The following is a 137122-nucleotide window of genomic DNA, read 5'->3' on the forward strand; positions in this document are numbered from 1 at the left end:
AAAGTATAAACTAAGTGAGAAGACTGGGACCTGCACAAAATAGGCCCTGTTGTAAACGGCATAGGTTGACCATCAATACCCTGTCATAGAGATTGAGGACTTAATATAGCAGCCTGAATACTCAGGAAGAACTCTGTATATATGGCCTCTATGTCCACAAATATAGAGAATGTCTTACCTGAGACTTTAGTGCGACTTGGAATCCGTGACGGACACCCACAAAGGGGGCTGCTGGCCCTGAGTCTTCTCAGTCTTCAGCAGCGATTTTCTGTTGGTGACAAATCTGGCAGTGTTGACATTTCCTGTGAGGGCTATTACTTAGGATGACTTACCCAGTCTCTGGTGGCTAGGACAGTCCAGTAGCCCTGGAGTAAGGTCTCAAAGAATGCCAGGATGGGGCATTTTGTTGCCCAATGTCTTCTGCTGCATTTGAGTGTGGTCCATGGAGGGGGCAGGCAGCTCCACCATGTGTGGGTTTACCTGTCTCAGAACTCCAAGTGTCACAAGTGTTAAAATTATGAAAAACCATATTAAGATCTCTATAAGGTTTGAAGGTCAAGTTTTGCCTTTTTGTTTGGGATTTGGACTACAGTAGAATTAAGTAAGTATGCAGGAATTTAATATTGGCATTTTAGATCAGAGAGTAGGCTTTATCTGGATGGCATATAAAGTTGTTATTTGCAGTAGTATGAACCAAGACAAATAAAATAAAACTTTGAAGAAAACCCTTGTCTTGAAATAGAGCTAGTGGTTCCCAGCAAAAAGGAACTTATAACCTCAGTTGTTACACGCGAGAATGCTGAAGGCTTTGACTGATAAACAAGGCTGGTAAAATTATCAGGTGGCCAGTAACTTTGATTAAATGGTTTGAGAATTGTAATAAAAAGCATCTTTTGAGCGGAGCCAAATTGTAAAAAAAAGCATGCCTGAGCAGAGCCGCTGAGCTGCTGTTTCGCGGCGCTCCGGCAGAGCATGCCCAGTGGGTGGGGCAAGCGCTGGGATGTAGCGCACAGGGGCAGGCTCAGACTGGAACCGTGTAAGGTGGCAGCGGCGGTGAGGAGGATGGCGCACAGGGGAGGGAGGGGCTGGGTCAGCACATGGAGGAGGGGCTGGGAGGCAGCCCAACACAGTGCACAAAGCTGAAACTGCTTGCAGGGCTCGAGTATTAGAAAGCCAATTTAGGAACACAGCTGGGTTTTGATTAGCTTCCTGGACCTGTTTTAAAAGTTTGTTATAGTTCATATGCTTGACCTGCTCTGGCACAGCTATAGGCCTAGAGTCATTATCAGCGGTGTTTACCTCATGTCTGTGATCAGCTTTTTCTCGAACTGCTTGCCACAGCTGATTTTGTTTTTCTGAGCTGAAACTGCTTGCAGGGCTCGAGTATTAGAAAGCCAATTTAGGAACACAGCTGGGTTTTGATTAGCTTCCTGGACCTGTTTTAAAAGTTTGTTATAGTTCATATGCTTGACCTGCTCTGGCACAGCTATAGGCCTAGAGTCATTATCAGCGGTGTTTACCTCATGTCTGTGATCAGCTTTTTCTCGAACTGCTTGCCACAGCTGATTTTGTTTTTCTGAGCTGAGAGTGTTATTTAAAATCACATAAACATCCTTAAAATGTAAATCATAACAATTAGTAATAAATTCAAATTGCCTGATATAATTCTGTGGGTCAACAGAAAAGCTACCTAATTTATGGGCAATCTGGGATAGATCAGAAAGGGAAAAAGGCACATGGATGTTAACAAGCCCCTCGGGGCCAGCTGGCTCCCGAAGTGGTAGCAGAGCCTGAGGAGATTCCGGAGCAGGGGGCACTGAGCAGCCATCCTTCCAGTAGGCGCATGTAAGCAATCATCTGTAGAGCAGCTACAGAGCTGCTGCCGGTCACCCTGGGAAACACAAGCAGATGGCGTCTCACTGTGTGCCTTGCAACGAGAGGACTGCTGTCGGCAGCACAATGAAGCATCATGTGCACTGCAACAGGGCGGCTGTTGCAGTTCACAAGAGGAGCCACAAGGGGACACCCGTTGACAGTGAGGGTCCTGGGAACATGGCGGTGCCCTGTCACGTGACCCAAAACATGGCGGCGCCCTGTTGCCATGTGGCCTTCCTGAACATGGCGGCGCCATGCCACGTGGCAGAGGGTTGCAACATGGCGACTATTCCGGGCGCAAGCTGGAACAATCACACAGCCTGCTGGAAGGACATAGCGACCAGGACCTAGTATGGTGGGCGGGCGGTGAGAATGGTGTAGGGGATACAGAATTCTCAGGAGAAGTCGGAGACTGCGAGGAAGCACTAACAGAGGGATCAGAGCCGCTGGGAGAGTTATGGGTCCCAGGAGATGGAGGGGAAGAGGATCACACAGCGGGAGATAACTGCGACACAGAGGGATTAGAGCTGCTGGGAGAGTTATGGGTCCTGGAAGGCGGAGAGGGAGAGGATCGCACAGCAGGAGGTATCTGCGACGGAGAGGGATTAGAGCTGCTGAGAGAATCAGGCATAGGGGGAGGAGAGAGCGGTCTGGCGGGAGGTAACAGCAGGGAATGAGTTTGGTGGTAGGCAGGCGGTGGCCGGGAAAACGGAGGGCAGGACGGAAAAGTTTGCGGCGCGGTAGAGTTAGCTAAAAGTATCTCAGCGGGAGCACAAGACTTAATGAGAGACTGGCGTGTTCTCAGAACAAGAAAGGCCTGGACATAAGGGAGTTCTAATAACTTGTTGCCAGCTTGACAAAAATCATACAAGTTCCTGAGAATGCAGGGGTCAAATGTTCCTTGCCGGGGGCCAAGGCTTGCCGATAAGCGGGTAGGTTGGCCAGACCTCCTGGCAGTAAAAAGTTAGTTGTTTAGTTTTTATGGTACCTTTAATTTTTAGAGTACGTAAATTGGAAATTAGGCATTGTAAAGGCATCTTTTGGGAGTTAGAAAATACGTTCCCCATGACTGATTCAGGCAAGAAAAAAACCGGAGGTCCAGAACAAGTCGTCACTTATTTGTGGCACCACGCGGCAGCTATGGTTCCAAAAACTCGTAAATTCCAGTCGTCACTGAGAGATTTAGGAGTGGAGCCTGCGTGGGGTCAGTAACAGTTTTGCCTGTGAAAGCGCAAGGCTTTAAGGGAAGTGCGGCATTCTTTCAGTGTGGGCAGTCCCAAAAATCTCTGCTTTGGGCTATCCTAACCCAAAGAACGTGAGAGATTTTGTGGACGCAGGTTTGCCCAGAAAGAACCCTGCCCTGGGCGGTCCTAAGGACGTGAAAATGCACAGACTCATGCAGACGGGGAGAACATTCCACTGGGGCTGCCCAGTGCGAAAAGTTCCCCGGGGAGTGCTCACCTGAAATCAGTCTGGCCGATGCGGAGTGCAGGCGGCTGGCGACAGGAACGTCTTGGGAGAGGAAAAAGCTCAGGATTAATCCAGGATGTTATCTGGTTATCGGCTAGGAGACTCAACTGGGTATGTGGCCCAAGAGTCAGTTGCCTGCCGATCGAGTCATGGCACCAAATGATAGAGTTATTTCCAAAAGATGAAAAATATTAACAAAAGATGAGAAATATAAAATAAAAAGCGGCCTTTATTCTGAGAACATGGAGAGAGATGACCGGCACCCCCACCACTGGTGTCCGGCAATCTCTCTGGTGGACACGTGGTGTGGGGGCCTGTAAATAGCCTCAGTTTGGGGTGGGACCTAAGGTGGGCATTAGGGATACACAGGTAGCCCATTGGTCCTAGGTTTGGCGCCATATGTAAATTCCCAGGGGCGGGAAGATGGCGTCACAGGTAACTTCCTAGGGGCAGGGGAGATGGGGCTTCCTGCTTCCGGTTGTGGCTTTCCTGGCTACAGTGTCCTATCTGGGCCAAAACCCTTTCAAAGATGAAACCATGCTCAGCGCTGTTCCAAACTTTAAAGAGTAGCCAGGAAGCCCCTAGAGGAGTGGAAGTTTCTAGAAGGGAAAATGAGCCAGCAGAGCCAGGTTTCCTAACACACTTACAGTTAAATGCTTGCGGAAAAGAGGAAAGGTTAACAGCAAAGCTGGAAGCCAAGCTATTAAAGCAGCCTGGGGCTTTAACACCGGGTATATAAGGACCCCGAAGAGCCACCAGCAGAGCACACGGGCGCCCCCTTCAGGCCCCGCAGGGAACGCGCCCCGCAGGGAACGCCTCAGCCCACAGCTGCTCCTGCTCCCTGCTGCTCCCCCTGCAGGGCGCTGGGGAGGAGCCCGGCCTCGCGCATGCTCCGTGAGAGGGGGGGGTGTGTGTGTCAATTCCCAGACCGGTGCTCTGTGCTTGATTAAATACGCATGTGCTAATCAGGAATGTAATGCGTTTAATTATTAAAACAATAAAACAAACAGATTCATTCATATTTATTCTCCATGCACTTTAACTGGAATTGAACCTAAATCTTGTACTGAGTAAGCCCTTTTCACACCAACGCGATTGGTTGAATCATTGGGACAGAGGGGGCCTCTGTGATTGAGGGCGGAGCCGACTCCTGTCACAGCAACCAACCGCATAACCTACCAGGATCCTGTTCTGTACTTAAGAGTTCTATTTTTCTTTCTTCTTTAAGAATTATTAAAGGCAATTTTTAAGAATCTGTTTACTGCTGGAAATTTGAACACTAACAGGTATTTAATATTATGAACTACTGTGAATTACTTCGGGTATGATAATGGCCTTGTAGTTATTTTGAGTCTATTTATTAATTTATTTATTTAGGTTTTTTGAGACAAGGTCTCACTCTGTGCCCCAGGATGGCATCAGACTCAAGGCAATCCTCCTGCCTCAGCCTCCGGGGGCTGGGATTACAGATATGCACCGCCATGCCCAGCTTGATTCCTTATCTTTAAAGGCACACATCCAGCTTAGATTTTGGATGTCCCCGCTCTCACATAGGCTCCTGTGTTTCAGGCTTGGTCACAGCATGTGGTGCTGCAGTTGAGCGATATGTGGAGCCTTCAGGTTAAAAGTTAAATCTTTTGAACATTTACATTTTGAGTATTTCTTAAATAAATATTTCACTAAGGAGTCTTTTAAAGATGTAAAAAGAGCAAGATCACAAGAGATTACTGTGCAGATGACTCTGGTATCTCATAAGATCAATTACCAATAGAATATATTTCTACTTACGTACTACTAAATTCTTGTGCATTAAATATAAAAAGAATTATCACTTCCCTAAACTGACTTGATCTTTCATCCTAGACAGTAGCCCTCTTTTGATCTGTGAACAGGAGACTAATACCACAAATGCTTATAATAGTATATGATTCACAAACTTTACATTAAACTATGTTTTAACTGCACCGTGCTGACTGTGACACTGCCAGCAAGGGAGTGTGGTAGACTGTCATATTTCACACAGTCATGATTTCCACCTCATAGGCTAAAATACAAAAGAGATTTGATGCTTCAGCTGTGTACAAAACACACACACACACACACACACACACACACACACACACACACAATGACTTTTGCACTTCACTATTCTGATGTCCTCTTCCTGCACAGCACCCACATTCCTGTCTGTTAGGAAACGCACAGCAACCCTTTTCCTTGGTGTGCGTTTCTGGCCAGCCCTGTCTCTGAAGCAGACTTACTGGTGTCTTTTTCTTTAGCCATTACATACCCATTACATAGCTCTCTGGTGTTCCAGATCTTCTTTAAGAGAAGTAAAGTGTGTTCAAGGGTAAGTTTACAATTGTTCGAGCCTCTGAGTATAAATCAAGGGGACAAATATGATTTATCTTCCAAACCAGGATATTTTTAAGAGTAAAAAGGGCCACTAAGACAAATTATTACATCCAAAATGGATGTACTATCTCAAGTAAGTCAGAACTTGTGGTTGCCCTCTGTAAAAACAATTCCAGAAATAGAAACAAACTTTTTATTTCACTGGATTGCCTTGGTGTTTTGTAAAAGGTACAGGCACAAAGTTGAAATAGATAAACCATGCTGGGTGTGGTGGCACACATCTGTAATCCCACCACTCAGGAGGCTGAGCCAGGAAGACAGCTATGAGTTTGAGGCTGGCCAGGATTGCACAGTGAGGCCCTATCTCAAACACCAACAAAACAAAATACATCAATATACATAGTCTCAGAACACGTAAGGATGAAATGCTTGATCATGCATGATTTGTGTCAAAATGTTCACTGATTCCCAGCTGCTTAGAAGGATGGCAGAAGCAATTCTGAGACAGGAAAGGCCCAGCACGTGTCCACGTGGATGCTCTCATCACCCACCACAGTGGCCACGGCTACAATCCCACGACACAGGCGTCTCTGTCGTGGGTTTGTCTCAATGCAGATCAAAGACCAAATCACAGACATTAGAAGGAAATAATAAACACTCACAAATATTTTAATGAATAAAGAAAATTCAATCTCGGCACTGTAGATAAAGAGAATCAGGATTTTCCTTTTAGAGACAAAGGGGAAAGACAGAGACTCCTGCGTCCACCCCGTTGCCCCAGGTGGCTAAGGCAGCCCAGCCAGGTGGGAGGTGGGAGCGAGGGGAGGAACAGGGGACAGATGAGCACCCGAGCTCGGTGCCCACGAGGTTTCCCTCCAGGTCTCAGTGTTCTCTGTGTCCCACGCAGTGAAGCCACAGGAGAGGGGAGAGTCTCCCAGGGAGGAAGAGGAGGACTCACAGGTAACTCAGCTCCGGCAGTGGTGAGGTCGCCTTCCCTCCATCATAACCCACGGCACTGCCGATCTGTGGACAGCAGGATGGGATCAAGAGACATAGACACTCACTGACCACAGCGTGGAGTCCAGAAGCCTCCTCAGGGGCTAGCGGAGAAGCCCTCTGCTCACCACGGAGCCTCCTGCCCCACCCGGCAGCACGTGGACCACATTTCTCCTTCCTGAGAGGGCTCTTCCTCCAGCTCCTCACCCTCAGCTCTGTGTGCAGGGACACAGCCACACTCGGTGACACCTACTCTTCCGGCCTCACCTCTGTATGTCACAGCTTCCTCCTCATCTGCTACTCACCATATTCCATCCACCGTCACCTCCCAGGACAAGCAGTAGTGTTACAAGATCAGGTGTAGAAGAATAAATAAATGTGTTATGATCTTCACATACTATTGATAAGAGAGGCTTGCAACCAAATATGTTCTCATGCACAAAAGTTATCTAACCCATTGTTTCATACCTGAACCTCTTTCTAGGGACTCCACGATAATAATCATGAGCAGGATGCCTGGAGTTTGGCTTCTACTCAATCTAAAGAAGCCTTGGTATCTTTCACCTACTGCTCTCTTGGTAGAGACCTTAATTAAAAGATTTAGCAATGGAACCAAGAGGATGCCTGGGTTGATGATTGCAGGAATTATTTCCTTAGTACTTCTGATAACTAGCACAGCTACTGGCTCCATGGCATCAGCCCTTCAGTACAAGCTGCTTACTGTGTAGATACTGGACAAGAATAGTGATCAGCGCTGAAAAATGCAGCGAGAAATTGATAGAAGGTTGCAAACCCAAGTGAGCATTCTACAAACTTCCATCCTGTGGATGAGATCAAATTGAAAGTTCACAGTTACAGCAGGGCTTATAAGTGTCACAATACTATGACTGGCTTTTGTATCACCTAATTATCATGTAACAAAGGCTGCACCCTTAGGGGATGATCAAATATATACATACAAGGAGCAATTCCTCAGAACATTGCTATAGCTATAGGTGCTCTTCAGAGACTGGAGCTGTCTTTGTCATGACAGCTACTTTTGACACCCAAATTAAAGACTGTGATAAATTTGCTGATGCTTTAAAACAATTGAATCCATTTATGTATCTCAAGGCTCACTCTTGGTTTTTTATCAGAGTTAGTATATTCACTCTATTCTTGATAAATTTTCTCAAGGGATTGTGCGCTGTCACACCTGAGCTGCCCAAGCCAGCAGCAAAGCATCCGCCCCCTAAAGATGGCCCACCTGTTCATATACACTTGTAGGAGGTCCTCATGCATCACAAGCAATCACATTGTCTGGATCCCTACCCACTGGCTTAATGCCTGCCTGGTTTGGTTCCAAACCAGCGTAGTTCTGTGCCAGGCTGGATGGCAACTGCTGCCAGGTTGGATTATGGCTACACCCATCAGTATTTCCTTCTACAAAGGGACGAGGGGTCAGGTCCTGCAGTCATCTTCCTGAATGGGTTTTGGGCCTTGAACATCGTAGGTATCAAAATTGTTGCCAGTTCAGCTGCCAACAGGTTAGCTGAAAGCGAGGCTGCTGTTGGGGGTTTGGCCTCCGGCCTGTAAGAGTGGGGACCTGTGCCACTGCGCTCCTGGAGTCTGTCCCGTGATTCCTCCCAGGCATGCAGAGCAGCATCCCTGCTGCTGTTTCTCAATCAGGGAGTATCAGCTCTCGGCTCCCTTCCATGACTGTGACCAAAACCCCACATGGAGCTTCCGCTTCCCCTGTTTGTGCCACAAGTGCAACCAAACCCATGGTTATCCACACTGACAGGAGAAATGGCATGTTGGGGTCAATGACTCCTAGACTTCAAGTCTTGAAAAGCACCTTCTATGTGTCTTTTCAGCCCCATGTGTGCCCCTTTTGGTCGTCTAGTATAAAGGGCACCGCAGGTAGGTAGGTGTGGTATGTCCACCAAAAACCTACAAGTACAAATGTAACTGTAATTGGCTTAATGCTGTTGTTCTGGTCTTACCCAACCATATAACACCAGACAAACCAGGTCTCTGGACTTTGTCTTCATCCATGGCCCACAACCATGGAGCAAAGCTTCCTTCAGATTGTGCAAGATGCTTTCAAATCTATAAGGCAGTCAGAGGGTGACATAACATCATCCATACAAAACATAGAGTGCAGCTTGGCCCAGGTCACCAGGCCATGGGCCACGAGGCCAGGACACAAAGTTGAGCTATGCAAAATAGGTGTGTGGCAACATCTAGAAGGTCCACTGCCTGCCTTCCTGGTGAAGGCAAATTGGTCCTGACTGCCAGCATCGGGGTGAGATTTCACAGATTTCCATGCTTAAGGGCTCTGTGCAGGGGAATCACCCCTGCTTTTTCCAGTTTCAAGACAGTCAGTCTGTCCCTTCTCCTCAAGTTCTCCAGGCAGCTGGTACTGCTTCACATATACAACCCATGTGGCCTGTGAGAGAGTGAGTGGTTCCTGGAGTGGTGGCCTTGGACTATGATTTTTACCACAAGCATCTACAACAGGAATTCCTGCTTGGTCTTGAGCTGAGCATCAGTCAAAATGTCCACCCCCAGCATGTGTTCAGGAACCAGGGGAACAGAAGTATTACACAGGTATGGGGCAAGCGCCTGACACCCAGTCAGTGGCTTTCTGGACTGTGACGTAGTGACCTCTGTACACTTTTATGCATGCGGTGCTCCTGTAAAGTGGTCTGGGTTGCTGTATATTAGTGATGAGTCCTCTCCAGTGTCCATCAATGGTAGTATGCACTGCACCTCTTTGGGGACCAGTAAATAGTCAATTCCACATGTGGCCTCTAGTCTCCCAGGACCCCCAAGACCTGGGTGTCTCAACCTCCTCCTATCAGTGTGAAAGGAGGCCTGTGTTATTTCTTCTAGCTTCACAGGACTGCTTTGGCCTTCTGGCCCTGGCCCATTGGCCAGTACTGCTGCTCAGAGCAGAACTATCTCCACAGAGTCAGCAATGCATCCTCAGGCTGCCTGCCTAACTTATCTGGGCTAGGCTGGCATTCAGCAGGTCTGTCCACATCTGGCACCAACGAACCTTCAGGGGCCTCACAACCTGCCTTGGGGGGGGACTGCCCTGCTCCACCAGGGCCCCCCTTCTTTTTCTCTTTTGCGGGTACAGTGTTTACAGATCTCACTTTACCATGGGGCTTCACTTCTACAGCTCCCAGCCTGGCCAAGGAATCAACAGCATTATGGATTGGGTGACCTGAAAAGGGGGACAGAAAGGCTGCCACCAACCCAAATGCACCAGCTGGTCCCTGACCAACACCCTGTCATTCATGCGTGCTTCAGCAGCTCTTCTTGGTTATGGCACTGCAGTGCAGACACCGTCTGCTGCTTGCCCGCTTCAGGCAGCACAGTTGTCAAGCCTAGATAGTGACTTGTTCTGGCAGGTCATCTGGATTCTTCCAAACCAGGTGAGCCACTGGCATCCACCAACTCATCACAGTTGGATTATCTGCCTCTGGAGTGGTCTACTGCACATTCTGCGGAACCTGTGTCATAGAAGGGTTCTGGCTAGGCTGGCTATTTGGCGCAGCTCCTGTGGGCTTAACTGCCTGCTATCAGCCCCGTCATCTCATGGCCATAACGGCCAGGCAGGCACTGCTTCACCCACTTTCTGCTTTGTTTTACCAGCTCCCACAGCTCCACGACTGAATAGGCCATGCATGTTGTGTGCCAGGTTGCTCTAAGCAGCCCTCCCTGTCCTCCCTGGGCTAGAGCTTTCTTTACCTCCACTCTCTGATGAGTAGCTTGCTTGGCCAGCAAAACCAAGGGATTTTCTGGTTTTTTCCTCATACATGAGGAGTCAGGCTTTTGGAGACATTTCTGGAGGAGGCATTGCCCAGGCCTCTCAACCCGAGCTCCTCAGCAGCTGGTCATTGCTCAGCGTCCTCCTCTATCTGCTGCCACTGGTCTACTTGGTGGACAAGTCCAGTGGCCTCTTAATTTACACAACAGAAGAAAATGAGGAACAGCTCAGCCAGTCCTCCTGCCACTTCACGGTGAGGGGAACTGTTCTGTCAGTCACTTTCAAAGCTTGGAGGACATCCCCAGGCTCCAAATGGACTGTTTCTCAGTCCTCGGGGGACTTCCAAGTTGCCAGGTTGCTACAGGTAACCCTAGAGAGGCTGGGATCATTTATCAGACATTCCCAGGGCTCTCCTTGCCTTGGGGGGCTGTTACCATAGCCTCCATGGGATCACTCACCTCAAAATCTTGCCAACTACACCAGTTACTGATCCACTCAGAGGGCCCAAGGGAGATTTTCATAGGTGAGGCCTCAAGGTTAAAGAACATCCGTGTGCAAAATATCAGCAACAGTAGATAGCACAGAGCAGAACAGAGAGCCAGAGCGAGAGCGAGAGTTGCCGGCATCTTTCTGTATAATTCTCACACAGGTTGCTATCTCATGTTTATATTCTTACATGGTGCTGTCACCAGTGCATGCATGTTTACCTGTGTTAAATCATGGTTACATGACTGTATCCCGCTGTGCACCTGCACAAGTGGGGTCACATCCTCAAGGTGTCCTTAAACACCCTGAGCTTTGAAGCATCCTGCGTGGTTCCCCACACCCACCTAGACCTGACCTCAGCCTGAGGAACAAGAGATACAAAAGACAGCCCTCATTTCGCCAGTAGCTGGTTTCCTCTTTTAGTGGTCCACCTTGCAGTTTTCAGGGTGTAACTGGCCCACACTCAGTCTGCAGGGTATATGGCTTTTCTTTTAATACTTTTAATAAATGTGAAACTTCACTACCTCTTTTGCTGATTCTTTGTTCAGGACAGTGAGAACCTAGAAAACACCTCTAGAAGGAGACCTCTGAACCTGGGAACAATAATGGTATTTGTTATGCAAGCAAAACCCTATCAGAAAAATCCTTATCAGATCCCTTATCAGATCCGTTATCAGATCGCTTATCAGAAAAACCTGTATCAGATCCGTTCACATGGGAAGCAAAATATGTCCAGAATTTGTTTTTTTTTGTTTTTTTTTTTTTTTTGGTACTGGAAGTAGAACTCAGGACCTTATGCTTGCCAGAGGATTCACTTTAAAATACTTAAGTTTTTTAAAAAGTAAGAGAAGGGAATAGTGACATAGTAAAACCAAGGAGGAAAATGTTGGTAACTGTTGAGAGAAGTGGTTCATGTTTTTTTTCTCTACTTTGTGTTTAAGTTTGAAATTTTTAATTTAAAAAGTATGTCATAGTATCCCATTTCATATTTGGGGTAATTGTACCATCATAATATAAAACTTAAAACTCTTAAGACTTTTTAAAAGGTTGGCTTTCACATTATTATATTACTTATTTTCCCTAACTTTCTAACTAAAAAGTTATGTCCGTGAAATCCACCAAATTTGAAAAAAAAAATTAATAGACAATTCAAACCAGAGATTGGCTATTTATTTCTGCTCAAAAACCCAACAGTTAATGCTGTTAGCATTCAAAATATCTTTTTTCCTTTTAAAAAGTATATTTAAACCTGTTGTATTTTAACTAGAAGCCTGATCTTGACACAAAAGTAGTTCCTAGTAGCACAAAAGTTACTAGTTTAAATCTGTTAAAAAAAACAAAGAAATATAGTTTAAAATTCAGTTTAGATTATGTAACTTTTAGCTTTTCCTTTAGAGATATTCATTTATTCATTCTGGCCCTAAACCAGGTTATCCTTCACATAACAGATTCAAACAGCTCCTTGCATCTTTGTTAATAGGAACGTCGCAGTTTTAAGCAGTTTGATTGGTGACCTCTTTCAAGCACTCCAACTTTCTTAAAACCCTGGGCTTCTGAATACATTTTAACTCAATAAGTGTTTATTTATGTGTAAGGGGAAAGTATGTTTTCTCACCTATTACAAGGTTCACACCTGAGTCTCCTTTAACAAAATACATAGCAGCATGAGAAAACCACAAAAAAGTGTTTAACCTGTTTTATATGACATGAAAGCCTTCAGAAATGAAGTCCTTAAACAATGGAGCTCTGTTTTTATGGTCATGCAAATATGATTGGAAGACAAAAAGTTAAATAGAAATGGTAACATAGAAATGGGGAGGGATTTAGCAAGGCCTATTGGTTTAATTTCTTTTTAACATTCTTTTCTTTTGGGGAAGGACATGTCATGTAAGTCTTCTGGGAAAACCAGGTTTTTCTGTCTTGTGGTAGTACCAAGGATCAAACTCTCAAGTTCACACTTGCCAGGCAGGCACTTATGCCACTGAGCTAAATCCCCAGCCAGTCTTCCTAGGTTTTAGGGCCTGACCAGGAAAGAAGGGTGGCTTCAAAGCAGAAAGACCAAGAGATGACCAAAAGGGCTTCCTGTTTCCAGAGTCCCGTTTCCAAAGTGCCATATCTCGGGGTGGCTTCAGGGAAGTGAGAGGCTCTGGCCGGCCAGGACGCTGGAGGACCACAGGGTAATTGGGACTCCGGAGAGCCCAGGGGGAGGGGAGATGGCGGGGGGTGTGTGTGTGTGAATGATGAGGCACCGGAGCAGGAAGAGCACAGATTGGCCTGCAGGTGGGGCCGATCCCGGCAGCTTCCACCGTGTAGGAAGGAGCTTGTGGACACACTTTCATCCCGCTGCCCCAGCTACTGGAGCAGGCTGCGGGTGGGCGCAGGATGTGCTGACCCCGAGTACACGCAGAACTTTAGTCCAAATTCCACAGCCTCAGCAAGGTCGAAAGCAGGCAAGCTCTGAAGGCTGGGGACCCCGAGCTTACCTGGGCTGAACACCCCAACCCACCCAGCGCCTCACTCCAGCCCAGGAGCCCGCGGCGCGGCCTCTCCCAGCGGTGCAGGGCTGAGCTCACCGGCGAGGGGGGGCCTGCTCCTGGCCGAACCTCAGTTTCCTCGTCTGTCACACGCAATGTAGGATGTTTGCTTAGATTGTCGCCGGTCCTAAAAGCGAGCTTAGGCCACACAGAACACCAGGCAACCCCTCACCCGCCCCATCCCGGGAAGCGTCTCGGGAGCACGCGGGGCCTCGGCAGCCGCAGAAACCCGCCTTTGCGCGGCCCGCAACCGGGCGCCGCACTCCGCGCACTCGGCAGGTTTCGGTTCAGCCTCGCCGGCGGCGGTTTCTGTTTCCTGCTACCCCACCCCCCGCAGCTGCCAGAGATCTGTGAGAACATTCTCATTGGCCAGCGGAGTTCGGCAGGAGCCAATCCCGGCGCGGGCCGGAGAAATCCCGTCGGCCGACCCGGGAGCCCGAGCTTGCGGGGCGGGGCCGCGTGCGCTGGTTCCGGACTAGGGGCTGGGGGACGCGGCCGGCTCGGACGGTGAGTGGGCGTCAGTGGGGCGTCGGAGAAGCTCGGCCGGCCCTGGGCGACCGAGCGCGGCCCGGGGCGGAACCAGGTTAGGCCCGTCCGCCTTCCGCGCGCGCCGCTCTGCTTCGCGTGTCCGGGCGACCCGGAGCGGTGGAGGAGGCCGCCGCCGGGCGCTCGGCCCTGTCCCTTTATTTATTTAGTCAGAGTGACCCGGTTTAGCCGCCCATTTGGCCGTAGAAAAAAGTATGTAACTATGACGTGTAGTAAATGGGAGAACGCCCCGAAGTCCCAGTGGTGCCCAGGTTTTGGCACCGTAGCCCCTGGGCTTCTGGGGAGAGGGTGACGCCTGTCCGCGCCTGCCGGAGCCTCCCTCCGGAACTGCAGCTCCAGTCGTACCTCAGCGTGTCTCCCGCACTTCAATTTAAAAAAAAAAAAAATCACTGCTTCCAAAAGTAGGGCTTTTAAAAAATGGTTCCAAAATCACAGTGTATGTCTTGATAGATTGTTTTGGAAGTTTTAGGTTTACAGAGTTCCCAAATACTGCAACCTTTCCCCTCCGAGGAGCCAATTTTAGTACATTATAATTGCCGGGTGTGGTGGCACGCACCTATAATCCCAGCACTCGACAGGCTGAGGCTGGAGGATGGCCCTGAGTTTGCAGCCTGCCAGAAGTACGTACTGAGACCCCGCCTCCAAGAAAAAAAATCACTGACCAAACCCCAGTGTATTCAGATCTTCTAACCTGAGCGGTTTCTGTTCCATATTCCTTTAGTTGTCTTCTCTCATGCTTCTCTTGGCTGCGGCATTTTCTCAGACTCTTGATGGCCGTGACAGTTTGGAGGAAGACTAGAAAGTTAGCTTTCGTTTGCTGTAACAAGTGCTTGAGATAATCTACTTATAAAGAGAAGTGGTTTATTTTGGCAGGCAGTTTGGGAAGTCAGGCCTGTGGCAAGGCAGTATGTCACAGTAGATGCACGTGGCAAAGCAAAGTCTCTCACCTCCCTACTGAGGAGTAAGGCAGAGGAGGAGAGCAGAGCCGCAGCCTCTTCTGGGGGCCTGTCCTCAGCTACTGGAAGACTTTCTGTGGCCGGCCAGTAGTGGTGAACCCATGGCACGTGTTTCAAAGTGGACACACAGAGCCCTCTGTGTGCAAGTAAGCCACGTTGCCCCAGCAGCTGAGCATCAGATAAGTATTTTTTTTCCCCTAAACTAATGCCTCAGTATTCAGGTTTAATAGCATTGTTGGACTTGGTGATAATAAGTGGTTTGGGTTGCAGTCTGGGCACTCAGTCTCTAAAAGGCTTCTTAACCTGCCCTAAGCCCTGCATCTTCAAATTTCCTGTTCCAGTAGCTGTGAGCTGGGGAGCAGGCTTTTAATGTATGGGCCTTTGGGAAATGCTTACCATCCAGATACAGTGTGTAGATCGCTGTGGTAGGAGGGTACCTCCCCACTGGGATTTGTTTTTTTTCCTCAGACAGAGCATATGTGTTACTGGGAAGCAAATCACAGAAGTGGATCGCATATTCATCACGTCACAGCAAAGGCCTTCTGTTGCCAACAGGATTCATTACGTGCTGTTGTTGCTTTTGATTAACTGTCTGAGAGTGTTCCGCAGGTCCCTCTACTGTAGTTATGTACTTTGTTCCTCCTTTGTGTGCTGTATTTTTGGGAAGAACACATGTGCACCCTGCATCTGAAGAGCGGGGACATATGCTCCCCTTCCCTGGGGACATATCACAGCGCACCCTGACTGGCCTTGAGCTTCCCATCCTCCTGCCTCAGCTTCACTAGTGCCCGGATTATGGATGTACACCACCACTCCTGGCTAAACAGTGCTTTTTGAATTTGAAAACATACTTAAGACATACAAACTGTAATGCCAGCACTCATGAGGCTGAGGCATGAGGATCACTTCACATTCGAGTCCAACCTGGGCTACACAGTGAGTTCAAGAGCACTGTGAAGCCTAGCGAGACAGTGTCTTGACACTGCCCCTGCCCCTGCCAAATAGAATCACAAGAAACACTTTTGTGTGACCTCTCTTAAACTTCCAACAGCTTGGTGAACAGGGCAAAGCATTTCTCCTTGTTACTTAATAAAGAGATGAGACTGAGGCTGTGGAGGATTTCTCAGATGTCACTTCCCAAGAGAGTAACAGGCTGAACTCTAGACTGTGCCTGCCCACAACAAAAGACTGTAGATCTCAGAGTCTCTGAGGTAAGGCTTCTTGGGGTAACTTTCATCTCATACCCCCAGGATCAGAATAGAAAATACATTGGAGAGCCGGGCGTGGTGGCTCATGCCTGTAATCCCAGCATTCGGGAAGCTGAGGCAGGAGGATTGTTGCAGACCAGCCTGGGCTACAATGTAAGCTCAAGGCCAGCCTGCTGCATAGCGAGACCCTGTCTCAAAAAGACAAAAAAAGAAAAGAAAAGAAAGAAAATACATTGGAGGTGGGAAGATGTGGATTTTGTTAAACAAAGGCTTAATTTTGGCTGGCATCCAGGCTTAGAACTTGCCACCTTGCTGGAAGTGAAATGTTCCCCTCCCCCCGTGTGTAAATGTGTGTACATGCACATGTGTGTAAGAAGGCCAAGAGAGACCTGGTTGATGTTTGTGACAGTAGCGTATAAGGAAAACCTTCTGAGCCTGTTGCTGAGACGAATTTGTAAAGTGAGAAAGGGAAATGTAGGGGTGGGTGATGTTGATTTCATAAACATTTACAGAACCCCTACTTTGGGCCAGATATTGGAGATAAAATGATCAGGCAGGCATGACCCAGGCTCACATTCTTGGGTGAAAAGATGAGTAAAAATATTGAGAGGTAAAAATGCCAACTACAAGGTCATGTGTTGGTGCTGTCACAGAACTGCAGTGTGTGCAGAGCTGCTGCTGCTGACCCGGGAGGCCCAGGCCGGGCCTCAGGGCATCTTTTATGCAAAGCTTCAGAGCTGAGTGAGCCTGGTGGAGTGGTGGTGAAGAGAGGCTGCCTTCCTTGTAATACAGCGGCTGGAGTATTAGGCAAGATGTGGCAGGATTTGGGGCTTTATGGGTAAGTTCAAGCCAGATCATAGAGGGCCTTGCATTACCCCACTGTGCAGTTTGGCCTCACTTAGGAGTGTTGATTTGTTTGTTTGAGACAGGGTCTCACTATGAAGTTCAGGCTGGCTTTGAGCTCACTTTGTAGCACAGGCTGGTTTTGAACTTGCAATGATCCGCCTGCCTCAACCTCTTGAGTGCTGGAATTACAGGTGTGTGCCACCATGCCCAGCTGTCTAGGAGTTCAAATGCAGAATAATGGGATGATAACTCTGTGTTAGAAAGATGATCCCGGCAGCACTCTCACCAAATCCTACATGTCATCAGTTATTTTATGTGTGTGTGTGTGTGTGTGTGTGTGTGTGTATATATATATATATATATATATATATTGCCAGTTAAATTGTGATGTGCTGCCGGCCTCATTTCAGAGGTGCGAAGATGTCATGCATGGGTATCTCAAATTTGATGAAAAATAGTAACTCTAGCTGCTGGCTTAGCATGAGTGGGAATGGTTAGACCATCTCCAGCTCCTTAACCCATAAATGTTGAGCCAGCTCCAAATATGATCTAAAAAGTGCTAAATTTGTTAAACTGGTCTTTTCCTGATGGCCAGAAGTCCAGTTTGCTAAAATCAGAATGAAAATACCAGTGCTTTTCTGACCCAAAGATTTCAGCTATGTTTATTTTGCTTTGGTTGCTTTTAATAACAGAAGTGACTTTGTGTTATATGTGAAATGTGCTGGTGTACCTGCCAAACCTTTAAGGGTGTCCTGAGGTGGCCTTGTGGTCTCCTCACCTCCACTGGAGCCCACAAAGTTCTAGCTTTGAGCTGCAGAGCAAGTGGCTGAGGCTAGATGGAAATCCGGATGTTTTAGCCTTATCCTGGGACTCTTCACTGTGAGCTTGGGTTAGAAGGCAAGTGAGGGCGAAAGGAGTTCTCCGAATTCCTAGGACCTGTGGGGGAAGGCTGGCAGCCCAGGGCAGGCTCGGGGTCTGTTCTGCTCCACAGACTGTTCAGCCTTGAGAACCTGACAGAACTGCCCGTCGGTGTTTGCCACAGGGCCTTGGTGCAGATCTGCTGGCTGATGCTTTTGTACACACTGTCTATACACAGTATTTTCCCCCAGAAATCTTCTGCTGTATCAGCCAGGATGCTGAGGGTATGGCTAGCTTCAAAGTGCAGACTGATTCAGGGTTTGAAAAGACGCTGGTAGAATCTGGTTTCTTTCTTTGCATCTCTGGGTTGTTCATTCTCAAAGAAATCGACCGTCTGCTTAGCAGGATTATGCTGTAGCTGTCTTGCCCCGCACAAGTTCCAGGGTAAGGGCTCCCCTCGGCAGGTCTTCTTGTGACTGGCTGCAGTGGTGGCCGGGTCTCACCTGAAGCAGGATAGGGTAGGGTAGGCATGTGTGTTATGGGTTTCTTGAGATTCACTTGGAGCCTGAGGAAGAACTCCACCCTGAGCTGTGCTGTCCAGAAAGGAACCCAAAGCAGGAAGAGTGGAACTGAGGACGCCTCCCCTCCCCCAAGGTAAATATTTACCACACTTAGGCCTGAGCACAATACCCTCACTGCTGTGGGATTCTTTGGCTTGTTGCTGGACCTGTCTCATGCTGTTTCTTTTTCTTTTTATATACACAGACACACAAGATTTTATTTCCTGTCCAGAAAATCGCAGAAATTTTAAAGCAGTAGCAGGTGTTGGTGAGGCCTGGGCAGCACAAGTGGTGTCGATCTACAGTGGGTGCCTTAGCTTGGGCTGTTGTAGTTGAGATATTCATGCTCCCGTGTGCTCAGACAAGTGTGCAGCTTTTGCAACCACCCTCCCTGAAAATAACGCAAATGGTCATTAAAGAAGACAGCATTAAAGAACTGGTAAAATCATAGCGCACCAGTGAAAATGAATAAAATCAGCTCACAAATGCCATGCAGGACAATGGATGTAGAAAAGACAGGAGATTGTGTAGCTCGGGGTGGGAGTGGCAGGGGCCAGCTTGCTGAGAGACAAACCACAGTCAGGTTGAGAGGTCGGAGAACATGGAGAAGGTCCCAGCCAAGAAGTCCGGATTGTGCAAGGGGTCTTTTCCCTACCTCGGTCAGCACCTGCGAACCTGCTGGGGAGCACCTGTACTGAATGTAAAATGCTGAGGTCCCTAGAAGGCCTCCAGCTCTAGGCAGGAGCTGAGCAGGAGGCTGTGGTGCCTTTCGAGAACATGAGTCTGGACTCGGGGAGGAATGGGTGGGCCTGCCAGCAAAGGTTTGTTGCTGTTTTAAAATCACCTGCTGAGGAAAGATGTCTTTAATTGGAGTTCCTTTGTTGTTGGGTGGGGGTTTTTATTTTGTTTTGATATCAGGAATCGAACTCAGAACCTTGCACTTGTCAGGCAGACACTTGTGTCACTTGTCCTGGTCTGTTAGATGGTTTTGAGTAGGGATGTTAGAGACTTCAGATTTTTTTATAACAATCACATAAACCTCATTAACAGGGTGTTAATCCCTCCTCCTTCCGGGATCATATTCACCTGGGGCTAAAAGCCAGGAACATGAACTAACGGCTACATCGCTAGGCCTGAACTGAAGCAAAGGGAAGGGAGTGGAGGAGCCAGCTCCACGGTGGAGCTCCTGCCTGTGATGTGTGGTGCTGGGTCAGTGACACTTTCGGTGATGCCAGCACCCATTGCAGCACCGCACAGGTCTGTTCTGAGCGTGGCTGCACCGAAAACCAAAACAAAACTCTACAAAAAAACAAAGGAAGGCGTGACTGTCACCCACACAGTTTATTCCACTGCAGCCATTTCTCAGGCTGGGCCTTTGCTTCTCTCCTGCTTCTGTGCTTTCCCGGGACCAAATCTCACAGGACCTTGACCTGACACGGATGCTGCCCCGGTACGCCGGGTCTTGGTGGAGCACACAGCGCTCCTCACTCCTGTGGTTCTGGGTTCTTTGTGCCTTGCTGAGTGAAGTGGTTCAGTCCGCACACACAGGCCATGTGGAACTCAGGGTGGAGTTTACTGTAAAGTAGACACAGAGACTTACGCCTTTACCTGGGGACACAGCAGTGCCACAGAGGCATCCGCTCAGGTGGGAGTTTGAACACCTTTTTAGGCACACAAAAGTTACTCCTAGGGTCCAGGGAACTGAAATGATGATGTTATCAACATTTTACTTAGACGTTACTCTGGAAGTGCAAAATGTCTTCCTGTGCTTGTAGACAGTCTATGTTTCCTCAAAGGCGTTAATCATGTAAGACATTTACAAAAGGTCAGTTCTTCACAGCTCAAGGCCAGGTGTGTGTGTGTGTGTGTGTGTGTGTGTGTGTGTGTGTACAGACCTTCTCCTCCTGGCACCCTTGCTATGTGTCCGGGTTGGGAGCTTGATGACCAGGTATCAGAAGAAATGTGTGCAGCGTGTAACCATAAAACGTCTGTGCTCTGTGGAGCGTGACCTAATGTGTGAGACCTAACGAATGATCATGGATGTGTTCTACATTGCCGGCTGCCTTTCCTGACCCACGGTGTGTGCTGTTTGGACCTTTGCCCCTCAGGCTCCCTGATGTCTGACTTCGTGCCTTACATTGTGCCACCCCCGTTCCCGCTGTCACAGGCAGTGTAAGGAGAGGGAGCGTGGGCTGGAGGCTCCCCCAGTGACACTCGGTGCATGCCTTTCTGCCCGCTGCGCTGTGCTGTGCCGCTGCTCCAGCCAGTGCTCCAGCCAGTGCCCTGGACCAACACAGGTGCAGAGTCAGCGTTGGTGCAGGGCAGGCTGCATTCACGCTGTGGGCACTTGCTCTGAAAAACCTCTTGCTAGGGGAGGGGTCGGTGTCCTGGAGAGGGGATGGCCTTGTCCAAGGGCTCCGGCAGGGAAGAGTGCAGTACCTCAGGGTATGGAGAGGGGTTTGATTTGGCTTGCGTTGAGGTCAGGTTGGAGATGTGGAGTGGCAGAAGCCGGGAGCCCCCGGCTGGACCTGGATCATCTTGGACAGGGATTTTGACTTCACCTTGGGGCACCAGAAAGCCATCGAGAGGTTTTAGCTAGGTAAAGGCACACACAGGCACCTTAATTGTGGTGGGCTGTGTTTGAGAGACAAGGCCAGGGTAGTTGGAGCATGCGGTACAAAGGAGAGGAGGATTCAGGGTCCCCACTGCCGGATCTGACCACGGCTTCTGAAGAACTTTTCACGTACAATGCCAGCTGCAAGCTTTGGAGGCAGGGGCTTTGCCATTTTTGCTCCCTGCTGTAACCTCAGTACCTGGCATGTGGTAGACACCCAGTAAATAGTGAGTGAAATGTGGCTCCCTCTTGCTTAAATCCTCCCAGCTTCCTGGACTGTTAGGATAACGCAGAATTCTTCACAAAGCCCATGGTCCTGTTCCTGCCTGCCTGAGTGCAGCAGTCCACTCATCCCTCGCTCAGGCCTGCGCACCCCCTCACCCCATCCCTCTGTCGATTCCCAGCTTACAGCCTCTCTGCTCCTCATTGGCCTCAATCCCTCTGCCTGTGACCTTCCCTCCCACCCCTCAGTGGCACCAAGGTGCAGGGTGATGCGGAGCACAGAAGGAGCCACTGGTTAGCAGGGGCACAGCCCCAGCTCTGCCCGTGCACCTGACAGGGCCCCAGTGCAAGCTGGCAGTGAGGGGGCTCAGGTGGGGATTCCCAGCGCTGCCTCCATGTTGGAATCCCTGGGGAGGCTTTGGGGTCTGTTAAATACCGAAGCCTGGGCCTCCCCTGAAAGTTCTGACGTGGTTGGTCTGGGCAATTCTTCCCTGTCATTAGGCTTCAGACTGCCTGCCACATGTGGAAGGACTCTTCCCTGAGTTTGCAGGTGGGGAGCACCACGTGACTCTGAGATGTTTCAGGGAAGGGGACTGGGTGTGTGACACTACAGTAGACATCGCTAAAGCAGAAACAGAGAACTCCCAGTTTTCTTGCAGGGCAAGGCAGCTTGGCAGGGCAGCCACAGGGAAGGCACTGTAAAACCTTATCTTACCTGCTCCCAGCAAGTACAGGCTTCCGAACCTGCGGGAATTTCCACTGCTCAGAGCTGGCCCTAGCCATCCCTGAGTGTGCGCAGCCTGCATGGCCTTTAGAGCAGCAGTAGTGCTTGGTTCATGCGAGACAGGAACACTCTGGTGACCGCAGAAAGGTGTTGTCCGCCCAGTCTTGGGGTCTCCTCAGGCTGTGGCAGGAAGAGGCAGTCATTCCTCTTACACTTGCTTTCTGTCCTCTCCAGGTTTAGAGTTAGAGTCACTTTTGCTTCTGGGAGAGTTTATGTATTCAGATTAGGAAATGGACCTTACTAATGTGGGACCCAAGAACCCTTAAACAGGGTTCCCAATGACATGAACCTCAACTCTGCATTGAGTTTGCAGGAAAAAGGGGCTCTGGAGCCCAGGGCATGCTGAGAAGCATCTGGAGTAACCCTGCGAGCCTTGAACTGGGAGCTGGGAAGCCTGGCTGCCAATCCAGGCCCTTCCACTTGCCTCACAGTTGACACCTGGGAGTCAATAACTGGGACTCCTGGTCTCTTGGGCCACCTCTGATGACATGCAGGAGCCTGAGGAGAGGGGGCAGGAAACAAAGTGCTAGGTAGTGGGGGTATGGGCCAAGCCCAGACCATGGAGAAGCATGCCTGTAATCCCAGCTCCAAGGAGGCTGAGGCAGGAGGATTGGTGCCAAGTTTGAGGTCAGCCCAGGTTACATAGTTCAAGGCCAGCCTGAACTACATGGTGAGACCCTGTCTGAAAAATCCAAACAGAAGAATATGGAGGGAGAATAGCCCCTCCGGGTCAGAAGTCAGCCGGAGAGGCAGAAGGCCAGGGCTCAGACCCTTTGCCATCAGGACTGGGCCTGGGCAGGTGGAGGTGAGGCATGCAGTGTGACCCACAAGGTGAGATGTCACAGCAGCTCTGTGATTTTCACAGCGGGGAGTTGTGCCTGCCTGTGCACTGCCACCTCCTGCGGATCTGCTGCCAGGTGTTGATTAGGCCCCTAGGCCCCGGAGCGTGGGAGATGCTCGACTTGAGGGCAGAAGCAATTGCAGGGAAGTGGAACTCAGGGAAAGGTGGGGAGTAGCCTGGTTCTGCCTGTGAGGACATAGCAGGCCTCACCCTCAGGGGCCCTCATCCTTGGGGCGTCTTCCTGCTTCTGCGGGGTCACCGCCAGCTAGCTCTCGGCTTCCTGAAGAGGCAGGAGAATCACATGCCCAAACTGGGGCCATGTGACTTGAGGTACAGGGTGGTTCCTGGTGCACGGTGCCCCTTTGGGGTTGAGAACTCTCCCTAGAGTAAAGGGACTGGGGGCTTTGCTGGGAATTTTCTGACACTGATGTTGTATCTGTGGCTTCTGTGTGCCCAGCCAGGAGTGAAGGGATAGTGGTGAAGAATCTCAGAACGCGGAAGGCAGAAGTGACGGGAAAGGGCAGGCTCATTGGGAGTGAGGAGTGGCGGGTCCATCTGGAGAGGGTGGATTTGCTGAATCTCACAGGAGAGGGATAGGGAGAGCGAGAAGCTCTCCTGTTTGCCCTTGTCTTGCACTCAGCCCTGCTCCTCCCGTTTGCTTTCTTGCAAGGAAAAGTGCTGGTCCTTAAGATCACTTAGTGTGACCCCCAAGGCCAGGTGAGTCCGGCTAGTGTCAGCAGAACACTCGCCCGTTTGCCCTTGTCAGCAGCGCTCAGCTTGCCGTGGGAGCCGTCATCCCAGTGTGCTGACCAGGGTGCCAGTGTGGATCGTTCTGCCTATGCTCGGCCAGAAAGAGTGGGCCAGGCCCGAGTCCCAGCCACGTGCTGCTGGGCAAGTTGCTTAGCCCTGCCAAGTACCATGGGCACGAAACAACAGGAGGAATACGGGGCTGATGCCTGTCCAAGTGGCTGGTCAGCGGGCTGCTGGGTGTCAGAGCCGGAGGGAGACCCTGGGCTGTCAGTGCCTGCATGTCCCTGCTGGGTCTTGTCTGCGTGTACTCAGCAGTGCCACCGTGAGGCTGGAAAGCGACCAAGCGGAGTCTGTCTGACCTGATGATGGACTGGATGGGCCATGGCAGAAGGCACTGCTGGTTCGTGGCCTCCTCAGAGCAGACTCTCAGGTGCTTCTATTTTTATTTTTTAATCAGTATCGGGGATCGAACTCACGACCGCTTGTTTGCAAGGCAGGTGCTTATGCCACTGAGCTAAATCCCCAGCCCCAAGAAAATACTTCTTAATATGATCTAATGCCCATCCTGTTTTAAAATTTTTCATAGTAGGCCCCAAACAATTTTTACAGCTTTTTTAAAAGCTAGGGTTTAGCCAGAGTTTATCTTTTGTATTTGGTTATTTTTCTTTTATGACATTGATTTGTTTAAAAGACCAGACAAGTTTTTGTGTGGAATTTCCACACTCTGGACTTCCCTATTGTTCTCCTTGTACGGTTTGACTCTTCTGTCATCAGTTTCTCTGTGGTAACAACTTCCGTGCTCCTTTAGAATATGATAACTCTCAGACTTTGTATTTCTGTAAGCTGAGTTAAATCGAAATGTTTGATTAGATTCCTTCAAGTCGAACATTTTTGCAGGTAAGGTGCGGTTCATGGGGTGCCTCTTCGGGAGCAGGTGCCAATTTGCCATCTGTGGGTGACGCAGTGGTGGCATGGTCCCGCAGGTAGAGTGACCAGCACATTGGGAAGGGATGGGTGGTGCTGTTCCTTTGGCCCCATAGGGCCCATCCTGTATCCCCCACCCTCTTACTTCATGGGGCATCCTTAGGTTACACTGTCAGCGGCAAAGTGCTGGCTTTTTCTCCTTCTGTTTTGTTTTCAAGCCCAGGCCTAGGCTAAGGTCAGATCACAGCGGCATCTCTTACCATATCTTATGTGGAAGGGAACTCCAGCTGAGCTCTTCATAGCTCTGCATTCGTCCAGTAAGTTGCAAAATGAATTCCCACCCTCAAAGAAAACAGTTTTTGTTCTCCAGCAGTAAAACAACCCAGCTTTAAACTGCAAGGCCATATAGCGTAGTGTAAAAAGCATCATCCGGTACCCCTCCTTCGCTTTTCAAACCCCTTGCCTTGTCCTTTGCAGCTGAAGGGGTGCAGGGCAGCTGTGTAACCGCAGAAGTAAAACCGTGCTGTGGCCCCAGCCACCTCTGTCATTTCCACCAGCCTTGCAGCACTCCAGGGACTTGATGTTGATCTCAGCTCACCCTCCATTTGAGCTCTGTAAATGCATGTTTTTCCTATACGCATTTACATTCTTGAAATCACATGTATGTGCCGGAATGAAGGGCTATGAAGACCTGAGCTGCTACGTGGACTTTATTACCAGTCCAGTGGTGCAATAATCCCTTACATACATGTAATATTTTCACTTGATAAAGCAGTTTTGTTTTGTTTTGTTTTGTTTTGTTTTGAGACAGGATGTCACTGTGTATTCCAGGCTGGCTTGAACTCGCTCTGTAGCCCAGGATAAACTTGAATTCATAGTGATCCTCCTGCCTCAGCCTCCCCAGTGCTGGGGTTACAAGTGTGAGCCACCACACCCAGCTCAGATAAAACACTTTTAATGTCCTATTGAATTTGAGTGGCAGGGAATAGACGTTTAGTTCCTCTTCAGGTCCTGTACCCTGGGCATTTCATCTCTGTCCCATGAGTGCTGCTGCTGTCGCGCAGGCCACTGCCTTGAGGCAGGAGGGACTCACTGTGCGCACCAGAAGTGGCAGTGATTTGCCCATGTTCCCCGCTGTTGCGTCTTGGCCTCACAGCTGCCCGAGTGCCCTGCTGGCGGTGTCCCAGCGACTGCTGTCTTTACCTCTGTGGAGCCACAGCAGAACCCGGCCCTGCCTGTCCCAGCCAGGCTGGTGTTTACTGTGACACTGGCACTGCTCACTCTCTGCCACTGTCAGTTTCACCTATTTTTGTGATTTAAGTACTCACTGGATTTGGGAACAAAGAGTCTGCGTTTTTCTTAGACTTCCTTCTGTGTAGCACGCTTATGCTTAGTTTCCAGCATAATTCCTTCACGTATCCCATCTAGAAACCTTGAAGGTAAATGTCGTTCTCCCCCTTTTATGCATGGGTAAGCGGAGGCTCAGAATACTGAGTTGACTGCAGTTGTCGCAGCTTTTAGGTCAGCTGTGCTGATCCTTGTAACCTCAGACCAGAAGTGGCCCAGGCTGTAAAAGGTAACAGGAGCAGAGCCCTTTGTGGGACTGATTCAGCGTGTTGGCTGCAGCACAGCACCCGTGGGTGCCTGAGGCTTTCCCTCAGAGCTCAGCAGTCACGGTCCTCCCTTGGTAGGCCAGCGCGATGGTGGAGTTGCAGGTGAAAAGGAATCCAGCATGGCCAGGCTGTGTCCTGCTGACAGCTGCGGGTGGGTACCGGTCCAGCTTCCTGGGAAGGTGAGCTGAGCCCAACCACAGGGCAGCCCAGGGAGCCTCCCAGGAGATAGCACTCAGCCCCCGGTGCCTCCTGGTGCCTCCTGAGCTTCAGGAGGGAGCCTCGGTGCTGTTAGGCCTGTGCTGGTGAACCCCTTAGAGTTTTCCATGATAACAAATAGCCAGCTGTGACAGCAGAGATTGACCACTTCTGTCTTAGTCCTTCACAGCCGAGACCTAGAGGCACAAACCGAGACTACAGGGTGGGTCTGCAGCTTGTGCGCGGCATGGCTGAGAGGGAGCTCCATGCAGGGTGCTATGGATTCATGCACCCATTACCCCTGTCCTGCAGCAGACAATGGGTGACCCTTCAGTTACAGTCTCCATCAGAGCAATGTGTGGCAGACAGGCAGGGAGCCTTGAGGTGGGCCTGCTTTCTTAGCAGCAGGGTGCAGGCTGGAGGCAGTAGCCTTGCTCTTCCCCACTGGGCCAGGTTGGGAGGGTGCTCTCTGCCTGCTCCTGCGTGGCTCTCGATCTGACTGGGTGCTGGAGCTGGCACTCAGCTTTGCCTGCCCTGCCCTTGACTGTGTGTCTGCTCTCCAAGGAGGAGAAGCCCCACCGGTTAACAGAGACTCCACTGACCCAGGGTACAATGGCCACATCAGCCCCGCTGCGAAGTCTGGAGGAGGAGGTGACCTGCTCCATCTGCCTTGACTACCTGCGGGACCCCGTGACCATTGACTGTGGCCACGTGTTCTGCCGCTGCTGTACCGCCGATGTGCGCCCCATTTCGGGGGGCCGCCCAGTCTGCCCGCTCTGCAAGAAGCCCTTCAAGAAGGAGAACATCCGGCCCGTGTGGCAGCTGGCCAGCCTGGTGGAGAACATCGAGAGGCTGAAGGTGAACAAGGCCCGGCAGCTGGGAGACATGGCCCAGGAGCCGCGGGACCCCAGGCTGTGTGAGCGGCACCAGGAGAAGCTGCACTACTACTGCGAGGATGACAGCAAGCTGCTGTGCGTGATGTGCCGGGAGTCGCGGGAGCACCGGTCACATGCAGCTGTGCTGGTGGAGAAGGCCGCCCAGCCCCACAGGGTAAGCTGGCGAGGGCTGCCTGCGTCCACCTGGGGCAGCCGGTCCTGTGATCTCCCCTGGGGGAGGCCTGGCTCAGCCCCCAAAGGGCTTTTCCTGGCCAAGGACCTGGCCTTCGTCCTCCTGCCCCCCTGGTCCAGGGCATGCATCTGTCCACCACTTGTTTTTCCCCAGGAAAAGATCCTGAACCACCTGAGTGTCCTAAGGAGGGACAGAGACAAAATCCAGGGCTTTCAGGTGAAGGGACAGACTGACATCCTGGCTGCACTGGTAAGTGCCCCTGAGGAAGCTGAGCATTCCACCCGTGCGGGCAGGGGTGCTGTGGAGTCAGGGGCCACTGGCTTGGGAGGTGTTGGCTTGGCAGCCAGTACTCTGGGCTTTAGGCCCAGCTGTGCCTGTGTGAACCAGCCGTGTGCTTCGGGCTTTGGGCCTGTTTCCCAGCAGCTGGGCATGAGTCCCACGGTCGGCCAGGTCCCTTCCTTCCTCTGGAACTCACCTCAGCATCAGGGCCCAAGTCTGACTGCTGTGGCTTTCCCGCCTGGAGCTGAGGAAGGCCTGGCTCCACGCTCCCATTCAGGGTGGGAGAGAGTGCTTTCCTGAGCGCGGAGGGAGGGCCGAGGATTTGGTAGGAGGGAGCCGGCTATGGGGAGAGAGTAGTGCCAGAAACAGCCCGAGCTCCAGGAGCAGCATGGGCCTGTGGTGCAGCTGCTTGGACTTGGGGAGGTGGAGGCGGGAAAGGACCTGTCCCTGTGCACACACGTTCCAGGTTCAGGAAGAAGACAGGCTACAGTCCTGAGTGGCAGAAACAGACGGTGCGCATGGATACTTTACACATACACTCAAGGTCGGAACAGCAGGCTCGGTCCGCACTGGGATGACATTAATCAAGAAAGCTTCCTGACAGGAACGGACACCACTCTTGACCTTAGCCAAAGGCTGAGAAGTAATAGGCAGAGCTTCCTGGGAAAGGCAGCACCGGAGGCTCTATCCAGCAGGGAAGGGTGTGTTGGCTCGTGAGGGGCTCCTAGCACTCCTCCCAGGGACTGCTCTCTAGGTTACCTCAGGCATACAGCGCTGAGCAGCCAGGCCTTTGGTTCTGGTATCAGGAGGGCAGGAACTGGGCTGACTCACCACTCGCAGCCTCTTGGAGAAGAAGATGACATGGATCGCCTGATGGTGTCTCCTACCTCACAGGCTGTAGAACTTACGAGAAAGGGCCAGGCAGTGTGTCCCCTACTCTGAGTCCAGAAAGCACTACCCATCTCTTCCTGGCCCTTGCAGGCAAAGCTGCAGGAGCAGAGGCAGTGCATCGTGGCAGAATTCATGCAGGGCCACCAGTTCCTGAAGAAGCGGGAGCAGCATCTGCTGGACCAGCTGGCCATCCTGGAGCAGCTACTCATGGAGGGCAGGGAGAAGTTCAAGACTCGGGCCGCCGGGGAGCTAGCCCGGCTGGCTCTGGCCATCTCTGAGCTGGAGGGCAAGGCCCAGCAGCCAGCCGTGGAGCTCATACAGGTGAGAGGCCTTGCTCAGGAGGTGAGGGCTAGTTGGCCCACTCAGCTGCCCTGGGTCCTGTGAGCTTGGCCATCTGAAGTGTGTGCTGATCCTCCTCCCCTCACCAAGGTTACGTGACCATGAAGGGAGATGAGTGACTGTTGCTTCAGACATTAAGTTGTCGACCTTAAGTGCCCAGAAATTGCAGAGTGCTGTGGAGATGGGTGGGAGCCGCTGTCCTCTGTCCTCATCGCTCCCCAAGCACCCTCCTGGGAACAGCTCACTGCTGGTGGGCAGAGACCTGCTTGCGGAAGTGTCCTGCAGTTCTGGGGATGGAGACAGGTGTCATGGCTGGGGTGGGCAGCGTGAACTGTGCAGACTCAGTGTCTGTAGATGAGGGAGACAGAAATGGTGGGGTTTTCTCTGGGACCATGGATTTAATCCCCAGAGTATGGGGTAGAGAGAGGTGGGCACCTGGAGTGCTCCCCGGACGAGGCAGCTGTGATGCAAAGGGCTGGCTGTCAGGTGTGGCCTCCTCCTGTCACCACTGAACCAGGCTCAGCCGCCTGTAGAAGGCAGGGGCTCTGACTCCATCCCAACAAGCAGGAGAGGGATGGTCTCACCCATGCATGTGTTTCGGGATGGTTACACCTGTGGTCAGCAGCGAAGCCACTAGCATCTTTAGGAAAGTCAGGTCCCCGGCCAGTGGTGGGGCACAGTGAGGGCCAGGAGAGCAGAGGCAGATGGCAACTTGCCCGGCCTGTGGGGACGAGCACTGTGGACATGTGAGGTGGCTGAGGTCAGAGGGCAGGAGGGACCTGTCCCAGGTGTGGGTCAGAGTGGGTGGAGGAAGGATTTGAACCCAGGTGTCCAGCTTCCAGGCTCTTTTGTTCTCCTTTCCTCTCGTTTTGTCTTACCTGTCTCTGGCCCCGTCCTTTTCCCCGGCTGTCATTCTGTTTCCTGGGATTGCCCCTCTCTGACTCTGCCTGGGTCCCCGCCGCCTCTCCCTCGCAGCCGTTCTCCTCCCCTTCAGGGAGATGCCGCCATGGGGGCGCACAGTTGTGCATCTCTGAGGAAGAGAGGCCCCTGGCTGGGGGCGGTGGGCTGCCTGAAGGAGTGGAGGAGGTGGCAGTGCCTGCGGGAAGGGAGAGAAGAAGTCTCTGCCCAGATAAAACTGGCATGGGAAGCGCCAGGGCTGGTGGGTGTTTTGTGACTCTTTGGATTTGATTTAGTGACAAGCTGGGCAGCTAACTCCATAGTTGTTAATATTTGGCTGTCAAGGAACAGCAAGAGGAGCCCCAAAATAGAGCCCAAAAATCTGAGAGAAAAGGAGAGAGGGAGAAGCAGAAGGCTGTGTGAGCAGCACCTTTGACACGGGATGGATAGGACAGGGACCCCTCTGGGAGGGCTGGGAGCCAGAAGAAATGCTGGTGGGGGATGGCTGGGCCGTGAGGGTGGCAGGAGTATGCCCCCTCCGTGGCCTTCTCCACCTGGGGCGCCCTCCTGAGCGATCTCCATTCATAATCAGTCCCAGGCCCCCAAGACAGGTGTTGGGTGAGAAAGGGTCCAGGCCTGGGGCACTGCTGCCCCTGGAGCCTGCTGGGCGCCAGCCCTCCTGCACCTTCCTCCGTCGGGACCTGGTCTCCACCTCTCACAGCCCTTGACCCTAGGTGACGTGCTCTCCCCAGAAACTCCCGGGTCACAGCTGTGCTGGGACGGCCTAGGAAGACTTGCTGTACCTCCACAGCCAGCCTGTGGGCAGGTGCTTCATCGTGGGGGCAGGACGTAGCCAAATCTCTGCCTTGTCTCGCCTTCTGGGGAGAAAGTCCGGTAGTTGGGGCTCCTAGACCTCCGGAACAGTCCTTGCACATAGAGCTTGGCCATCCCTTTGGTTTCCCAGGCCTCCGTCTCCCCCGGAGGTCGCCTGCCCTCCGCCCACCCCTTCGCTCTTCTCTGTCCTGCACTTGTTGACTCGGTTTGGTGTTTGTTATGATGATTGTTTGGTCTCTGCATCCCTGCCGAGATGTCCACACTACCCAGCTAGGGCTTTGCATCTCTTTCTTTGTTTACTGCCCTCTTCCAAGCTTCTCCATCAGTGCCTGATACAGAGGAGGAGATTTTCAGAATGAGTAAAAGGAAGGCAAAACTACAACAGTACCGTGGCAGCCTTAGGCTCACAGGGTAGGGGGGTCTAAGCAGCGCCTCAGGAGAACCCCTTTCCCACCTTCCCCGCCACATGGCCCTCACGTGGCCAGCACATTGTCCTTCCTGTTCAAGCTGTTCCCTAGCCTTGGGCATCCTCGACCACTCCGGCTGTCCAGAACATCTGTCTCTGGACCGTTCCTGGGATGCGCACTTCCCACTGCTGCCCCACCTGGCTCAGGCGTCTTCGTCTCCCTGGCCCACAGCAGTGACCTCCCTCCCCGCTGTCACACGCCAGGTCACACGGGGTGGGGTAGCTCAGGTCCTATCCATGTCTCAGTACAGTTCGGGGCAGAGGGTCAAGGAGGTCTGCAAGGTCCCATAGAGCTGGGGTACCTCATTGGATTGTCCACCAGCATCCAGGGTGTGACCCTCAGTGTGGGCTCATGGCCAGGTCATCAGCCCACGTCTAGCATTCAGCTGGGGATAAAAAAGAACCAGAAAGCAACTTTTTCCTTCCTTCTCTCTTCTTCCCTTTCCTTCTCTTTCCTTTGTATTTCTTTCCTGTCTGACAAGACCAAGAAATCATGGTCGTTACTTTCTTTTGCACCCCATTCCAGGCAGTGTGGTCCAGGGTGGCCGAGCGCCAGGCTCTCCCTGCAGGGTTTCTGTCCTTGAGGGCGAGAGTACGGGTCCTGGAGGGCACACGACTGACTGTCCAGGCCTCACATGAGGCTGATCGCAGGGTCTGTTCCCTGAGTGTAACCCTTGCTTGGGACAGGATTCAGAGTCCTGCCCCATGCCCAGCCCTGCCTCACCTGGCTTCCTCCCTCTCCGTGCCCTTTCCCCTCCTTCTGCCAGGCTCACTGGCCGGTGCTTTCCCCTCCTCCAAGCCTTGGCTCTACTGTCTGCTTGGAGATTCTGGCCCTGTCATTTCTGTACCCGTGGCTGCTGTCGCTGTGAATTTGCTTGCTTTCTGGTGGTTCTGCCCGTTGCCCCTTGGAAGGTCAGCTCCCTGAGGCAGGGGCGCCCTGTGCTCTGCTGACGCCATCCCTGCCTCTGGAGCACGTCGCTGTGAGTGCAGCCCTGCTCGGTTCGTGTTGATGCCATGTTCTCTTCCTTCCAGGACACCAGAAACTTCGTGAACAGGTGAGCGTTTCCTCTCTGCAGTGTATGTGTCCTGGACCCCTCGGCTCTTCCTGCACCATGATCACGTGCGTGAACAAGGTCCCCGAGTCCTTGAGCTTCCTGACGGCTTCCGGGAAGCAGGCGCATGGCCTGCACTCTGTGATCCCAGGTCCTGGGCTGCTGTCCTGTCTGAGGCGGGGTTTGTGGGTAGAAACCTGACAGGGGAGACAGAAGCACTCCGGGGAGGAGGACGGCTCAGCCTTGTTGTCTTTAGGCCCACTTTTCTGCCTCCTGATGGGAGGTGATCAAGCCCTTCCTGCCTCCTCCACCACAGTCACAGAGAGTAGGAGGGAAATGAGAGGAGCCACGTGACCGGCTGGCGTCTCTGTCTTCTCCTCAGGTATCCACGGAAGAAGTTCTGGCTTGGGAAACCCATCCCTCACATGGTTAAAAGAAAGACTGGAGAATTCTCAGATAAAGTCCTCTCCCTGCAGCGAGGCCTGAGGGAGTTCCAGGGTAAGGGTCTGCAGGGCGTGGGCACTGGCTGCTGTGCTCTGCTCTCTGAGCTCCCTTCCCAGGCTCCCTGGAGTTGGGTGGTGCCTGGTCCGGACGATGTCTTCAGTAAGGATCGGCTGGAAGGTCATCACTGCCCTCTTTCCTCCCCAGGAAAACTGCTGAGAGACTTGGAATACAAGACGGGTGAGTGTGCTGGGCAGTCCTGGATCTGACTCAGAGAGCAGACTCCGCCCGGAAGCTCTCCAAGCTCCCTCTCTTCTGCACCAGGGCTGTAGCCCCCCCCCACACACACACTTCTGTAGGGGGCCAGGCTCTCCCTGCCCCCTGCTTGCTGGTCCCTTCCATAGCTGAGCTTCCCGCCTCTACCCAGGCCGTGCTCTGTGTCCTCCAGGAGACACTGCTCTGTAGACCTGCGTGTGGGCCACAGCCCTATGCAGCTTACCAGCCTGCAGAGCACGTGAGGAGACTGGTGGCTGCTCTCTGGCCCACCCTGACCCTGGCTGCTTCTCTCGTCCCTGCAGTCAGCGTCACCTTGGACCCGAAGTCCGCCAGTGGGTACCTGCAGCTGTCAGAGGACTGGACAAGCGTGACCTACAGCAGCCTGTCCCAAAGTGCCTCCCTGCACCCCCAGAAGTTCGACCATGAGCCAGCCGTGCTGGGCAGCAAGGGCTTCACCTGGGGCAAAGTGTACTGGGAGGTAGAGGTGGAGAGGGAGGGCTGGTCCGAGGAGGAGGAGGAGGAGGAGGAGGAGGAGGAAGAGGAGGAGGAGGGGGATGAGGAAGAGGAGGGGGAGGAGGAGGAAGAGGAGGAGGCCAGCTATGGGAATGGCTATGATGACTGGGAAACGGATGAGGATGAGGAGTCACTGGGGGATGAGGAGGAGGAGGAGGAAGAGGAAGCGCTGGACAGCTGCATGGTGGGGGTGGCCAGAGACTCTGTGAAGAGGAAGGGTGACCTCCTGCTGCGGCCAGAGGATGGGGTGTGGGCACTGCGCCTCTCCTCCTCCAGCATCTGGGCCAACACCAGCCCCGAGACGGAGCTCCTGTCTGTACCGCGGCCCCGGAAAGTGGGCATCGCCCTGGATTATGAGGGCGGCACTGTGACATTCACCAATGCAGAGTCACAGGAACTTATCTACACCTTCACCGCCACCTTCACGGGGCGCCTGCTCCCCTTCCTGTGGCTCCGGTGGCCGGGAACACGCCTCCTGCTGAGACCCTGAGCCCAGCCACAGGCTGCATCTCCCTGGAGACCTGGACCTTGGCAGGAGGGTGCCCTGACAGAGCGGCGGGGCAAGAAGACAGACCGAGTCCACTGCCCCTGCTCCGCACTGTGGCGGCCCTGAACCCTGCTGGTCCTCGGCACTGCTCTAGTCAGCTGCTCTCTCCCGCTGCTGGTCTCCTGTAGACCTCTTGACCTGGAAGTCCGTGAGGACCCTTCTTTCCTTTCCAGCCACTCTGAACCCCACTGTGAGCTCTGTGTGGGGTGAGGGGCTGAGGCAGCGTTTTCTGCACCAGTGTGGTACCTGTGCTGGCTGCCCTGGGAAGGACATCAATGGCACCTGAGACCACTTCGACGTCTTCAATCCCTGTGGCTTCTCCAGTTCCGAGTTCTCTGCTGCCCACCGGCCCTGGCATTTAGAGCACACCTGTCCCCACCCCAGTTTGAAGTTAAAGGTCCATAAGATGTGGAAATACACTGAACTGAGATCCACTCAGGCCCAGGGGCACTGGAGGCCGTGAGGCCCAGCAGCTTGGTTCTGTCGCTGGCGACTCCCTGGAGCCATCTTTCTCCATGGAGACCCTGGACCACGTGTGGGATGAGAGCCTTAGTCCATGAGAGATAAGTTCCCCCGCAGATGGGTCCTTGTGTTGGGGGTTTTCAGAGGGGTCCAGAACATCTGGCTCTCCACCATCTGAAAGCCAGGGCAGACACCAGGGGCACAGAGCCACCTCCACAGGGCCTTTCCTGCCTCAGGGCTCAGGCTCACTTCCTGGGAGGGGGAGGCAGTGGAGTCCACCCCCACCCTCCTTCCAGTCTGGCACTGAAGTGTGTGCAAACCCCACTAAAGCCCCCATCTTTTTTCAGGGACCCCCTAGCACCCCCAGTTTAACACACATTCCACAGTTTAGCCAAAGCGATCCCTAGTCTTCACCCTGACCTGTTCCAGGTGCTCCGCCAGCCCTCCCTCCGCACGTTCGAATCTTCCTCACCAGGCACTGTGGGTCTTGTGGCCTCCCAGCCACAGGTCTGCTGCCTGAGTCGCACCCCCATCTCATTTCTGCCTCTGGTTTGCTAAGCTCCTGGAGGGCTGATGCCAGCTCTTAACACCTGTATTCTCCATGGCACCTGGCACAGTGCTGATCACAGAGCATTTGCTCAATAAAGACTTGTTGAATGAATGATCTGGGAGTGTATTTTTCATTACAGCTCAGACATTACCCAAGTTCCGTGTGGCTTCAGAGAGTTCATGAGAGTCCAGTGGTTTTGGTGCCTAGGACTCTGGCCACATTCTGTCCTCTATGTCCTCTTTCTGGAAGCTCCAGAGGAGATCCTCCCTGAGCGGCTCAGTGCCCGGAGCAGGTGCCTTCCTAGAGGAGGATGGAGGTGGCAGCGGCTGGAGTCGCAGGCTTCTCAGATGGCACTGGCCACAGGGAGTGTCATCCACAGGCATTTCCTCCTGCCCCCTAGCACACCAGACGTGTGCTGATTTTTTAAACTTTTAATCCTTAAGGATAGAAAAGGGAGAGTTACACAAAACTACCTCTAAGACTACTAGTAGCAAGTGTATGTCCTCCCTCTTTCCCATCTGGAGGCCCAAATTTTCCCCCTTTTTAATTTTTTAATGATTATATATGGTCAACTATTTCTGTGGTGCTTATTATGAAGCACTTCTGTTTCATTCCTTAAACCCTGAACATCCTTTGTGAGCAGACTGCCACCTTTGCCTGCACTTTTCCTAACAGTGTTCAGGGCGCTGTGCTCTGATCTGCCGTCTGGAGGTGCTCTGGTCTCCGCCCTCATCACCACCTCAGCCCCACGCTGGGCTCCAGCCTTGGCCAAGAGCACGCTCCTGTGTCTGCTAGTTTGTGTAAAGGCTCCTGTGAATAACATCCTCCCCCTGTGCCTGCTTTGCTCCATCTCCTGTGACGGGGCTCTTGTGAATATGATCTTCAGGGCGCCAGGAGGACCCGAACCCTCTGCAGAGTTCGTAACTCTGGTGGCTGAGGCAGGCAGTGTCTTTGGCGGCCCTTATTTAGTATTCAAACAAGGAAGGTTAGAGTGGAAAACGCAGGAAAGCTGAGCAGGACCTTGGGAGGGGCTCAGGGACCCCTCCAAGCAACAGATGATGCTGATTAAAGAGAACTAGCCTAGAAGAACATCTCCAGGTGGCCTCAGCTGTGGCCTATGCTGCCCCCTGAGGCGTCCCTGTTCTGAGTTCAGCCATGCCCAGGCCATGCCCCGCCCTGTGTATTCAGCTTCAATGGCTCCTCCTCCTCCTCCTGCCTCCTTTCTTCCTCTTCCTCTTCTGTTTGTTTTTGATTTTTGAAACAGAGTTCACTATGTAGCCCCAGCTGGTCTCAAAGTTATGGTGCTCTTCCTGCCTCTGTCTCCTAAGTGCTGGGATCATGGCGCTGCCAGTGAGAAGTTTCTGGGGATGCTCAGCTAATGAGAAAAAGGTGGAAATAAAACAAGAGGGTGACATCACGTGTGGTGATCAGGCTTCCAGTTTTGTTTTTGCATGATCTTCAAACTTTAAAAAACAAAACTATACATAGGACTTGGGTTTCGGTATAGTGCCATTGGGTAAGGCAGGGGGCCCAGGGACCTCCACAGCCCTCTGGTGGAGGTGTAAATGGAACCATTCTGGAGGTAATGTGCTGGTGTCTTAGGAAATTCTTTGTGCAGGTGCTGCCACCTATCCTTGGGATTTATCTTAGGCCCTTTCGCAGGTTCATAAGAGAACCCTGTAGTTAATAGTGTTCATCAGTGTGGCTGGCGGAGGTGACCGAGGTATTTGTTACCATAGGACCGTGTGACAGATGCAGTGGTGGTGTGCTGCAGTGACAAACTATGAACTAGGTGTACAGACAGCAGCACGATTAGATCTTAGTAGTTTATTATATATGCGAGGATTCCTGCGCATCCAGCACACGTGAAAAGCCTTAGTAGCTCCTGTGGGGTGAGAAGAGTGGAAATAAGGGAGAAAATGCAAATAAAATGAGACCTTGTATGGATGGATGTTGGCTGTACCAAGAGCTGCATATAGCAGTCTTTCCATTTACAGGAAGCCAAGCAAAGAGCTTAGTGAGAGAGAAAATGAAAGGCTTGAGTAAAGCCAGCGAGCCTGCTCCTAGGCAGAGGATGGGCTTCACAGGCAGAGCAGCGCAAGCGGGGCAGAGACAGCACCTCTGCACAGCCCTAGCGCTGCCCGCACTGTCTCACCGGCCTGGCCTTTGCTGTCTATTCCCATCGGCCATCTGGTCCTTTGAGCTCCAGCTTTCTGGGCTGCTCTATCCTGCATCTACCAATCTGCCCAAACTCCTCCCACAGACCAGTCTACAGGCTCTGAACCACATGCTTCGGTACAGTCAGCCAGGTCCCCACTGATGGTACCAACAGTACTGGTGACATTCACCTTGGGTATTCACAGAGTACACAGGCCACCACTTAACAGGGAAGAGGTTTGTCTGACTAATGGTGTCAGAGGGTCTGCTGCATGCATAGAGGACAAACTCCAAGATAAAAACATGACAAAGGACAGATGGAAAAAAGCAATTCAGCCCAGAATGACCAAAAACGCAGAGGAATGGGAGGAGCCCCGTACAACAATGTGCCCTTCCGGCCAGGCCCATCTCCTAACACGCTGAGCTATTAAAGCGTTCGTGGATTAACCCACTGAGGAGTAACCGCTCCCAGGACGCCCACCTAGACTCACACACGTGACCTGCGGGGCCCTCCTCCTCCTAAGGCGTCCCCCTCCTCCACTGGTCACCTGGGACTCAAGGGCCTCTGGGGACCTCTGACAGCCACACCGTGGTGACCCGGCCCTCGCAGGCCCGCTGTCCCCGCAGAAGGATGAGGCAGGTGAGAGGCAGGACTCTCAGTTTATTGGGATTTCTTTCTCTACAGTCCCGGAGAGGACCCACGGGGGTCGGGCAGCAGCGATGAAAAGGCCCTGAGCCCCGTACAGGGGCACACTTCTCCTGTGCGTCAAGGTCGAAAGTCACCTCGGTCTGGTCTCATGGGGCGGGGACGTTTAAGTTCTGCAAACTCGTTCAGGCTTGCAGCTGTGTGGGGTTGAGGTGCTGGCCTTGGTGCAAGTTCCAAGGGGACCCCTGGGGGGAGGCGAGAGGGGACGGGGCGGGGTGGAGGGACATGGCGTGCAGTGCGGGGAGAAACCATGGAGCCCGGCATCAGCCGGTCACGCCATCTTCCACGGGCTGCAGGTGGCCCTCCCAGGCCAGCCCAGTGCCGGCTCCCTGAACCGCAGCGCCTGTGTACCGCCCCCTGGAGAACGGAGGACGCCAGTCAGCAGAGCTGAGCGACTAGGCAGGTCCCCCACCCCCCACTCCCGCCTCAGTTTACCCCCTGCTGTAGTGAACGGTTCTGTCCTCAAAGCCAGCAGGTGCAAGCGCCCTGCTGAGCCCTTAGAATCGGGACACTCGTATCTAGGGGCTGGTGCTCCTGGACACAGGTGCTAAATTAAGCCCCAACTAAAAAGTCAGTGCTGTTTTTTGGAAACTACAATATTTGTTTAAACTTACAGAGAATCCAGCACAGTGCTGGGTGAAACAAGGGCTTAAGAAACATTTTCGAATGGAAAACCACCACGTTAACAATTAGCACTAATGGAACATTACTGTGTGCCAGGCAGACGCTAAACTCTCTGTGTGCACTAATTTATTTAATCCTCCAGCTGTATTTTTTCTACTTTTTAGATGAAGAAACTGGGATGAAAAGGTTTCTTCCATGTTTCTCCATTAGCACAAGCTACAAGAGACCCCCCATTATCAGGCTTCAGGACGCATGCATTTAATCCCCTTCTCTGAAAGCAAGACCAGGTTGGAAAATACTCGGCCTTGGAAGCCAGAGACCCACAGTGCTGTCCCGAAGTGTCTGAGCTGTTCAGCTGTCAGTGTTCTTTCCAGCTAGGTCTTGTTTTCAGGGAAACGCAGCAAACTCTGATCCCTTCCCAGACCCTTAGCTGTTTACCTGAACCTGGTTCCAGATGATGCTCCAAGTTCTCTGTGGGAGGCAGACTTGAGGGTGATTTCCTGCAGGGCACCGGACTGCAGTGAGGATAGATAGGCAGACAGGAAGCCACATCCCTGCTGTGCAGGGGAGAGGGACCAGGACCAGGAGAGGCCTCCTGGGAGAGCCTGTCCCATGCGGGGAGGGAGGAAGGCAGAGGGCCAGGGCGGGCCCTCACCCCTACCTGAGAATGTCCTCATCATCCACAGAGGACCAGCGTTTTCCTGTGGAGGTCGAGGATCTTCCCAATGAGGTCTGAAGAAACAGTCTGGGGACACCCAGCTGTCTTTGCCTCACACGTGCACACAAGGGAGCGCTGGGCTCAGGCTCCAGGGGCCTGGCTGACAGCAACCAGGTGGGGCGCAGTCAGATTGCGCCTGAAGGACCATTTCTCTACCTTTGCTGGAAATGCACGTTTTCTGCAACAGGCATTTCCCCAGATCTAAGTGGAGCCAGAGGTGACTACTCCCAAGAACTGAGCAAGCCCCCTCTGAAGAAGGCAGCTGTCACCACTCTGAGCCTCCAGACAGCAGAACCTGCTGCTTGAAAAAAGCCTCAGTGCATTTCTACTTTGTGAGCTTTTTAAAGGGGAAGGAAGATGGGGAGTGGAAGGAAAATAGATACAGTAGTGACAAAGCTCCCGACTCTGGCCTTGGCCTTGGGCCTGAGTCACTTGCACAAGCACCGCATCCCCTCCTATCTTGATCTGACTCCAGCGCCCCTTGAAAGCCACACGTGGAGACATTTGTGGCTCAGGGATGTATGCACTCCCCCTGATTCCCCGGGTGGGGGACATGAAGTATAAAACAGGGGTGCCCTGTCACGTGCTTCTCCTCAGTGCAGAACTGCTCCCAGGTGCAGCAGAGAAGAAAGGAAAGGAGCTCGTGTTCCCGGAGCCTCCAGCACTGCGTGTCCTGTCCTGGAGGCACTGGAGGCCAGAAGCAAACGGGAGGACAGGATGGGGCAGGAGGAAAGGGTGAATTTCACAGGGTGGGCTTCCCAGGCTCCACGCCTATCATAAGCTATTGAAAACATTTCCTTGGCTGGGGATTTAGCTCAGCGGCATAAGCGCCTGCCTTGCAAGCAGGCAGTCGTGAGTTCGATCCCTGGTACTGATAAAAACAAACAAAAAAACACATTTCCTCAAATTCCACTTAAAATGGCATTAGATACTGACTTAGTAATAATTTCAAGGATTAAAAATGTCCTGGGCTCTGCCTTATAACTATGACCACTACTTGTAACTTCACTCTAGGAATAAAAATGTGTGTCCCCAGCACCAACCTCAGTTTAAAAGCCAGCAATCAGAACACCGGTCCTTCCTTCAGGTGCCCATGGAGTGTGTCCACCCCTGTGGGCCAGCAGGGCCCGACAGACACTCGCCCTCACGTGACGGAGCTCTGCGCCTCCCTCTCCTGCCTTCCCCCCAGCGCGGCTTCCCCGCGGACCCAGGCGCTCCCGTCAGGCGGAACCGTGGCGCTTGCAGAAGCGCACTGGCCGCCCTTCTCCTCCAGCTCCTGCCCCCGGGCTCCCAGCCGGGCACTCCTCCCTCTGCTGCCGCACCCGCTGCTCAGGTTTCCTCAGCCTGGCCGGCAGGCGGCACCACCACTCTCCCAGCTGCTGCAGAAGCCTGGGGAGGCTGCCCCTTCCACCTGTGGCCCTCTGCGCACCTGGTGGCTGAGGGGCACTCGGAAGAGGAGTTCCTCAGAATCATGCTGTGGGAGAAGCAGAGAGCCCTCGAGATAAACCTCCCCATGGAGGGAGCGCCCTATTTCTCTCTGCTGTCTTAGCTAAAGATTCTGTTACTGTAGCACACCAGGCCCTCAGAGCTAGGCACAAGTCTTCAGAATTCCTCCCACACTGATAGTCGCACTTCAGTGCGAGGTGGAGATGATCACGGTAATTTCACAGAGAACAAGGAAGACCCGAGGAATACATGATTGGCTCCTCTGGGCCCGCGGCACTGGTTTTGACCTTTGAAGACAGGCTTTGATGGAACCAAGGACGCTGAGGAGTCTTTCTGTCCCGGCGCCCACCTCCATGGCCACTGCTGCCTTAGGTCCCCACCCGCAGGCTTCCTCCTAATGACTCTCTGTATGGAACAGGGGGCAGGGAGCCAGCAGAACCACACAGCCCGGGTCCCTGGGGTCAGCCTGGTCCAAGTGTTGGCTCAGACATTCTCTGCCCCCTGACATTTCAGGCTGCCAGGCTGGGGCCAGAAGAGCAGTGGACTAAGGCTCCAGAGACCCCGGCTCTGGCGATGTCAGGGTGAACTCTGGCTTTGCCTCAAGACCTAGCGCTGCTCCTACATCCCTTCCCTGGACCCCCCTTTTTCTGCTCTGTAAACGGCGGCTGAAAAGCATCTTGGGTTAAAAGATGTCGGAATCACTTCTAACTCCAACATCCTGAGGGAGGGTGGTGAGGGGGTTGAGTCCTTCCCAGGCAGAGACCCGGCCTCCCCTTGGGTTAAGAAGTGGCCAGAGGACAGGGAGCTGTGGCAGTGTGGCCCTTGCCAGCAGCACTTGGGGCTTCTGGTCTCCTTAACACTCCAGGTCTCCAGCCTCATCCCTGTCTGCTCTCGGAGCCTCCAGTGGACCCTGAGGCGATCCTGAGGGGAGAAGGGGGCAGAGACGGGGCTCAAGTGGTAACTCATTGAGGTCAGCCGTAACCATGTCCTGGGCATACCGCTGAGTGCTGAGGGGTTTTCAAAGGTGATGAACACCCAATCCGTATCCCTACAGAAAGCACCATCTAGGGCAGGAGCGGGACACCCATGATAATCACGTAACAAAAAATGAAGTGCCAGGCATGGTGGTGCACAACTGTAATCCTGGCACTCGGGAGGTTGAGGCAGGATGATCGCCTGGGCTACACAGTGAGTTCAAGTCCAACCTGTTCAAGTCCATGTATATCGGAGCCTTGGCTCAAAAAGACAATCAAGATTAATCAAGGAAGCAGCTGAGGTATTCATAGGGTGCCTGGACAAGGAGGACGCCTGCCCCAGGACTAAGACAAGGGTCGGAAAGCAGATTCCTGCCTCGCTCACCTGGCCCCCGCTGCCCCAAAGGCTGCTCATTTGGTAGAGCTACACTGCCTCAGTCAGGAAGCCCACATAGTGGGCCTGGTGGGCAGGGCCCTCGAGGCATGGCAGGCAGAGGAATTCATGTCCTTCTCACAGAAGAAGTAGACCTGCTCGCCGTGCTCCTCGAAATAGTTCTCCTCCAGGGGACTTAAGGGCATGGGGACCACGGAGGCCTCCATGGCTCCTCTTCCCAGCATCGTGCAGAGCAGCGCCCTGCCTGATGGCTGGGCCCCCATCCAAGCAGTGGCCGGGAGGCAGTGCCGGCAGAATCGGCATCCGCAGTGGCATCACCGCATCCTCCAGGGGCCCTGTGCAGGCTGGACAGGTGGCCCTGTGCTGGACGGCCTGGAAGGACAGGGCTGCAGACATCACGGTGCCTCCCCATCCCATCGGAGAAGGCTCTGTCCACATGAATCTTCTTTCCCTGAAGTTGAGTCACTTTTAAGTACGTCATGGAGAGAAAGAGAATAAAAGGCTGTGCAGGGGTAGGGAGTGTGGACATGCCCGGCTGTGCCTCCTGTGTGCCCAGCAGCTGTGGCCTCCACCCGCTGCCTCCTCGTGGCTCCAAACTCCAAGTTGCCCTGACTCCCAGCACTGCCCAGGGCTGGCCTGATGGCTCTGTCCTCCTGTCACTTGCTGGTCCCTGGGGCAGGCAACAGAGTATACTGTGAGGTCAGAGGGAAATGGGTTCCTGGAAACCCCGGCCAGAGGGGTCTGGGGAGGACTGGGGAGGAGCCACTTCCTGTCAGGCTGAGCAGGACAGAGCCATAAACTCCCAGGTTTCAGGCCCCAGCATCAAAGTCCAGGTACAGTGGGAGGTGACCATTCCTGGAGCCTGGGGGACTCTGCCCAGAAGCCAGAGATTCCTGTCTAGCACCCATCTTTCCTGGCCTCACCTCCTCTGTCCCTAAGTCTCCACCACCGTGTACCGTCAGCTCCATGGGCTTAGGAGACTCTGGATTTCAATTTTATTTTTTCACTTGGGGTAGCAGAAGACAAGAAATCATAAATCAAGTGATGCATTGATGAACTTTAGGAAATTCGGTTGGTCAAGGTTATAAACAGATTCAAACACCTTGACCTCTTTTCTTATAATTATATCCAGTTCTAACAACAATCCTTTGGGGTGGGTATCAGTACCTTCATTTCACAGAGGTGATGTGGAAAGGTCAAGTGACTTTCTCATAGTCACAGAGCTTACAGCCATTAGGCTGAAAACAACCCAAGTTGGTTTCAAATCCTGTGCTCCTCTCCACACTCCCTCCAACCGGAAACTGGACAGAGCCAGACTCTGTTCTTTGCTGATGATCGGCAGCACCCGGATGCTGCTCTGCTCCACTCCAACGCCTGTTGCTGGATCCCCTTCCCACTCTACCATCCCCAGACCCAGCTCAGAGTTACATCGTACCTGAGGGCTTCAGGCCCAGATCAAGATGTGCCAGTGTGCAAAGTACACCTGGATTTAAAGGACTTGTCGTAAAAAAGGAAATATAAAATAGCTTGTTAATGACCTCATGATTATAGGTTGCAATAATTTTGGAAATACTGAAATAAATGTTATAAAAATTAATTTCTTGTTTCTGTATTCCATATCACTACTAGAAAATCTTAAAGTGTGCATGTGGCTTGAATTGTGTCTTCCAAGATCTGACCACAAATTAGGGTCACACAGCCTGCCTGAGGGCCAGCTTCCTGACCACCAGGAGACCCCCACAACACAAGGGCAGCTGCAGAGCAGCAGAAAAGTGAGCGCACACCGATGGATTCTTGTGTGGGTGTGACATGCGGTCACCCCGAAGCCCTGGCCCTGACCGTTTGTCTTCCCTGACATCGGCAGAGCACAGCCAGTCCCCTTGCAATGTGCCGGGCACCCTGCCGGGGCATCGCTACTGCAGATGCCTGTGCCGCCCCACCCCCACCCCCCAGTCCTTATCTGGATCCCCCAGGGCCCAGCCCAGGCACTGCCAAACTCTGGGCCTGAAGATAAGGCCAATCTCCCTGCAGACAGCAGCTGCCCAGGGGGGCTGTGGCCTGGCAAACCCAGCCTCTCCCCTCCCAGCGGCCGAGACGCCAGTTCTCCCTTCCACGGTGAGGGACTTGATGGACCAGGGGAACGGCGACCCCAGCCAGGGTCCCTGAGTCTGGGGCGGCGCGCAGTCCCCTCCTCGGCTGTTGGGGGAACCCTGGTGCCAAAGATGCACGTGGCCGCCCATCCGCGTGGGCGTGACAATGTCCGCGCCTAGTAGCCGTGAGCACGCGTGGGAGTGGGAGCTGGGGCCGCGTGTCCGCTTGGCTCCTTCAGCCTGCTCCCTGCCCGGCAGACAGAGAGGCCCCCCGGGGGTCCAGCATGGCCTCAGCCGCCTCCGTGAGCAGCCTGGCCGAGGAGGTCAACTGCCCCATCTGCCAGGCCACGCTGCGTGAGCCGGTCACCATCGACTGCGGCCACAACTTCTGCCGCGGCTGCCTGGCGCGCTACTGCGAGGGCCGGGGCGCCGAGGTGCCGGGCTGCCCGCTCTGCAAGGAGCCCTTCCGGCCCGGGGCGCTGCGGCCCAACTGGCAGCTGGCCAGCGTGGTGGACAGCATCGAGCGCCTGTGGCCGGGCGCGGCGCGGGACGAGGCGGAGCAGGAGGAGGAGGCCTGCGCTGAGCACGGCGAGAAGCTCTACTTCTTCTGCGAGGACGACGAGGCGCAGCTGTGCGTGGTGTGCCGCGAGGGGGCGCTGCACGGCGAGCACACGGTGCGCTTCCTGGAGGCAGCAGCGGCGCCCTACCGGGTAGGGGATGAGGGAGAAGCGGGGTGGGGAGGAAGGGGGAGGAGACAGGGAAAGAGAAGGGAGGGGGAGGGGAGGAGAAGGGAGAGGAGGGGAGAGGAGGGGGAAGGGGTAGGGAGGAGGAGGGAAGGGGAGGGGAGGGAGGGGAGGGAGGGGGAGGGAGGAGGAGGGAAGGAGAGAGGAGGGGAGGGGAGGGAGGGGAGGGGAGGGCGGAAGGGGGAGAGGGGTTGCGATGACGCGGGCACCAGGCACGGGGCAGGGCTGGGGACTCGGTGCCACCCACGGCCAGGTTCTTTCTCCCTGCATACAGGTCCCCCAGCTGTAGGCGCAGGCCCGGGGAAACCGGGACCTGCGATTTCCAGGGCATCCCGTGTTTTTTACCCTGGTCCCACAGCTCAGTGACCAGCACTTGTGTCTGGCCCACACAGCAGTCAGGTTGTATCCGAGGGCAGGGTCCCTGAGGAGTGTGCGTGAGAGCTCACGCTTGCACAGGGACAGGAGGGTGATGCGTGTGGAGGGGTCAGGATGTGTATGCACTTGAGTGTGTGCGTGAGCGAGTGTGTTTATGAATCTATGAGTCTACATATACGTGAGTTGAGTAGATAATTGTGCTAGGTAATTTTATCTGCATAGTAAATGAATGTGGCCAGGTTGGGCTGGGTTTGGTTGTTTATGTGTTACGTTTTAGCATGAGTTGGTGCCTGTGTATGTGAATGTCTGAATTAGTTCACTATGTCTGACGGTTAGCAGTCTATACAATACCTGAATGTACACATATGGACACTTACGTGTCTGTCTCTTACAGACTCCCACAAGAGCTAACGATTGATAAACAATTTGTCTATTATTTTGCATTATCCAAATTTCTTTCTCCAGAATCCTACCTATGTAGTGTTTTGTTTGTTTGTTTGACACAGGGTCTTTTTATGTAGTTGAGGATGTCTGGCCTAGAACTGCCAGGCTTACAGGTGTGTGCCAGCTGAATAACTGACTGTAGTAACCAGGGAAGGTTGCTATTTGTATGTGTTACCTTTAGGATGAGTCAGAAAGTCCGAATAATCTCAGGAAAGATTGCAAATGCCATTTACCAGGGGCAGATGAAAACAGGATGTTTAACCTGAAGGGGAAACCAAGTCACAGCCTCTGCTGAGAAAAGGCGAAACCTGGAGCAGAATTCTTAAAGCATAAAGCAATAGGAACAAGACCCAGAGAAGTGAGCTCTCAGAGCAAGGAAGGCTAAGCCTTGTCAGCTGAGGGACAGACTCCTTTCCTGGGAGTCCCACTCGCAGAGGCAGAGGATCGGGTACCCTGACCTCGCCCACGGACAAATCATGTGTTCCTTCTCCCCAGGAGCAAATACGGAAGTGTCTCATGTGTCTAAGAAGAGAAAGAGAGGAGATTCAGGAAATTCAGTCACGAGAAAACAAACGGATACAGGTCCTGCTGGTAGGTGCTCACCCCCTCCCAGCCCGACCCCTCCTCAGGCCAGGGTCCTGGGAACTGAGGCAGCAGAGCCTAGAGGCTTTGAAGTCATCCCGAGTTTGAATCCTGGCTGTGGCTCCAAGTGTATGAGTTCAGGCATCCCTGGAACTTCAGTTTACTTAATTGTAGAGGTTGGAAATCATCACTACCACATTGCATGGCTGCAAAGAGCAGATGAGATTGTGCCTGGAACCCGGCAGGAGTGTACTTCCTGCCAGGCGGGAGCTCAGGTGCTCCCCCACCTCCTCTAGCCTGAACCTTCTAGAAGCCCCAGCAGATGGTGCTGAGGCACTGCTGGCTGCCCAGCTCCCACGAGGGGATGGAGGTGGGAAGGTGGAACTTGGTTATGCTACATGCTTAGTCTACCAGTGGAACAGGCGATGGGCATAGTGGTGATGATTTTACCCCCAGACCTGGGAGGACATGGATCTGGGCTATAGGGAGAGGAGAGTGGAGGAAAGGAAAAAAAAAGGAGGAGAAAGGAGGGGGAGGGGAGGGGAAGAGGGAGATTTGGGGGAAGACAGCATCCTCTGGGCTCTTGTCCTGCCTCCTCAGGCTCAGGTGGCCACCAAGAGACAGCAGGTGATGTCTGAGTTTGCGCATCTGAGCCAGTTTCTGCAAGAACAGCAGAGCATCCTTCTAGTGCAACTGGAACAGCTGGACGGGGACATCCTGAAGCAACAGGAGGAGTTTGATCACCTGGTTGCCGGGGAGATCAGCCGGTTCAGCGCCCTGATTGAAGAGCTGGAGGAGAAGAATGAGAGGCCAGCGAGGGAGCTCCTGACGGTGAGCTGAGCCTGCTCACCGCAAAGCCTTGACCTCTTTGTCTTGTCTGAGCCTCTCCTCCTCACGTACACACGCATCCCAGGTGGCAGGCTGGTCTGAATTCTACTCTGCTCTTCTCCAAGAGTTCCCTGGTCACTGTGTTTCTGCTCTTGGTTTCTCCATCCTACCATCCACCGAGCGACAAAGACCTCACAGGCCCCTGTGGGATCTGACAGTGACACATAAACAAAGGTCAAGCACTGTTTTCAGTGCGAACCACTCCTACCCTGCATGTCCCCGTCCACCAGCCAGGAAGCTCTTCCTGGTCTGATCCACCTCCTCAAACTGCAGGAGAGAGATGGGGTCCCCAGGAGTCAGCAGAAAGGCAGCATAACCTGGGGCATCAACAGCAGACTGCTTAGAGCTCTCGGTGACAGCAGATGGCTGGCTGCAGCACGTGTGCCATCCGATTGGCACCACTGATTTAGGAGGCACACCCAGGGCTGAGAAGCAGGGTCCCTGGTGTGGCAGTTACTTGCCTTGGTGTCAGAGCAGCAGGGACAGGCCCGGGCCACTCTGCGTTCGGACCCTACTCTAAAGAATTTGCTTCTGGTCCTCTGAGTCTGGTCAACCCTGACACTCTGGTCTGGTGTCCCTTCTCCATCCAGACCTAGGAATAAGGCGGGTGAGGTTTGTTGTTGCTGTTTGTTTTGTATTTTTGTGTGCTGTGTAGTTCACAGTGAACTACATTCTCAGCCCTTTTTAAAAATATTTAAGACATGGTCTCACTAAGTTGCCGAGTCTAAGCTTGGATTTGCAATCCTCCTGCCTCAGCCTCCCAGAGTGCTGGGGTTACAGGTGTGTGCCACCACACCAACCTGGTATTTTGTATTTCACAGTCATAAAAAAGTAGAAGAGGAAACCAGGCACTAAATGCCTTTTCTTTTCTCTCCCTTAGGATATCAGAAGCACTCTTCTAAGGTAAGTGGTGCAGTTTCTCTTTGCCACATAAATACACATCTGTGCACCACAGGGCTAGCTAGTGCCACACAAATGCACGGCATTCTCATCTCAAGGGCACGTGTTCACATGCAAATGTGCACCTGCTGAGTGCATTCTCACACCAGCTGCACAAGTGGCCCCCGTGCATGGTCACAGCGTCCAGCCTAGAGGAAGTGCAGACACACTTGCCCCGAGGGTTGGCACCACCAGGCCTCATTAGTGAAGGCCGGGCTGGGTCTGGAGGGGAAGCCAAGGAGCCAGCCCCACCCTGCTGTTCCTGTGTCCACAGGTGTGAAACCAGAAAGTGCCGGAAACCAGAAGCCGTGTCCCCGGAGCTGGGCCAGCGGATCCGGGACTTCCCCCGGCGGGCCCTGCCGCTGCAGAGAGAGGTGAAAAGCTTTCTGGGTAAGGGCAGGGCCACCCTGCACCACTCCCCACCAGCATGGGTTTGGGTCAGGTTCCTCCCTCTCGGTCACTTGGTTTTTTTATTTGCAGATTTTTGTAGCATCCTCCTCTCAGGATACTGTGACAATAGAGAGATGGTAAAGGTGAAGACTTGTGGGAAAAGCCGGTTTACCTGAAGAATAATTAAACAAATCTGATCAGTTTACATAAGCGATGTATAGGATAATGATCCACAGCATTTATCGTTCTGAATAATTGAACACTTTACAGCAGCATCTGTAATATGTGATAAGTTTGGGCAAGGAGCGTTGCTCCTTAGTAGCCAGTGACAGTGTTTGGGCCCCTCACTGCTGAGTCCCCCTCTTTCCCTTTGCTTTCCTTCTGGTGGGCGCTTGGGACTCCGGCTTGATCCGGCCTGCGGACCAATCTATGGGTCTCAACCTGGAGAGGGGATCGGGGATGGGGGCAGGACAAGAGAAAAGAGAGATGGAGACAGGATGAGATTCCAATCGAGTCTCGTTTATTTTTAAAATGGCTACAACTTATATAGGGTGGGGGCGGGCCATAGGCAGGAAGAAGGCTTAATCTGATAGGTCATCGTCACATTCGGTTATATGATGTAAGCAGGAGAGGATTATGGGTAATGTAGGCAGGCTGAAACAGGAAGTTTGCTTGTCATGTGCATTGCAGGCAAGGTGAGGATCATGGGAAATGTAGGCTGACACACAAAATGCCCTCAGGCAGGAGGGGCAGGGAAGCAGCAGCTATTCAAAACCGCTCCCTACACCGGCTGCCCCTATGGATTGTGCCCCTCTCGTTTCCTGGCACCGGGAGCGGTGATGAGAAAGCAGGGTTTGAGATGAGCATCAGGAAGCCCCATGATGTTACAGATCACATCACCAAATTCTAGATGCCCTCCCCTAGAAATGTCCTCGTAGTCTTCCCGTAGTCCATGTCACGTGTGCCTGTGGCATGACAGTGAAGGACGCTTTACTCCAGTCAGAGAGGACCTCGGACTTCCCTGACAGGACCTCCGGGGGGACAGAGAACAGTGCTTGCCATTGTCCTGCAATGAGCAGTGTTTGGTGAGCCCTGAGGATGCTGAGCTGGCTCCATGAGCAGCGGGACCCCGCCCACGCACAGCAGGCCACAGGGCTCTGGGGTTCCCTCCCAGCAGCACCACTGTCACTGTAGCCGGGACCCAGAGCATGGGGCCTGGAGGAGATGTGTGTTAGCACAGGCCAGTGGACCCGGTGCAAGCTCAGGGTTAGCGTCACAAAGCCTGGCTGGGCACAGTGATGCACACTGTGATCCCTGCACTCGGAGGCAGAGGCAGGAGAATCTCTGCGAGGTCAAGGCCAGCCTCAACTACACAGTGCTCTGATTTTTTTTTTTTTTTTTTTTTTTTTTGTATCAGGGATTGAGCTCAAAACCTCACACTTGCCAGGCAAATGCTTTTGTCACTGAGCTATATCCCTGGCCCTGGATTTTTTATATTAAAAAAAAAACTAATCACAAAGTTTGAAATTCCAGCTTCCTTCTTCTCCTTGTCCCTCCCCACTTCTGGGCTTCATTCTCCTCATCACTGGGCGCTCTCGGATTTGGGGACTAATGAAATCCTGCTTTTTCTTTTTTGCAGAAAAACTCTGTTTTGAATTGGACTATGAGCCAGGTAAGCAGCTCACATCGGGTGGCAGACAGTGAGGAGTCCCACAAGTAAGAGGGTTTGCCCAGCATTGCACCAAGCACTGAATAATCGTGTGTGTGTGTGTGTGTGTGTGTGTGTGTGTGTGTGTGTGTGTGTGGAGTCCTCTGTATCCATGGGATCTGTATCCATGGATTCAACCTCAGGATAGAAAATTCTCAGAAGAGAAAGTGTCTGTCCTCAGCATGGCAGACTTTCTTGCCACCATTTGCTAAACAATCCAGTGTACATACTTCCATGGCATCTATATTGTATTAGGTATAATAACTAATCTAGGAATAATTTAAAGTACACAAGAGAGTATATCATTTACAGAATACAACATTCCAGGTGAGACACATAAGCGTCTGCAGATTTTGGTATCTGCAGCAGTTCTAGCCCCATAATTCCTGAGGGATGATGATGATGATGGTGTGTGTGTCTGTGTGTGTGAGAGAGAGAGAGAGACAGAGAGAGAGAGAGAAGTTCTTTGTAACACTTGAAAGGGACCCGAGCAGGAAGGACCTGATGCTCAGCCATCCTTTCTGGAGAAGCTCACGTGTCCTGCACATAGATGTAGAAAGACTAATTACACAGCATCTGCCTGGCAAGTGCTAGGTCCTGAGTTTGATTTCTGGTACCAAAAAAAAAAGAAAGAAAAGAAAAGAAAACAAGGAAGATTAATTAGAGCGGGTAAGGTTGGTAGAAAGGTTTCCATCTTGGAAGATTTTCCAGGCCAGGGTGACTTTGTTCTCAGAACTGTCAGGACCCCTGGCCCGCTCAGATGCCATGAGAAAGAGGGCAGCCCATGGGTGGACAGGAATACACAGGACAGACCCTCAGGGCTGTGGAATCCACATCGGCCCAAGGCCCCATGGGTCCTGGATGGCTGGAAGCAGCCCTTTCCTAGTGGACAGGTCTGAATCAGCGAAGTGTTCTGAGCGTATAGATACTAAAGTGGCCACTGCAGTGTTCTGCACAAGTTCTGGTGTTGAAGGAAGCTCTTGAAATTCCGAGGATTAGAATTCCTGAGGCCTTGTGGTTAGCCTGAGGACAGCCATGCAGCCCTAGAAGAAAGGGTCCTGGTCCATTGGGGGACAGGGGCAGGGGAGGAAAGTCTGGCTCGGAGGAGGGAGCAGAGGCTGTGTGTCCGCACAGGAAAAGGCCCAAACGAGGGCTGCACTTGTGAGCAGAATGCTTTGCAGAGGACTGCGGGCCTTGGCATGCACACAAGAGCCCTGGGCGCCGAGCAGTGTTGGATTCTGAGGCTCTATTTCTAACAAGTTCCCCGTGGAGCCCAGCTATGTTCCAGGGCCAGCCTATGGGCCTGGGCCGTCCTCGAAGGTCATAGCACCTCTGCTGACAGCTCTCTCTTGGCTTTCCACAGCTCATGTCTCCCTGGACCCCCAGACCTCCCACCCCAAGCTCCTCCTGTCTGAGGACCACCGGCGGGTTCGATTCTGCTACAAATGGCAGAATTCGCTGGACAGCCCCCAGCGTTTTGACCGGGCCACCTGTGTGCTGGCCCTGCGTGGCTTCACAGGGGGCAGACACACGTGGGTGGTGAGTGTGGACTTGGCCCACGGGGGCAGCTGCACCGTGGGGGTGGCCAACAGGGAGGTGCAGCGCAAGGGGGAGCTGCGCCTGCGACCGGAGGAGGGGGTGTGGGCCGTGCGGCTGGCCTGGGGCTTTGTGTCCGCACTGGGCTCCTTCCCCACCCGGCTGGCCTTGGAGCACCAGCCCAGGCTGCTGCGGGTGTCCCTGGACTACGAGGTGGGCTGGGTGACCTTCTGCAATGCCGTCACCCAGGAGCACATCTACACCTTCACCGCCTCCTTCACCCAGGAGGTCTTTCCCTTCTTCGGGGTCTGGGGCCGCGGGTCGGGCTTCTCCCTGAGCTACTGAGAGGGTGCAGCTGGGACTTGAATTGGGTGCTGTGTGGACTTGACCCCTCGCCACTCACTTGGAAGACTTGGGGTAAAAACAGCTGCTTCAGACACTGTGGGAGCCTTGGCTGGCAAGGGACAAGATGGCGTGGCCTTCAATCTGCAGGTCAGATGCCCAGTGGAGGCCGGGCATCTGGGCAGCCAGCTGTTGCCCGCTCCTTTCTCCCCCATCCCCACCACAGGGCCCTGGGCTCTGGGTGAAGTCCCGTCACCAACCAGCGGTGTGCCTCGTGAGCAAGAAACCTGCCTCGCTTCATCTGTTCTTTGAAGAAGTAGAGCTCACTTGTTCGCATCCTCAGGAACCATTTATTGTGTGTTGATCATGAACCAGGCTGTGTGGTAGCCACGGTGATTTGAGATAATGCACAGAGGGCATCTGGGCTGCACGCAGTGTACAGCCTAGGAACTTGTGGAGGCTCTCGGAGGGAGTCCATCCACGAGGCTTTTGGGGAGGGGCTGGTGAGGAGAGGAGAAGAAGCCCCTTAGGAGGCAGGCACCGCAGAGAGCAGAGGAGACACTGTGTGACCCAGGGGGCACGGGGTCCCCTCTACCCAACACAACGAACTTCCCTCTTACAGTGTCACCTCTAGCCCAGAGGAGATGCAGGGTTTGGGGACCGTGTAAGGGGAGGTGTGGCCCTGAGTCTTGCTCAGCCTGGGGAACCCCTCTTCCTGAGCAGCCTAGCGCTAAGTGGGAATGGAAAAGTGCTGTCTGCTGCATGCACTGGGTTGGGGTGGATGGCCTGTGCTCTTCAGTCTAGCATTGGGACTGCTCTAGGACCAGACAAAAAGTGACATGTGGTGGGGCGAAGGGGAGACTCGGGATGGGAGATGAGCAGACTGGAGTGGAGCGCTCTGCGGAAGACAGGACCCAGGCAGTACCAGGGGAGGCCGTGGTCCTGCTGGGCCTGAGTAACTGGGTAGCCAACATGTTGCTGCCTAGAATTTGGAAAATGATACCCATGCTGGAGAGTGGACTTTTCAATCCTATGCATAATAAAAGCATTTATAACTACACTGAGTGATTTATTTTTTACTTCTTCTGTTACGTTTTATTCTGCTTAAACATACCCTTCACTGACTTTCTTTAAAATCTCTGTTTTCACTGCTCAGACATAAACCGCACTGTGCTCTCCTCACCTGACTGGGTCCATAGGAGGAGGGGAGCCACCCAGAGGCACAGGGTAGCGGGATTAGCTCAGACTTCCTGAGAAGCCTACTATTCGTGCTCAGTTCCACAGCTGAAAAAGACCTGGGGGTCCCAGGCCAGGACCGGAGGGCAGCAAATGGCTTTCCCTGGGAGTGTCAGTGTTGCCTATGGATGCTGATATTCCAACATAATGCCGGCATGAGTGCCTGCGGACTGCAAAGTCATCTCCCCAGCTCATGGCCCTGGGACTCCGTTATGGACTGAATTGTGACTCCCTGACTATTTTCATGGGTTTAAGAGGGTCTTTTAATCAAGGAACGTGACACTGGGTCCAGCAGACCCATCCCTCCCTTTTCTATTTAAATTTATAATTTAGCATAGTAGTAGCAGCTGGGCATCTCTGTACCTTTCCTTGAGGGATGCAGGAAGCAGTCGTGTGTTTACCCACTTGGTGTGGCAAACGGCAAGCTGTGTGCCCATGTGCAAAACTGGCAAAATGGGATTTTTACCCACCTTATGCTCCATCTAACTGGTCTTGGCTGTGTTTACCTGAGCATCACAGAGGTCCAATAGACTCACAGCACTACAGGATTTGCTTTTTTTGTTTTTGGTACAGGGGATGGAACTCACAACCATGCGCTTGCAAGGCAGGCACTTATGCCACTGAGCTAAATCCCCAGCCCCCAGGATTTGTTTAAAAATTTTTTCTTTTGATTTTTCTGGTAGAAGTAGCCCAATGCAGTACAATGGCACAGAAAAACCATTTTTTCAAGTCTTGGAGGAGGTCAAAAGAAAAATCACTACTACTGCATGGATGATGAAGACGATCCACTATGGAAAAATACATGCTTGGTAACAGAAGAATGGTGGGGGGGTGTGAGATGATGATTGTCTTAGTTACTTTTTACTCATTGTTGAGACGAAATACTTGATGTACAAAGTTAGGGAAGGAAAGGTTTATTTCTTACAGTTCTTAGAGATTTCAGTCCATGTTCAGTTGGCTCCAAGGCATTGTGGCATGGCTGGGCTGCAGTTTATGGCTGCTGCAAACAGCAAAAGCGACCTTCTTCCCGACCCTTACATGGTGTGACCGATCCACCCCAGGTGGGTGGATCACTCACATCGCCAGCCCTAGCACTGACAACAAACCAATCACAAACGCTAGATTCAGCTGCATCCATATTGCATGGGTGGGGGAGGAATATATAATCTATACCGATGATGATGATGATGATGATGATGATGATGATGATGTGATGACTTTGATGTTGGCCATGGAAGCCAAATTTCCTGTGGCAGTGAAATGGAGCAAGAATCCACTGATACAGACACAGGGAGTGCAGACCTCCTAGATTCAGACGACAAGGATTCAGGACAAAATGGGAAGGCTACTGAGATGTCACATATGTCCTACAAAAAGGCCAGTAAAGCAAAGTACATGTGCTTTCAGTGATACCTGTGTATGGAACGGGCTGTCGTCATGTGTGCACACTGCCATAGGTGTGATCATTGAAGTAAAGATTTTTTTTTACCAGGGATCAAACTCATGACCTCATACTTGCCAGGCAGGCACTTATACTGCTAAACTAAATCCCCAGCCTGTAAAGAATTTATTTGTTTATTTATTTATTTATTTATTTAGGCTTTTTGAGATCTCACTTTTTGAGTCTCACTCTGTAGCCCAGGCTGGCTTTGAATTCATGACAATCCTCCTGCCTCAGCCTCTTAAGTGCTGGGATTACAGGTGTGTGTGCTTTTTTAGATTTTGTCCATTAACAACAGTCCATGTTGAAAACTTTGATGCTTTCTATTTTTTTTTTTTTTTTTTTTTTTTTTGGTACTGGGGATCGAACTCATAACCTCATGCTTGCCAGGCAGATACTTATGCCACTCAGCTAAATCCCCAGCCAATGCTTTCTTTTTATAAGCATTACATATTAAAACATAAAAAACCTTTTTTAAAAAATTCAAAACTTCATGTGATTTTTTTCCTGTTAGGTACTCATTTTACCTCATTAATAAGCTCATAAAACGAATAACCAATAGAAATATTCTAAGTATAAACGTGGGTCTGCGCTTTTATGACAGAATTACTGTTAGACTCCTACTACAGGCAGGTGAAGCCCTAGCCTGTCCGCAAGCTCCTGGGCTGCGGAGCAGGTCACGCAGCTCCAGCCACTTCTCGGTGGCTCTGGGAGTGAAGACCATCAAGGCCGGGCAGTTGTGGTGCCAGGACCTGGGTGAAAAAACAGTTTGTGTTTCTTACCCCAGGAAACAACAGGAAACGGTGGGAAATGCACTTGCCTGTCAGCCCCAAACGCTGCTGCACTGGGGCCAGCTAGAGAGTGAGACTTCCACCGGCTCAGCGGGGCAGGGCGGGGCGGGGCGGGGCGGGGCCGGTGGATGGGGGGCCTGGCTGTCCAGGGCCACACCTGTCACTCCCCACCCCACCCTTTTGCCCTCGCCCCCTACAGTTTTTCTGCCTTTGTTGTTGTTGTTTTTTTTGTTTTTTGCTTTGTTTTTGGTGGTTGTTTATGGCCTTTGCCCTCCCAGGATGTAATTGAAGGAAACTTGTTCAGCCTTAACTAACCCAGAACCTTAGTTTGGGTGTGAGTCTTTTACAGCTGCTACAGACCCAGCTAATTCAGAGGATAAGGGCTTATTAGAGTGGTTAATGAAACACGGATCCACTGAAAATACTCAATTTCTTACAGGATGGGGTAAAAAAGGAACTGGGGTGCGTTCTGCCCCTGAACCAACTCCACACAGCAGCACTACGCGCTACACACGTGGACTATCGCCCTAAAATAAAAAATAAAACCGCACGGCCTACCCGGGCCTGCTCCAGGGTAATTTTACTTGAAGTTGTCTTATTTTGGAGAAAGTGCGTGGCTGCAACCTCACTGTGACTCCAGGATAGGGGACCCTGAGGCCGGCAGGAAGTGTGTCCAGAGGCCTGGTGCTTCTGGGAGCCCTCCCCGACTCCACAGCAATGACAGTCTCAGGTCCACACCCCACTTCGCCACGACTTCCACCGTAGCAGCTGTTTCTGTAAGAAGGGAGCCCTGTTGATCCCGTTGGCTGGGTCTGAAAAGATTAATGGAAGCACAGACACAAGAACCTGGAAGCACAGCTCTTTTAGCCTTCGGGCCTCCCAGCCTCCTGGCCAGGTGGGGGGCACAGCAGAGAGAGCAGGGCTCCACCGGTTCCCCCAGGAAGAACTTGGGACTAAAACACCAATAACAAATACACACAAACTCATTCTGGCCAAACACTGATGTTTTTTATCATTATTTTCTCCAGCACTAGGGATTGAACTCAGGCCCTTTGAACTGAGCCACATCCTCAGCCCTTTTTACGTATTTATTGTTATTCTGAGACACCATCTTAATAAATCTCTAAATTGCCCGGGCTGGAACTGCACTTGGGATCCTCCTGCCTCAGCCTCTCTGAGTTGTGGCATTGTAGGCACGCATCGCCATGGCTGCTACCACAAGTGTCTCACTTTTCTGCTCCTTCATCAGCCCTGCGGGGGAGGCACAGCCACTAGTACTCCATTTTACACCCAGAAGCGGCAAGGCGTGTGGTCAAGCATGGTCCCCAGCCAGCAGCAGTGAGCAGCAGCAGCCCAAGTGCTGGGACTCCTGTTCGGCCCGAGCCCACGCTCCTGGCTGCCACACTGCTGTGCAACACAAGCCAGGCACTGGCAAGATGTGGCCAGGTCCTCCGTGGCCACAGCAACGCAGCCATGGACTGCAGCATGGCTGCTCCTCCCTGCCAGTGGGTGGCCCGTCTGCACCCAGCTCTGGTTTTGGTCTCTCATCCTTGTCTCTCTTGGACACGTTCCTTCCCGACAGCTGCCTCACAGTCCAGCTGGCCATGGTCTGTGACCAGTTGCCCTCCCCGGCCCAGGCATCAGTGGCCATTCAGACAACTGTGAGGACTGGACACCAGCCTGCACCATCACCGGCTTCTCTGCAGCACAGAGATCCACAGCCTCCTCCTGTTGCCATGGAGACAGGTTCTCTGGGACCCCAACCCCACTGAGGCAGCAGGGTCATCCCCTTCAGGGGCTCCTTTCCCAGCTGCAGTGTCCTTCCCAGCCAGGTTTCTTCTCTGAGATCGGCGGCTCTCTGCCAAGGAGCCATCGTTGTTTCCCTGAATATTCACACCAGGCTCTTCTCCCTTCCTTCCTGCCCACTGCCAGCGGCTGCCCGGCTGCCTGGCACGAAGGGTCCCACAGGTTTCCTGGGACGGCACCATTGCTCTGACAGCCCCCTCCTCGGTGCCCTCGGTGAGTCTGTTCAACTTCTCCCTGCGCCGGACATGGAGGGTTAGGGGCACAGCCTCCCCACTGCGTGCTGAGACTTTTCCCTTCCTCTGCGCTTTCTTTCAAGTAGCTGCTCCGACCTGGGATTTTCTCACCTTTCTTTCCCGCCTGTCGGAGCCCATGTCCTCCACGAAACCTCCTCTGATTTTCCCAGTGTTGCTTGGATCTGTCCTTGAATTCCTGAAACATTTAGCTTAATTTAGTCCTGTAGCTGCAGGTCTGGGAGTGGAATGTTTAAAGAGGCGAGGTGAATGTATTTATAGAATCCTTACGATGTGCCAGGCACTGCAGCAGGCGCTGTGGATGTGTAACCCGTACATGTCATCCTTACAGCAGTCCCGAGCCACGGTACCATCGTCCTCTTCTACAAGGAGGTGGAGCTGATGTTCAGAGAGGCGTGGGAACTTGTCCAGTGTCACAGAGGTTTTTGGGGGTCAGGACTGAACCCCAAACTCAAGGCTGACCCTGAATTTCCATTTTATAGCCCAGCACAGCAATTCCTTGTGATCACATTATTTTCTTTATTTCCTCTGTGCCTAGCACAGAACTGACTCTTGGAGGAGCTTGATAAATCCTGGCTAGGAGACAGTTAATGGCTCCCTGGAAACACGGAGGACCACACAGGGCCTGGTGCTTTGATTCTTTTCCCCTGCATCCCTTTAAAGTTATGCTGAACATCGCTGTGAACCACGTTCTGTCACACACCACGGGAACACAGAGCGCTGTGCCCCACCTGAGGAAGCCAGATGTGCGCAGATAACTGGGACACAACTATGTCACCCTCCCTCTCCCACGGGGCCGTAGCTGATGGCCAGTGGACCAGGCTGTCACCTAGGGGCTCCATTACTTCCTGTGCCATGGAGGTTGTCCCCAGACTCCATCTCCTCACAGCTCTGACAACAAGAGTCCCTGACGTCAGGGCCAGAGGGTGGAGCCCCTCTCAGGGTGCTGTCTGGCACGCCACCCAGCAAGGAGGGGCTCAGGTTGAGTCTGTGGGGAAGCAGGAGCCCTATGTAGCAGTGGGTGTGGGCACAGGCAGGGTCAGACCCGCCCGTGGCCAGGCAGGAGCAGCAGCAGGAACTCCAGGAGGTGAAACCGTGGAAGGCCGCCCTGAGTCCATCTCCACAGCCTGCAGAGCGTATTTCCTGGGTAAAAATGAGGAAAAGTGGTGAAGTTTTGAGAGTCTGAGCTCTACAGAAACAACTGAAGTGACAGAACCATTTCTGCTTGTCCCCCGGTGCCTTCTCCTCACACGCCAATCTTCTCTACATACTGTGCGTAGGTAACTGATGCGTAAAATAGTATGTATTTGGGGCACCGTGTGATGGATGAATGCCTGTATAATTTAATTACATGTATAATGGAATATCCAAATTAGGATAAGCACATCTATCTCCTCAAAACTGTACAGTTTCTTTGTGGTGAAAACATTCAAAATCTTCCAGCTTTTTAAAAACATACACGCATTATTCTTGTCTATGGTCACCAGCTGGGAAAGCACAGAAAACTTGTCAGTCCTAGCCAGCCGTCACTCAGCACCGCAGCCCAGTCTTTCCACACCAGTTCTGGCGTTTCCTGTTATCCAGTGCCAGACACGGCCAGTCTGCAGAGAGCTGCCTTGGCTGTGCCCCCTCTCTGCGTGTACCACATCTTGTCCTGGATAAAGAGCAAAAGCCCTTAGTTAACTGCAAGCCAAGGGTCCGAGTCTTAGCCCTAAATCGTAGCTTGGGTGGTCCCTGAAGCTATGAATATCATGAATGATTTGAATTTCCTTTAAAAAAAAAATGTTTCCCAGCTGGGGATTTAGCGCAGCAGCACCAGCACCTGCTTGGCAAGTGTCAGGTCTTGATTTCAATCCCCAGTAAGAGAGAGAGAAAGCGAGAGAGACAGAGAGACAGAGAGAGACAGAGAGAGAAGAAGAAGAAGAAGAAGAAGAAGAAGAAGAAGAAGAAGAAGAAGAAGAAGAAGAAGAAGAAGAGTTTCCAAGTTTTTGCTATGAGAAAAGCAAAAATAAACAAGTTGTTACAGATATTAATACAGGCCAGTGTTATATCAAAGTTAAGACAGTAAGATCATGAACCGAAGACTCTGGAAACATCTTTTCTCATAGCTTCTTGTTAGATTAGCCCTGAATGTACTCACCCTACTAGACAAAAAGCGTTCAAATTCATAGTAATAAAAAATAGCACTGTACGAGAAGAAAAATGAAAGAGAGCTGAGGGATGGTACATATTTATAAAGTTTTGTTTTTGATACTAAGGACGGAACTCATGACCTTATACTCACCAGGCAGGTGCTTAAGCCACTAAGCTAAATCCCAGCCCCTATAAAGGAATTCTTTTTTTAATTTTTTTACTATTTTCTTTTTTGGGAACAAGAATGGAACTCAGGGCCTCGCACTTGCCAGGCAAGTGCTGCACTGCTGAGCCACATCCCCAGCCCAGGAATTCTTAAAACAAAAAAATAGTACATAAATGAGGAGGAGAGGAGCAGACTCTCTTGGTAGTGCTGGGAAAACTACTTTATAGGGAGAGAAATAAACAAGACTTCTATCTAGAACCACATGCAAGGCTGAACTCCTAATGGATTAAAGAGCTGAGTAAAAGGTAGAAATAAATTATAAAGTTATTAGAAGATAATGTTTGCCAGGCGTGGTGGCTGGAGCCTGTAATCCCAGCACTCAGGAGGCTGAGGCAGGAGGATCGTTTCACGTTTGAGACCAGCCTGGGCTACAAAGTGAGCCCAAGGCCAGCCTGACTGCATAGCAAGACCCTGTCTCAAAAAGACAAAAAAAAAAGAAGATAATGTTTGATATAAATTTATAACTTGAGGGTAGAGAGATGTCTTTAGAAAACTCCCCAAAGCAGAAACCATGAAGGAAGTATTTAATATGATTATATCAAAACTAATAGCACCATGACCAAAATTAATAGAGAAACAAGAACCAGATGTTACCTGTAATGCCTGGACAAGAAGAGGATTGTGTACAGGACTGAGAAAAAAAAAAAAAGCTGCAAGTCAACAAGAAGACAAGAACCCAACAGGAAAATGTGCAAAGAATTGGAACAATTAACTCCCAGACAGGGAAGCACAAAGGGCTTTCACCATGCATGTGAGTAAATGCCCCCATCACAGTGGCCAGAGAAGGGGAAATTAACACAGTGCTGCTACAGTGTTACCTGACATCCATCAGATTAGTAAAAATCACTCAGCAGGATGATGCCTGGCAAGGACAGGGTGTACCAGGCCTGAAGTCCCCTGGGCCTGCACGGGCGTGGCCTCCAATGAAGCACCTGGGGTGCTCCCTTCTGACCCACAGGTTTCTGGGTAACTATTCCAGGGATGCCTTGCACAGGTCAGAAGAGGATGTGCCCGTCCAGTGCTGTTCGAGGCAGGGGGACCCGGGATTAGTGCACGGCAGGCTAGCTGGAGAAGTGGGCCTGGCCTGCTAACTGCAAAATCCCAGGACACTGCCGGAATAGTTCCCGAGGCCTCGCACTCAGACTCTGGTGGGAACCTGAGCGGTTTCCCCGGCCCGCCTGACCTACGCCAGCCTGGGGATGGAGCACAGTCTCCGTTCAGCCCCTGGCCACGCTGCTGTCCCCGCAGTGACCTACCACCACCCAGAAGAGTGCACTTTCCCTTCTTTTACTTGGCCCAAACGTGCTCTGTAAAATCTGTTTCTTTTCCTACGTTTAATAAACATAAAACTGCACTGCTGTTTATGCCGCTTGTCTTGATGAATTCCTTGAACCTGGAACCACTGCAGAAGAGGTCCCCAATACCCGTAACAGTTCCGGAGGGCTGAGCTGTGGGGAGCACACTGCTGAGGAAACAAGTGAGCAAATGTGGCAACGCCCACGATGGGGCAGAACTGTCAGGAACGGTGAGCCGTGATGGGGCTTTAGCTCAGCGGCATAAGCGCCTGCCTTGCAAGCAGGCAGTCGTGAGTTCGATCCCTGGTACCGATAAAAATGAAAAAGACAAAAAAAAAAAAAAAAAAAAAAAAAAAGGTGAAGAAAAAAAAAAAAAAAAACAAAACACAAATGCAGATGCAGATCAACGACCTGAAAAACATGCTGCGCGGCTGAGAGCAAAAAAAACCACACTGCTCACAGTGCAACAGTGTTTTGTAAATTAAATGCACAAACAATACAGAAATGTGGTTTTGTTGTTGTTGTTTGTTTGTTTGTTGGCACAGGGTCTTGTTATGTAGCTCAGGCTGGCCTTAAACTCACTTTGTAGCCCAGGATGGTCTTGAACTCACAACAATCCTCCTGCCTCAGCCTCCCAAAGGCTGGCATTGCAGGCACACACCACCACAAGCAGCAACAGCTATGTGTTTTGCTAAATCATTTACAAATAAAAAGAAAATGTTACATAGCTGCCCATGGAAGAAGTGGTGAGGAGTGGCCAAAAAAAAAAAAAAAAGGAAAACAAACCAAGAAGGAGATTTGAGAACTAAAGATAAAACTAAACATACAGAGACCAGGTAGGGAGGTGCATGCCTGTAATCCTAGCACTCAAGAGGCCGAAGCAGGAGGATTGCCACAAGTTTGAGGCCAGTGTAGACTACACAGTGAGTTCAAAGCCAGCCTAAGCTCATAGTGAGACCCTGTCTCAACAAACAAAAGATAAAGATATATGCTATTAACTGAAGAGTGTGGGCTTCATTGACTAAATCCTTTCCAAGTTTGTAAAAAAAAATACTGTTTTTGAGAATTTGATATTAGTCATTTATAGATAGTGCTTTTTACTGTTGTGATTTTTGCACTGTTTTCTCTTATAAATTCTCAAACTGTACTGCTTTGAAAAACAAAGACCTGAGGGAGGATGCTGAGGTTCTGCAGTCTGCTGTGAAATCCAGCCCTGGCCTGGGAGGCAAAGCAACACCAGTGAGTCATTAAAAATCATTGTAGTGGAGCTGGGGATTTAGCTCAGTGGCATAAGCACCTGCCTGGCTAGTGTGAGGTCATGAGTTCAATCCCTGGTACCGAAAAGAAAAAAAGGAAACAAATCCATGTAGCTGGGGTTCCCCCAGACGCTTCCCACCAGAGAAGGAATTTAGAAGCTCACGGGAGGAGTGGAAAGCAGTGAATGGGCAGTCAATGCCATGCACAAGGCCTGCACCTCCTCAGGTTAGCTGTCTCCACCCCTGCCAGGAAGTTCATCTCAGTTAATCAGCCTCCCTTCCTCCCTCTCCACTTCCTCCTCCTCTTTCTTTCTTTTTTTTTTTTTTTTTTTTTTTGTCTTTTTCCATTTTATCCGTACCGGGAATGGAACTCACGACCGCCTGCTTTCAAGGCAGGCGCTTATGCCGTTGAGCTAAACCCCCAGCCCCCTCCTCCTCTTTCTTCCAGTACTTGGGATTGAACCTGGGAAGCCCTGAGCTACACCCCCAACCCTTTTATTTTTTATTTTGAAACAGTCTGACTAAGTTGCCCAGGCTGGCCTCTAGCTGTGATCCTCCTGCCTCAGCCTCCCAAGTAGCTGGAATTATAGGCACACATACACCACGCTCGCCCTGTGTCCTCTGCCCTGAGTCCAACCACAAGGCCACTTCCTGAGACCGCTCGGCCTCCTTTTCCCACTCGGGCCCCCACTGGGGATGCCATGCACCTACTTGGTTTAAGGGTCTCCACACTGGCGCTGGATCTGGCCTGGGCTCCAGGAACGCCACCCAGACTCTCAGGAGAGCGCTGTCTGGATCAGAGCTGGTGTACAAGATCCTGCCTTGGTGTGTCGGGACTTGTCCCAAGTGAAACTTATTCTGCCACGTGCTTAACTTTAACATCAGCTCCTCAGCTCCCATCTCTCCTCCCCCCTCCCCTCCCCATGCTTTCCCCTGCCTTCCCTCCCCCTTCCCTCCCCTCCCTCACTCCATGTTGGAGGTCAGACCCAGGGTTTGGAGCACGCTAGATGAGCACATAACTACCCCAGGCCCCCTTTAGTCCCTTAAACCTACTCTCCTGAGGTTATCTTTGATTCTTGTCGTTCCCTCACCCCACATCAGATTTATCAGTCAATCAACCTTGACTATGAATTCCTCACCTACAACAGCCACTCCAGCCCCCATCCACCCCAGGGTCTGCTCCCCTCTCGGGTTCACTTCCTTCCCTCTAGGTCTCAGCCTTGATGCGCCTGCCCTCAGGGCCAGTCTCCCTCTCATCTCAGGCTGTTGGCTTTCTTGCTGGCTCACAGGAGCTTGTAGATTGTGTGATTTTGCCTTTACTCACCTGGGAACTCAGAGACTCAGTTCCTTGTTTCCTGCCTCACACTCAAGGTGCTGACTTCCTTTCAGCCCAAGTTTTCCTTAAATAAGCAAATACTGTTGTCTTGTATTTGTTCTAGGCTTCCTGACATCGTTTACAGGTGATGGATTCAAACCAATGATCGTGAATCACCTTCATACTTCCAGGAAGGTGACACCACAGCAGACCTGAGAGATGATTCAGTGAGCCACTTTCTCCTTCTCACGCCCCTGATCGGTGAGTGGGGGGCTCCTCCCCGCTCTCCCCCACACTGCGCCTGGAGGGTGCAAGATGACAGCACCTTTCCCCCTCTGAGCTGTTTCTCTGCCTCTCTGTGGCCGCAGAGGTCCAGGCTCCCTGCTTCCCTGTCTTATTTTATAAGTGTTCTTTAAAACTCAAGGGTCAGGAGTTTGGAAGTCCAGGCCAGGGGTTTAGCTCAGTGGTCCAGCACCTGCCGGGCAGGCCTGAGGTCCTGAGTGTGGAAGTCCAGCCTTCTTGTTGGGTAGGACACCATGTTGCACACATTGCCAATCCAAGTGGTGACTGGGGGATGGGGGAAACATTGCTGAAAGCAATTCTAAAGCTAATTGGCACAAATTCTGCAAATATTGTAAGGGTTCTAAGGCCAAGCTGACATTAAACTATCCCTGGGTGCGAGGGCAGGGGAAGGTTGGTTCCCACCATGACTGGGGCACAGTTCGGTTGTTCAGAATAGAATGTGTGCCTGCCTAACCACACAGGCTTGGTCCTAAGGAGATTAATACGAAAATGTGGTTGAGGACAGAATTACACAGACACCAAATAACGCTGTCATCTACAGACAGTTACTCAGCAGCACCTGAGCAGAGGGAGGTGCAGAGCAGAGTTCTGGGATGCAGATGTAGCCACAGATTGAGGATTGGAAGACAGGAATGGGCAACATGGCAGGAAGCTTTGGACAACTGAAGCCTGCTTAAGGACTATAGAGAGAACTCAGAAAACCTGTGTTAGGAAGACAATGTGGGTTGGTTTTGACACCTGGTGGTGGCTGATTTCTCCAGGGATTAACAGCACTCAGGATGGGCCTCTAGTCCTCAGTCTGCTGACTCAGGTACTCTGGCCGGGTACCTGGCCAGAGGCATGGTACGGGATGCAACTCAGGGTCAGGGCTCCCACCTGGTATGTCCAAGGCCTTGAGCTGTTCCTTCCTCCGCACAGTAAGATATAAATAAGTTGATTTAATTTTTAAAAACACCAGCGCATAGGAAGAAGATGCAGCCTGGCAAGAGACAGTTCTGAGACAGCAGGGAAGGCAGAGGGAAGAGAGCAGAGGACACGAAGGAAAAGCCTGGAGAAGCAGGGCTGAGGGCCAGCAGGAAGGTGTGGGACCCGCAGGCCAGGGCTGGCATAACGAGCAGGTGCTGTTCCAAAGCTCTGAGCTGCAGGACGGGGCCGGCTCCAGCCAGGCAGCGCTACACACACATGCACGCGCGCACACACACATGCACACGCATGCACACACCGTGGAACATGAGGACCTCGCCTCTCAGCCACAAGATCCAAGGAGCAGGAGCAGTTTTGGAGGAAATGCTTCCCCTAAACAATTGCTCGTTACAGGGAAACTGTCACAGACGGAATTGCTAGTACCCCGCCAGCTAGTCCTCTGGGGACAGGTATCTGCGGTGGAAACAGGCTCTGCTGTCTGTGATGCTTTCCTTCAACTGCAAATTATAAAATGAGTAATTTTGATATCTGCCTCCATAATTTCGTGACCTAAGCTACACAAGTTGAAGGGCTTTGTCAGTTTTGTTGCCTGAAGTTGTGCTGGCATGCTTTCCTCCCAATAGAATGGGGACTGTTTATATGGAGTATGAGATTAAGGAAAGAGTACATTTTGGTTTTCAAGAAATCATGTTAAATGCAGTAGTTTTATTTTTCATAAAGATTTTGCACATTGTTTTTCTTTTGAATGAGGTTATGACCCTATTTGGAATTCATATTGCTTATATAAACATTAAAAATAAATTATAACTGGGAAGATTTTGGTGTGATAAAGAGACAAAGAAAGTAGAAAACAGGCTTATATTGTGGGCAAGGGAGGGCTGCAGAAGAGACTGGGGCACTCAGGACAAAGAAGGGAGCTACTTGTATCAGTCCTGGCTGTGGGAGGAGTTTGGGAGGGCAAAGTGACCTCTCAGCAGCTGATCTGAGGGAGCGTCTGCCTGTGTGAAACAGGAAACAGAAGGGTTTACTGGGGGCTGGGGTGGGGGCTTGGGGGGCCGTGGAGTCTTGGGTGCACACGCTAAAAGGGAGCAGGAGGTTTATCTCTGGAATGAAAAGGAGAACGTGGAGGTTACTCTTGGAGAGGTAAGTTGCTTCTCTGGCCCCGACGCCAAGTTGGGCAGATGTCAGTGAAAGATAGCTGAGCCTCAGGCTGCAGAATCTATCAGGTCATATTTTCTACATTTTGTCTTATTTCTATTGAGTGACAGAGCTAGGATATAATTTATTTAAACATTTCTCCACCAATGGACATTTATGTTGTTTCAAATCTTTCACCAATAGGGCTGGGGATTTAGCTCAGCAGCATAAGCACCTGCCTTGCAAGTGCGCAGTCGTGAGTTCGATCCCTGGTAAGATCTTTCACCAATAGAAGTAGTATCACAAAGCCCAGCTATCTGTAGGGTAATTTCTAGGTGGGATTTCTGGGATAAAGAGAATAAACATTTCTAATTTTGAAACCATGCAATAGTAACCTCATAGGAATTGTACCAACTCAGACTGTCCCAGCTCTGTGACCCCAGGCCCTGGTCTGCACATCACTGCAGTGGTGGATTTTCTTTCTGCCTTTAAGGCCAGAAAGGACATTGCCTTTGGGGCCATCCTGGCATGCATGTCTCTCATTACAAGCCAGGCCGATCATTCTTGCAAATGTTAAAAAATCATGTGTACTTTTCCCCTCCAACTACTCATATCCTTTGCCCATTCTTAATGTGATCATTGATCTTACTGATTTGTGACAGCCCATTTAGATTGTGGTCATTACTCTGTTTAATCTGTGATACAAATTGCCAACATTTTCCCCAGTTTTGTGTTTTTTGAATTTGTTTTCGTGAATTTTTGTCATGCAGAAAGTTTTGTTTGAAACTTAATCAGTATTTTATGGTGTGGGTCAACTTTACAAAGACCTTCACACTCTGAGGTGATAAATCCGTTCTGTGACTTCCGCTGGTGTTTTTATAGTTTCATATTTTGCTTTTGACCACATGCTGGCTTTATTTGGATTTATCTTTGCTGAAGGTGTTGGGGTTAGGTGTAATCTCATGTTTTTCTCCCGCAGCTACATTGCTGTCCCAGCATCACTTGTCAACAGCGCCTTTTGGGGACACAGAGTCCTCCGGGTGCAGCCTATGCGCCTCCCTGGGGCTCGGCTGCCTGGGTTCCAGTCACGCAGTCCAGGCTCTGGGAGTTAATTATGCCTGAGGTTTGGCTATTCTTCCTTCCCGGCTCCTTCTTAGCCCCACGATTGCTGAGGAAACCGTCAGCCCACGGAGGGCCTTTGCGAAGCCCTCGGCGTGGACTCTGGCATGGCCCCACGTGTGGGCCTGTCCCCAGTAGAGCCCTACAGGTTCCACTTTGTCCACAAATTCCACAGTGGGGCAGTGGCTCCTCAGTCATTCCCGGCCTCCTAGGAGCTCACCCTCGCCCGCATGTGTTCCACGGGAACAGCTGCGTGGGTTTCTTTGCCAGGACTCGGAACCTCTGCCAAGTTCACTGAGGCTTCGCTGTGGCCTGTGGAGTCCATGGCGACGTGATGATCCCAGAACTCGGGAGGCTGAGGCAGGAGAATTGCCATGAGTTTGAGGCCAGCCTGGGCTAGGTGGTGAGATCAGGATGAACTACACAGTGAGACTCCATCTCAGAGAGAGAGAGAACCTCGATAGAAGGCAGGCATGCGTACAGTAATCACGGGTGCTCCAAGGTCCCCTGAAACATCTGCTTCTCAGAAAGGCCCAAAATAAAACATGGGCAATACTATTTTAAAAAATCCAAATTCAAACTGCACTCACAGGTGCCACTCAGGAGGAGGGCGTCTCTGGTAGTTCTCAGCCAGTGAGACTGGTGGGCCCTACCCTTTAGGGTTACACAGTGTTTGCTGTGACCACCGTGCATGCCTGTCCCTCAGACACCCAGAACCTCATGCCTGGCAGTGTTAAAGCCTTGTTCTTGCTGTTCTTCCTGCCGCTGGAGCCCATTTCCTGAGGGGTTTGGACAACTGAACACAGCTGGGTGCTCCCGTGTCTCACATTAAATTGCCCAGGCTGGCCTTAAACATGCAATCTTCTTGCCTCAGCTTCCCAGATAGCTGGGGCTACACACATATTGCTATCAAATGTGGTTCCCACACTAACCTCCGGGGCATCATCTGTCTATCTTCTGCTTTCCTCCTCCTCTTCCTCTCTTCCACCACCCTCACCCCAGGGCTGGGAACTTTCTTCTGGCTTATGATTTCTAAGGAGCCCGAGGTTCGCAATATGATAAGCTTTAAAATCTCTCTTTACAATTCTTAAAAATAAATACTTTGTAGGTATTTTTATTGGGATCACATTAACTTGTATGTTTATTTATAGGTTACTTGACTTTACTTATCAGCTTATAGGATGCATTATAAAGTCTAGGTTTTAATCCTAAACAGGTAGATAGCGCATGCCAGTCTACATTTTAAAAGCACTTTGTTAAAATTAAGTCGCTAGACTGTCCGGAGCTATTTTTGTGTGTGGTGAGAGGCAGGGATCAGTACTGCCCTCCACAGAGGGAAGCCCTGGCCTGTGGCCAGGACATCTCCTGCTCCCCATTTCCCACCCTAGCCCAGTTACTATGCACAGCTCATGGATTTGCATGTTTAGTTCTGCTAATTTGGTCTGTTGGTCTACTTCTGTAGCAATATACCAGTCCTAATTATTATAAATTTTTGTTTGTCTTTTTGAGACAGGGTCTCTATGCAGTTCAGGCTGGCCTGGAGCTCACTTTGTAACCCAGGCTGGTCTCGCCCAACGATCCTCCTGCCTCAGCCTCCTGAGTGCTGGGATTACAGGTGTGAGCCACCACACCCGGCTTAATTATTATAAATTTTAATAAGTCATGCTAGCGAGTAGGACAATACCTCATTCTCCATTTTGCTTTCTTTTTCACGTTTGCCTTGTGTCTTTTGAGACCTTGGCTCTTTTAACTTTAGACTCTGTCAAGTTTTACATACACACCCCAAAATAATCATTATTGATCATAATTAGGATTATATGGGGTTTATAAATGAGCAGTGAACTAGTGTAATTAATACAATTTAATTTTTAAAATTTATATCTTATGTTCCATTTTCTACCATGTTTTGGCACATTTATTCTTAGGTTCCTTAGGATTTTGTGGGGCTTTTGACGCCTTAAAAGAGTATGTTACCCTTACATTTTCTAATTGGTATCTTGCTCTCTAGGAGAGGTTGCCGTCTATTATAGATCTTCACTCAGTGACTCTTTTATTAGTTCTAATAATGTCCTTATTGAGTTGTCTATAGAAAAATCTGTGGTACTTTGACACAAACTCTTATTAGCTAGGGCCATGACACAAAGTTAAGCAACAGGACAGTGTGAACATTGCTGCCTTGTTCCTGAGTTTAATTTTAAAATTTTCACCATTAGATGTGATGTTTCAGCAGAAACCCCTTTGTGGATGGAGGTAGTTTCCAGTTTAGGGTTTTAAAATAGATTGGTGGGCACTGCGTGAGGCACCTGGAAGCTCAGACACTTAGGAAGCTGAGGCAGGAGGAACATAAGGATGAGAACAGCTTGAGCAATAATAGTGAGACCTGTGTCCAAAAAAAAAGTTTAAAACTTGCCTGATACTCTTTCTAATGTCTGTGAGTTGCTTTCCTGTAGCAGACCCTGGCAGCATCCCACTTCAGCTGCCAGCTCCTGTCACTGTTTTGTTTTGTTTTTTCTGTCTTTTTTGAGGCAGAGTCTCACTATGCAGCTCAGGGCGGCCTTGAGCTCACTTTGTAGCTCAAACTGGTCCTGAACTCACAACGATCCTCCTGCCTCAGCCTCCCGAGTGCAGGCTCGGGTCACCATGCGTGGCTTGCGCCTGTCATTCTTGCTGTGAGGGCTTCCTGAGACAGTGACGCTCCTTGAAAGCAGTCCTGACTCGTGACTGGGGACTCAGCTCACTGCCATCTCCCTGGGTGGGGGAGCTGTGGTTCGCAGAGCTGCCCAGAGAGATGAAGCTCTAGTGGCTCCCACAAAACCCTGCCTGTTTGACAGCTTTTGTTGACTTCTCTCGTTCTCCTGTCTCACATTCTAATTGGTTTTTTCCCCCTCCACATTTTTTGGAGAATTACTTTCAAAATGAACTCTGAATTCATTTCCTCAGTCTCTGTGTCTGGGAGAAGCCAAATTTTCAAATGGCTCATTGTCTGATTTTCCAGATTTATCAGTTCTTCTTGAATTGCACTTTTTTTGGGGTGTTTTGGCTGTGGCATGTCTTATTCTTGCACATGAACGGTTGACTGATTCTGCTCTGCTACATTTTACTTTATTTCTGTTTCGGCTGATTTTTTTTAATTTTAAAGAGAATAAAACCAAACAAAGTACAAAAGAATGAAGCCACTGAAAACGAGGAAAGCAATGCAGGACTCCAGAACAAGATAGTAGGAAAGCAGCAGCGGCTACCACCGTGCTTTTTGTGACCCTCTAAATAGCTGCTCAGAGTGTGGTGTGCATCTGCAGAGTCAGTCAGCCAGCACAGCCTCGGGTGTTTCTATACTTCAGTTGCTCTCACGTCAGCGTCAGCTTACGTTCCTCAGAATCAGCTGGTTGCTTGGCGGGGAGCTGCTCTTCTCTCCCCGCTGCCTGCTGGCCGGCTCCTCAGAGAGAGAGAGGTGCTTTTGGTTCCCTCCCAGCCGACCCCACTTCTGTGGGCTCACTGGGGGGAGGGGGACCCCCTGGTTCTCCCCCAGCAGGTGTGACTGCTGCTCAGAAAGCAGATTTTTAAAATGTGAATAAATGGGACTGCTTCATATTCTAAAACTAACTTAAGTCACACAAGAAATCCCGTTTCCACTCTGTTTCAGGAAATGTTTGACCATGAGTTCATCTGAGTGAAAGGGTTTCTTTCTGGCAACTGTTTAATTCCCAGCATGGACTCCTGTCTCAGGGTTCTCCAGGCTGGAATCCTGACAGGAGGGAAGCTGGTGTGACACTGGGGCCCCAAGGAGGGCTGGGGTGTCCAGTCGTCGCCCTACCTCTACCCCTCTCTGGCCTTAGACAAAGTGGCTCATGCCCCTGTCTTGGCAGAGGAGCTCTGGACCTGCACCCGCACTGCTCTGGGCCCCTGTCCGTTCTCTCGGGCATGGTGCCTTTCTGTGAAGCAGCTCTGCACCACTTCCTCTTCTATAGCCGGACTTTAGGACCTCTCTGCTTGCAAGTCTGAAAATCTGGAGCTCACACACAATAGCACTTCTGCTTCACGACCTCAGCTCTTGATCAAGGAGGCATTTGTGTTGCAGACCACTAAACCTACTAAGAGCTTAACGTTTCCATTCAAGCAAGGGAGTGAGTAACCCAAGGATAACAGGAGTAACTGTGGAGGAGTGAAACACAAGCAGACCACTGACCACCCTCCTTATGTCTACACACACACACACACACACACACACACACACACACACACTCCTGAAGCTGTCAGTATCTATCTGGAGACCCCTGTCTAAAATAGCCCAGCAGGTGATCCCAGTGGGTGAGCACTTCCATTCTCTCTATGCATTTTCCCAACCTTCTTAAAACACCTATGTTCTTTGAAAACTTTTGCTTAGCATTTCTGAAGACCTTCACTCATTTTTGTTTATGCTTCGTAGAAGAAAAAGCACTTAATATGGAATGGAAAGCTGAACCTCAGCTCTGCGGCTCCGCTGGGGACAGAAGCAGTCTGAGACTCTCGAAGCCAGTGGTCCTTAGCGTGGGCAGCCCCTGCTCTCCTGGGACTCTGCTTACAGTTGAATCATGAAGACAGGAAGTCTGGGCCAGCCTAACAGCTTCTAGGTGACTCTGAAGCACACTCCATTTCCTGGAGCATGGATAGTGATAATTTTCTGCAGTGAGACTTCAATGAGGTAATGTATAGGAAAGAAATTTGGAAGTCAGGAAATGCTTTCAGGGGCTGGGCAGATGTTAAGATGGCAAAAAGTGGTGGAGAAAACAGCCATTCTCTCTAGTGGCATTCAAGTTATCGTTATTTTTAAAAATCACCTGTCAAATAAAACCTTTCTAAAAGTTAAATTCTGCTTCCAGCAGCCAGCAGTTTAAGATAAACTATAAAATCTTATGTGAATGGTTGATTGCTTTAATTTGACCTTAAAAGCAAACAGAAAGGCTTGTAGATATAATAAGTTCTTGGCTTCCAACAATTGCTATAATTAGGGCAACTATCTAGCTCCCCAAACAGAACACTTTTAAGGACAAAAGGAAGCATTATTAGCATTTATACCAGGACAGAAGTGAACCCAAGGTCCAACGTCCCCATTTACTCTCAGGCTAGGACCTGATGGAAATGAGTGTCTGCTTCTTGGTGGGCACAAACAGCAAATGCTGGAGAGGAGGGAGGTGTGTTAGAAGCCCAGAGAAACAAGGGAGGGAGTACTCTTTCCTCTTGAGATGAGAGGAACATTGGAAAACTTAAGACCTAAACATGCTGATGGGAATGCTTGTTGGTACTTTCCTGGCTAGGACAAGTCATAAGACATGGCAAATGCCTGAAGCAGTGCAGAGGGAAGGAAAGGCCCAGGCTGTCACTTCTCTGTTCACGGTCCTCCTCCGAGGCTCCTGTCACTGTCACCCTGTAGAAGCTGACCCGCAACTCCTCTGCACCAATAATACTCTCCGGGCCCTTCAAACGCCAGGCTCTCTGCTGAGCAAGTCAACCATCACTAAGCTCCTTTTAGGGCGTTTCTTCCTTCCGTCTCCGTCGTGCTGCTTTTTGCCTCCCTGACTCATGACCACTGCAGCCAGGGCTCTGGCTTTTGCTTCCAGAGCCCTCCTCACCCAGGGAGAGGCTGTCGGCAAGCTGTTGTTGGGAGGATATGGGCTCCCGCATGCCAGCACCTCGCTGCCTGTTTCAGGCACCTCGCTGAGGCTGGGGCTCAGAGCGCACAGGGAACATGGAAGGGAAGTCAGTGACACTGGGGGAAGCCCTTCTTTCTCCCTTTTGAGGAGACAGAAGTCAGCTGAGCACAAATGAATGGCTGGTGCTACAATGGTCAGTAGATACTTTTCAAAAGCTTGTCTTGGTTTGCAGCTAGGAAGCCGGGTTGGCATTGTAAGGGCTCCCATCACAGCAGGGTCAGGCTGTCTAAACCAGGTGTGGAGTCTTCCAGAATTATCTAGAACCATCTCAGAGGCCTGCCCCACCATGCACAAGCACTCCTGTGCCTGTGGGAATTGGGCCCAGCACCCCACCCCCACCCCAAGCCTCAGCCCTTCAGGTGGGAATCTTTACACAGCAGACTCAAACTCCAACTGTTTTGGTTTTGTTCTTAACTTGGCTAACTGAGCTTCTGCTTTGTCCATCCCACTGAAGACCTCAACCAACCAGAACTCTGGGCACTGTAGGCTGCACAGTCCAGCTGCTGTTCACAAGTTCAAAGAAGGACCCAGCACCTCCTACTCCAGCACAGGGCAGGTCAAGAGTTGGGGAAACTGCCTGTCTGTCCTGTCTCCCCACACAGGTGCAAACATACATGGACACCACAGTTCCCACCTGGCCCTGTTAGAGTCCAAGGCATGAGGAATGGAGGAGCTGTCAGGGCATCCACTGGGGCTACCTGGCCCTGTTATCCCCACCATGTTTCTCCTGAGTGCTTATCAGGTGAAGAGCCTGGGCAGCGTCTCCTCTGGCTTCAGGTTTGCAGAGCTCTCATGAGAGTTGCTGGTCCCCCAGGACTGTATCCCACACCAGACTACTGGGAGCTGCCTGTGATCCTCCCTCTGTCAGGAATCCTCCTTCCAGGGCTGCTGTGCCCTCCTAGAGCCTCGAGACACTGGAAGGAGGCACAGGACCAGGGCCAGGAGGAAACTCCCGTCTAAGACCCCAAACTGCAGCTTTGTACTGGACCAGTGCATTGACAGGAAACCCAGGTCAGGCCAGTGTCCGGGCTTTGCATGGCACATTTGTGGTCCATCTGTGTCCTGCAGGGATGCTGTGGACAGCACTCCATGTGTGTGCTGGAAGAAGGGGTGCTTAGCTTCTACTCCGAAGGTGTTTGGTCCTGTCCCCCTAAGCCTCTCCCACAGGGAGTGGATTCCCCTTAGCATGCCCGCTGCTGGGTAGCCAATGAGGCTACTGGGCAAGGTCTTAAGAGTTTCTTCTCTGCTTGTCAGATGGTCAACAAGGGGCTAGATGTGCGCTGCCCAAGCTGCACATGCCCTTGGCACTGAAATGCAGCTCGGCCAAACCCAAACTTGCTGTAAGTGAAGAACACATGTGAGCTCCACAGGACCGGCTAAGAAAACAGCCAAGTATCCGGCATATGGCTCCCGGCGTCTAGGAGACTGACGCAAGAGGATGCTTAGTAACTAGCCCAGCCTAGGCAATTCAGTCAGTGACTCAGTGAGACCCAGTCTCAAAAAGGTGGAGGGTGGATGTAGCTCAATGTGAAGGTCTTGGTTTCAATCCTTGGTGCCACAAGAAAAAAAAAAAGTAAACTATAGCAACACTTTGTTTGACAATCTTTCTGTGTTGTCGGTTTCAAGCCTGCGAGCTGGCCTGATTGATGTGCCGCTTGCCCAGCCTGAAGCCATCCTTTTCACAGATGACAGCAGTTACCTCCAAAGTACTCGAGTGGCAGGAGCTACAGTGACCACCAAAGCTGAGGTAATATGGGCCCAAGCTTTAGGGTCGGGAACTTCAGCTCAGTGGGCAGAACTGATGCCCTTACTCAAAATGGGGACAAAAAGTTGGTACACTTTTGCTACCATGCATGTGCATGGGGCCATTTATCAGGAAGGACCACTAACCTCAGCAGAAACAAAGGTCAAGGATGCCCCTGAGATCTTAGACCTCCTGGCTGCCCTCTTGTTGCCTCGAGAGGTTGTTTGGGGCACCAATAAGAAGACAACTCAACAGCTCCTGAAAATGCCCTCACTGTTAAGACAGCCAGAGAGGTGGCACTAAAACCAGGGGGGCCTATGATGGTCCTCCCAGCTCTCCCGCCACCCAGGCTGCTCAAGTCACCTATTCAGATTCAGACTTGAGGCCAGCCCAGAGCCTAGAAGCCCAACTTTCTCTGGAAGGCTGACAGACCTCAAATTTTGCTAGAGGGTTTTGATCCTCCTGGAGCCCTGCAATCATACCACTTGTCTCTTTTATTTAAGTTTTCCCCATCCACTCATTTGGGAGGTTGTGGACCTAGTCAGCCTGAGATGCTTACTGAAGTGGGTTAATGAACAAGATAGGAATCGAAGCAGCCAGACCGATCAATTTGGAATTTAATTAACTGAGCTCAGAACCCCTGGTATACAGACACCACCCCTCTTCAGGGTTCAAACAAAGGCCCTGACCTGGAAAGTTACAAAGTTTTTAAAAGAGACAATCACAAAAGACATCTTGTTGGAAACAATTTAACTCCAATCTTTCATTCATTTTCAGTTGACACCTGTATCCTGCTTCTTTTGTTGAGCAGGTTAATTTTCCTCCTGTAGGTATACTGCTTTTCTCATGGGACTTATACCCTGAGTAATTTTCCATTTTCCTGAATGTAGGGCACTAGTTAAATGCAGGCTTAAAATGGTGTCAGTTATGCCAAGCTACAACAATAACAGTACATTTTTTATTATACATGTTAAAATGACAATGTTTTAAAATACTGAGTGAAATATCAATGTTTTGTTGGTATTTTTTGGTACTGAGAATCGAACTGAGTGAAATAAAATATGTAGTGCAAATTAAATGGGCCCATCCACATGTTTGTTCCTTCTTGGCACAGTAAGGATTCAGGGAACAAATCCAGCTCCCTCTCCCTGGTGTCTCAAATCTAATTTCACATGCTGTGTGACCCCTGGCTTCCTTGCTTAACTTCTCTGGACTCTCCATTTCCTTCTGTTCCCTACCCCCAGACAACCTCCAGGCTGAGGGGAAGAAAGGCAGATGCAGGTTCCTCAAAGGCATGAATAAAAATTATGTGAGAGCACTCATGGGGATTTGGGGAAAGTAACAAGTGCACAGGGGGAGAAATCTCTCTTTATGGGGACACAGATACCCCACACAAATAAATGACAACTGAGCCTCTGGAGAACAGGCTCATGTGGATGTTCTTTATTATGTGAAACGCAGGTCATTCACAATACAATGGCAACCCCAGAATTTAAAGTACCCCAAAGTAACAGAAACGGGTAAATGTATTTCTTCATTGCTCAGAGGCAGAGGAAAATTGAGGCAAGGAGAAAGTGGAAGCCGCTCTGTCCCAGGTAAGGATTTGCTGACCTGCGGGCGGGCGCAGCTGGCTTCCTGGGCAAACTCCTCTGAGGGAGTCAGGCAACCCAAAGGCGCGTCCCGCTGTTGCTCTGCGGGGCACCCACGTCCCACACCGCCTGTCAAAAGGCCAGAGCCACTTCCAAGGTTGATGCGGCCTCAGGGACCTACAGTGAGGCCCCTGGAACTCCAGGAAGGAGGCTGGCAGCTGAGAGAGGTGGGAGCAGCATCTACTTCTCCGAAGCTGCAGCGCGGGACTGGGTTTCTTCACCTACAGAGAAGCTCTGGGATCAGGAGAGGATGCCGGGCGTGGTGGGCCGGGACTCAACACGCCCTGCCGGCTGCCCACGACAGCCCGGCCCCAGCATTGCGGCCAGCGGGACCCCCGCCCCCGGTGGCTTCTGTCACCTAGAAACCAAACCCTTCGTTTCTCCCCAGAACCGAAGGCTGTTGACCGATGTGGACAAGGTGTTTGCTTATAATGCGCAGCACGTGGTTACGGAGACGACCTTGGTCCGCAGGCTGCAGAAAGACTTCCTAACTAGCTGGGCCGCTCTGAGCTCCCCCGAGGAGGGATTCGGACACTGGAAGCGGGGCGGGGTGGGGAGACCCTAGTTCTGGACAGTTCACCTGCACAGGCATTTGCGCGGTGTCGGGCGCGCCCACTGCTCTCCTTCCCGGCCCTTGATGCGCTCCCGCCTCGGGCTCCTCCAGTGGGCTCCGTGCCCGCAGCGCTGTCCATGTCCAGCACAGGAGGTCTGCTGGCCCTTCGACCCCGCTGGCGTCTCTCCTCTACTTTCCTCTCCCTCAAAGGTGAGAGAGCAACCGAGCCAGGGTCCCCACACCGTCGCCCCCAGTTCCCCTGCTGAGAGAGCGAGGCCGTGCCCACCGTCCCGGCGCAAGGCTGGGCATCCACCGCCAGCCTGGGACGCGGCCCGGCGCCCACGCGGGAGCTGCAGCGGCGCTGACCGCGTGGCCGCGGGCGAGCGGGGCGCACGGCGGGGTCTTGCGCGGGAGAACCCGGCCACTGCGGGTGGAGACCGGGCGGGCGGTGGGGCGGGGACGCAGGAAGGGCGAAGACCCGGCCCCAGCCTCGCTCCGCCGCAGGCTCCTCCCCGTCGCCGTGGCCGCCGCGCCCCCCGGCGGACGGAGCGGTGGCTGCACCTCTCCCCGCGGAGCGGCGTCCCCGCTGCCGAAAAAACCCAGAGGTGGTCGGGGCGCCCGGTCGGGATCCTCACCCCTCTCCACGAGCCTGACCACTCGGCCTGCTCACACCTCCGCATCCGCAAGGGAATATTAACATTGCAGCAAACAGTGGAATTGGTAGAATGAGGTCCCCACGCCTGGGGCTTCGGCAGAGCCCGCAACCCCCGCCACTCGGCCGGTGCGGAAGGCGGCAGAGCCCTCCGGCCTTGACGCCGACCACCGACCGACCCTGGTAAACGCTAGGTCGGGGTACGGGTTCTGCACGCTCCTCCTTCCTGACTCAGCTCCCTTCCCACTCGAGACTGAGATTCATTCGAAAAACTTCCCCGAGCTCGCAAAGTCTAAGCCCCTCCTCGGGCTTCGTTTAGGTGTGGGGGCGGGGCCACGGCAGCCGGGGAGGGAGAGCCGACCGGCCGAGGGGATCCCCTCCAGCGTCTCCGGAGCCCCGCCGGCAGGGGAACGCGGCTGGACTGGGCTTTGCTGCGGCCGGGAGCCTAGGGCGGGGCGGAGGGCCGGACCGTGCTGCTCTCCCACGGCCCCAGTGACCCGGTCACGGCCTCGGCTCAACCGGACTTCAGCCTTTCCAAGGACCTAAGGAGGGTGCCGCCGGCCGCGACCCTCGGGGGGATGTGGAGGAGTCCGCTGACCGCAAGTGCTCCCATCACTTCCCGGCGCTGGGGGATCGCGGGCCGCTTCTCTGTCCGCCGCGCATGGGAGGCGGAGCTGGAGGGCCTGGGAGGGGCGGGGCGTGGGCGGGGCCTGGGACGGGGTGGGCGGGGCCCGGGTGGGGCCGGAGCGGGCGGGGCGGGGCCTTGTGCTCCTAGAGTGGCGAGGTTGCCGGGTTCGCCCCCGGACCCGGTATATTGCGCGCTGCGAGTTGCCGGCTTCAAGTGCTCTGCGCTCACCCGGGCCGATCGCGGAGGACGTCCCGGTCCAGCCGAGCGGGGTGGGAGTCCGCGTGGGCCACGACGGCGGGGAGGCGGCCTTTCGCGCCTGCTTCCGGGCAGGGCCGCCCTTCCCTTCTTTGGCTCCTGTTTCCGGACGCCAAGGTCGCCACCCTACAGCCGGGCGTTTGGTGCGGGCTGCTGCGCCCGTGTCCGTCCTCTTGGTCCCAACATGCGGAGCCGGAAAGAAAGGCTTGGATGCGCGGGAGGCTGTGCTAAGGTATCCAGACAGCGAGAGCAGAGGGACTCAGATGCCCAGCAGCTGATGGGGCCGCACCGCGAAAGCTCCTCCCGGGTCTCCCCGCCCATACCAGGGTCTGATCGCGGCCTCGGCCACCTGGACCTCTTCTCCTTCCCTTAGAGCTGAGCAAGGCCCATCTCAGCGCCGTTTTGCAAGTGAAGACTACCTATGTGTCGTTTTAGAATGACTGAGAAATATGGCTAAGCGGAAAAAGGTAGGAACCACACACATGGTGTGCTACATTTCACATAAGGAATAGAGGAAATAAATCTGTGTATTTGTTTCTTTATTTCTTAAAGTAGGAAGATAAACTAAAACCTAATAAAAAGTTGTATGAGGAGATGGATGGCAATTCCTGAATTTTCTCATATTTTGTATATTTGACTTTGACATTATGTAAATTTTTTACATTATTTATAAAACAGTTAAATGAGACAAAGTGAGCCCACTTACTGAACTGGCAGATTGTAGATCAGAGAGGAGTTATTTTAAAATGCAGTAATCTGTGTATCTTTAGCAGGATATATGCCCAGGATAAAAAAAATTGCAAGTAAATCAGCTGTTCATTTATATTGGTAAAAATAATAATAATAAAACATTAATATTGTTATTCGATAGCTACGTTTGTGTGTACAGGTGGTAGGACAAAACAAGTAATTATGTTAGTGTTACTAGTGATATCTTGATTAAAACCAAGATTGCCTTTCTTTCTTTCTTTCTTTCTTTCTTTCTTTCTTTCTTTCTTTTGAGACAGGGTCTCACTATGCAGTTCAGGCTGGTCTCAAGCTCACTTTGTAGTCCAGACTGTTCTCAAACTTGCAAAGATCCTCTTACCTTAGCCTCCTGAGTGCTGTAATTGCGGGGTGCACGCCCAGCTGAAACCAAGATTTTTCACTCTAAACAATTTGATTTTTCTCTTATGTGACATAAAAGAAACCCATAATAATTTTCCGTTTGAATTGGAAAACCAATATAAATGTTTACCACATTTTCTGTTAATCAGATTTATTTCTTAGCTTTGCCCACAGACAAGGCCCAAGATCAGAAGCTCCCCAGGTCTAGATCTCCATCAGAATCACCTGAATGCTGAAGACAGTCTGGAAACCCTCTGAGGAAGCACTAAGTAGGAGAAGATACATCAACTATGCCTTTATTCTAAAGAGTCTTTCACCTTTAATGGGAGCAAGGCCCAGGGAGGGCAGGAGGAGGGTCTTCCTGAGCAGAACAGAGTTAGTGTTGGGAGTGAATGGGACTGGAAGTCAGGCATACTTTCAGAGGTACTGAAAAGATTTTGATTATCACCAAAGCCTGCTTTCAGCATGGAGCAGAAACAGGTGCACTCAACCCTCTTCAAAGACAAATCCATCCTCACTCTCTGGTTACTCATCCTCAAAACCCGGAGTTCACCCCACGATCATTGGCATCCTCCCTGGACTCGCCATGGCAACAGAACCCTGATGGTGATGGTTTTGTAGTGTTGCAAATTCAGGGTTCCAAGGTCAACTCAGAGAACCACGATTCCTGTTTCCTGGTAAACCCTAAAAATGCAAGGGTAGAAGGGCTTGGAAACAGCCCACAGGACGCCAGAGTGACTTAAGGAGGTCACCCGGGTCCCTTGGGCCCTGTCTAGCCTGCAGGTTGGAGTGGCCAGGCCCGATGCAGCTGCTTTGCAGCATGGGTGGGGAGTCAAAATCAGCTCTGCCAGCCTCTTCCCTCGCCTCATTATGTTCCCCAGTCTTCCCAGAGGTGCAGATTACATAAGCGGCCTAGGCTTGCCCAGCGGAAGGGCCATCTAGGGCTGGTCTAGGCTTGCCCAGTGGAAGGGCCATCTAGGGCTGGGCTCACCTGGCAGAGACAACCGTTCTCTGCATCAGAGTCCCCCTGCAGAGCCTTCTTCCCCATGCCCCTTATCAGAGCCGGGAGACTGTGCCTGCAATTCAGTGTAGTCCAGATTTTGCTGTCTTACTGGTCGTCAAGATCCTGTCTGCTGGGTGCAAGTCCTCCTCTCTCTCCCAACACCAGACACCCAGCAGGTACCCTAGAATAGGGTAGCTGACTAACGTTTACTACTTTGAAACCAGCCCTCCACCCTCTCCACTGGCATCTTGAAAAGCTCACTGAGCTTTGGAGGACCAGCTCCACCCGCCTCCTCCAGGAAGCCTTTCCAAGCAGGGCCCAGAGCTTGCTGTAGGAAGTGGACACAGCCCATGGCCTCAGCGCAGGGCCAGGAGGCCGCGAACTGCAGAGCACGGAACAGCCTCTTGCTGTCCTTTCACTCTACCTCCCTTGCAGGGTGCAGGGCTGAGTGAATGGACACTTTGTGGAGAGATCTAAATTCTGGGAGGGCTTCCAGCCTGGACACCTCACCTTAGAGCAGATTTCCCAGCAGAGCGTCCCGGTCACTGGTGCTGGTCACTGAGTGCTGGCTGGGATGCGGGTATGAGCCCTTCCAAAGGCTCGGGCTGCGCCCTGGGCCCGCGTGCCTGTGCGCCGCCTCGTGGCTATCAGTACGAATCACAGCTCCTTCACAGAGCAGAGTGGTTTACTGGGTGGTTTCCAAGTGGTGCTGCTTCCGCTCCCTGTAGCTCAGGAAGTATCGGGCGTCATCACATTCTTGTGCCCTGGAGGTGGCACCGATGTCCAGACTTGTCTTTCAACCCAAAGCACATGCAAAAGCCATCTTGGAAAGGTGAAGTCCCATAAAAATAAACGACAGCATAATTATAGCAAACACTAACATGCCATGGTTATCACGCCCAGTTTAGTGCCCTAATCTCCTGTATGGGGTTCCTAAGACAACCGAGGGCCTTCAGACAGCACAAGGGTGTCCTTTCACAGCTCCACAAGCTGGACGTCAGCGCCCGGGACAGGACTGGCCTGCTCCCCGGAGGTCCAGGGGCAGATCCTTCTCCCTGCTAGCCAGCTCCTGCTGTGCTGGCGACCCCTGCCGGCCAGATGCGTCACTCCAGGCCCGGGCCCTCCCCTGTATTTCTATCCGGATCTCCCTCATCCCATAAAGACTCCAGTACTGTGACAAGTTTGCGTGCTGCATCTATTGTCAGTCTCACTCACGGGTACCGGAGCGAGATCTCCAACATGCTGTGTCTTTTGGAGAGACACGGTTCAGCCCTCAATTGCATCCCTCCCTGGGAAGTCAGGAATGAAAAAGAAAGAATGGCAGGAAAGTGGCCCTTCTGGCCAGTGCAGCTTCTGAAAACCCTGAGAAGGAACCCTCTTCCCCTGGGCCTGAGAAGGGTGTTCATTGTTGAGGTTAAGGAAGAGCCAAGGTCAAGACTCCATGCAATGGAAACAGAGAACAAGGAAGTAGGTAGAAGGTGATTCTCCAGAGCCGGGTGTGGTGGCTCACGCCTGTTATGCCAGCACTTGGAAGGCTGAGGCAGGAGGATCGTAGGGAGGTCTAAACCAGCAAATCCTTGGTCTCCCCTCAGGGCCTCAGCTCTAGCGTCAGGGCCCTCGAACCACTGACACCCAAGGAGACGAGTGGACTACAGTGGCCACTGTCCCTCATCCCCTGCCTCCAGACCTTGATCTCCCAGCCCTCAATGTGCCCACCAGCAGAAATGCTACTGTCTGCAGGGAACTCAGCCCAGCACCCAGGCTGTCATGGACAAGCACTGGACAGGAGATAGGATAGGACGAGGAGTGCTACAGGTACTTAGGACATCCAGAGATACCTGGACATTTACACTGGACACTTCAGAGGACTCTGCCCACTGAGACACAAGACTGCCAGAGAACTTGACACAAAGGTTCACCGGGATCTTACTGCCTGGCACCCCTGCCTTCTCACCACCCCTATAAAAAGAGCTTCTCTTTGTTCAAGGCAGACAGTCTTATCAGCTCTCTGCCTGAACCCAGGCACAATAAATGCCATGCTGCGGTGTTTTACAGGGGCTGGAGATCTCTGCTGGCTCCCCCTCCATCCACATATTACATATGTTACAAATACTGTCAGAAAGTACGGCATAGTTGACTGAATTTCTCGCCCGATCCTATCTATGTGTAGGGAAGAATGAGATGGGAATAAAACTGTGATTGGAAGGGGTGGAGTGACGTGGGCATGGTATCGCACAGCTGTGATCCTAGCACTGAGAGGCTGAGGCAGGACTTGAACTTGACTGCAAGTTCAAGCCCAGCCTGGGCAGCTCAATGAAACCCTCTCAAAAGAAAAAAATGTAAAAGGTCTGGCGATGTCACTCAGTATGAGGGTCCTGTGTCCATTCAAAAAAGAGGGAGGGGGAGAAAGACAGAACAGAAGAAAGGAGGGGGAGGGAGGGAAGGAAAGAGGGAAAGAGGGAGGAGAAAAAGCCAGGCACTCCTTTTGGGCAGAGTAAGGGGTGCTTGGTGTTTTATAGGTGGCACAGGGACTCTTGTTTTGATTTGTTTCTGGTTTTTGTTCTGAAGAAATGACAATGTGGTCTCACTTTGTGTCTACAGATCATGGCTCAGAGCAGACTTGTCTGGGGCTGGCATTTTGTATCGTAGTTTACTCCTTAAAGCTGACAAGGTTTAAAGTGGGCGCAGCTGCTCTGTCTCCCTTCCTGGGCTATGGGTCAGGAATTTTGCTGGGCTAGGACTTGTGTGTCTGCGCGTGCAGAATCCAGTTCACTACAAGAGCTCTCCAGGAAGCACACCCCTCGGTCCCTCTCCCAGGCACGCGACTCAGCCCATGGTGAAGTCCTGGCCCACAGGGTGACCGCTCCATCCTGCAGCCCCTCCCTGGCTGTGGAAGGTGGGGGATGGCCTGGGCCCTGGAGGCTGAGCCCGGTCAGAAGCAGCCAGACCTGGGGTGCCCTGGCCGGGGCCTGGCTCTGGCTCCCTGTCTGGGAAGTCCTGTTCTCCCAGGCAGAGGCGCCGTGGCTTGTTTACATGGGTGGGCTGTTGGCTGGGTCACAGCCTTCAAGTGACTCCCATACCTATTCATTTGAGTCCCAAGGAAACCTGTTGGATATGAATTCTTTGCTGCTTTTCTGACAATGGCCTCTGACCAGACAGGTTCAGCTCCCTGGACCCCAAGGGCCTTCCGACTACTCCTCGTGCCTGTGGGCAGTGATCTCAGCTGGCATCAGTTTCAGGGACCCGGTGACTCACCATGGCGTAAGTCAGCAGCTGGGCACATGCCTGGCTCCAGAGTGTTCCGGGAAACTCTCTGAAGACCTGGCCTTGCCTCTCATCCTCCGTCCAGGGCTCAGTCGGGCCATTGTTAATTTCCTTCCACATCAGACGGCTCCGAGGTGCAGCCTGGCCTGGCCCTCCTGCCCAGCATCTTCACTCCCTGTCCCCGGGACAGCATGCTGTCCTTGCCGGTCTGAGTGCTGTCCCTCGACCTCTCATCCTTCTCTTCCTCTAGGTTCAGGGCTGCTTTCTACCAGGTACATTTGCCTGCTGCAAGGCCTCAGACACATAATTTAGCTCTCTGGGCTTTAGACTGTCACATCTGTAAGCTGTAGCTAATGATACCACCTTTCATCGTGTTTCGTGGCACCCATCTGGTCCTGGGAGCCTCTTCTTTTTCAAACTGCTGAGTAATTAATGGACACGTTTGTTCCCACAGAATTCAAGCCAGACTGGCGGAACGAAAGTCTCCGTCAGCTACTGCCTCCCTTGTGACTTGATGTGGTTGCCCGGGACAGTGTTCTCTGAATTCAATATGTATTTATGTACATGTAGAAATACATACATATGTGTGTATAGCCTTTTTAAATAGTTATAATGTAAGAATAATGAGTTGGGAGGATATTTGTGTCTGAACCAAGTGAAATTTTGGTTTTTTGAAAAGCCTTTATCTTCATAAAAGTAAATCAATAGCAAAGGCCTACAATCAAAGAGCATATAGTAACAACTTAATCCAGGTATTTACAGATATGGAAGCAAGAAGCAAAAAAATAAATCAGTTAAGACAGTTGAAAGTAGCGGAGATGTGAGGGCTTCTCTTTTTTGTGATTCTCTCATCAAATTGTTTAATTTTTACTTGTACGATAACTCTAGTTAAAATACTGAAAGTGACCTGGCTGTGTTGTGTCTCTCCTCTCCTTCTGGCCCGTTTCACCCTCACCCCCTCCTCTCCCTGCTCAGGGCTGCAGCTCCGCCTCTGGTGCCTCCTCCAGGACCCAACCTGGGGCCAGCAGTCTCTATATGGGGTCTAACTAGAAGGCCTGCCCCACTCAGGAGAGCTCTCCGGTGGGCCAGTTCCCCACAGTGCAGTGTTTACCGCATATCAGAAATAAATACTGATAAAGCCTTTTCAGTAAAACTCTGAGCCTTGCCTAGAGTGCAAGACTGGTACTAAACACCCGGCACGGCACATTCTGGGTCCCCCTCAGCTCCACCCTACTGCAGCCTGCGCAGGGCCTGCCTCTCTGCCTTTAACATGGACCTATCATCCTCTGCACTCGTTTCCTTTAACCACAGGTCTCAAAGACAGATGTCTGCTGTCAGCCCAGGCAGGTTTTCCTCATTCTTCTGTCTGTTTGCTTTGTTTGATGCAGGGATTGAACCCTGGAAGCACTCAACTGCACCACTGAGCTGCACCTCAGGCCTCCTCCTGGCTCCTGCCACACAAATTAAGTTACATAATTATGGAGAGCGCTTTGCCAGTTGACTCGGGAACAGGAATGCTGAGTGACTGTTTCTCTGCCTCACCTGTCACCCCAGCATAATGGGAAACACTTGTGATCCCAAGGGCCTCGGGTAAAACCCCCCCTACCCTCCCTGCGCCCTGAGGTGGTTTTAGGCCTTCACCTCACTATCCGACTCTCTGCCTGTTCTCCTTTGTTCTCCTTTTCCACCCGCTCCCCACGCACTGCTTTTGCTAGCATTACCTGAAGGCCCTCTCCCACGGCCTCCCACGGCCTGGGCCGGCCCAGCTCCTTTCCTCACAGATGCCACTGTGGGCGCTGTCCCAAGCTGGCCTTAGCCCCTGGCAGCACCTGTCTGATTCCTGGCGCATCAAGCTCCATCTTCTGAAAACAGGCTGTCTGAGAGGCTTTGGGGCTTAGCATACCAGCGAGTGCACAAAAAGTGTCCCATAAACAACATTTGTGGAGCAGAAATCCTTAACTTACTAAAAGTCCAATATCTCATTTCCATTTAGCATGCAGAAGTAGCTGCTGCTGTAGTGTAAGACAAAAAGAGCTTACCAGCTATGTGACTTGGGGCAGTTCACTTTCTCAAGCCTCAGTCTCTTGACCTATAAAGTGGGAGAAATGATAACAGGAAGGATTGAGACATAAAGTACCCTAAAAATAGAAAAGTGTCACTACTGAGCCTCCAAGTTGATTTCTGATTTCACACTGCTCTGAGGAAACCCAGGCCCAGCCACTTCTGCAGGGCCCTCTCCTTCTGGTGCTTGCTCATCCCTCTTCTGGGGCTGCTGCTTCTCCCTGCCACGCCCTCTGTCTAACTTAGAGCCAATTTCCCCCAATTCCTCCTCAGCATCCACATCTGTGACTCCTGATTTTCTCTTCCTGGGTGCAGGTCCTGGTGCCTTGGAACCGTCTCGAGTCCCTTCTGGTCGGTCCCTTCTCTCTGCTTCCTCAAGATCTTTTCCTCCCTTCCCGCCCTACATGTACCCTAGGGGCCAGGGAGTGGGCACAGGTGTGGATGTCTCCACCAAGCCCTGGTTTCAAGGACGCTCACAGAATGTGTTCAGAGGTGGCAGATGAAAGGCCACACGCAGAGGCCACGCTCCATGCAGGGAGGGGCTGGCCTGGGAGCCTGGAGCCCACAGTGGGCCCTGGGCCAATTTTCCTCCTGAGGATGCAGGGCTGGCCAGGCAGGGCTGAGTAGGGGCCTAGGAGGCTCGGAGGGGATCAGAGGGAGGGCCCGGGCACTGGTTGGCAGGCCGGGTGCCAGGACATGCCTGGGATGCTTTGGCAGCGGGTCACGGAGGGAGGAGGGCAGCCATCTGTCATGTGGGCAGGGCTGGGCCTTGGCTCATTAGGGCTTTCCAGGTCAATCTGCGTCCCTGTGGTGTGCCGCAGGCTTCCTCTCATGTTTCTGATGCATGGCCTGTGTTTTTCCTGACATGCTCCATGTCGCTGTGACCCAGGAGCCAGGGTCTAGCGCTGTGCTGGGAGAAGCACCAGAGCCCCGATGGCCACAGGCTGCTGCGACACGGCAGACAGCAGGGCCCAGGCTCCTCCCTGGAACTGGAATGCCACGCTCCACTGGTGCAGTTGCAAGATGGGTGAGCCAACATGAAAGCCTCACGGCTGGAAGCTGCTAACACTAACACGAACTGTTCCTGTTCTTCCTGTTCCTGCCACAGCCTCATCTGGGCCGCACATCTCACACCACATGTGTCTTCACCCCTCCACGGAGCTGCTGGACTCTTCCATCCTCAGCCATGGGCAGCACCGCTTCCCAGCACAGGGCCCGAGGCCCTGACATCAGGTCCGTTCAGGTCTTCTCGCAGCCGCTCCACCCACAGCAGGCCCCCCAGCTCTGCCAGCCCGCCCAGCACAGGCCCTCTCCGTCCTCATCCTGCTCCTCACACAACGGCTCGGTCTGTGTCCCCTCCCTGGCCACCAGGCCGTCTGCTGGTCTCACACCAGCGCTTTGGGTCAGACCTTCTCATCTGCTTCCCCTCCAAGACTGTGCATGGGCATGCTCCACGCGGGCACTTGACACCTTCACTTACCTCACTGCAGTGTTTGGTCAGATGTTACCTAGGAGATCACAGTCTGCCCCACCTAGTCAGCCCATCTTTCTCCTCCACTTGATTTTGGTTTATGGTACAAGCCTAAGATCCCTAATCAAAAATCTGAAATTGAAAATAATCCCCAAATTCAAAACTTTTTAAGTACCAGCATAAGCACCAAATTCATGTGAGGAGCCACAGTCAAAATGCAGATCCTTAAGAATATTGTAAAAATTAGGGGCTGAGGATTTAGCTCAGCGGCATAAGCACCTGCCTTGCAAGCAGGCAGTCGTGAGTTTGATCCCTGGTACCGATAAAATGGAAAAAGACCAAAAAAAAAACAAAAAAAAAAAAACCAAGAATATTGTAAAAATTATCTTCAGGCTATGTTTATAAGGTACATGTAAAACATACATGAATTTCATGTTTTGACTTGTGTTCTACCCCTAAAATATGTATATGCAAATATTTCAAAATCTGAAAAAAAAATTCTAAATCTGAAACGCATGTAGTTCCAAGCATTTTGAATAAGGAACACTGCTCTGTACCCGTGACACATTTTCTTATCTGCTTGTTAAAGATTTCTTCCCTAGGACATAAATCCCTGCAAGGGCAGGTTTCTGTCTTCCACTGAATTTCCAGATCCCCACACTACAGCAGGCACATTCTAGTGCTCAATAAATATTATTGAGTAAATTAGTATTTCACGGATCCTTAAAATAATTCTTTGAGCTGGACATGGTGGCACTGGGGGGAGCTGGGCAAGAGGATTGCAAGTTTAAGCCCATCCTGGGCAGTTTAGTAACTTAGCAAGAACTTTTCTCAAAGGAAAAAAAAAACGCCGGGGATGTAGCGCAGGGGAAGGCTCTGAGTTCAGTTCCCACTACACGAACACATCATATCCTTTGATATAATGTACAATTACTTTCACTCTATAGTCACAAAACTAACAGAGTTGAGTCAAATCTTGAAATGCCACTGCTTGTGAGAGACATGTATGTCCTTCAGCTGTCTCAACTCTAAATGAAGGGATGGGCTCAGTGGGTTCCCTGTGCTAGCAGATGGTACAGTTCCTTCCCCGTCTGCTCCAGGCTGCGTTCTTCTCCCTTGCTCCCACGCTCCCTCAGCTCTTCCCGGAGTCCAGGGAAGAGAGCATAATGGTTTACCAAGTCCGCTAAGAAAGTGAATCACAAAGTCACAGGAGACCCTTCCTTTCTAGCTTCCAACACTCTGTCCAGCTCACTGGCTGCGCCTCTGATGATGCCTAGGAAATAGGATGACCACAGAGCAAAAAGAAAGGAAAAAGAATAAGGAGGAAATGGTGGAAAAGAGGGCAGTGAGGGGGTCGAGAGGAAGAGAGCAGAGAGAGGGTGCACCCTTGCTGGGGAACATTCTGCAGACAGAGGCTGTCCTGTACTGTTGTCACCTAAAAAAAAAGAGGTGTCTTGGGGCTGGGGATTTAGCTCAGTGGCATAAGTGCCTGCCTTGCGAGCAGGCAGTCGTGAGTTCAATCCCTGGTACTGATAAAAAGGAAAAAGACGAAAAAAAAAGAGATCTCACCATCTGTCCTTACTCTTTCTTTTCTATTTTATTTTATTTTGTCTTTTTGAGACAGGGCATTGCTATGCAGTTCAGGCTGGCTTTGACCTCAGTTTGTAGCCCAGGCTGGCCTCAAACTTGCAATGATGCTCCTGCCTCGGTTTCCCTAGTGCTGGGATTATAGGTGTGTGCCACCATACCTGGCTTCCTTATTCCTCTCTTGTGGTCCCCTGTCGATACTCACTCAGAGCTTTTCCAGTCTCAGCCACAGCACCCACACTGACCCACTGGGGTTATCCACACCGGGGTTTAGGAAATCATCTTTGATTTTCCTCACGCTCATTTCCCGAAGATCACTTCAGCACACCTACAAAATTCTGCCAGCATGTCTACAAAATGTACTTCAAATTGGCTGGCTCATCCAGCTCCAATAGATCCCGTTAACTGAAGCCAACATCTCCTGCCTAAATTTCCAGCCTGGATTTTCTCTCCTCGGGATGACTAGCTTGCATAGCTGAAGAGAAAGCCACCAGTGTGCAGTGCCTCTGGCTTCCCGCATCTACTCGGGTCTTGTTCTCCTTCTCAAAACTGCTTGGTCTACTGCTTGCCTAACTCATCATCATCTTGTACCATCTTTGGCTCATTTACTGTGCTTAAATTTGCCCAAATTATTCTTTCCCTGGGGTCTTTGCAAGTCTCTTCTGTCCTGAAAGCCCATCCCACCTTGCTGTGCTTGATGAACTCTGCATCTGTCAGGTGTCCTCTTAAACCTCACCTCCTCAGGGAGGGCTCCTCGAGCCCAACTACATAAGGAAACTCTGTTACCAGAATCTGTGCTATATATGTATAGAGCTGTCAGATTTCACAGATAAATATATAGGACAGGCTAGGGCACTCGTCTCTGCCTGGCAAGTGCAAGGTCATGAATTTGATTCCTGGTACCTGATAGAATTGGGGGGGGGGCTGAAAAGATAAAAAGTATGAAATATAAATGACCTTTATTTTAAGAATGCAGGGAGAGACCCCCGAAGCCCTGGGGTCTGGCATCTCCCCCTGGGGTTGGCGATCTCTCCGTGGGACACGTGGAGTGGAGACATACATGTAGCTTAAGTTTGGGGTGGAGCCTGAGGGGGCATTAGGGATGCACAAGTATCTCATTGGTGCCAGGGACAAATTCCTAGGGGTGGGGAAGATAGAGCCATAGGTAAATCCCAGGGGTGGGGGAGATGGAGCTCCTTGGTTCCACCTGAGGCTTTACCAGCTACAGTGCCCTGTCTGGGCCAAAACTTTTCCAGTACCAAAACAAATAAACCCCCAAAATACAGGACACTCATTTCCATTTGAATTTCAGATAAACCATCAAGAATCGTTTAGTTTAAATATGCCCCATGCAATATTTAGGAGACACTCACTCTAAAAAATGCACAGCTTATCTGAAATTCAAATTTACATGGTGGTCCTGTATTTCACCTGGCAACCCTAGATTCATGGCTTGGCTCCATCCTCCTATTTGGAGAAATTAGAAGGTAAAAACTCCATTTGTCAGAATCCTTTGCCACTAGAATTATGGACATGAATTCAGTGCTTCTAATTCGATGTATTTGTAGGGGTTTGGAGAAGCAGAAATGAGGCGAGGCCACCGTCCCGCAGAGGAAGGCCGAGGGGCCCGCAGAGAGCAGTGGTCTGAGGGCTGCCATGTGACAGGAGCTGCAGCCCTTCCGCCTGTGTGAGAGAACTCGAGGCCAAGTCCAGTCCAGACTGACCTCCTGTCAGTCTTCTGCTTCTCCAACCCTGTCAACGATTTTCTTGTGTAGTTTCCTAAATTATGTCCCTTACGGCTTAAAACACAGCCAGCACTTTCCACTTCCTGCAGAGGCCTGTGGGTACAGCTCTCATCGCCCCCTTCCCCTTGCAGGCTGGACTCTGTGTGCGTGTGTGGTCTCTCCTGCCTGCAGACCCCAAGCTGCCTGGCATCCTGTGAGACCCCAGGGTTGTGGTACAGACCTCTCCTTTGCGCCTTCTAGTACTCATGAATCTGGGCCAAGGCTCTAGCCACAGCAGGAATGTTCGGTTGGAACCCTTAGCTGAAAAGCATGTCTTAGTGACAGGGAGCAAGCTACTTCTCCATTCCTAGAGGTGAGGCATGGAAAGTGACTTCCACTCACACATGGTTACGCGGGACAAGCTACGTCACCTAGGGCTCGATTTCTTATTGATGATATAAGGATCAAACCACATGTGTTAATGTCCCTCTCAACTCTGACTGAGTCTGATTCTTTAAAGCGTTTAATAAGGTGGAAGCCAGAATAAAATTAGCTACATCGAGTGGTCTCAGAGGCCCCTGAAATGTTAAGGACTCCTTTGCTGGGCAGTGCATCATCCCTCACAATAAACAGAAATGAGATGCACGTCTAGAATATAAATGAGGTGAAGGATATAGATAGGAAAAGAAATGGCAAGAAAAATCTCTTCAGACAAAATGAGCTTCTAAATACTCAAATTAGACCAGGTAGTCCTCATGCAAAAAGAACACAGCCCAACTCCTGATCCTGGTCCCCATGGATCTGAAATGTTCTGTACGCCATCAAGATCAATGTCCACCCACAGCAGTGTGCACCTCCATGTGCCACTCTCTTTATACTCCTGAAAGCACTTACCACAACCTGCAATTACCTTTTAATGCTTGCTTCTTGGTCTCTCACAATAGACTAGGGCCAGAGAGCTGGGTTTGTTCTCCACTGTGTCCCTAACTCCAGGGACCCTGCTGAACGACCTCGTAGAATGGATGGACAGAGGCGCACGCCTTGAAGGAATACTGCTGGAAGGGTGGGGACCAGAGGGTCTGGAAAACTCAAACAGGGAAATGAATAGAGTGTCTTAGGGAGGATTTAGATGACGTGAAAGGAGTGCCCGTGACATTGATGGGGGAGGACTGTTAGACAGGGGACAGGTGTGCATCCAAGATGAACGTGAAGGCACGCGTCACAGAGAGAGAGACAGGAGGGGTTGTCAAGAAGGGTAGAAATGAGAGAGCAAAGGCTCCAAAGGAAGGATTAACCCTTAAGACAAAGAACACAGAATTTGGGGCCAGGAAATTAGATTTCAGCCCTGGATCTCCCTCGAACCAGCTATTCCAGCCAAGTCAAACCTTTTCCTGTGCCAGGATCCCAGAGTGCTCACTGCCAAAGCCAGACACGGCCCAGAGCTGTTACAGGGTCAGAGCAGCAGCTGTGAGGTGACATTCCAGCACTGTAGGTCATTGTCTTGAGCCTCAGGGCTGATTGGGCTGATCTGGCTGAATCTCCACCTCTCTGTCCATTCCCTGGGTGGGGTGGGGTGGGGAGCTTGTACCTCAAGTCACTGCAGCAGCTGCTTAGAAAAACTGTGCCCTCATTGAGACAGAGTCAGGCTGGCTTGAACTCACTATGCTGACCTCAACCTCAAGGTGATCCTCCTGCCTCTGTTTCCTGAGTGCTAGGATTACAAGGCTCCACAGTCAGTGTAAACTGGCTTTTTCTAAGAGAACTTACAGTCATTTTAAAGCACATAGCAAACTGCGGTCTTTCTTAAAAGACAAATAATTAGACAACCAATTGAGACTGAAGAAAACCAAGGGAAGGGTGTAGTGAAAAAGAACTGAGGTTTCTTATTCATGCTTCTTCCCTCCAGAACCTTCTCTTCTCACTTCTGGTTTTCTCCACAAGTATGCTTCATGCTTTTGGTGTGGGCTTTTCCACTTTTCAGTCATTTGATTTACTCTTCCCTTCATTTCAGGGCACCTCCTCCAGGACACCTTCCCAGATCACCTTCCCTCACTGATCTGCCAGCCGAAGCCTATCTGGTCTTATCTGCTCTTCCCTACTCGTGCACCCAATCAGCTGATCTTGGCTACTCCTGCCGGGCCTGCCTCACCCCACCCTCACTTAGTAAGGACGGATTTCGGCTGATGAAGGGTGCACTTCACCCGCCTCACCGCACGTCCTCAGGGTAAGGACTGGGACCGAGTGTCTGGTCTCCTATGCACCTCTTCACACCTACCTCTCCTTGAAGGCTCAAGGACTTGTGGACTGTTTACGAGGAGGGCAACTACAGAAAGGCAGAGAGAGAGAGACGGAGAACAAACAAAAGGACGGAAGAAGAAAAGGAAGAGAAGGAAAAGAACAGCAGGTTAGGCCAAGGCCTGCCCTACCTGATTTTTCCCTGTGTTATGAATGGCTATTGTGCTGTCTTACACCACAGGAGGAGGCGGGAAAGGGTGGGGCAGACACATGGGAGGCACCTGCGGAAGGAGGGAGGAGATGGACCGGAACAGAGAGAGAGGTGGGATCCAGCTGTGGCTCAGTGGAGGAGGTGAAGCCAGCCCAACACTCACAACACCATCTCCACCCTCTGGATCTCTAAGGAGACAATGAACTAGAGAGGGAGTAAAAGGACCAAGAGAGAATTGCTAGGAAGTCGGAAAGGTAGGGAGAAGGTGTTAAGAAGTGAGCTATTTCCTGGCAGAGTCCGGTCCAGATGCCTTTTCTCTGACCCATGTCCTTGATCCTTTAGTGAGAGCTCCGGGATCACTAGCGTGAAGGCTGAGGGGCACCATCCGAGGAGCCCTCGGCATCTGCTCAGAGAAGGGGTTGCAATGCCTCATGAACTTCGACCACTGATCACATCGCGCCTCTTGTCTCATTGCAGGAGGGTTCCCAGCACAGAGCTTGGGACCCACCTGGAAGGAGGACGACTGATCAAAAAGGGTAGGAGTGTCTTCGCCATTTCGAAGGCATAAGCGGAGCCAGCCAAATGCTCCTCTTGCTGTGCCTGATCCGTCAGTGATGAGGACAGAGTGATGTCGCCCTGGACAGAGGCTGACGGAGACTCTGCCCCGCGCTCGGCCTCAAGCAGCTGAGCACGTGAGGTTGGGCCCTGCTCCTCACTGCTGCACATCGCTGGGCAGAACCGATAAGCGGATAAATAGATGAGTGCAGACAGTGACAGCGATGGCAAAGACTGCAAGTGCACCTGAGGACAGAGAGAGTGACGGGGAGAGCCTCCGAGGAAAACGCCTGAAGCCCCAGTGGTGAGCAGGCCTCTCTGGTTGGGATGTAGCTCACTGGTAAAGTACTTGCTTAGCATCATGCACAAAAACAAAACAAACAAATGTCTGGGGTTATAGCTCAGTAGCACAGCGTCTGACTGGCAAGTGCGAGGTTCTGAGTTTGATTACTGGTATCAGGAAATAAAATGAAACGAAAAAAAAGAAAGAGATTTAAAAAAAAAAGAAAGAGAAACAAGCAGCATGCACAGGCTTCGGGTTCAATCACAGAACAAAACAATGGCAACAGCAACAAAGATTCTCTTTAAGTTGCCTTTGGACTGAAGCCTAGTGAGAAGATGGCAACAGCCACATGGGACTTGAACAGAAGAGGGGCCCAAGCAGGACCGGCGGTGAGTGCAAAGGTGGACAGCAGGTTGGCCTGGCTCCCTTGAGGACAGAGGACACGAGCAGCTGCAGCTCGAGCTGAAGGAGTGAAGCGTGAGGAGCAGGCCCAGCGCCCACTGCTGTCACTCTAGAGGACGTGTGGCTAAGCACTGCGGCCCCTTGTAGGGCTTCTAAAACTGCCAGTGCCTACAACTCCCCCTGAAGGGCCAGCTTAGGGGCTGTGTCATGTGGGCATCACGAGCATAAAGTTTTCCAGATGATTCCAACATGAAACCAAGGTTGGGAACCTCGAGGGCACCTGTAAGGCCCTGCAGGGACACAGGCATCTAACTTTCTAGGACTCTAGGCCCCAATCCAGAAAGAATCATTGTCTAAGAGACTTTGAAGGTGGGGCTAGAGCTAAGGAAAAGAATCAACCCAAAGGGAAAGAGGCAAAAAAGAGAACCAGAAAGAAGGCCAAGAAAGGCAGTGAAATCCAGAAAACAGGACAAATAGGGAGGCACAAGAACACACAAATGCATATGGGCCCAGAGGGACCGAGGCCAGAAGGGGCAAGCCTGTGTATTAGTTTCTTGCAGCTTGTAGGAATGGATTCCTGGGGCTGGAGGTTTAGCTCAGTGGCATAAGCACCTGCCTTGCAAGCAGGCAGTCGTGAGTTCGATCCCCGGTACCGATAAAAAGGAAAAAGACAAAAAAAAAAAAAAAAAAAAAAAAAAAGCGAAAGGAATGGATTCCTACAAGCTCAGGGGCTTTGAACAACACACACCATCTGATGGCCTGGTATTTCACAGGTCTAGAAAAGTGTCTTCAGGGTTTGTTCCTCTGGGAGCTCTGATGGAGAAACCATTTCCTTGGTGTGTGTCCGTCCCTTCTAGAGTTCATCCACCAGTCAGCTCACAGCTCCCTTCCTTGGTCTTCAAAGCCAGCAATGTCAGACCAAATCCGACTCATACTGCTGTCTCTCACGCTTCTCTTTGCATCTACTTTAAGAACCTGTGGATCCTTCTGGATCTCTGGAATAGTGTCTTGATTACCAAACATAATTCCACATGCAAATTAATTCCTCTTTGCCAAGCAAGGTAACATATCCAGTTTACAGGAATTAACACATATCATTTTTGAGAGCTTGTCTGGATGGCCCAGCAGGGGAGAGCAGCTGCTCGAACATCCTTGATGTAAGAAGTGCCCTCCTCTATGGGGAGATGGTCCTCTGGCAGGGAGGCACATGGAGCAAGAGAAAGGAAGGAGACACCTGCCCAACCAGCCAGGTCAGCCAAATCCACCCTGCTGATCAGTGGGGTGACAGATGTCACAGCCAGACTGCCCTCACATCAAAGACTATCATTTTTGAAGGGACATCATTCTACCTACCATAATACAGAAGCCCACCTTTCATAAAAACAGATGCCGGGGCTATAGTTCAGTGGCCCAGTGCCTGCCTGGCAAGCACAAGGTCCTGAATGTGATTCCCAGTACCAAAAAACAACAAACAGATGTTAATCATATCGGTAGCCTTTTGCTTGATCAAGTTTTATCTGTGCAATCTGTGACCACTGAGCTGAGAGGTTTGTGTCAAAACAATGTATATGTGTTTGTTTGTGCAGCTTTGTTTTTCACCGTGTCACACTTGAGTGCTCCCCTGGCAGGGGAGGGGAGGAGGAAGTCAGTGCTGTAAGGACTGCCTAATAAAGCATTCCTACTCTTTAAAGATTCATTGCTGTTGTGTTCTTGTTATTACTGACAATAAAGCTATGACAGTGTCTCTGCCCCCCCCATATATTGCCATCTTAAATAATCGTGGGTGTCCACTCTAGGGATACTAAGGGTGGGTGTGTTATTCCACTGTGTCTGGGGTGTCTGCATACTGTGAGCTCATGTCCATCTGGACGTCACTGAACACAGGTTGTACAGTGGTGTGTATGATCACAACCGTATGCACCTAGGTATTTACTCACCATCCTCCAAAGAAGGATGTCTCAACAGAAAGGCTTGGAGTGGGAAAGTTAGAGGAGCCAAGAAGAGAAAAGAGCACATAACAAAAGAGAAGAGAAGAGGAGGCGGGAGAGGACAAAGGACAAAAAGATGCAGGTGAGGGAAGAGGACACAAAGGAAAATCAGAAGACAAATCAGGAAAGGGGAGGGAGTTCCAGAGATCTGCAGTAACACAAATTTTTTAAACGCAGTGTTGAAGCCCAACGTGTAGTACATTCGGGATGCTGAGGCAGGAGGATCACTTTGAGTTTGAGGCCATAGTGAATTCAAGGTTCAAGGCCAGCCTCAACTATATAGTAAGACCTGGTCTCCAAAATCAAAAAGAAAAAAGAAAGGCAAAAAAAAAAAAAAAAAAAAAAAAAAAAAAGGCAGGGTTGGGTCACAGCGAGGCTCATTCTGGTCATTCCCTCGATGTTTAACCTGGCTATTTCAGATCTCCAGTCTCAGTGAATTAACACAGCACGAGCAGATAATCCTGGGGAACATTTCAAAGAAAGAGGGAAAGAGACAAAGGGCAATAAAAACACACAGAGGGAAAACCGAGAGAAAGAACCAGAAAGACAGGCGTAGGGAGACTGGAAGCTGAGACAGCCCTTCCTGACTCCCGGTGGGACTGTGGGCGCGACTCCCATCCCTTCCGCACGTTGGGCCCACGACGGGAAGGTGGGAAGGAGAGCGCCACGGCGGGAGGGACGGCCACACAAAGCCGCACTCACAGCTGCCAAGCCGCACACACCGGGATCGGATGTCAGGTGTGCCAGGCACACGGCTGACTCACACCTGGGCGATGCGGGCCACTTGGCGAGAGCGAGCCGGGCTCCCTTCCCGCCGCGCACCACCGGCTGAGGGTGGGGGTGAGACTCACGCCCTGGGGCGCACAGGGGGCTCCTTCTAGGCACCCAGCCCCCAGAGCGCCCCCTGGCGGCCCCGTGGACCCGGACCCAGGTGCCTCCCGGCCCCACCCTTTCCCCCCGATCCCCACTAGGGAAGTGGGAGAACCAGATGGGCGTTGCGCAAGGGCTGATGTTTACCTCCCGCGGGAACCACCTCCCCCTATAAAGCCCGCTGCGGTGCGGAGCCTGTCGGGGAGTGGCTCCGGGCAGGAGAGGCGATCGCAGGCAAAGGAGCGCGGGACTTGGATGCGGGAGTCCGAGCGCGGGCCGCGGTGTCAGGCAGCAGCAGGGGCGCTGCGCGCTCGCAGGCGGCCTCGGGGGTCGCGCAGGGCCTGGCTCCTCGAACCCAGCTTTCCATGGAGGCGGCCGAGCTGGGCCCGGGGCTGGTGGAGCGTCTGGAGCAGCTGGCGACGTGTCCGCTCTGCGGGGGCCCCTTCGAGGATCCGGTGCTCCTGGCGTGCGAACACAGCTTCTGCCGCGCGTGCCTGGCCCGCCGCTGGGGAGCCCCGCCGCGCCCTGGCGCCCCGGCGCTCCCCACCGCCTGCCCGCGCTGCGGCCTGCCGTGCCCCCGCCGCAGCCTGAGGTCCAATGTGCGGCTGGCCGTGGAGGTGCGGATCAGCCGCGGGCTGCGGGAGAAGCTGGCCGAGCCGGGCGTCCGCGTGGCGCGGCGTCGTGGGGGCCGCATCCCCACCATGGGCTACCTGGACCCCCACGGAGAGGTGAGGGCGCGCAGCGCGGCGCAGCCGGGTCTGGGAGGAAGAGGCCTGGGGCGCGCCGAGAGGGGAAGAGAGGGCGCGGGCCGCGGCGCGGGCCAGAGTGGGCGGGACCCGAGAAGCGCGGCGCCTAGGGGCTGCATGGGCGAGGCAGGAGAGCGCTGCGGGCCGTGGGGCCGCGCTGCTCTCCCGTCCCCGCTCGCCCGCGCCCCACCCCGCGCCGCCTGACCCCTGCTACTGCGCCGCCAAGCGGCTCCACCCGCCTGCGCGACCGCGGGCGTCGGACGCTGGCTTCCCCGGCAGTCCAGCCCGTGTTGGGTCTTGCGGCCGCGCGTTTAAGCCTTCGCAGACCTAGTTAGTCGAGGTGTAATTGGCATAGTTAGGAGAACTGAGTTTCCTCTCCTCGCTCCCCTCTTGGCCTGCGACCCCCGAGCTTGCTGGACAGCAATGAGGGGACCGCGTCCAGCGCCCTCTTCTGGCTCCTGCGCGATCCGTTGCGCCTCCTAGAATCTGTCCCTGGCCAGCCCAGACGCGAAGTAAAGGGCCCAACAAACGTCGCTGGACTTTTACTGCGAGAGGGGAAATTTTATTGAAAGGCTCCGAGATTCCAACTCTTAGCCTAAGGGCTCTGGGCGGGCGTTGGTCCGGGTGCTCAGGGCAGCGTTTGTCTAGGGTACACTAGGGTACACTAGGGTACACTAGGGTACACTAGGGTACACTAGGGAAGGTGGAGAAGGACGGGGCTACGGGGAGAGGCGAAGGTGGGCCGGGAAGGAAGAGGGGACAGTGAGTTCTCCAGGGGCAAAGTATAGACATGGGCGATGCGGATGCTGGGGAGGAACATCGAGAACCCTTGGGGAATGGAGAGGGGGAGAAGTAGTGAGGGGGTCAGGCGAGGGGAGGGGAGAGAAAGATGGAAAAGACCGCGGTGTGTGTGTGTGCGCGTGCGTGTGTGTGCGTGCGTGTGTGTGTGTATGTGTGTGTGTGCGCGCGCGTGCTTGTGAAGTGAGATCGCGGAGAGTCGAGCGCTGAGGTGGGAGGAGGAGTAAAACCCAGGCTGACATCCCCTTCTACCTTTCCTAGGGTATGAGGGAGACATGGAGATGGTGAGTCCCGCTTTTACTGTTTCTCCCTTGCTACCTTCCCAACCGGGCCCAAGTCTTTGTTCGCACTTTCAGGCATTGGCCTCTCTGATTCCTGCTCTGGAGAACCCAGTGGGTTAGAAGTTGGGGGGTGGGGCAGAATCACTTCAAAAGGCAGACGCTGTCTAGTGACTCCCTGACTCTCCCCCCACCTGTCCAGGTTTGATGTGCCCACACCCAAGCCATCCAGCTCAGAGGAAGATCTCCCTGAAGATTACCCAGTGGTCAAAAACATGCTTCACAGACTGACAGGTATAAGGGAAGAGGATGAGGACTTGGGGAACATCTGGAGTAGGTGTACTTTTTTAGCTCTGGAAAATATGCACCCTGGTGGGGCGTAATGATGCACACCTGTAATTCCAGTACTCTGGGAGGCTGAGGTAGGAGGATTGCAACTTTATGCCCAGCCTGGGCAACTTAGTGACTTAGACCCTGTCAAAAAATAAAGACAAATATTAAAAAAGGCCTACAGTGTACCTCAGTGCAAAGGCCCTGGTCTCAATCCCTGGTGTCGGCTAAATAAATCAATCTAAAATTTTATAAATGTACATCCTTTTGAGTTCTGTTTCCTCGAAGTGCTTACCATAGTGCCATAACCTAGACAGGTTAGCAGGCATATAGTGCCTCACATTTCTAGAGGTAAAACTTTGAAATCAAGGGATCTGTAGTGTTGGTGTCTAGGCAGCTGAGGGCTTTAGCAAGTCCACTGTTTAAACAAAATGAACTATCTTCATTCTGTGTGCTCAAATTTCCCCCCCCCCCTTTTAGGGCAGTGGTCATACTGGAATACAGCCCACCCTCACTTGAAGGTGGTCAGTGTAGGGCAGGTGTGATGAGGCACACCTGTAATCCTAGCACTCAGGAGGCTGAAGCAGGAGGATCACCAAGAGTTTCAGGCCAGCCTGGGCTACATAGTGAGTTTAAGGCTAGCCTGAACTGCATCACTGGAAACCCTGTCTCAAAACGAAACAGTTTACTTCTATAAAGACTGTTTCCAAATAAGTTCAATTCTGAGACCTTAGGGGACTTCATGATATCTGCTGGGGGGCGCTGTTCCATCTAGAGCCGTTCTAGCCCAGCCCAGTTTCCCCGTATTCCAGCCACCTGCCCTCTTCCACCTTGGAGCATGCAGCGTCTCTCCCTACCCTTTGCTTCCACCTCGGTGTCCCTCCCTCCAGGAGGCTGTTGGGACGCCCTTTGCCACCTCCTTCCTCCCTCACCCACTCCCAGGGCTGGTCTTTGTCACCTTTCAGAGTGTCCAGAGCGTAACGAGTTAAGACTCCTGGCCAAAATCCACATTGCCGAAACTCGGAACTCGGCTGGGGACCCCGTGCATGGATGCTCCCTCTCTCTGGCCCTGTCTCTCCTCTGCCTCCCCCCGCCCAGCCTGCCAGCCCCCACGTGTGCGGTGGGAGGTGGGCTGGTTTTGAGGGATGCTCTGGATTCCTCCCTTTGCCCTTTTCCGCTGTCACTCTGGTGGCAGGTGTCAGTCTTTAGAGCCACGTCCCTATCCTGCCCACCCGGCTGGGGCCCTACCCCAGATGCTGCATATTGAGGACTTAGTCCTGCCTCTTCCTGGCGCACGCAGCGCAGCCTGTCTTCCTCCTCCTCCTCTTCTGATCTCGAGCTGCGCCCCGCCTGGGCCTGCAAGGCCCTCCCCAGTCCAGTTAGGGCCCCGAGTTTCGGTTCGGAGCTCCGGCGGTGTCTCCAACGTCCCTCACCTACTTCACGGTCTTCTCCCTGCTTCCCCAGCTGACCTGACGCTGGACCCAGGCACCGCGCATCGCCGTCTGCTCGTCTCCGCTGACCGCCGCGGCGTCTGTCTGGCCCCACCCGGGACACCTGCACCCCCGGATGGTCCCGCGCGCTTTGATCAGCTCCCGGCGGTGCTGGGCGCTCAGGGCTTCGGTGCCGGGCGCCACTGCTGGGAAGTGGAGACAGCAGAGGAGGAGGCTGCCTGCAGCAGGAACTCCACGGCCGAGGACAAGGACTCGGACTCGAACGGCCGCTATGTTGTGGGCGCAGCCGGGGACTCTGTGCCGCGCAAGGGCCGCATCCCGCTGTGCCCAGACAAGGCTGTCTGGGCGCTGGAGAGCCGCGGGGGCCGCCTCTGGGCACTCACGGCCCCGGAGCCCACCCTGCTGCAGGGCGGCGCCGGGCCTGTGCCACGCCGCATCCGCGTAGATCTGGATTGCGAGCGCGGCCGCGTGGCCTTCTATGATGGCCGCTCACTGGACCTGCTCTTCGCCTTCCAGGCGCCCGGGCCCCTGGGACAGTGCGTCTTCCCGCTGCTCTGCACCTGCGACCCCTGCACCCCACTGCGCCTCGTGCCAGGAGAGGGCTAAGCCCCAGCCCTACTCCTTCCCACTAGGCGGACCCCAGGCTGTTTCCTCTGGGGGAAGCAAACAGGCTCTTTCTGGGGCTGAATCCATACGCCCTGGCAGGGTGTTAAGTATGCCCCTAACGCTACCAACAAAGGGCCCTCAGCTGGCCTCTGGGTGCAGTCTTCCAGGTCCAACGCCATGCCCGAACTTCCCTCCGGGACTTTCCACCCCGCAGCTACACTGACACTTCCTGTGCTATTACAGAGCTGACTTAGGGCTCGTGCTGTGGACTGAGGTCCTGCCACTTGTAGCTTCACAGGCTTCCTAGTCCTGACCACTGGCCACCTTTGCTCAAGAGAAGCAAGAGCTCGATTCTGGCCTACAAGTTACAGACCCACGAAGCTTAAAATCTTTTAGGGGCGGGAGAGTGCAAGCTGGTTCTGGTCCACCTTCCTTTTGTGGCTGCTCCTCTGCTGAAGATGCTCCTAGGACTTCCCCCTGGAAGCAACCTCTCGTGCTGCTTCCTGCTCAAGCTGGCAGTGACCCACGCATCGCAAACGTGTCCCCTTGTACATAGTCTCCCATCTTTCCCCATATGTATAAATGGGCCTGTATTTAACACATTTTGTGAGGTTGGGTTATTTATTTTGTGTATCTGTGGCAATAAACGAGACCTCAGTGGTGTCATGGATTTGACTGATCTCTGCAAAAAGCCTAGAAAATAACCAGATCCCAGTAAGGGGCCGGAAGAGAGATGACAGACCTCTGGCGGGTAGACCATACAGACCGAGGAAGTGCCTGGAGGAGGCACACCCCCACCTTCTTGTTCACTCCCATTTCTTCTTTTTCTGCCCCCACTGTGGACTTTTATGTTTCTGAAGCTGAAAGCTCAACGACTGGAAACATTCTTGGTTCTAAGTGACCATTCTCAAGCCAGCTTTGTCAGAAATATGTATCAAATTAGTGTAAGGAGAAAGGACAGCTATTTCTTGTTCCACTTTTCATTAGTGGTAAACGGTGACAAAGACCTCTCTCTCCTGGTTCCTTCTACACCTAAGGGGGTGGGAAGTAGAAGGAGATGGGCAGGGCCATGCTCTTCCTGAAGACCTCGTATCTCACAGGCAAGGACTGAGAATCAAGATTATATAAATGCATACATGGATGAGCTCTAAGCCAGGATTAACAAGCATAGCTGAGATGAGATTGTCTGGAATCTGACTAGGACCCTGGCAGTGAAAGCTGAGACTGTTGAATTTAAGTGTTTGGGACTCGTATTGAGCGTGCAGGGGACCAAGATACATAACTGGATCCCAGGACAGGCAATTTGGCAGTGAGAACGATGGGAAGAGACTGGGACCAAGATGCCTAGATCCCCGGCAGGGTGAGAACTGGGAGACGTGAGGGCTGGGGAACCCAGGGGTCTGGGTTCTGGAGTAGCAGCAAGTCAGAATTCCAGGCATGGATCTCTGTCCATTCTCCTCTTCCTCTTTCATCTGTCAGGCAGAGGAGAGGGAAAAGAAGGACTGGAGAAGGGGTCAAGCCACAGGTTCAGTCCCCAGGTAGCCACATGGATACATTCAGGGCCAGACAGACACAGGAATGGTGGGGAAGAGACGAATTTAGTGCTGCATTGGCCCCGGCGGGGGCTGGGTGGGATCAGGAGGCTGGGGAGGCGTGGTGGGGGTCGGTCCTGGGGTTGCCTGACGCCGTCCTTTGCGGTGGCCCCGCACACAGTGTGTGTGACCACAGCCTTCCTCTTCCTCCTCCTCACTCTCGGTGGAACTCTCACCAAAGGCCCGAGGTTTCTCATAAATACAGCAGCCTAGATTAGGACAGAGAAGCCCAGTTAAAAATAAAGAGTAAGTGTTCATTCTGTTCCATTCCTCTGGGATCTCTGAAAATCCCCATTTGCACTGCTGTGGCCTGTTACTTCACAGGACTCAGCTTCTCTGGTCACACACAGCACTCAGGCACCTACCTCCCCCAACCCCACACCCACTCCCATCCCTTTAGGGAGCCAAGAATCTGAAGTCCCACTTCTCCCACCCTGGACTTCTTGCCCTCAGGCCTTGGTATATTATAGTTCTGGAAGGCTCCGCCTCTTTCTCTTAACTTTAACCACTCGTCCCTGAGAACCACTAAGAAGAGTGACAGAACTGTGAGTTAGGGGATGTGTGAGGTGACCGGGGGTTCACAATGACTCACACTTTGACGAGCGACGCCCCATGTGCTCATTGTCCACAGTGTCACTCGTCCACTCCACCTTCTTCTCTGGCTTCCGCTTCCGAAGTTTGATGGTGAGACTCCGGTTCTCCTAGAAGGGTAAGAGCTATGGGCATATCGACCCAGCTCCTCCTGCCAGCCTTTCCCATCACTCCCGGGGGACTGCCTCTCTTCTCTTGCTTGGCTCAATCAGTACTACAGATAAAAGTACCAGAGCACAGTACTGGAGATAAAATAGCACAGTCTTCGATTTCAGGGAATCCCAGAGAAATATTTTTTCCTGGTTTTGGTAATCGCTAGTGTACAGAGAAGACAACTCTTAACCTAGGGAAGGCCCAGAAAATAAATATAATCCTTACTGTTTCTCCATCTTCCCACAGTATCTTTGGTGGTATTAACGCATGAAAAATATTTTCCTCAGCCTCCACAAAATAATCATTGATCTCCCTTTCTTTTACTGGACTCCCTACTTTTCTTCCCATTAAAGAAAGACCTGCATTCCTACCTCTCTCATCCTGAAGCCTAGCTGTCCTTTCCTTCTCCGCCTATTACTAGCATCCCAGCATCTTGGCATGTCTGGTAGCAGTTATCACTGAACTACTAAATCGTTTTTAGACCACGACTACTAAACCTCATGCAACTGTCTCCCTTTAAAAATAAAAAGAATGTTTTGCAATAAAAAGAAAAATACATATGGTCCCTCCCTGATTTGTCAAAATACCATCGTCATGTTTCGTCTTTTTTCATTCTGTTCACTTCCTGTTAACTCTCATTCACTGAATAATGCTAAGTCCGCTTCCGATCAAAGCCCCCTACAGCTGGCCGCCAACCATGCTTTCTTACGTAGCCTTTCATTTCCTTTCAGCACCTTTCTCGTTCCTTATTCTCCAATTTTGTTCCTCTGACCACCACGCCAAGCAGCAACAGCTACATCCTAACTCCCTATCACAAGTCCCTTTCCAGCCTCCCGCAACTCCAAATATTCCCCACGCTTTGCGATTCCCCCAGCCTTAGATATTCAACCTCTAAGCGCCCAATTCCTAAGCCCAGCCCTTCCAGCAACTTCCCAAAGCCCTGTGCCCTCTTCTGGCATCTCTCAGACCCCCGGACAGCACCGCCCCCCCACGCCTTTCTCACGGGTTCGGTTGTCACGGTAACCGTTGTCTCAGTGACGGTCTCACTCAGCCCGGCCCCTGCTTCGGCCATGGCTGAGGCTTAGGAAAGGGAAGAAAGGAGGAAGGGGGTGAGACACTCTTCCCTTTTTCTGTGTCTCTTGAGTTCTAAAAGAATCAGTATCCGATTCAGAGTAGTGGACAGGCTCCTCCGCCTTTTTTTCACCCCCTCCTCCAGGGCCTTTGCCTCCCCACCCCAGGGGATAACCTGTCCAACCCCACTTCCGGCTCTCCACTTCCGGGTGTGACGCATTCTGCAGTCCCCAGTTCCCTTCCCCAGCACCCTTTGCGTCAGAGGGCAGGCGACGCAACGTTATCCGCCGTAAGACGTCAACGCGCAGGCGACGCATGGAGCGGAAGGAGCGGCCCTGCAGGGTCCCTAAATGCTACGGAGTTAAGCGCAGAGTCCGCACGGTGGGATGGATTAGAAACCTGGGGAGGTGTGTTGAGGGTAGGGTGGGGCGGGGCCCACAGTAAGACGGCTCAGGTGGAGCCCCAGCCAGCTCGGCCCTTAAAGCTGGTGAGAGGTGGTGGGTGACCCAGGGGCTACTGGTGACATTGTGTTCCCACTTGCCATTTCCTTATCGTTCCATCACTTCTCTTTAATGTGAAGCGGCACTTCGGACAGTTGAAAACATACTTAAGAATCAGGCAAGCTAGCGTCTGGTCCGTGCCTGTTGGTATTACAGCAGGGCAGCAGTGCACCTTCAGCTTGGGGTTTCCCGGTCACTGCGCTAGGCCTTTAGGATGGAAGTGCAGAAGACACTTAGGCCCTCACCTGCGCAGCAGTCTGAGGCAGGAGCATCCTGAAGTCTGAGGCCTGTCTAGAAAACTCATCGAGGGCCGGGGATATAGCTTAGCAGCACGACCATCTGCCTGGCTAGCGCAATGTCCAGAGTATAATTTCCGGTACAAAAAAACTCCACGTCTCAACATGCTCGGTGATGAGTTCTTGCCTAGACTGTGTTAGGCCCTAGGTTCATTTCCCAGTTCCACGAAACAAACAGAAGTAAATTGATTCGTGTCATTAAATTGTCATATACTGCCAAAGTATTCTCTGAGATGTAGGAGTACATCAGTGAAGCTCTACATGTATCAAGTACCACACAGCTACAAAATAACCACTGTCATTTCTCATGTGTTCACCACTCAAGCCAAGAATGCAGGAATACTGATTCCCAGTATTGAATATCTTGTATTATGGCTGGACTATGCATGTAGACCTTTTAAGGTTTTTGGCTCACACAAAAATGTCAAATCTTGTATGGTATAGCCCACTTAATAGCACATTTGAAAATTAATGTTATGTGCACAGATACCTGCACAAGCAGAGATGAAATTTGGTTCTCTGTGGAGTGGGATGCCTTGTGATTTTTCTCCTTCCTATGTAAAAATCTATTAAAGTGACTAGATATTTTAGCAATAAAAGTTTCCAAAATGTCTACTTATAAGTACTTATCTTTTCTTGTTCAAATTTATATATCAAATAAATCTTGTTAAATTTCATGTTGAGTCTCTCAATAGCCAAACTTCTAGTGTTCATTTCTGTACACTGAGGAACCAAACAGATGGAGACAGGAAGTTAATTATAGATTAGCCTCATTCTTGTCATGTTTTGTTTTGTTTTACAGAGAGTCACATTGTATAACTCATGCTGGCCTTGAATCCCCCATGATCCTCCCGACCACAGGGATTCAAGGTGTGCCACCACCACACTCAGCTTTAAAATTCCTTATACAGCTCTGTAAATGTGTTCACATTCTTCTTGGAATAAGACGTTATAAATAACATTACAGGTACGATTTTATAGAAAAACGTAACTTTAATGACCCCAACTGGGGTTGGAGGACCCTGGAATAAGGGTAGTTGCCACATTATGATCTGCTTCTCCTCTGACAGCAAAACTGCTGCAACCAGACAGCATGGTAACAAGGCATCTAAGATCCACTATGCTTCCTCATCCAGAGAAGAGCAGAGACAGAGTCATTCAGAAAAAAAAAAAAAAAAAAAAAAAATCAAGAGTCTTCCTTTTCCTGAAACCTAGACAAAAAGAAACAACTTGTTATACTCAACCCAAAGGAAGAGTTTCTAGCACTATAAGGCAGAAAAATTAAGAATTTATTTCTTAATAGACACTGCTGAGTACTAGCTCCTCTAAATAATTCATCTCTAATTTTAAAACAGCTAAGCATGCTGGGGTTAATAATGTATCTGATTATTTTTGAAGTACGCAAAGATTTCTTAGGACACAAAGAGCAACAGCTATTTTTTTGTTTGTTTTGAGACAGGGTCTCATTGTTTACTCTAGGCCAGGCTTACAACTTGCAGTGATCCTTCTGCCTCAGCCACTTGAGTGCTGGGATTACACATATGCAGCATTATGCCTGGCTAGCCATGAAATTTTTTAACAGGTATAAGCTGGCACCAAGCATGGTGGCACATGTCTATAACCCTAACACCAGGAGGCTGAGGAAGGCAGACTGTGGCCAGCCTGGACTATTATAGCCATACCTTGACTTAAAAAAACAAAAAGTATAAACTACACCTTATAAAAATACTTCGGGTTTGGGTTTAGCTTTTGGTAAGTAGTATCTTTAGCATGCCCAGAGCCCTGGGTTCAATTCCTAGCACAACAGCCTCCCCCAACCAAATAAACTTCTGTTCACAAGAAATTTAAGGAAAACAGGCAAATCTGAAGAAAATATTTATTCTGTGTGTTTGCTTGTGTGAGTTTCTGGGGTTGTTTGTTTTATTTTTTTAGACAGGGTCTCCCTATGTATCCTAAGCTGGCCTTGAACTTTCAGAGATCTTCCTGCCTCAGCCTCCAGAGTACTGGGATTAAAGGCATACGCCACCACACCCAGCAGAAATATATTCTTGAAAAGTAATTTCAGTATAAATATTTTTAATTTATTGATAGAATGGCAAGAAAGAAAAGGTAGCCTTCATGCTGGTTAAAAATGATGTAAACCCAGACAGGTAAGTTAAAAATGAACCATCCACTGGGGATTTAGCTCAGTGGCATAAGCGCCTGCCTGGCAAGTACTAGGTTGCCAGTTCGATCTCCGGCACAAAAAAAAAAAACAAAAAAAACAAAACAAAACAAAAAAAACACCATCTACTTCCACAGTGCACTTTAATGCTTTTTTTTTTTTTTTTGTCTTTTTTGTTTTGTATTGGTACCAGGGATCGAACTCACGACTGCCTGCTTGCAAGGCAGGGGCTTATGCCGCTGAGCTAAATCCCCAGCCCCACTTTAATGCTATTTTGACAGCCACAGGCGACATGAAGCAAAGACAGTCACTGCAACGGCTGACAGATGATCTGCTGGGACCATTCACCCAGAGCCTACTCTTCTGTGTAAAACTGAACAAAAAAACCCAACTCTAAGGGGCTTGGGATTTAGCTCAGTGGCATAAGTGCCTACCTTGCGAGCAGGTAGTTGTGAGTTTGATCCCCGGTACTCATAAAAAGGAAAAAGACAAAAAAAAAAAAAAAAAAAAAAAACAACTCTATAGCAGGGAATTTGACTGTCCCAGGAGGAAGAGGGAGAGGATTCCCTGAGAATTCCCTTTTTAAAAAATTCTTTGAGACAGTCACACTAAGTAGTCCAGGTGGGCCTTGAACTCACTCTGTAGCCCAGGCTACAGGTGTGCACCACTATGCCTGGCTTCCTGAGAATTTCTAACTGTGCACTCGGGTTTGTCTGCTTAAAAAATAAATAAATAAAAAAGGAAAAGCCAAAATTTAAAGTGATTCCAGCCTATTAGTGCTTCAAGCTTAAAAAACAAAACACACAAAATCACAAAACAGATAAAAGCACCATCAGAATATCAGCAGAAATGCCAGACAGAACCATCAAACCCACAAAAACTAGATCAAAATTACGGATATAGAATGTAAATATGTTAATTACTTAATATACATTTAAAAATTAAAGGAATAATTCAAAATTCAGGATTTAGGGGCCACGGATATAGCTCAGTGGCACAGCGCCTACCTGGCAAGCACTACAGGTTGTGAGTTCAATCCCCATTACCAAAATAAATAAATAAATACAAATTAAGAATTTGAGAACTACTTAAAATGAGATTTAAAAAATGAAATGCTAGGGCTGGGGATTTAGCTCAGCAGCATAAGTGCCTGCCTTGCAAGCAGGCAGTCGTGAGTTTGATCCCTGGTACCAATAAAAAGGAAAAAGACAAAAATAAATAAATAAAAATAAAAAGTGAAATGCTAATAATAATTGACGTAAACTGTAACAATAAATGATCTAGAGAAATTCCCCAAAAAGCAGTAGGAAGAGAAATGAGACCGAAAATACGAAACACAAGTGACAGAATAGGAAGATTAGGGAAAAGGTCTAATAACAGCTTCAGAAGGTGAGAAGTGAGAACATGGGGGACAGGCAATATTAAATGAGATAATTTCCCAAGGTTAATGCAAAATCAGGGCCAGGGATTTAGCTCAGCAGAGTAAGTGCCTGCTTGGCAAGCTCCACTTCATGAGTTTGATCCCCAGTACCAACAAACAAACAAACAGCCCGGGATTTAGCTTAGCAGCATAAGCACCAGCCTGGAAAGCACTAGGTCATGAGTTCGATCCCCAGTACCAAAAAAGAAAAAAAAAAAAAATTATGACAAGGATTTAGCTCAGTGATGTAAGTTCCTGCTTAGCAAGCACGAGGTCATGATTTCGGTCCCCAGCACCAGGGGAAAAAAAGAAAGAACAACCAACCCCCTTCCAACAAGGTTTATGCAAAATAAATCAGTTCTCAGCTTCAGAAAGTCTAACATATCTCAAACAGATTAAATAAAGGAGAATGGCAGGTGTGCAGGTTAATGGCAGAGTGCATGGAGCAGATATGAGGTCCTGGGTTCAATCTCCAGTAGCAGTACCAAAAAGGAAGTGGGCCAGGTGTGGGGGCACACCTGTCAGTCCAGCACTCTGGAGGCTGAGGCCAGCCTGAGCTACACAGTGAGTTCAAGACCAGACTGAACAACAGAACAAAACCTTGCCTCCGAATAAACAAACAAGCCACAAATCTCCCTGTTAGGGATGAGAGAAAGACAAACAAGTGTTCAGTACAAAACACTCATCACTGGATTTCCATTAGCAAATGGACCATGAAGGGGAGCAGGTGGGGAAGGAACCCACTTGCAGTTGGTGCAAGTGTAGAAGACAGTCTGCCCCTCATCCGCAGAGCGCATCTGTCGAGTGTGGTAGGTCATTCCCTCGTGGCCGCATCGAGAGCAGCGCCTGTCGACCTAGGGAAAAACAGGTGGCTCACGGAGGTTCAGTTTTTACAGGAATCGGACTAAAACACCTGTCAGACATCCTCGACCTAAACGTCCCCTCCTTATAGGAATTGGTTACAAAACTCCAGATCTCTGCGGTTGCTTCCCAAGTCCTCCCCTCCCTCATAGAGCCGGATTTCACCAACTTACCACGGGTCCCTGGAACTCATGTCCTTCCTCCCCCCTCACGGGAAAGGCTGTTCCCAGTTTGTGGAACATGACTGAGGTCTTCACAACCTTTCCTTCCAAGTCTGCACAGGCAGTGAAAACGGTTACAGGTCGGCAGAGGAGCCGAAGGCCACGCTCTCCCGATCCGGCCAGGAGGCCCCGCACCCTCCCCTGGGTTTCTTCCCTAAACCAAGGCACCAGCGCCCGGTGCTGCTCCGCGTCTCCTTCCCCTCCAGCCAGCTCCGACCCCCAGGATCCCTCACCCCTCACGTTGACGGGGAAGCCGCAGCGAGTGCAGGCGAGCGTGTCCTGGGCGCCGGGCAGGGGCAGGACGGAGCCGCACTCCGGACAGAAATCCAGGTCCGACTGAAAGCTGGAGCCGGAGCTAGCGAGCTCCATGTCGGACCTACGGCAAGGCTGGAAGAGAACGAGACGTCTACAAACCAAAGACAGAGTTCAGAAGCCTGCCGCTCCCGCCCCGCGTCCCCGCATGCGCGCCTCCAGCCTCTGAGACCAAGTAGCCCAGGATTCCCAGCCAGCGCGGGGTGTAGCCGCAAACTAGTCTCTACGCCGCCAGCTAGAGCGCCTACTTTGCGCGGACCGCGGGGCAGCGAGCGCGCGGCGTGCTAGAGCGTCGACGGCGCCTGCGCTCCGCTTGCTTATGACGTCATAATTCGTCGCGACCATTTGTCCAGAGCCTTTGGGAAGGGCGAAAAGGAGGTTGCTGTGTGAGGTTCTTGTGCCCTCAAATAAGAAAAACAAGTAAGCAGTGTTGGGCGTCATGCTACTTTTCCCATTCGAATCCAACCCTAGCCCTTTTTATTTTCTCTCGCATCCTACAGAGATCTAGCTAAGGGGGGCGTTGTTTGTCCTGAAAACCAGACTATTGAATACTGACTGACGGATTGGGGACTACATCCGTTCCTTCCTGAGATGATTTATCTCTTTTGTGGCTACTTACTCCTTACAAACCAAACCCGGAGTTTTGGAACTGACACCGTGGCTGTGCTTGTGTCCCTGGCTTGCCACAGAGGCGGGCGAGCTCCGCATGCTTCTCAGGTCAGTTCAGGGCTCCTGGAAGTGGTGAGCCAGAGTCTTAAGGATTGGAGTGGTGACAGTGAAAGCCGAAGGGGAGTTCTTAGTCCCTACGAGATGAAGCAGGGATGGAGGAGGCCACTTTGCAAGAGAGATCAGGATCTTAGAGGTAGTGAGCTGGGGCTTCTCTTTCCTTAGGCTCTTGCCAGATCAAGGGTGCTAGCGTCAGAAACGTCCTTGAGGTAAAATTTCCTAAGACTGAGGAATTTCCTGAGGTCGAGCTTGGCTCTCAGTTGAGGATCACCTTCCATCTTTCCTGCCTCCCGCCCTTCCGCTCTAAACCTTTCATTCGGTAGACAGTTAACTGCCCCCGTCTTTTATACAACATGCGGAAAGATAATATCTTTAGATATCGTGCTACTTTTATTCATATGTAGTCTACAATGTAAATAGAAACCTTTTCTGTAAGAGGCAGCTTCTAGATGAGTTTCCTAGTCCTCTCCTGACCCTCCAACAACCATTGGACCTGATAGCTATACTAAACTCCTTTATATAAGAATTGTAGCCATCAGCAGGCCACAAGCTCTGGTCTTGGGAGAAACTGATGTGAGACCACCATAGTGAAAGGATTAAAACACTTATTTCATGCCCCATAATTTGACTTAATTGCAAAACTTGGTGCCATTTTGTTTGTCTCACAAAGGGTGATCTGTTGAGTCCATGATGGTACACAATCTTTTATTTTTTCTCCTTTCAAAGTGGACTTTGAAATTAGCATTCCTTCCTCCCCAACTTTGCTTGCCAGCCATGCAGCCAATACTCACCGTGAATCAAATTCTAGAGCAGTAATAAAACACAGGCATTATAAGGTGTGACTCTTTTTCAACAGAAGCTCAGTACTTGACATCTATGTTCTCTGACTCACAGAACACAGAAGAATAATTAGAAGACAATGAAGATGCATTTATAGGTACAAAATGTGAGCATCTCGCTCAGGTGTATCAAACAAATGCCTATAAACTTCAAAGAAGAATAGTAAATGCTTTAATAAAAGATACAATGTTACTGTAAACATAATAAAAGATGCTTAGATATTATGTGATAAAGATAACCAAATTATTAGTTTTGAGAATTTGGGATCATACTTTAATGTTAAGTACTGTACTAGGTGCTGTGTGCAAAGAAATGAAGATAGTCTCAAGCACACGTAGGAAAATAAAAATGTGCTCAAGTCAGTGGGATCAAATATTAGATATCAGATTGTCTCCAAAAATACAGATGTCATTATATGTGTAAATTTATAATTCCTACATTATCTTTAATGCCTACATTTTAAAAGCTTAAATTTCTTTCATTTTGTTCATTAGTTTTGAGAGGCTGACCTTTTTTTTTTTTTTTTTTTTTTTGGATACACAAATCTAGCCTTTTTCCCCCCAACTGAAAAAGTGTTACTAAGGCTGGTCTCTAACTTGAGATAATCCACCTGCTTAGCCCCTGAGTGCTAGGACTGCAAATATACACTGCCACACTAAGCTACAAGGCTAAATTTCAACATCAAAACATGTTATATATGAATAGAGCTATCACAATGTGAACAATAACTGATTTTCAAATAAATTATAGAAATGTTAAGTGTGTAGAGGAAGGCAAAAATCACTGACAAGACTGGGTAGACTATAGAAACAGACTATTAACTTGTAAAAGACAGCTGCCATTTACTGAAAACTTACTCTATATCCAGCTGTGTGCTAATCTGTTTATGTCTAATTCATTTTTGTTCTTTATGTCCCTGAGAGGCATACTTTTGTCTTATATCTCTATTTTATAGATGAAGAAACTGGCATAGGGAGATGTTAAGTGATACTTTTGAGTCATATACTTAGGAGGGAGGGGAATTCAGATCTATTGCTAATGCCCAGTGGCTTAAATATGACCTCACAGTAAGCTCAGGTTAGAGTACAGCACATAAAAAGATAATAGTCTTTATTTGTGTTTCCATCAGCCTGCCCTATAAATAAACCTAGAGCAGTGATGGTGAACCTTGTAGAGCTTTCAGTGATACCAACAGCCACTTCAGCACATGTTCCATAGGTTCAGCCTTCCTGATCTAGAGTAACCACAAATTCCTATTCTGAGAGGTTCAACAAGAATGGTCTCATAAATTTAGAGGGAAGGATGACTGGCAACATAAGGCAGCTAAGCTGATCAAATAAGAATAGAAATAAGAATAAATTTCAGAACAGGGATTGAGACCTACATGTGCTGATGGAGTCTCACAGAGCCCGACTCAAGAAACTATTGCAGAAACACAATAGAATGATAAAATTGGAACCTAGGATTATCAGAGAAGACCAAGGAGGCAAGCAGACTGAACAATATGACACAGATGTAATTGGGCGATACTTCATCAAGGAGTCTGTATCTTCCCTCTTCGAACCCCCGATACAAGATTCAGAATGGTTTACACTGAATCCACAGGAAAAGTATGTGTTTTAGTTCATAAGAATTAAAGGTGCTCCTCTAATATAAGAGAGGATTCACTGTTCTTTATCATAGGAATGCAGTAGTCTCCCATGAAGAAATGACCTTTAGCGTCTTGCCTATAAGCACGCTTTCACATTGGAAGGGATATACTCTTGGTGTTGACCAAAGTATTTGGATCCTTTGACTCAGGCAATATGTAAGCAGGTGTGTTGACCCCCTCCCCCATTCTAATCTACCTTTACTTTTGTTCTTCCAGATTGGCCTGGGCTAAAACATCGAAAGACCCGAGGGTTGCTATAGGTCAGCAGTCCCCACTGGAGAAAAAAATCTTGGTAAATAAGTTCTTTTCACGACATATAGCTTGGGATTACTCGGAATGAACCTTAGGTTTGAAATTCTTCTGTCCAAGTGATGTCATCATGTAGCATATCTACACTAGCTAATATTTCCCAGCCATTCTCACAGTTGCAAGACAAAGTATCATTTTGAAATCTCCCAACATTATATTTTTAAACCATTTTTTGATTCATGGTGGGCACGGTACACTTCTAGAGCTCCTAGGCTTGCCTTGGAAATGAAAGGATTCAAAATTATTTCACTAAAGTAGGAAGGGATAGGCTCCTGGTTAAATGTGTTCAAAGAAAAAAGATGATCACATTATAAAATCCTAACCCTTCCACAGAATCTAGGTGGCCTGCATACAACAGCAGCAAGACACTTGCTAACTCAGAAGCATCGAGAGGAGTATGAAACACTCTGCAGAGAGCAGGCTCGTTCTCTTGACTACTGGCTTGCCAAAGCAGAGTCCTACTATAACAAAAGAATCTTGGACATAATGAAAAGAGAGGCCACAGGCAATGAAATGAAGGTGAAAATGGAGGAGGAAACAGCCCAAAACATAGAGGGACAAAAGCATTACTATGTAGTACCTGAGAGAGAGAGGAAACAGATAGAAAAGCACATACATCGAACAGGCCAGGCCAGAGGATTTAAGGGCAGAACATTTAAACAACCACGACCCCTCAGTGATGCGTTACCAAAACTTATGCCAGAAAAGCAGGGCACCCAGAAAGCACAAAGAAATCAGGCAATTGAGAGAGAACAGATGCAAATTAAGGATCACCAGGAACGTATGGCCCGAGGGAGAGAACTTATAGAGCAAAGACTCAAGGAAAGAATCCTGAGAAAAAGCCAGAGCCAGCTGCCTGCACACCTGAAGTGTGAGCGAGCTCGGGAGGAGGCCAGGGAGTTGGAAAGAGTTACTGTGTATCCACTTTTCCAGCCCTGCGGGAGAAATCGGGTTCAGGTGACTGTTTTTATGGAAAAGGGTCAGACTAAAAAGGAATAGGATGCAGTTCTGAACCCACATGAAAGAAAATGCTTGGCTCTAACCCCCTTTATGGAACATCAAATAGGAAAATAAAACATTAATAAATGTTAGTAAAGTTTCAATGCTTTTGTGATGAAATCATATCTGTCAACTGAATCTTTTTTATTTTTCTTTGCCAGCTACCTCTGCTAAGGATTTAGGCATATTCCCATTTGTATCACATATAGTATAAGATAGTTCTGAATTTGAAAACTAGCTTAGCTGTTTTTAATTGTCATTTATTCAAGTTCTTTATCTTTTTTGTTCGGTTTCCCTATTTGTAAAGTGAAAATAATACTTCACAGAACCAATGGGCGGGTTAAGATTTTTGTGAAGGATTGGTGGGTGTAAGTTGTTTAATAAATGTTTCCCCAGTTGAGAAGTCCTGACTTGGGCAGTGGTAAGCAGTTTTTATCGTCTGCCTCTCACATTATCCCCATTCCTGACCTTTGAAGTCAGCCTGATAATGTTACTGTCGTTCTACTTACTAGCAGTTACTTTTGTACTTTCACCAGAGAATTCCTAGCCAGGCCCTAAAAATCTAACTTGCATCACATAATTTATTTGTATGAGAAACTTCATTGGACAGTTGTTTTTTTGTACCACGATTGAAATCAGGCTCTTGCGCTTGTCAGGCAGGTGCTTCATTTGACAGTTTTCTGTGTACCAGTCATTGTGTTATATCTCAGCCATTGAGCTGTTTACTGCTAATGGTATAAATCACTTTGTAAGTAGATAGTATGTGGCCTGAGAAATGCCAGAGGGACATGCAGAATGCTGTACAAAGGCAGGACCCTAACCCCACCTAGGCAAACAGGTAGAAATGGGAAAGCGGTCAGGGAAGGGAGAGGAGTGGGGTCACTTCTTCCAGCTCTACGTTCAATGACTTTTTCCCACCCACCGAAGCAAGACCTTTCCTTCGTGTGGATCCACTGAAGATCAAGCACACTTAGCTTCCCAAACACTCGCCTCCAGTACCCACTGAAACAAGGAAGCAAATTTATGAACTTAATGATGGTAATTTTAGTCATGAAGCAGAAGTTCTTTTACTATTTTTCAGCCAGTGTATTTTCTTCCTCTATACCAGAAAGTTGAGAAGGTAGGCAAGTAAAAGTGGAAAGAAGTGGAAGCTGGACAGCTAAGGAACGTCGCGCCTGAGTGGTGATGGTGTGTGCCCTGCATCTGTGTTCCTCAGTAGGGTTGCTGCTTCCTGAGTAAGCAGCTGAGGAACAGAATTTTAAATTTAATTAAGAGGTAGTATAAGCTGAAGTTGCCACATGTGGCCAGTGCCTGCCATTGTGGCATTGGATAAATATAATTACTGTGCCCCAGGCCGCAGTCCCAGGCTCGGGTTCCTGTCTTCCACAGCGTCCGCCGCTGTGATGGGCCACTGCACATCTTACGCTAGTGTCAGTGTAGCTTCGGGTGTTTTTCAGCGTCTCCCCAGACCCTTCAACAGATTCAAAAGTTGATGAGATGACTTCTGTGTGGAAATGGTCAAATTTGCTCCAGTTACATTCAGAAACTTTTTTTTTTTTTGCTAGTTCTGGAATTTGTCCAGTGTATGCATCAAAATTTCATTCTTACCCACCTGATTTACCTCATACAAAGTGTTTTTTATCTTCAAGTCACCACCACAGTAATTTTACCATTTTTCCTATTTGATAACTTACCCATCATCATCCATTTACTCTGAGAACAGCACATGTGGTGATGCCTACAGTCAGTAGGTGACAGCTTTAAATGAATGTGTATGCTAGCAAACCAACTTACCTTATGTGATCAACCAGTCAAAGCAGTGGGCATTTGCATGTCATTGTTCCCTAAGTACTTTTTGTACACATCTGTGTGGTACTAGGGATGGAACAGGACCTTCACACCAAACTTCGCCTCCCCCCTTTTATTGAGACAGAGTCTTGCTAAATTGTCCAAGCTGTTTTTGAACTTAGGCTCTGCTCCATCACCCTTCCAGAGTGCTGAGAATACAGGTATTGAGTAGCATACCCAGTTCTTGTAAGCATTTTAAACTCATTGTGTACATTGAATTCATATACTATTTCATACTGATTCATACAGATTTTTCTACTGAATTCAGTCTATATTGTATAGATCTGGAGTCATGACATCTATACACATCACCTCTAAACTAAAAACCTTAGAATCATTAGCTATCTGCTCTCCATTACCACCTCTCAGGTTCTCCCCAGAACAAGTTAACAACTAGGATCTCAAGGAGATTTTGTCTATAATTTATAAAAATTTTGTCTATCATATGTAAAAATTGAAGATTTTAGAAATATTTGTTTTAAATGTTAATAAGATGTTTTGTAACAAAATAAAATATTTTTATGGAAATAATTTTTTCCAAAATTAAAAAAGTATGAGGAGAGAATTATTTGACATTTCTAATGTCTTTCTTGTCTACCTCAATAGAAATGCACTTGATTTTCATTTCTGCTCTTGCTTTCAATTATGAAGAAATCATCAAAAAATTAGAAAAAATAAAATGAAAGACAACACGAGGCCAGGCATGGTGAAGCACACCTACCACCCTTGAGGGAGAGGTAGGAGTACTGCTGTGAGTTCCAGGCTAGCCCGAGACTACAAAGTGAGTTCCAGGCCAACCTGGGCTACACAGCGAGACGTAACAGCAAGACACATCACAGTGAAATTTCAGAGAAAGTGTGGAAAGAGGCTGACAGGCTTAAGGGTTTGTCTCTTAAGGATTTCAGTTTTAAAAGCCAGAAGACATTGCGGCAATGCTTCCAAATTCTAAGAAAAAATAGTTTCACAGAATTCTACACCAAACCAAAAATTAAGTATTAAGGTCATTTAAAGACACTTTTAGATGTCTAGAATTTTGGTCTTGGCATGTATACCTGTGTGTGTGACAGTAGAGACTGCACCCATCGCTTGTGAACAGAGCTATATCCCCAGCTGTTTTTGATTTTGATTATAAAAGGTTTTTCTAAGTCACCACGTAATCCAGGCTGGGCTTGAACTTGTCCTTCTCCTGCCTCAGCCTTCCAAGTTCTGGGATTGCAGGCCCTTGTTAGACTGATTCCTAGGTATTTCAGTTTTTTTTTTTTTTTTAATGCTACTGTGAAAGATGTTTCCCTGATTTCTCTCTCAGTGACTTTGTTATTCGTGTACAGGAAGGTTATTGATTTTTGCGTGTTGAAAAGCCCAAAATTAAAGTGCCAACAAGTTGAGTTTCTGGTGAGGACCCACTTTCTGACTGATAGATGCCTGTCTTGGCAGTCCTTTTGATGTAGGGGAAAGAAACTCCCAGCTTGCTCTTAGGGCTTTCTGGCGCAATAGAGAAACAAAAAGGAAAAAGAACGCCTTGACTGAGGATGTGGAGAGGCGTGTACCACCCGAGAGGCTGGGCTTTCCCCTCTGCCAAGTACAGAGGGCGGAAGGTTATGCGGCCACTGCCCTGAAGCTGCTTTCGGGGGCACTGATGACGCTTGAGGAACCGATTGGAATTCTCTTCACACATGCAGGAAAGGAAAGAGGAGGTTGTAATCAGGGATGAAGGGAAAGGAGGAAGAAATGGCCATCAGGGTAAGTGTGGTTTTTGCTTCGGTCCTCTGCCATGTTAGACCAGCACCATAATACTCCCTGATTATACTAGGGCAGACATCTCCTCGATGTCTCATATGAGTTTGTGTTCTCCAAAAATCAAAGAATGAATTTTAGGAACAATGGAGGTTAAGAACAGAATATATTTATTGAGAAAAAGAAAGCTTCTGTCTGAGAGACAGAAGAGGTTCCAATGGGTTGCCGAAGACGGCCTTTTCTAGGGACTTTTATAAAGCAAAACCACAAGATGTGGCAGGTCCATGGTGGGAGAAAATGGGAACTTGGCAGGTGGACATGAGGTGGGACAGAACTATGGTCAACTGGTAGGACTATGAATGTAATTACTCAGGTAAGATTGATTAGATGTGGATCCAATAGGGAAGCAAGTCACGTGCCTGTAAGGGGTTTTGGATTAGTGGCTTCTTCTGGCTTCCTCAAGGTGATCAAGGTGATACCTATTTAGAATATCAGCCTTGAAGTTTGTGCTTAGGGTATGGCTGCATTTGTTTTGTCTTTTGTCTTGAAATCTGGTCAGCAGCATAGGTATCTCCTCCAAGGTGGCAAGGTATCTGGTCTTTTGTACTGACTCCTTCAAGGGCCCCGCCCTGCTGTCTGCCTATAATATTTCTATATAACTCAGTTACCTATAACATTGTTGCTGAGTCCCCAACATGGCAAAAGGGTAAGGAATCTCTGGGTTGTCTTTTGTAAAACCACTGATCTTATTCGTAAGTGTTGTAGCTTGGCATAACTGAAAACATTTTAAGCCCTGCATTATCTAGTGCCCTGCATTCAGTCAGGAAAACGGAAAATTACTCAGGGTATAAGTCCCATGAGAAAAGCAGAATGAGCTGTAGCTACAGGAGGAAAATTAACCTGCTGAACAAAAGGAGCAGGATACAGGATACAACAATGAAAGATTGGAGTTAAATTGTTTCCTACAAGATGTCTTTTTTGATTCTGTCTTTTAAAAACTTTGTAACTTTCCAGTTCAGGGCTATTTGTTTGGACCCTGAAGGGGAATGGTGTCTGTATACCAGGGGTTCTGAGCTCAGTTAATTAAATTCCAAATTGATCAGTGTGGCTGCTTGGATTCCTATATTGTTGTTCATGAACCCACCTCAGTAAGTATCTCAGGCTGATTAGGTCCACAACCTCCCAAATGAGTGGATGGGGAAGACTTAAATAAAAGAGACAAGTGGTATGATTGTAGGGCTCCAGGAGGATCAAAACCCTCTAGCAAAATTTGAGATTCTCTAGGGGATAAGACAAAGAACTTCCTGGGTGGCCCACGTTGGTTTGGTTTTCAAACAAGAGAAGAGGTTAGAGTAGAAAATGTGGGAAACAGGGCAACTTTGGGAGTGGCTCAAGGAGTTCTTCAAGTAACAGACGGTGTTAATTTAGGGAAAGTGTCTTGTGTTAATTTAGAAGTATCATATGTTAATTTAAGGGAAGTATCTTGGGAGAAAGTCTCCAGGTTGACTTTCACTACAGAAGTAACGGCCTGCAGCTACAGTCTTTAGTTAACTGGGGTGAGTGTCAGGGGTGCTCAGCTGTGGCCTTATCCTGTCCTTTGAGCCGTCATGGCATCACAGGCCACTACAGGACTAAGCCAGGACCAGTGACCCATAGGGTTTCACTTACTATGAGTCCACTGCCCATCTCTAGACAGGGGGTCCAGGCCTTTGACAGACTAACATGTAAACTTACAAAGCTAATTGGTTAATTTTAAATCCTGCTCAGAGCCACTTCATAGTGGTCTCCATCACAGAAGAGCTCCATCCTCATGGCCTTCTCACCCCCTAAAATCCCCACTTCAAATACCATGACACTGGGAGTCACATTTCAAGGTGTGAATTGTTGGGGAAGGGGTACCTGCATGCAGTCAAGAGTGTTAAGGAGAGGAAGGAAAGGGACATTTATTAAGTCCAGGAAACTCAGTAAAAGAGTATTTAAGCTTACTAAACACCCAGTAGTAGTGGCATTTGTATGGGCACAATAATGTAAACATCAGGCCAATGAAAATTACAAAATGACTGCCTTGGGAGCATGCAAGAGAAAAAGAGCTAATTTACTAAAGATGATAAGGAAATCTGAAAAACAGAGAAGGAGCTCTATATGTGTGCTGTTCAGAAGAGAAGTGAGAATGAGAGAATCCAGCCTGGACTACACAGCATGACCCTGTCTCTAAAAACCAAAAAAGGGACTTCCGGGAAGATGGTGGCGGGGTGAACAGTAGAGAAAGAGGCTTCTTAGTATTTGGTGTTGAGACACTGGGATATAGCAACATGAAGGAAAGAAAAAGGAGGGAAGTGACCTGAAGCAAGAACTGAGGCCCACGGGGAAAGTGAGGGGAGAAAAGTCAGCGGAGAAGGTGGAAGGAGGAGCTTTCCCTGAGCCAGGACTCACTTTGTGGGAGGGACAGTCACACCGTGACTACTGGCAACCCTAGAGGCCTCCATGGAGAAGTACACCAGTGGAACAGAGCAGTGGGCTGCAGTGGCTGGTGCGACTTTCAGGTTCAGATGTCCCCCAGGAGAGGGGATTGGCCAGGAGCCATCTTGGAGAGGGGCCAGCTGAACTTGGGACCAGAGCAACTGCCAGCTCCATCTTGAGCTCCCAGTCTCAGGGTTGGGGGCCCAGTCAGCAGGAGGTCAGGGAGCCCAGCTCCAGCCCGCAGGAGGTGTGTGAACTGCTGCAGACTGAAAGGGTCCGCTTCCAGCCTCATGCCAGAAACCAGCCTGAGCTTCAGTGGAATTAGATATGCAGGGTCTCAGGGATCGAAAATGCAGCTGGCTTGCTGGGGTTAATCAGCTGGATCAGGACTCCGTTTGTACCTGTTGTCTATCAGTGACAGCAGAGACATCCCTTGAAGTGGGTTTTTTTTCTTCTTTTCTCTTTTTTTCTTGGCTTTTGTTTTTTCTTTTTTTTATATGAGTATGAACACATTTTCTAGTTTTTTTTGTTGTTGTTGTTGTATTCCTGTTTGTATTTCTTTCTTCTTTCTCTTCTGTTTTCTGTATCAGTTTCCCAAAATTTGCATGATCTTCCTTTGTCCTCCAGCTTTGCTTTTAATGTCTCCTTCTTTCCCGGACCCCTTTTAAATTTTCTCACCTGAGGGTAAAATTGCCATATTGAAGACCTATTTACAGCACACAATTTTCTGGTTGATTTTATATTTTGTTGTATAAACATAAATCTAGTTCATATGGTTAAAGGTGACAAACTAATACTCTCCCCTGTTTGTCTTTTCTAGGCTGTTTCATGCTGTTGTTATTGCTGATTGCACTACTTTAGCCAAAGTGACGTAACTATTCTAAACAGTTGATCTTTCTGGTATACCAAGGCTGAAAATGCCTGTAAATCATTAAAAAATAGGACAAACTATTGGCCAGTGCCAAAGGACCAGGGGCTGGGTCAACTGGGCAACAACTTCTCATCCCCAGTAAGTTGAAGAGGTAGGATCTTGCAACAGACTCAAAACCTAAAGGCCAGCTACACTTGGAAGGTACCTCTGATAAGTAGTCCATTCTAAAGGGTCCTAAATACTAGCAATAAAGCTAGTGTCATAGGCAATTTACAAGGATCAAGCCAGGAATTAAACTTTAAAAATACAAAATGAGAAGACACTTAAACAAGATGTAATCCCTGACTTCCAACTTAGCAAAGGTAAAACCCGGGGCAGTGAGGTAGAACAACCCAAAAGCTACCTGCCTGGACTCTCTGAAGTGGTGATAACAAGGGTTATCATCTGACTAAGCAGATGAAAAAAATCAAATCAGAAGTAATTTCTCAGATAACTACGAAGATGATGACCATAATGAAAGACATGCTTGGGAACTCTACAGCAGATACACACTGAAAAATATAGGCGTTTAGGAAAATGAATGCCCAATGTAGGAAAGAAAAGGAATTCATGAAACATTCAAACAGATATCCAGGAGACTAAAACTTTCATTGCAAGTATATGAAGCAGAATCAGCCAATGTAAGGACAGAATCTCAAAAGACAGGATTGTGATTGTGATCATGAAAAGAAAGCTTTCTCAAAAACAGAAAATGATCATGACAAATCAACCCAGCAGCTTCTAGATGATGCAAAGAATAACATAAGATTCATGGAGTCAATGAAAAAGCAGGAGATAGCACAGATGACACAGACAAAAAATACCTATTCACAGACATCAGGCAGAAAAGTTCCCTGACAAGGAAAAAGAATTTGACATTCAGATAAGTGAGGCATGTAGAACTCCAATTAACCATGATAAAAAAGATCTACAGTGAAGTATATAATACTCAAGGTTCCATAAATTCAGCAGAATAGAATAATAAAGCTGTTAGAGAAAAGAAACAAATAATCTATAAAGGAAAGCCCATCAGAGTGAAATTTAATTTCTCAAGGCAAACCATCAAGTCAAAGAGAGCTAGGAGTGAAGTATTTTAAGCCCTAAAAGAAAACAAACTCTAGCCAAGATTGTTATACCCTACAAAACTAGTAGTCTCAATTCACCAATCAAAAGAAACATATTGGCAGAATCAATCAAGAAGCAGGATGCTGCATACAAGAATCACATTTAATTCAAAAGGAAATTCATAGACTGAAAGTCAAAGGATGGAAAACAATATTCCAAGCAACAGCAACCCCCACCCAAAGGTGTAGGTATCCTATTTGCAGATTAAGTGTATTTCAAGGCAAGATTGATTAAGAGAGATAAAGAAAGTCACTACATTCTTGGAGAGGAAACAATCCAAAAGGAAGAGATAACATTCACAAATATATACCAAATTCCAGTGCACCCAACTATATAAAACAAATATTAATAGACATGAAGAATCAAATAAGCACTAATACAATTGTAATGGGAGACTCAACCCTCTGTCACAAATAGACATACCAAGTTCACAAAAAAATATCAGAGCTGAACCAAACTTTAAGAAGAGCAAGTAAAGCCCAAATCTTGTACAAGGGAGGAAATTATAAAGATTAGAGCCGACATCAATGCAATGGTGTTACGGATTAAAAACTGGTGGCCAACTTAATGCCAGCATGGATTACAGCATGGTGCTGAGTGTGGATGTTCCACCTGAGGAAAGTTGCCAGCATAAACAGAGACATAGAGGAGAAGCTGTTGCATTAAGGCGTTGAGGCATTGGGCATTCTCCTACGTGTTGCTGTCTGAGCTTCTGGAGAAGCTCTGATCCTCACATCGAACATTGCTTCCTGGCTCTGGAGGGGAAGGAAGATGTGTGCCACTTGGTCTCCAGGATGAACTCATTACACTGGCTTCCTGGCATGTACTCAACTGTGCTTGTCCTGGGAGGAGCTCGGGTCCTCCGTGTTACTGAGGATGGCTGTGGTGCTTTTTAGGACAGCCCTGGTCTTTGTGAGTATGACTTCTTGGCTTCATCGTAGAACCCTCAGCCTACCAGCACAGCTCCTTCACCCTGCTGGTATAGAGTTCCCAGCTTCTACTGCGACCTTTGGGCCTTCCCAGCACGGATCCGTAAAAGGACTGGCATGAGTCCTTTTTATGGACTCTGGATCTCCAATTGGACTCTTGGGAGGCATTGTCATGGACTCATGTGGGACATTGCTGTGGGATTTAGGCCCTTGATTAAATATTCTGTGTGTATGGTGTTGTGGATAGATTTCCTGCAGTTTCTTGTGTTAACTCTGGTGACCACCATAAAACAATATTGTAAAATCCATGTCCTGATTCTAATTGTTCTCTGCACAACCTCTGACTACAACAAATGGAGACCAAGAAAACAATACAAAAAATCAATGAATCAAAGAGTTCGTTCTTTGAAAGATTAAATAAAATCAACAGACTCTTAATCAGCCTTATCAGAAAAGGAAAGAAGGGGCTGGGGATTTAGCTCAGCGGCATAAATCCCTGTCTTGCAAGTGTGTGGTCATGAGTTCGATCCCCGATACCGATAAAAAAGGAAAAAGACAAAAAAAAAAAAAAAAAAGTAAAAAGACTCGACTCCATGCAATTAGAAGTAAGAAACGTGAAATCAAAGCCAATCTTAGCTGACCCTGGTGGCACATTCCTGCAATCCCAGTACTCAGAAAGCTGAGGCAGGAGGAGGCTTGCAAGTTCGAGATTAGCCTGGACTGTATATTGAGACCCTGCCTGAAAACAGCAAAAAACAAAAACAACAGAAATCCAATCATGTAGAAACCCAGAAAATCATCAGTATCTACCTTGAGAACTTGTACTGGAATAAGGTGGAAAATGCAAGGAAATGGACACATGCCTAGATATATATGAATTTCCAAATAGAATCAAGAAGATACAAAAATTCTAAATAAACCAATATCAGTTAATGACATTGAAAATATAATTAAAAACCTACCAACAAAGAAAAGGCCATCCGACCAGTTCACCGCTGAAACTCAAAATCTCAAACTCTTTAACGAAATTGAAAGAGAAGCAATATTCCCAAATTCATACCTGAAAGCAAGCATTACCCTGATATCAAAACCAGAGACCCAACTAAAGAATAGAACTATAGGTCAGTTGGCCTAATGAACGTAGATGCAAAAATCCTCAATCAGATACATTATACACCATGACAGGTTGGGTTCATTCCAGGGATGGTTTAACATAATACAAATCAATAAATATAATGTACCATTTAAACAGAGCCAAGAACAAAAATCACACGATCATCTCAATAGATCCAGAAAAAGCATTTGACAAAATGCAGTACCCATTTGTGATAAATTCCTACAGAAAATGGAAATAGATGGTCTGATAAAATCGTCAGTGACAAACCAACAGCCAATATCATAGTAACTGGACAAGAACTGAAAGATTTCACTCAAATCAAGAACAAGACAAGGATGTCCACTGTCACTGCTGTTATTCAATATAGTTCTGGAAACATTAGCCAGAGCTGTTGGACAAGGAAAAGAAAAGGAATAAGGATAGAAAAGAAAGAAATTACATTATCATGATATGCAGATAACTTGATTAAACCCCACCAAAATACTTCTAGATTTAGTAAACAAATTCAGTAGTATAGCTGGTTACAAAGTCAACATAAAAAGTCAACAGCCTTCCTGTACACAAATAACAAACTCACCGAGAGAGAGAAAAAATCCTTCACAATAACATCCAAAGAAAAAATGAAAAAAAAAAATTGAAATACTTAGGACTCAATCTAATGAAGCAAGTAAAAGATGTCTACATTGAAAACTACAATATCCTGAAAAAGGAGATTGAAGAGGTATCAAAAGAGAGAGATATACCTTGTTCTTGGGTAGGAAGAACAAATATATTGAAAATGGCCTTCCTTTAAAAATTCCTATACAGATTTAATGCAATCCTTATCAAAATTCCAACAGCCTAACTCACAGAATTAAAGAAAACAATCCTAAATTTATTTGGAACAGAAGAAACCTAGAATAGCAAAGACAATCCTAGGTAACAGGCAAGGCAGGGGCATTACATTTCTGGACTTAAAATTATACTATATAGCTACTGTGATTAAAAAAAAAACAACAGCAACAAACACCACAGCATAGTACTGACAAAATACAAAAACAAAAATAAAAACAACAAAAAACAGACCCAAGGATCAATGGGACAGATTAGAACATGCAGAAACAACTCCAGGCACACTGAGCCACCTTACCTTTGACAACGTAGCCAACATCTTCACTGGAAGAAAAATAGCCTCTTTAATAAATGGTGCTGGAAAAACTGGTTTTCCACATGCTGAAGATTAAACTAGACCCATATCTTTCACCATGCCCTAAAAAAAATAAAAATGGCCAGGTGTGGGGTGCATGCCTGTAATCCCAGCACTTGGGAGGCTGAGGTAGGAGGATCACTGCAAGTCTGAGACCAGACTAGGCTATAAAGTGAGTTTAAGGCCAGCCTGAACTGCATAGTGAGACCCTATCTCAAAAAGATGAAAAAGGTATCAAAATCAATCAAAGATCTAAACATTAAAACAGAAAAACTACAATTTCTGGAAGGTAGAATAGGTAGAACTCTTAAAGACATTGGTGTAGGCAAAGACTTTATGAATAAAACCCCAACTGCACAGGAACCATCATAAGGATTAACAACTGGGGTCTCATTAAAAATTTTTTGCACAGCAGGAGAAACCAACAGATTAAACAGACAACCCAGAGCATAGCAAATAGTTTTTGCCAGCTGCTTCTTAGACAAAGGACTACTAACCTATATGAAGAACTCCAAAAAATCAGGTCCTGGAGCTGGGGATTTAGCTCAGGCGGCATAAGCACCTGCCTTGCAAGCAGGCAGTTGTGAGTTCGATCCCTGGTACCGATAAAAAAAAAACAACAAAAAAAACAGGTCCCCTAAATTAAAGACCCAATCAAAACATGGTCATCTGGGGCTGGGGATTTAGCTCAGCGGCGTAAGTGCCTGCCTTACAAGCAGGCAGTCATGAGTTCGATCCCCGGTACCGATAAAAAGGAAAAAGACCAAACAAACAAACAAACAAAAACATGGTCATCTGAAATGAATAGACACATCTCAGATGTAGATACAGAAATGGCAAAAAAATATTAAAAATGTTCAACATCACTGGTCATTTGAGAGATGCAAATTAAAATGATACACATTCCATCTTCCCCCAGATAGAATGGCTATTATTAAGAAATCAACCAATAATAAATACTGACAGGCCTATGGGGTAAAAGAAACCCTTCTCCACTGTTGGTGGGAGTGTAGACTGGTACAACCACCATGGAAATCAGTGTGAAGATTCTTCATGAAACTAGGATTACAGATTCTACTTGAACCTGTTATATTTCTGAAAGAATTAAAGGATCATACCACAGCGATATATGGGCAATAGTGGTGCAATTTGTAATAGCTAAATCTTGGAAACAGCCCAAATGCCCATCAACTGATGAATGGATAAACAAAATGTGCGTTTTAAAAACTATAATGGAATATTACTCTGCCGTCAAGAAGGATAAGCTTGAGACATTCTAGCTAGATGGATGCACCTAGAGACCATACCCTTAAAAGAAACAAGCCGGACACACATGTGTAAATACTGCATTTTTCCTTTGTTGTAAGAAACCAAAAATGTAAATAAGGACCAAAATGTGTAATAGATATTGTGAAATAGGCAAAAAATAAGTAGGGAGGGAGGGGGGAAATGAAGAAAATGGAAACAAAGCATTTGTAAATAAGGGGTAGAGGAGTTGAAGGGAGGGTAGGGAAATAGGGGAAAATGAAGTTACATCATATACAAGTAACAAATTCCTTATGATGAATGCAATCTTTTGCATATCTAAAATGTATCCCTAAATTTAATTAAAAAGCCATAATAAAAATGGGGAAGGTGCTGAGGATGCAGCTCAGTGCATTAAGCCGTGGGTTGAGTTCCCAGTACCACAGGCACATGCGCACACACATACACAATGGGAAAGGAGAGAGGAGGAGCGAGGGGAGAGAAACAGCGCCCTCTGCAGATGGGGGTGGAAAGGGACCAGAAACGGCCTGGAGCTAGCGGGCTGGGCCTGCAGTGGGTGCTGCTGGGGTAGGGGTGTGGGGGTGGGGGTGTCGCCCTCGGCCGCAGCCCCGCGCAGGGTGCCTAGGAAAACACAAGGCCGGCACAGCTGCGGCGAGAGCATCGCTGTCCACAGGGCATGCACGTCGTGCGACACGCGGTGAGCACTGGTAAGTACCCTGTGGTCGGAAGGCTTCATCCGAAAGTCTGGAAGGTGCCTCTCCGCGCAGTGCGCAGCCCCGGTCACCCCGCGCCCTGTGCGCCTCTGTGCCGCGGAGGCCCCGGCCCCGCCGGGCTGTGCGATGACCGCTTTGCAGGAGGTGTGGGGGGCAGGCCGCTCACCCCAGCTCTGTGCGAGGGCGAGGCAGGAGGCTGACGGGTTGGAACGCTTCCCGAAACCCTGTCTCAAAACCAAATTCCGGTGCGGAGAGGTAGCTCAGAGGTGCAGCGCTTGCCGAGCACGCGCGAGGCTGGGATTCAATCCCCAGAACAAACAAAAGCAAACCAAACTCCTGAGCCGCCCCCACCCACCACGCCCACCAGACCAGGATCTCTCGGGTCAGATCCAGCCGCGTCCCTCCCGGGTCAGAACCCGACGGCGGGGCGGTGGCACCCCCGTGTGGCCGCAAGGATGAGGAGCAGGAGCCGAGCAGCAGCTGGAGAGGCCTTTGGTTTGGGTTTTGTTGTTTCTTGTTTAAAACATGGCACTTTTGACTGGGGTGGTAAAACACACCTGTAATCCTAGCGTTCAGGAGGCTGAGGTAGGAGGATCACCATGAGTTCTAGGCCAGCCTGGACTACGAAACGAGACCCTGTCTCAAAAAAAAAACAAACTTGGCATGTTTGACTTATTTTTTTGGCATGCTTTAAAAATTGTTTTTTAAATTGGGTGTGGTGGTGCACAAAATAAATAATAAAAAACGGTTTTTGTTTTTTGCAGGGGTGGGAATCACACCCAGTGCCCTCCCTCATGCTGGGTTCCTCCCCACCCTGAGCCAGGACTGGTTTAATACTTGATCAACTACACTTAGATTTGGGGCTACTTTCTGTACTTAAGAGGATGACATCATTTTAACCGAGAAAAGGGACAAAAGATGACAGGAGGGACGATTATCTTTTTTCACCTAAATTTTAGATTTACTGCAGTTGCAGTACCTAATGAGCTTGTTCATCGTGGGAGGGTACATGTATACACCCTATTCTTTCTGCACCCCCACACCCCCACAGGCCACCCTTGCTGTCTCTGGTGTAGAAGGGCTGATTTAGAGATGTTCCTCACTCTTCCAGATTCTGGCCAACCCCGGGCCAGGGCTTTAGCGAGCCAGGATTTGTCATCCACAGCAGCTGGCCCCCTCCAGCTCTAGGGCCACACACTGCAGTGTGACAGCCATGCTCAGGGTGACCTCACTCTTCTGGGGATGACAGCCGGCGCCCTCCCCAGCACTGAGCTGGACACTGTGGGATGGGGCAGGTGCCCAGAGGAAGGGCAGTCCCACACACCTGCCCTGCTTCGGCCCAGGTATTAGTTCCAGGTTGCCCACCTGAGCTTCTTGTCCATCGATAGGAATCCAAGTTGCCACAAACCCTTTTCTTGGTTCAGCTGTTTGCTGGACCTTTACTTACCTTTGACTGTCCACCAGGACTTTTCTTTTTTTCTTGTACTGGGGATTGAACCCAGGGCCTTCACACTGAATTATATCCTCAACTCTTTTTTAAAACTTTGAGACATAGTCTCCTAGGTCACTAAGTCACCAAGGCTGGATTTGAACTTGCGATTTACCTGTCTCAGCCTCAGAGAGTGCTGGGAGGTGGGCGTGTACCACCAGGCCCAGCTCCATGAATATGTTGTTGTTTGCCATGCCAAGAGCTGCTGACCTTCATAATTTAGAGATTTTTTTTAATGGAGCTACATCACATAGTCATGATCAGTATTTCCCTTTTCAGAGAATGTAAGACAAGATTAAAGTTTGTTTTTTGTGAAAGTGTCTCACTCAGACTGGCCTTGAACTCACTATGTAGTCCAAACTGGCTTTGAACTTATGGCAACCCTCCTGCCTCAGCCTCCCGAGAGATTACAGGTGAACACCACAATGCCTGGCTAGGATTAAAAGTTCTAAGCCATTCATCATGGCTTGGTCATCCTGGTAACAATCCACATCCATGAGTCACCTCCTAAGAAAAAAAGTATTCCTGTCTCTCCAGGAATTCCACAGGCTGTAAGAGCTCCATGTCAGATGTTTCTGTCACTTAGGAAATTACAAAGATCTTAGGAATTCTGCCAGAAATTGAGATCAAAGACCAACTATTAAGTCAAAAAGATTCTTCTAGTACCCTTATTGTTCGGAAAATTGCTAGGGTTTTAGGAGCCTAGTGGTGGCACTGGAAGATAAGGCCGGGTGTGGTGGTGCCTGCCTGTATCTGGGGAAAGGAGGCAGGAGGCTTGCAAGTTTGAGTCCCGCTGGGCAAATTTAGCAATTTAGAGATGTCCTGGATCAAAAATAAAGATAAAAATAAAAAGGACTGACAACAAAGCTCAGTGCTAAGGTCTTGGGTTCAATTTCCCCATAGAAAAGTAAATGAATACATAAAAAGGGCTAGGGAATGTAGTGCAGTGCTGGAGAGCTTGCCCAGTGAGCTTAAGGGCCTGAGTTCAATCTGAAAGGGAGAAAGAGGGAGGGGAGACGAGAGGAGAGGAGAGGACAGGAGAGGAGAGGAGAAAAGAGAAAAAGGAAAAGGAAAAGAGAAAAGCGGGAGGAGGTAGAAGAGGAACAGGAGGGGAGGGAAGCAGTGAGGGAGGAGGGAGGAAAGAGTAAAGGAAGGCAGGGAGAAGGCAAGGTGGTCCAGGTGTGGTGGCCAATGTCTGTAATCCCAGCACTTGGGAAGCTGAAGCAGAAGGATTGCAAAAAGTTTGAGGTCAGTTTGGGCTACATAGTGAGATCAAGGCCAGCTAGAGCCGTGAGACCCTGTCTCAAAAAACCAAAGCAAAGCAAAACAAAACAAAAAATAAAAGAATTTTTTTAAAAATCGGAAGGGTTGATAGCACCAAGCAACAGGAGATCCCTTGTATTTTGGTGCCCTGCCTGAAGCCTAGCCTTGCTCATGAGAGAGCCACGCGCTTTACCCTGGGCCACAGCCCAAGCACAATGGAAGGTCCAGTGACAGAAGGATGAAGATGCTAAGCCTGAGAGCCTGAGTACAAGCTCTGTCCAAGTCCTAACTTGACCACTAAAGTATGCACAGGAGTGGACACCACATGGAACCTTTTGAAAAACAAAAAGGCCTTCAAAATATGTTTTTTTTTTTTTTTGTCTTGTTTTTTACTATGCAGTTCAGGCTGGCCTTGAGTTCACTTTGTAGCCCAGGCCTGTCTCGAACTCCCAACCATTCTCCTGTCTTAGCTCCCAAGTGCTGGGATCGCAGGTGTGCGTCACCATGCCCAACTAGGACCTCTACTCTTCAAAGACAAGAATTTATCCAGGGGCTGGGGATTTAGCTCGGCGGCATAAGCACCTGCCTTGTAAGCAGGCGGTCGTGAGTTCGATCCCTGGTACCGGTAAAAATGAAAAAAAAAGGCAAAAAAAAAAAAAAGAATTTATCCTGAAGAAATATGAATCCGTAATTGATCTACCCACCGCATCAGCACACAGCTCAAAACTAAATAGTGTTGTTTAGGCTACATAGGCTACAGCAAAGCAGTTTTACCATTGTGCCACTGCCCTGGTCCAGAAATCAAGTTTTAATGGCCAGGTATAGTAATCCTAGTGCTTGGGAGGCTAGGAAAATCCTCTGAGTTTAAGATTACTTCAAGTCCAAAGAGAACAGCATAGTGAGACCCAATCTGAAAACAAAAACAAAAAGAGTCCTTTTGGGCTGTAAGTAAGCCCAAAAGTTTCTAGTGATTGTGTCTGTTTTCACCCATTCATGCTGAAGACTGCAATTTTTTTTCAGTTTTTGCATGAAATTTATATGTTACCTAGAAAAATTCAGAGGGTAAAAATCGGAACATGGAGCTCAGCGGCAAAAGTGCCTGCTGGCAAGGTCGAGAGTTTGATCCCTGGTAGCAAAAAAAAAAAAAAAAAAAAAAAGGGAAAAATTGAAGAGAGAACATTTTATTATGTTCTGTTGTTTCGGGGCGATCCACACATGGAACGCTAGGTACTGAGAACCTAAGTAAAGGTAAATTACTCATTTTTTTCCAAGAGTAAACTAAGACCGGGAATGAGTGGAAACCTGAGCGTCAGGTGGAGCCAGAGACCACGGGGCAGGAGCGGAAGCCTGCGGAGCCAGCGCTCGGTGCTTCAGGCGCCTGGTTGCTCAGGACGCAAACTCCCGACCTTGGCGGGACCACTGCCAAAAAGCGTCACCCGCAGAGCCCGCGGGGACCCGGAAGAGCCGGGGGCGGGGCGTGGGCTGGGGGTGCGGTCGTGACGGGCGCGGTAGGAGGGCGTGGCGTGCTGGGCTGGGGCGTGGTCGGGCGGGGCGCGCGGCTTGGGACCAGCGCTGCGGCAGAGGAGCTCACTGCGCGTCGAGGGCTCTGGCTCCCGGGGTGGGTAGGCGCGGGTGGGAGAGGCCGAGGGCGGGAGTTTGCTCTCCAGCGCGGCAGGCAGCGGGAGGACGCGCCCGGCCTCGAGCCCCACGCCTTGGGTCCTCGAGGGCACGCGGCCGCGGCGTTCGACGGGGCACACGTGGCTGCGTGCGGACCGAGACGGCCTAGCGCTGCCGGGCAGCGGGCCTGGGGCTCGGTCTTGGGGACTGCTGGGGGGCGGGGGGCGCTGCAGAACCTGGGGCTGGACGCTCCTGGGGAGGCGAGCGGAAGTGACGGCCCTTCCTGCGAGGGTGGGACGGCCTGGAGGGGCCGTGTGCAACCTTGACCCTACGGCTCCTTTCGTCCAGGGCCTCAGAGCCCAGAGGAGACAGCCCCCGGAGGTGCTGGGGACCAAGCGCCCTGGAGAGCTGGAGACAGAGCGCCCATGGGATCCACAGAGCGCTTGGAGGTGCTGGGGACAGACCACTGGCTGGTGGGAGCGGAGGACAGAGCGCCTGGGGGAGCTGGGCGGGTGCAGAGTGGAAGCTGCCCGGGGCAGGGTAGGATCCCAACCCGGGGATCCCACCACCCTCAGCAAATGCCGTCCGGGAGAGTCGGGAGCACTGACGGAAGCTGTGTGGAGCATAGCTGACTGGGAAATAGCATAATCTTGGATTCACACACTTCACAGAGCCGTCAGGGAGGGGAGAGGGGAAAAAGGAAAATTAACTTCAGATTCTGTGAATCAGCTCTCCTGACATCTTTTGGGGATCTAATGAACTGTTCCTCAGATGCCTTTTTCCTTGCTGGCATTTTCAATTCTGCTACATTCCCAAAGTGAAAAGGAAGCTGTGCGTGGTGGCACGCGCCTGTAGTTCCACACTGGGCAGGCTGAGGCAGGAGGATCTCTGAGTTCAAGGCCAGTTTGGGCTACATAGTGAGTTTAAGGCCAGCCTGAACTCCGTAAGCAAAAGCTTGTCTCAAAAAGACAAAAGAGGGCCTGGATGTAGCTCAGCAGCACAGCGCCTGCATGCAAGCACCGAGTCATAAGTTTGATTCCGGATTTAAAAAAAAAAAAAAAAGCTCAAAAGGAAAAAAGCCAACAGGTTCTTTTGCCCTAACTCTCTCCTTAGCATCTGATAGGAGGGGAGATGTGAGTGAGTGGCCGCCAGCGGGAGGAAGGGACAGGCTTCAGCTCTGCTGGATTAGCAGGGACTCATCAATGGTGGTGTGGTGTGTGTGTGGGGGGGGTTGTGCCCAGCTCACTGTACCCCCTGAGGAAGCCCTGCTGTGTTCTCAGTACTGCTCTTTACAAGGGTCTAGCTAGACAGATGATCCCAGCTTTCAGTGGCATGACTATGATGCTTCAGCTTACGGTTTTATTTTTTCACTTGAGACAGTCTGGCCACGTGGTTGGGGCTGGTCTGGGACTTGTGGTACTAGTGGCAGTCCTACCTGGGATGGGATTACTGGCCTGTGTGGCCACCATGTGGGGCTTCGACTTTGCAGTGGTCGGAAGCCTTGCCAGTTCAGTGGAAATTGTAGTTTGGATTTTCAGTTTGAATCTTTTCTCCAGGCTGGTAGTATGTGGTGTGTAACACACTGATACTTGCTCTTTCTTTGAATGCATTTTTAAAATTTGTATTTTATTAGTATATATTTGGAGTACCTGATGATTATGTTCATCGTGAGGAGTTGGTGCCTGTACATAACGCATCGTAATTCTTTTTAGTCTCCTTCCTGTCCCTTCTTTCGCTCTCCCTAAAAGATCTATCTCCCTATGAAAGAAACCCCGTGTGATAGGCTTGGGAAGACACTGATACCCTCCCGATGCTGGGCAGTGACAGCAGCCTGCAGCTCCTGGGCGACCAGTCAGCTCCGGGCTCTGTGCTGTGCTGTTCTGCTGGCTCTGGTGTTCTCTTTTGGGAGGAGGTGGGCAAGTTGAGACAGGGTCTCACTATGTAGTTCAGGCTGGCCTTGGACTCCCAGTGATCCTCCCACCTCAGCCTCCTGAGACAAGATTACAGGCATGTGCCAACACACCCGCCTGGCTGTGGTGTTCTGTGGGTTAAGAGGATTGAGTGCACTTCTGACACAACAGCATTTTCATCAGAGCATTACCCCTCTATAAGTTGAAGAGCATCTGTATATTCAAATTCAGTTCATCATGGTAGCATGTTTGTCTGCCAAGGCCTTGAGTGTTTGATCCCCAAACTGAAAAGAAATCTAGGTCATGTAATCAAATATTTTTGGTTTTGGCTGGGTTCTTAGCATCTTCATTCCCACATTTCCAGTGAAACCAAGTCAGAATGAAGAGACTGGCTCAGTGGTTTGTGACTGATCTAGCCTGATTGCCCCTCACGCTTCTTTGTGGCACTGAGTCTAAACGTCAACTCCAGGTTGCATGGTGGAGCATGCAGGGAGGCTGAGGCAGGAGGATCACTGCAAGTTTGAAACCAGCCTGGGATATAGGAAGTTCAAGGGCAGCCTGAACTACATAGAGCCCCTGCTCAAAAAACTAAAAAACAAAGCCAGAAAAACCCCCCAGGTCCCACACACGTCAAGAATGTCCTTGGATAATTACTCAGTATCTCTGTGCTACAGATTCCTTAAGATGGGGTCAGTAGCTGGGCGCTGGGCTGCATTCCTGTATTCCCAACTCTAGGAGGCTGAGGCAAAAGGATAGCATCCTAGAAGATAGCAAGACCCTGTCTCAAAAACCAAAATAGGCAAGCAGAAACGAAGGTGGATTCAGTAATTGTTACTCAGTGGCACCCCGGAGAGCACTGTGATGGGGGCCCTTTTCTAACCAAGTAGGAGGCCCATTTCTTCCTCCCACTGTTGAGATGCCGTTTCTTTCTGACCTCAGGTTCTGAGAGCTGGGTGCCTCCTGTGCCTAGAAGTGGGCCGGAGCAGTTGACAGATGCCCAGTCCCCGCCTGGTATTGCTGGATAATGGCAGCTAAGCGCAGGGCGTCCAGGGCCCAGACCCCTGTGGTCCACGCTGTGACAGAACCAGAGGTGTTCTCCACTGCCAAAGAGGGGAGCTCAGCTGACAGAGCTGACGGGGAAGATTGCCCCTTGCAGCCGATGGATTTCTCCCAGGAGGCCATACCGAGCCCGGTGGCCTGCAAGGGGCATCTCTCTCTGCCCAGTGACAGTGATGCAAAGGGCCCTCAGGAGGCCATTCAGCCCTGGAGGCCAGGCCAGCTCTGGATGAAGCTAAAAAGAGGCACCATGGATGCTAAGGTACGACTCCCTGCGTGAGTTTGGTAGCCACAGAGCGACCACTGCTGGAAGGTTCGGGGCTGTGGGGCCTGGCCCATGCCCAGGGGCTCTGTGTCCATTCCTCCCACCCGCCATCCCAGTGGACCTCACACTGTTCTGTGCAGACAGGAGAAGGAGCTGCCGTCTTCTCAATGGCCCTCACAGGTACTTCCCGAGATTTTCTGGGGAGCAACCTTCATTTGGGGCTTTTTAGTTTTGCTTTGTTCTTGTTTTTGCAGTGTATTTCCCTCCATTTCTCTTCTCTGCCCTTTTGAGAGGTGGTAGCTGCTGGCCTTGTGCCTGTCTTTGTATCCCTCTCCCTTCAGGGTTTTCTTTTTCCTGTAGGTTTCATTTTCTGAACTCTGAGACTGGGTGTCGGTCTCGCTGTCACACTCCCTGCTGCATCTGTCCTGCTCTTCCAGATGCCGATCACCCTGGAGGATGTGGCCGTGAATTTCACCCCGGAGGAGTGGGACTGTCTGACTGCCAGTCAGAGGCTCCTTCACCATGATGTTATGTCTGAAACCTTCAGGAACCTCTTGTTTGTGGGTGAGAGGCTGAGGTGTCCTGCCAAGCGCCCGTTGTGGGGGCCTAGAATATCAGGTTTCTCTGGGCAGGTGGATAGGCTCGGGTAAAGGACAAGAAACAGAAGCCTCTAAGACTCACGTGCCAGAGATGCTGCTAGGAGCTGGCCTTCTGCATGTCTTCCTCCCACATCTGAGCAACCCACATTAAAGTTCTTGAACCAAGCATATAAGAGATGGCCCGTCGCCCCCATCCAAGCCTAAGTCCAACTCAACTCTTTCTCAATCCCATTCACCAGCCAGGGTATTTGTGCTGAGACGAGATCTGATCATCAAGCCTGAGCAGGAAGAGAGGCAAAGCAGAGCAGATCTCCATTCCCCACGAGGAAAAGCCCGCCCTTCAGGTAAGAGTTGTAAAGGAGAGGAGAAGATGAGGGCCAGCACAGTCCCCGGCAAGGTGAAGAGCTGACTGAGGTGACGAAGGGGACTGTGTCCCCTTCTCCTAATCTGCACCTCTCCAGCTGGGCAGACTCAGCTGGAAGAGACCTTGACTT

General features: G+C 50.3%; 7 protein-coding genes, 5 long non-coding RNA genes and 1 pseudogene across 25 annotated transcripts in view; 6 read left to right on the forward strand and 7 right to left on the reverse strand.

Annotated features, from left to right (window-relative positions):
* Positions 1–1642: 1642 nt before the first annotated feature.
* LOC134473820 (uncharacterized) lies at positions 1643–4091 on the reverse strand. Its single transcript, XR_010044279.1, has 2 exons — positions 3337–4091; positions 1643–1891 (listed from the first exon to the last, which is right to left on the reverse strand). It is a non-coding gene; the product is annotated as an uncharacterized LOC134473820 (long non-coding RNA).
* A 1788-nt stretch (positions 4092–5879) lies between these two features.
* Positions 5880–13800, reverse strand: LOC134473818 (uncharacterized). The gene is made up of 2 exons (XR_010044277.1): positions 13516–13800; positions 5880–6723 (listed from the first exon to the last, which is right to left on the reverse strand). It is a non-coding gene; the product is annotated as an uncharacterized LOC134473818 (long non-coding RNA).
* An 82-nt stretch (positions 13801–13882) lies between these two features.
* On the forward strand, positions 13883–35119 carry LOC100734574 (tripartite motif-containing protein 26-like). 8 transcript variants are annotated; one of them, XM_063239432.1, is made up of 10 exons: positions 18560–24644; positions 24804–24902; positions 26958–27443; positions 27615–27710; positions 28722–28952; positions 29965–30129; positions 32200–32222; positions 32602–32717; positions 32868–32900; positions 33239–35119. In XM_063239432.1, exons 3-10 carry the CDS (start codon positions 27006–27008, stop codon positions 33937–33939), a joined length of 1803 nt encoding a protein of 600 aa, XP_063095502.1. In that variant the 5' UTR covers positions 18560–24644; positions 24804–24902; positions 26958–27005; the 3' UTR covers positions 33940–35119. The 8 variants fall into 8 exon arrangements, with proteins under 8 accessions (XP_063095500.1, XP_063095505.1, XP_063095501.1 ...); XM_063239434.1 differs by having other exon boundaries at positions 27000–27443; XM_063239433.1 differs by having other exon boundaries at positions 24626–24644; positions 24809–24902.
* Positions 35120–37810: 2691 nt separating this feature from the next.
* LOC134473816 (uncharacterized) lies at positions 37811–39148 on the reverse strand. Its single transcript, XR_010044275.1, has 2 exons — positions 38934–39148; positions 37811–38228 (listed from the first exon to the last, which is right to left on the reverse strand). It is a non-coding gene; the product is annotated as an uncharacterized LOC134473816 (long non-coding RNA).
* A 21-nt stretch (positions 39149–39169) lies between these two features.
* On the reverse strand, positions 39170–42289 carry LOC106026878 (E3 ubiquitin-protein ligase TRIM15-like; annotated as a pseudogene).
* A 1765-nt stretch (positions 42290–44054) lies between these two features.
* Positions 44055–53124, forward strand: LOC111753274 (tripartite motif-containing protein 10). Its single transcript, XM_063239441.1, has 7 exons — positions 44055–44827; positions 46175–46270; positions 46862–47092; positions 48030–48052; positions 48363–48478; positions 50118–50150; positions 51550–53124. Exons 1-7 carry the CDS (start codon positions 44402–44404, stop codon positions 52065–52067), a joined length of 1443 nt encoding a protein of 480 aa, XP_063095511.1. The 5' UTR covers positions 44055–44401; the 3' UTR covers positions 52068–53124.
* Positions 53125–90777: 37653 nt separating this feature from the next.
* On the forward strand, positions 90778–96064 carry LOC134473817 (uncharacterized). Its single transcript, XR_010044276.1, has 3 exons — positions 90778–91745; positions 92694–93086; positions 93606–96064. It is a non-coding gene; the product is annotated as an uncharacterized LOC134473817 (long non-coding RNA).
* A 1345-nt stretch (positions 96065–97409) lies between these two features.
* Positions 97410–102101, forward strand: Rnf39 (ring finger protein 39). Its single transcript, XM_063239471.1, has 4 exons — positions 97410–97954; positions 99032–99054; positions 99251–99342; positions 100843–102101. The coding sequence occupies exons 1-4, from the start codon at positions 97592–97594 to the stop codon at positions 101433–101435; spliced, it is 1071 nt and encodes a 356-aa protein (XP_063095541.1). The 5' UTR covers positions 97410–97591; the 3' UTR covers positions 101436–102101.
* A 913-nt stretch (positions 102102–103014) lies between these two features.
* On the reverse strand, positions 103015–105077 carry Ppp1r11 (protein phosphatase 1 regulatory inhibitor subunit 11). 4 transcript variants are annotated; one of them, XM_023563561.2, is made up of 3 exons: positions 105018–105077; positions 103620–103728; positions 103015–103236 (listed from the first exon to the last, which is right to left on the reverse strand). In XM_023563561.2, exons 1-3 carry the CDS (start codon positions 105060–105062, stop codon positions 103034–103036), a joined length of 357 nt encoding a protein of 118 aa, XP_023419329.1. In that variant the 5' UTR covers positions 105063–105077; the 3' UTR covers positions 103015–103033. The 4 variants fall into 4 exon arrangements, with proteins under 4 accessions (XP_023419329.1, XP_003461192.1, XP_023419327.1 ...); XM_003461144.4 differs by lacking the exon at positions 105018–105077 and adding an exon at positions 104775–105011; XM_023563559.2 differs by lacking the exon at positions 105018–105077 and adding an exon at positions 103997–104737.
* Positions 105078–106611: 1534 nt separating this feature from the next.
* Positions 106612–110856, reverse strand: Polr1h (RNA polymerase I subunit H). 2 transcript variants are annotated; one of them, XM_003461145.5, is made up of 4 exons: positions 110538–110856; positions 110257–110357; positions 109967–110076; positions 106612–106849 (listed from the first exon to the last, which is right to left on the reverse strand). In XM_003461145.5, the coding sequence occupies exons 1-4, from the start codon at positions 110671–110673 to the stop codon at positions 106825–106827; spliced, it is 372 nt and encodes a 123-aa protein (XP_003461193.1). In that variant the 5' UTR covers positions 110674–110856; the 3' UTR covers positions 106612–106824. The 2 variants fall into 2 exon arrangements, with proteins under 2 accessions (XP_003461193.1, XP_004999443.1); XM_004999386.4 differs by lacking the exon at positions 106612–106849 and having other exon boundaries at positions 107501–110076.
* An 85-nt stretch (positions 110857–110941) lies between these two features.
* Positions 110942–124455, forward strand: LOC100714434 (putative uncharacterized protein ZNRD1-AS1). 3 transcript variants are annotated; one of them, XR_010044270.1, is made up of 4 exons: positions 110993–111333; positions 114050–114125; positions 118669–118729; positions 122004–124455. XR_010044270.1 is itself a non-coding variant. In XM_063239467.1 (3 exons), the coding sequence occupies exons 1-3, from the start codon at positions 113575–113577 to the stop codon at positions 115139–115141; spliced, it is 960 nt and encodes a 319-aa protein (XP_063095537.1). In that variant the 5' UTR covers positions 110993–113574; the 3' UTR covers positions 115142–116161. The 3 variants fall into 3 exon arrangements, 1 of the variants encoding a protein (XP_063095537.1); XR_010044269.1 differs by lacking the exon at positions 118669–118729 and having other exon boundaries at positions 110942–111333; XM_063239467.1 differs by lacking the exons at positions 118669–118729; positions 122004–124455 and adding an exon at positions 114476–116161 and having other exon boundaries at positions 110993–113792.
* LOC134473819 (uncharacterized) lies at positions 118877–126528 on the reverse strand. The gene is made up of 2 exons (XR_010044278.1): positions 126394–126528; positions 118877–121861 (listed from the first exon to the last, which is right to left on the reverse strand). It is a non-coding gene; the product is annotated as an uncharacterized LOC134473819 (long non-coding RNA).
* Positions 126529–132945: 6417 nt separating this feature from the next.
* Positions 132946–137122, forward strand: part of Zfp57 (ZFP57 zinc finger protein) — a 7476-nt gene continuing 3299 nt past the window's right edge. Inside the window, exons 1-4 of the mRNA XM_063239305.1 lie at positions 132946–133247; positions 135648–136026; positions 136467–136593; positions 136868–137032. Of these exons, the coding sequence (XP_063095375.1) occupies positions 135733–136026; positions 136467–136593; positions 136868–137032 (586 nt within the window). The 5' untranslated portion in view covers positions 132946–133247; positions 135648–135732. The remainder of the gene's footprint in view (positions 133248–135647; positions 136027–136466; positions 136594–136867; positions 137033–137122) is intronic.

Source organism: Cavia porcellus, unplaced genomic scaffold, assembly GCF_034190915.1.
Source record: "Cavia porcellus strain 051 isolate PalLab524CR breed Dunkin Hartley unplaced genomic scaffold, mCavPor4.1 scaffold_28, whole genome shotgun sequence".
Taxonomy (NCBI): Eukaryota; Metazoa; Chordata; class Mammalia; order Rodentia; family Caviidae; genus Cavia; species Cavia porcellus.

Coding starts and splice junctions, on each gene's coding strand:
- LOC100734574 (XM_063239430.1), top strand. CDS start 27,006: ATGGCCACATCAGCCCCGCTGCGAAGTCTGGAGGAGGAGGTGACCTGC. Junction 27,444..27,614: donor AGGCCGCCCAGCCCCACAGG/GTAAGCTGGCGA, acceptor GTTTTTCCCCAG/GAAAAGATCCTGAACCACCT. Junction 32,901..33,238: donor AGACTTGGAATACAAGACGG/GTGAGTGTGCTG, acceptor TCGTCCCTGCAG/TCAGCGTCACCTTGGACCCG.
- LOC111753274 (XM_063239441.1), top strand. CDS start 44,402: ATGGCCTCAGCCGCCTCCGTGAGCAGCCTGGCCGAGGAGGTCAACTGC. Junction 44,828..46,174: donor CAGCAGCGGCGCCCTACCGG/GTAGGGGATGAG, acceptor CCTTCTCCCCAG/GAGCAAATACGGAAGTGTCT. Junction 46,271..46,861: donor AACGGATACAGGTCCTGCTG/GTAGGTGCTCAC, acceptor CTGCCTCCTCAG/GCTCAGGTGGCCACCAAGAG.
- Rnf39 (XM_063239471.1), top strand. CDS start 97,592: ATGGAGGCGGCCGAGCTGGGCCCGGGGCTGGTGGAGCGTCTGGAGCAG. Junction 97,955..99,031: donor ACCTGGACCCCCACGGAGAG/GTGAGGGCGCGC, acceptor TACCTTTCCTAG/GGTATGAGGGAGACATGGAG. Junction 99,055..99,250: donor ATGAGGGAGACATGGAGATG/GTGAGTCCCGCT, acceptor CCACCTGTCCAG/GTTTGATGTGCCCACACCCA.
- Ppp1r11 (XM_023563559.2), bottom strand. CDS start 104,119: ATGGGAAGAAAAGTAGGGAGTCCAGTAAAAGAAAGGGAGATCAATGAT. Junction 103,729..103,996: donor TGTGGGAAGATGGAGAAACA/GTAAGGATTATA, acceptor TTACCCTTCTAG/GAGAACCGGAGTCTCACCAT. Junction 103,237..103,619: donor GGGGCGTCGCTCGTCAAAGT/GTGAGTCATTGT, acceptor GTCCTAATCTAG/GCTGCTGTATTTATGAGAAA.
- Polr1h (XM_004999386.4), bottom strand. CDS start 110,673: ATGGAGCTCGCTAGCTCCGGCTCCAGCTTTCAGTCGGACCTGGATTTC. Junction 110,358..110,537: donor CTTCCCCGTCAACGTGAGGG/GTGAGGGATCCT, acceptor CTGCCTGTGCAG/ACTTGGAAGGAAAGGTTGTG. Junction 110,077..110,256: donor ATGAGTTCCAGGGACCCGTG/GTAAGTTGGTGA, acceptor GTTTTTCCCTAG/GTCGACAGGCGCTGCTCTCG.
- LOC100714434 (XM_063239467.1), top strand. CDS start 113,575: ATGGAGTCTCACAGAGCCCGACTCAAGAAACTATTGCAGAAACACAAT. Junction 113,793..114,049: donor ACACTGAATCCACAGGAAAA/GTATGTGTTTTA, acceptor TTGTTCTTCCAG/ATTGGCCTGGGCTAAAACAT. Junction 114,126..114,475: donor CACTGGAGAAAAAAATCTTG/GTAAATAAGTTC, acceptor ACCCTTCCACAG/AATCTAGGTGGCCTGCATAC.